The sequence below is a fragment of the Halictus rubicundus genome, chromosome 13 (assembly GCF_050948215.1).
Source record: "Halictus rubicundus isolate RS-2024b chromosome 13, iyHalRubi1_principal, whole genome shotgun sequence".
Taxonomy (NCBI): Eukaryota; Metazoa; Arthropoda; class Insecta; order Hymenoptera; family Halictidae; genus Halictus; species Halictus rubicundus.
In genome coordinates, this window is record NC_135161.1 from 10,307,802 (window position 1) to 10,429,697 (window position 121,896).

At 46.7% G+C, this 121,896-nt stretch overlaps 5 protein-coding genes across 6 annotated transcripts; 4 read left to right on the plus strand and 1 right to left on the minus strand.

Annotated features, from left to right (window-relative positions):
* The first annotated feature begins 44,190 nt into the window (after positions 1-44,190).
* Ed (hemicentin protein echinoid) lies at positions 44,191-78,015 on the plus strand. The gene is made up of 7 exons (XM_076798880.1): positions 44,191-45,084; positions 66,133-67,594; positions 68,953-70,193; positions 70,334-70,502; positions 70,588-70,766; positions 74,716-74,991; positions 77,838-78,015. Exons 1-7 carry the CDS (start codon positions 45,015-45,017, stop codon positions 77,996-77,998), a joined length of 3,558 nt encoding a protein of 1,185 aa, XP_076654995.1. The 5' UTR covers positions 44,191-45,014; the 3' UTR covers positions 77,999-78,015.
* A 97-nt stretch (positions 78,016-78,112) lies between these two features.
* On the plus strand, positions 78,113-81,925 carry LOC143360228 (uncharacterized). Its single transcript, XM_076798890.1, has 2 exons — positions 78,113-81,150; positions 81,220-81,925. Exon 1 carries the CDS (start codon positions 78,113-78,115, stop codon positions 79,334-79,336), a length of 1,224 nt encoding a protein of 407 aa, XP_076655005.1. The 3' UTR covers positions 79,337-81,150; positions 81,220-81,925.
* A 3,493-nt stretch (positions 81,926-85,418) lies between these two features.
* LOC143360595 (uncharacterized) lies at positions 85,419-87,799 on the minus strand. The gene is made up of 2 exons (XM_076799594.1): positions 86,248-87,799; positions 85,419-86,178 (listed from the first exon to the last, which is right to left on the minus strand). Exons 1-2 carry the CDS (start codon positions 87,690-87,692, stop codon positions 85,641-85,643), a joined length of 1,983 nt encoding a protein of 660 aa, XP_076655709.1. The 5' UTR covers positions 87,693-87,799; the 3' UTR covers positions 85,419-85,640.
* Positions 87,800-96,951: 9,152 nt separating this feature from the next.
* LOC143360744 (organic cation transporter 1) lies at positions 96,952-118,036 on the plus strand. Of its 2 annotated transcripts, none has more exons than XM_076799866.1 (9): positions 96,952-97,655; positions 98,690-99,037; positions 112,164-112,422; positions 113,023-113,114; positions 113,183-113,386; positions 114,898-115,144; positions 116,309-116,440; positions 116,513-116,870; positions 117,637-118,036. In XM_076799866.1, exons 1-9 carry the CDS (start codon positions 97,530-97,532, stop codon positions 117,905-117,907), a joined length of 2,037 nt encoding a protein of 678 aa, XP_076655981.1. In that variant the 5' UTR covers positions 96,952-97,529; the 3' UTR covers positions 117,908-118,036. The 2 variants fall into 2 exon arrangements, with proteins under 2 accessions (XP_076655981.1, XP_076655982.1); XM_076799867.1 differs by having other exon boundaries at positions 96,955-97,655; positions 116,516-116,870.
* Positions 118,037-118,067: 31 nt separating this feature from the next.
* LOC143360745 (tubulin beta chain-like) lies at positions 118,068-120,884 on the plus strand. Its single transcript, XM_076799868.1, has 2 exons — positions 118,068-118,326; positions 119,193-120,884. The coding sequence occupies exons 1-2, from the start codon at positions 118,270-118,272 to the stop codon at positions 120,471-120,473; spliced, it is 1,338 nt and encodes a 445-aa protein (XP_076655983.1). The 5' UTR covers positions 118,068-118,269; the 3' UTR covers positions 120,474-120,884.
* The last annotated feature ends 1,012 nt before the right edge of the window (positions 120,885-121,896 follow it).

Below are 121,896 nucleotides of genomic sequence, written 5' to 3' on the forward strand. Positions count from 1 at the left end.
TTAGCGTCGCGCCCGGTTGATTCTTGGGGGTGTCGGGCAGCCGGGGGTGCGATATCATCAGCTCCGTTGCCCGTCGTTTTTATAAGGAACGCTCCGCGAGCGTCGGATCGCGTAAATTTCACCCACTCTCTCTCTCTCTCTCTCTCTCTCTAACGTCTCTTCCTCCCTTTCTCTCTCTCTCTCTCCCTCTCTAGCGTCTTCGCCGTCCGCGCGAAAACTTTCCGACGAGCTTTACAGCGACCCCCTCCCCGCCCTTCGCGCCCCTTTCTCCGTAGGGTGTTCGCGTCCACGGGGCGGCGGCGTGGGACGGTACGGGGGGATGGAAAAAATGAGCGGCGGCCAAGGGATACGCGTCCGCGCGCGCGTTCGGAGATCGTTACGCTCGAGCACATCCAGCCAGCGAAGAAGTTTATCCCGGCTTTTCCGGGGGAGGCGAAGAAAAAGACGGGGGTGGGAAGAGAACCGAGAGAAAAAAGAAGAAGACGTGTCGGGGGTGGAACGCGGCAGGGAGGGGGACGGAAAGGGGGGACGACGACGCTACGGAGCCGTCCCGATCCGGGCTGGCAATATCGACGCGGGGCGGACGCACATAGATTCGACTCACCTCAAAGAATCAATTCCCGAGTCGACTCGGAATCGAATTGCGAGAATCTCTTGAAAAATCTGAATCGAACGATACTTGCGGAATTAGTTGCCAGTTATGTCAATCGAGCACGATTGCGTCGCAGTCGAAGGGTAGAAAATATATGCAACGTTAAATAATCCGAAGACGTATGTCTCTTAAATCGTATGTCTTTTATCGTGTGTCATTTAAACAGTACAGTTCATTCTCGATATATGTCACGGGTCTTGCCAGCGTCGTGTATCGTGCAGGAGACATACCCGTGTTATGTTTACACTCCTCGGTGTCCGAAACCTCTCGAGGTAATTCCGAGGTGGGGGTAATTCCGCGACGTTTATCATCGAGGCCTTGGCGACATATATAGAGGAATCACTGTACAGTGAATTCGCGATATACGTCGTGTTTACGCCTCTCGTTTGTGGCCCCTCATGAGGTGTACCTCGCACTAGTGGGGATAGCTCCGCGACGTTTATCATCCAGGCCTCGGCGACATATATAGAGAAATCACTGTACATCAGAAAACAGAGTTTTGCGACCACCGTGCGGCTTTTAACGCACAAGTTCGTTGAGGAGAAGTTTATGCAACATTTTTATACAAAATAAACATGTCCCGCATCAATGGTGAACAATGGGAGCCAAACCGGAAGTCCGTTCTTTCTGTAATGGTTTTAATAAGTTGAGAATAATGCTCCTAATAATTGAAACACTAAAAACTATTACTATTATATTATTTACTTCGCGGTAGTGGGAATGATTCCGCGACGTTTATCATCCAAGCCTCGGAGACATATAGAGAGATCACTGTACATCATCAACAAAATAAAAATGTCCCGTATCAATTGTGAACAATGGGAGCCAAACCGGAAGTCCGTTCTTTCTGTAATGATTTTAAAAAATTGAGAATAATGCTCCTAATAATTGAAACAGTAAAAACTATTACTATTATATTATTTATTTCGCGATAGTGGGCATGATTCCGCGACGTTTATCATCCAAGCCTCGGCGACATATAGAGAGATCACTGTACATCAACAGCAAAATAAAAATGTCCCGTATCAATTGTGAACAATGGGAGTCAAACCGGAAGTCCGTTCTCTCTATAATGATTTTAAAAAATTGAGAATAATGCTCCGAATTAAAACAGTAGGAACTATTGCTATTATACTATTTTCAGCCCATATATTAAAAAAGGGAAATTTCTATTTCATTCCATTTTGCTGCGCTTCAGGCAGAAAATTTTTATCTCGCATCCAGATCCTCGTGTCTACTCATAGTGTTCTCCCCCGTTCTAAATTACAACTACCGGTGATAATAGCTGCATAAAATCCCACCGATCACATTTTTAAGGTAACTCCAGCTGTCCGCGGCGTTCAATTTTCCCATTGAACGGCAATCTAGACGCCTCGAGTAATTTCACGAAGTTTTGCGAAACACCGTAAACTGGTCGAGGGGGTTAAGCAACATGTCTCACAATTACCGCGAGCGCAAAGTTCGAGCGAATTAAATCGGGAATAGAAGACCCAATATTAGTTCGCAGGAGCAGTTTGCCCAGAATGTTGCGAGCGTCTCCGGAGGGTTCAACAAAGAAGCGGAGGTCGATATGGGGCGCATAACCGGGGCGCAACCTGTGCATACAACCAGGTTTCCCGGTCTCCCGCGACGACGACGACGACGACGACGACGACGGTCCTCGACAATTTGTTTGCAGGTTCCCCATTCTTCCCGACGTGCATCTTCAGGTGTGCACGGGTCGGTCTCGTTGCTCCGTAACCCGGGCTCCGTAGAGCCGGAATAGTAACGTGACTTCTTAATTAATAAATTCCATTCACAGCCTTCAGTCACGGACTTAAGATCCGTCTTGGTCTTGATCCGACGAGTCTTAAGTCTGTGACTAAACTTGTCACATTTTTTGCTCTGTATTATCGATATAACATGCTTGAAGGTGCTTCAAGTTTTCGCCTTTATTTCGCAGAGAATCAAGACAAAATATAGCTGAATTTGTAGCTGGAGATATTTTCTAGCGCGCGCTGCTCTCGATTTCATCTATATAGAGAACTCATCCAATGGCATAAAAATGCTTGGACTCCACGGCATACGCATCGTCAATTTTTGGCCTACTCTAACGCTTATATTACCAAATATCTAGATTGAACCCTCCTCTTTCGAACGAGCCCTTTACCAGCGACGAAATATTCTTATACAAGGACGAAAACTTGAGGCGCGTGAAACCATTTGTCGACGGTAATGTAGTCACTCTACCTTACCGGGAATCGACGAAGTCCGGGCCCTCCCGGGGAATCGGTTCGCTCGAACATGCCCGCCCACTTTTGTCATCCTTGGGAAACCGAAAATCGTCTCTGGGGCCACAATGGGGTCCTTGTTGCGCGCCGTTTTTTCCCCCCGGAAAAGAGAGGCCTCCTTGTGCGACGTCGGGAAATTCCGAGGAAGCTCCTCTAGATTCCGATTGTCGATCGGATCGATTCCCGTGGAAACGGTTCCGTAGGCCAGGTTCCAGGAAAAAGCGATACGGCGAAACGTGCCATACCGTCCTCCCTACTTCTTCTTCTTCTTCTTCTTCTTCTGTCCCCCCACCCCTCCCCACCCCTCTCTTTCTCTAGCCGCAGACGTTCCGAGGCCGCAATCGAGAAACTAGAAGCGGACTTTTTAACTGCAATTAGGCCGACCCTATTACCCTTCGCCGCCCGCTAGAATTTCCAGTTGCCGCCGGAGAGGAAAACTTGCGAGGTTCCCGTTGACGAAGTATTCGCGCCCGGCCAAGTTTCGAATATCCGAGCCCCCGGGAAAATGAGCGGTGCTCGGAATATTCAACGGCAACCGACATTGAGTCATGGTCGTTCTGATAGCGCCCGGTGCGAGATAAATGCGCCGCGGAATTGAAGGCACCGGCCACACGATCTTCCGCGACGACGAAGAACGCCGCGGCTTTTCCGCCGGGCTCACTCGGTCGCTTCTATGCCAAATCGGAAACCCTACGGGAAGAACTATGGCAATTTTCCCACCTAATACAGGCTGCCCGCACGGACATTACTTCGGTCCTCTTGACAATTTTGATTGTCCTCCGATGACGAAGAACCGTGACCGATTTTAGTTTAAATTGCTGTTCTTGAAGAACCGTGACGATGAAAGCATAGGCGCAGGCAGCCGGTTTCTTCCGACAATTTTTACTGCGATTTTTGTTCACAACTTCGGAGCGACACGTTCATGGCCAATTTCAATACTAATTCAATGCCAATTTTGAGAATTTTTTCGAACCTGATCGTAACAGCCTATTATGTTATATTATAGTATGTTTTTATACTACATTATTTTATATTATTTCTATTATTTTATACTATACTTTATACTATATTGTAGTATATTTTTTAATAATATTAGAAGCTCCTGAATATTTTCAAATAATGTTTACAGCGAATTCTCGATATATGTCAGCAACAGTTGATGTCGTTTATCGTCCAGGAGTCTTTGATCCGCGTCGAACGTAGAAAAGGACGCCGATGCTCGGCGACCGGTAGTGGGGATAATTCCGCGACATTTACCGGCCATGCCTCGGCGACATATACAGGGTCATCCGTTTTTAAACGGTCAAACGTCAACCAGCTATAGAGGACCCCAAATGAAACAACTTTCACCCCTAACACTTTTTTTGATTCGGTCTTGATTTTTAGATAATTGCGAAAACCCGTCATTTTTTGCGTTCACTTAAGATTAAATATATTAGGACTGCAATTATGTATCTTGATGATTTTTCCTTTGTTCGGTTTAAAATGAATAGGGGCATCTTTTTTATTAAGTCAACTTTTTTGTATGACCTTTGGATCTTGGTTTTTTTGACATGGGCCACGCCGTGGAGACTGAATGAAATAACTTCGAATCAAAAATAGTGTTAGGGGTGAAAGTTGTTCCATTTGGGGTCCTCTATAGCTGGTTGACGTTTGGCCGTTTAAAAACGGATGACCCTGTATATAAAACTCCACTATGCACGGGAGGTGTCGACTTTTCAAAATTAAATATGTATTCCACCTCGACTATAAAAGTCACACGAATGATTCATATCCAGAACAATTCTATAAACCCTCCCACGTATATTCGTTAATATCGTTATAATTTCTGGACCTAATATCACCAAGAGCAATCCCGAATCCCACTGTTCCAAAATGCAACGCCAGGTAACACAGAAGCTCGAACTCTCCAATCACAGCGGATACAGAGGGCTTCAAAGGGTCAACCTTTGCTCCAATTCCCCCAGATCATCAATACTCCGATCACCTGCATCATCCCACCGCTCCAGAATCGCGGAATTCCCATATCTGGAGGCCTCGAGGCCGCTGGAAAAAATAACATCTAACTCGAGGGGTTGAAGCTGGTGTTAGTAAATTTCGGAGTACAGATGTTTCGAGTCTGCGGCGGCCTAATACTGGGAAAGCTGATTAGAAAACCCCGAGAGTTTCGTCTCTCAGATTCCGGGGTCCTTATCGCCGCCTGAAACGATCTGGGTGCTAAGTGGTATACGTTGTTTAATCTACTCGTCGATTTCAAAAGACCCTTTAATCAGACTCTCGCTCCACCTCTCTATCTCGCTTTCTGTTCCCCGTCTCTTTTTCGTCGCTAGGCCTCGACGACGCCGACGACGACGCCGACGCCGACGCCGACGACGACGAAGTGGCTGCGATTAATGGCAGCGCCGCAAATAGGTCACCGTTTCCGAAGTCGAGCGTCGACGCGACAGATTGATGGCGGCCAGAGAGCCGGATTGCCAGCGAAAGTAACGCGCATCGATTACGCCGCTTTGAATCCGAAACGAGGGGAGGGGGAAGCGTTTTCTCGGCAAAATTCCATTGCGAGGAAATTATGCTCGAGACGAGGAAACGTTCCGGACCCGAACTTGTACAGGGTGTCAACAAATTATATGTCACGGCCACCATAGCGTGATTCTACACCTACGATTTGGTGGAAATTGGCATAAAAAACTCCCCGCAAAATTGACCTCGACCTTGAAAATCAAGGTCAAAAAACAACAATTTTTTTGGTTTAATCGTCTTCCACTGGTCATAACGATCAACTTTGTGAAAGAAACCACGGGGTCGCATCTCAACCGTTCTCTTAAAAAATGATGTTGCATTTCTTATCATTTTTGCAACTTCTTTCTTTCATTCTGTAGTTAGGGAAATAGGAGTATCATGATTATGATAATTTCATACCCAACGAGATAGCTTACTGATGGTAACCGCTGTATGATAGTACGCTATTTACTTATATATTGGCGGTGGATGTAAAAAATTTACAAATAAAGAAGCTGCAAAAATTATAAGAAATGCAACATCATTTTTTAAGAGAACGGTTGAGATGCGACCCATGGTTTCTTTCACAAAGTTGATCCTTACGACCAGCAGAACACGATTAAAATAGAAAAAATTTTTTTGTTTTTTTGACCTTGATTTTCAAGGTCGAGGTCAATTTTGCGCGGAGTTTTTTATGTCAATTGCCACGAAATCGTAGGTGTAGAATCACGCTATGGTGGCCGTGACATATAATTGTTTGACACCCTGTACACTGTATCGTGGCCGACGATTGTTCGAAATTGCCCGAACAGCGAGATTGCGATTGAAATTTTTTTTGCCGGGAATCTGTATCTTTCGAGAAGCTGACACACCGTTTTCCGAAACGCCGGAATACCTTTATTTTCGCCTAAACTTTTACCGAGATATGACGGTCCAGCTGCGCCGACATTAGCAATTCATTCTCTGCTCTTGCGCTGTACTCTCCTTTACGGCCTGCGACTTTCTTCCAGCGAATGAAAGTAGAATTTTCTCGACGGGGAAAAAAATTGTCTAGCTTTTACGGATTTTTCGAGAAACGAAGATCTATTCGCGACACGTTGGTACTTGTGTTTCTAGCACTTCGATGAAAGTAGGTTTAAGGGTTAACCCTTGGCGCCGCTAAAAATTCCTGTATCATTATTCAAAATATTTTTTACATTATTAAATTTGTTTGTGTTCAATGAATTCGTAAATATTTCGGTACTGTACGAGTAAATCGCACGGTTTTCGTATGTACAACATGGGAAAATATGTACATTAGGTCGTCCCATAAATTCGTGCCGTGGATATGTTTATATTATTCACCATTGAAAATTATTTTAACGCGTTAACTGCCACGTCCGTCACATATGACTGACAGTGATTTTTGACTAGGTTTAGACGTTAATTTCTATTGTGACGTATCCAGATAAACCGAATTTGATTCATATCTTTAGAATTCATAAAGGTTAAAACAGTGTCCGCTATAGTACATTTACAATTTCTAGATTCGGTTTCATTAATTAAATTACTCTCATTTTGTACGAATCTCTGGGAATGATATTTGGCACTTAACGTGTTAATGAAAAACGATGTGCAATGAAGTACGACGTCTTTGCCAAAAAGGTCAGAAGAGGTTGTGGAATGAAAGGGTGATTACATGTTTTATTATTATAATTTAAATGGTACAAGAGTAAACGGAACTTATGGGACGACCAAATAGAAGGGAAATATTCTAGGTCGGTAGAACCGTTTCGTTTCAGAGTGAAAATGGCTTCGAGTGCAAAGGGTTAACAACTGTGACGAAGTTTTTATACTGTATTCTCTTATTTCTGAAAAATTTCAAAAATTCCACGTATCGAAGTCGAAATTTTCATATGTATAATCGCTGGCACGTCGAATGTTCGAAGGGGGACGATAAATATTAGTGAAAGAGAGGTTCAAGAGTGAAATTTCGCCCGGGTTGCTCGCGGTGGGTGAAATGCCAAAGAAGAAAGTGGATTTTTTTTTTATTTTCGTCCATTGTCGACGCATTGTGCGGCGCTCTGACGCCCGTTTTTCGACGAGGATGAGCCCACGAGAGAGCGGCACCGTGGATTCTCTCTGCCTCGAGAAGGTCTCCGAGAGAGGGCGAAGTGGAAAGAGAGAAAGAGACGGAGAAAAAACCGTGAAGAGAGAGAGTTGGGGTGAGGGGGAGGGGGGGGGCGAGAGAGTGCGAGAGAGGTGAGAGAGACAGGAAGGAGGCGGGCACGAGGGGCAGAGAAGGTAACGGCGCGGTAGAGGAGCGGCAACCGGCTCGACTGGAATCCAATGGCGCAAAGCCAAGAATTTTCAGTTTTCATCAGGAATTTTCCGTCTCGGCGGCGTTCGCAAAAAACATCACCAGGATGGATCTCTGCCCGGCCCGGGGAAAACGAGAGACGAACAACGGCCGTACCGCGGACAAAAACCTGAGAGACCTCTATCTCGTCAAGAGGGGTGGAGGGCGCGGGATGTGCGGGGGGAGGGGGCGGGGTTGGAATGGGTTCGAAGTTGTCCGGAGAAGTCCGAGGGGAGACGCGCGCCGAGGCCGTTTGCAACGGTGGAAACCCGGCGTAAAAATGCGACGGTCCCGGGCCGCTGTCTTCCATTAAAAATTTGCGGGGGAACCGCGACGTGTATTCCGAGCACGAAATGCTCGCCCGCTAGTCGACCCGAACGACCCGCTTGCTCGCTGTTCGCGGGAAATTACGCTCGGAAAACGCTCCGGTGTGGACGAATAGGTGTACAGTCTTCTTCTAATTAACTGTCAGCCACGGCCCGATCGCTCTGCGTCGATCGCGTTTCGATAACTGCTTCCGGACGGTCGTTATGACCGTAATCTCATTAAATGCGGCGTTTCCCCCCTTAGCGTCGCGCGGTTCGAAGGATCGAGAGAGGAACATTGACGGGACTTGGGTATTTCCTCTGTACTTGGTGGCTCGCGAACTGCCTTCGGGCCTGGAATGTCTTAAATGCTACGTTTCCCCCCTTAACGTCGCGCGGTTCGAGGGATCGAGAGAGGAGCATTGCCGGGACTTGGGTATTTTCTCTATACTCGGTTACTCGCGAACTGCCTTCGGGCCTAGAATGTCGTAAATGCTACGTTTTCCCCCTTAGCGTCGCATGTTTCGAGGGATCGAGAGAGGAACATTGCCGGGACTTGGGTATTTCCTCTGTACTTGGTGGCTCGCGAACTGCCTTCGGGCCTGGAATGTCTTAAATGCTACGTTTTCCTCCTTAGCGTCGCATGTTTCGAGGGATCGAGAGAGGAACATTGCCGGGACTTGGGTATTTTCTCTGTACTCGGTTACTGGCGAACTGTCTTTGGGGCTGGAATGTCTTTAAATGCGACGTTTTCCCCCTTAACGTCGCGTGTCGCGAGAGACGCAGTAAAACGTTCTGGATGTTCGCTGTTTTCTGTTTGAGTATGTACTCGGTGGTGTGTTATAGTTGGAGACGAAATAATACAGTCTTCCCTCCTTAACGTCCAGTTTATTTAAATCCCATAGTGTAACTAGTTTGTCTGATTATGGGACATTGCTGAATATGTGGATGAAAACTGGGCCCTGAAGAAGGAGAGTTCAGTCTTCGATTCAAGGATTGCACTTTGGGCTAGACATTGGATGATTCCTATGATACTGTTAGTATTATTAGAATCTCCATGAAGTGGGCATAAACATTGGGCCTTACCAAAGGCGAACTCGATTTGTGAATCCAGATGTTGCACTGTAGACATGGTGTTAGGTAATCCCTGTGATATTGTTAGTGATACTAGATGAAGTAGTGGGGATGATAATTGGGCCTTAACGAGACAAAATTCAATCTCTACATCAGAGACTTGAACTTTCGGCCTAACATAAAATAATTCCTATGTTACTATCAGTATTATTAGACGTTGTTTGAAGTAGTGGGGATGAAACTTGGGCCTTAAAGAGGAACAATTCAATCTTTACATCAGGGACTTCCACTTTGGGGCAGACATTGAATAATTCCTATGATACTATCAGTATTATTAGACGCTGTATAAAGTAGTGGGGATGAGAATTGGGCCTTAAGGAGGGACAATTTAATCTGTACATCAGGGAATTGCACATTAGGCCAGACATTAGGGCAATTCCTATGATACTACCGGTACTACTAGACGCTGTATAAAATAGTGGGGATGATAATTGGGCCTTAAGGAGGAACAATTCAATCTTTACACCAGAGACTTGAACTTTGGGCCAGACATAGGACAATTCCTCTGACACTACCGTTATCATCAGAAGCTCTATAAAGTAGTGGGGATGAAAATTGGGCCTCATCAAATTAGAATTCAGTCTTTGTATCCAGAACTTGAACATTGGGTCTGACATTGGGCAATGCTCGCGACATCATCGCCACCACGACGACAACGATTAAAATCGGGCCACTAAGTTCCAGTTTTTGTACCGAGGAGCGGAATTTTGGGCCCGACCCGGTACCATTAGTTGCGTTTGCGTTGGTGTAAATAAATGAAGAAGGCTCCTCGGCGCGTTCGTAACGCAGCCTCGTTACGATTCACGTCGTCCGCGCGCCATTTAAATCGCTGCGGGCCGGCCTCGGGTCGGCGTTCGCTCGGTCCCCGGCTCCTACGCCAGTGGAGGGAGAAGTGGGACCGGTGTGACGGGTTCGCAGATGCGAGGGCCCGAGCTCGCGCGCCGCTACTTATCCTCCGCAAGCCTCGGCCCCGCTCGTACGTAAACGGGCAGGCCGATCGGCGCACGTTTCCTCCTGGAAATCGCGGATAACGGTCGGTCCTCGATCTCTCGGCGTCGATTTCAGCCGTCAGCTTCCGGGAAACGATCCTCTCTTGGTCCCTCTGCTCCTATAACCCCCCCTCTCTCTCTCTCTCTCTCTCTCTCTCTCTCTCTATCGTCCACTCTCTTCGGAAGATCCAATGATCTGTCTCTCCCCTTCCCCCTCTCTCTCTCACTCTCTCGCACGCACGCACAGCATTTCTCTTCCTCTCCGTAATCTCTCGTTGCATTTCGATTTCGTGATCACCGGCCACGTAACCATGTAACCATGTAAATGAGTCACGCTGCTCGCGTACTGGATATCGGGCACCGGCGGCAGAATCGGATTAATAGTATCGGATCGGCCGACATAGAATGCTCGATTGAGAAAGCGCTCTCTGATGAAACGATTTCCAGCCGAGGCGACGAACAACGTCCGATTTTATGCGGATCGGCGAACGTCGGCCGCGACCCGAGTAAAACACTGTAGAAAAATTTGCTGATTCTCCCGTCTGGAAAATTTAACGATGGCCGGCTCTCCGCGCGGTTTTCATTGCTCCAACCAGGCGGATTCTGAACACATCGCGGCGGTTCAACCTCGCTCCTCTAATTGCGCATTCCACTCGTTTCCAAATAGACTGCCGTACGGGACGAAGCAGTTGTTGTGTACGTACAGTGGAAATTATTGCACGTTAAATTTCTGCGGGGTTTTTCAAACGTTCAAGATATTTCTCTCGGGGAACCGGGACTGCTCGTTTCGAGAATCGATTGACTCCACGAAGTAGAGAAAATTGATGCATTTTTGAAGAGTATCTGTAAGAGCATCAAGGAAATTTAATTGGTTCGTCTACGGTAACCTCTGCAATTTCTGGTCCTCCGTCATTCGAATCATCTGCTGTGCCTGAAGACCCGTGCAGTATCATTGCCATTGCAAAGGTCCCATTCTTTTAATAGACTTTTCTTCTCTTTAGGATACAAAACGTGGAAAAACTTTTCACCCGCTGCTCGAACATCTCTGAGAATTGTGTCTATTAAGGAAATTCAAGTTGAGCGTCGATTAAGCACTTCGCTAATTTTCATTAGCCAAAACAAAATTCGCGAGGCAGTTCAGAGGAGGAGTATGCACCGATCTCCGCTTATCGAAACGGTGTAACTATTGCACCTGGATAAACGGCCGGGATACGAGATCGCCATAACTACTGCGGTCATTTCCCAAGATAAAATTCGCTACACGACCCGGTAACTAGATCTAGGAAATTAGAAGGTTGCGAGTGGATTCTGGGGACTGGAACGGAATGACGCGAGCCGTGCGGCAGTGGCAAAAACAATGAAAACAACGAAGAGAGGGGAATCGTGTAACAATTTTAATGGTGATCCGGCGCGGCCAGGCGCGCTGCGGTCCCGGGCACCGTCGATCCCCGACGTTTAATTTCACCGAGACGATTACATATTCCAACTAGCTGCGAAACATTCGCCGGAGATCGTCGTTCCCCTAAATCAACGAACAAGTTCGGCGCTCGGTTTCGCGCCGGGCCGTTCGGGCTTCGGTGGAAAGTTCGTCCGCGGGGACCCGTTCAGCATTTAAATGGCTGACTCTTAGCTATTTGCGGTTCGTAGCCGGCCCGAAAACTGCCCGGCTAGAATCGCCGTTGGAAACGGTCAACGCCGGTCAACGTCGACCGGAATGGCAAACGAGAGACTCTGGACAATGGCTGCCTCTCTCTCTCTCTCTCTCTCTCTCTCCCTCTCTCTCTCTCTCTCTCTCTGTCTCTCCGTACACGGCTCCCCAGGTGAGGTAGGAGGGGGGCGGGTATCGAGTGACGCGAATTCGAGCACCGCTCGCATAAACAGGAGAATCGAATTTAATTCCGTATACGCCGGCAATCGAGCGACGCCCGGAGTTGAACGCCGTTCCACGACGATCAAACGCGCGCGAAACTTGGCCCGTAGTTTTCCCTAGTATCGCGCCAATGGCTCTTCCGATAACGGAGGTCGGCTGCGGAGGTTCGTTTCGAGCCATCGCACCCGGCCCCGTTCGCCTAACTACCCGCGCATAGTCGGCGACGAATTATAATCTCCTAGACGAACATCTTCCGATATGTTTTTTAGCAAGGGCGAGCCCTTAAGGAGCCGGGTACTCTTGGTGGAATAAATAGTACGATTTTTTCGGGACGCTCTCCGGAAAGTTTTATTCCGAATTTCGTGAAACTTGGATTTTACAACGTTTTTTTTTTTGCGAAAGCGTTGAAGCAACGTGCAATTGAAAGTGTAAACCATGTCTTTCTAGTACAAGATATTTAGCTAGATTTTAGAGCGAGTAATAATTAAAATTTTGAATAATTCTGCCAGATATGATAGAGGGAATTGTTTACCTAGATTTGGAAATTTTTGTGTGCGGCGAATTCGTTTAGAATCGATTGAATTACTTCTATCTCGTGATTTTATGTATTTAACCCTTAGCTCTCGAATGGTGACTGTAAGGCAACATTAAAAATTGCTGTATCCTTATTCAAAATATTTTTTTACAGTATTCAATTTGTTCGTATTTAATAAGTTGCTAAACATTTCAGTATTGTACAAGTTGCACCATTCTCGTATGTATAACACGAAAAAATATATATAGAAGGGAAATATTCTAGGTCGGAAGAAAAGTTTTGTTTTGCAGTTAAAACAGCTTCGAGTGCAAAGGGTTAAAAAATGATTGAAGTTCTGACTACTCGAAAACTGTTCGATCAATTTGATCATTCACGCACAGATATTCACTATCGTTCTCTGCTCGCTGCAAACCCACATATTAACCCGTATAGTCTCAACAAATCATTCCTCAGCGCAAAACTCTCTCAAAGTGGAATTGCAGCGAGCATAAGCCACAGCTACTCCTCAACGCGCAACTCTTTCCGCCGAAAAAAATATCTTTACCTACCCGAAAGACGTGTCAAAACACCCATAAAATTTCGCGAAGATCGTGGCCAGCAATAAATTCCGAAAGATTCGTCGATTTTCGACGGCTTACGCGACGTTCCCCCCATTAGCGCTCGCGTTCTCCCAGTGCTCTCGCCCGTGAAACTAACCCGGCGGAACGAGGGTGTGGGTGGAGGCTTGGGGGCGGGTCGTAAATCTGCTGGGGAGTCGTCGGTGATCGAGTGAACCGCCGGGAGAACGAGAAAAAACGCGCAAAAAGACAATGTTTCGGGAAAGAAATCCGCGAGTTTCGGAGCCGGGACTCCGGGCCGCGGTGTCGCCAGGATACATGGCAGCCGGCTCGGCGATTTATCATCCGGGGAAAACGGGGGGAAAAATCCCGGCAACCTCTGCGATATCGCCGTCGAATATCTCGTCGGCCCGTGGACGATCGATTTCGATTGGAAAACGCGACACAAGCCGGGCCTCTCTCCCTTTCCGTCCTCCTGGTCGTCCGCCCCTCCTCCCGAAACCTGTACAAGTATCCTGCGAAACTAGAGAAGTTCAGCAGGCACCTGTTGCACGGATTTCCGCCACGTTTTCCGCGAGCCCGCGTGCGTGTCTGCGCGAGCGCACCTTCGACAAGTGGGGGGAGGGAAGGGGAGGAAAATGCGGATGCGACGAACGATTAACTTCGCAATCCGCGAACCCACCGCGGCTGGAACCTTGACGAGCCGACGCTCTCGTGATTCAGTTATTTCTGCTGCTGCTGCTGCTGCTGCTGCTGTTGGACGAGCGTCGCGAATCAAGGCGATATGACTCGTCGAGTTTACGTAACTCCATGCGAGAGAAAAACCCAGCGAGAAAGTCTACAGGTGCTCCGGGAGACTAGCTGCGAAATCGGTTTCGGCTTTTATGCGCGAAGTTTCATCATTTTTCTCGGGACCTTCGAGCAGGTTCTTCCGACTGGGAATTTTTCATGGCGTAATTTGAACGTCCGGTTGGACGCACGAATATTTTTAACCGTGTGCTTTCGTTGGTTAGGTTTTTAAAAATTGTTCGCGTCTACAGCTGCCGCCGAACAGGTTGCGAAATCGACTTTGGCTTTTATGCGAGCAAGATCATTTTTCTCGGGCCCTTGGAGGAGGTTGTTTCGACTGGGAAATTTTCATGGGGTAATTTGAACATTCGGTTGGGCGCACGAATATTTTGAATGTTGTACTTTTGTTGGTTGGGTTTTTAAAAATTGTTCGCGTCTACAGCTGCCGCCGAACAAATTGCGAAATCGGTTCCGTGTTTTACGCGATAGTGTTTGAAGATGAGAAGTTTCATAATTTTTCTCGGGCCATTCGAACAGGTTGTTTCGACTGGGAATTTTTCATGGCGTAATTTGAACGTCCGGTTGGACGCACGAATATTTTTAACCGTGTGCTTTCGTTGGTTAGGTTTTTAAAAATTGTTCGCGTCTACAGCTGCCGCCGAACAGGTTGCGAAATCGACTTTGGCTTTTATGCGAGCAAGATCATTTTTCTCGGGCCCTTGGAGGAGGTTGTTGCGACTGGGAATTTTTCATGGGGTAATTTGAACATTCGGTTTTGTGCACGAATATTTTGAATGTTGTACTTTTGTTGGTTGGGTTTTTAAAAATTGCTGATGTCTACAGGTGCCGCCGAACAAATTGCGAAATCGGTTCCGTGTTTTACGCGATAGTGTTTGAAGATGAGAAGTTTCATAATTTTTCTCGGGCCATTCGAACAGGTTGTTTCGACTGGGAATTTTTCATGGCGTAATTTGAACGTCCGGTTGGACGCACGAATATTTTTAACCGTGTGCTTTCGTTGGTTAGGTTTTTAAAAATTGTTCGCGTCTACAGCTGCCGCCGAACAGGTTGCGAAATCGACTTTGGCTTTTATGCGAGCAAGATCATTTTTCTCGGGCCCTTGGAGGAGGTTGTTGCGACTGGGAATTTTTCATGGGGTAATTTGAACATTCGGTTTTGTGCACGAATATTTTGAATGTTGTACTTTTGTTGGTTGGGTTTTTAAAAATTGCTGATGTCTACAGGTGCCGCCGAACAAATTGCGAAATCGGTTCCGTGTTTTACGCGATAGTGTTTGAAGATGAGAAGTTTCATAATTTTTCTCGGGCCATTCGAACAGGTTGTTTCGACTGGGAATTTTTCATGGCGTAATTTGAACGTCCGGTTGGACGCACGAATATTTTTAACCGTGTGCTTTCGTTGGTTAGGTTTTTAAAAATTGTTCGCGTCTACAGCTGCCGCCGAACAGGTTGCGAAATCGACTTTGGCTTTTATGCGAGCAAGATCATTTTTCTCGGGCCCTTGGAGGAGGTTGTTTCGACTGGGAAATTTTCATGGGGTAATTTGAACATTCGGTTGGGCGCACGAATATTTTGAATGTTGTACTTTTGTTGGTTGGGTTTTTAAAAATTGTTCGCGTCTACAGCTGCCGCCGAACAAATTGCGAAATCGGTTCCGTGTTTTACGCGATAGTGTTTGAAGATGAGAAGTTTCATAATTTTTCTCGGGCCATTCGAACAGGTTGTTTCGACTGGGAATTTTTCATGGCGTAATTTGAACGTCCGGTTGGACGCACGAATATTTTTAACCGTGTGCTTTCGTTGGTTAGGTTTTTAAAAATTGTTCGCGTCTACAGCTGCCGCCGAACAGGTTGCGAAATCGACTTTGGCTTTTATGCGAGCAAGATCATTTTTCTCGGGCCCTTGGAGGAGGTTGTTGCGACTGGGAATTTTTCATGGGGTAATTTGAACATTCGGTTTTGTGCACGAATATTTTGAATGTTGTACTTTTGTTGGTTGGGTTTTTAAAAATTGCTGATGTCTACAGGTGCCGCCGAACAAATTGCGAAATCGGTTCCGTGTTTTACGCGATAGTGTTTGAAGATGAGAAGTTTCATAATTTTTCTCGGGCCATTCGAACAGGTTGTTTCGACTGGGAATTTTTCATGGCGTAATTTGAACGTCCGGTTGGACGCACGAATATTTTTAACCGTGTGCTTTCGTTGGTTAGGTTTTTAAAAATTGTTCGCGTCTACAGCTGCCGCCGAACAGGTTGCGAAATCGACTTTGGCTTTTATGCGAGCAAGATCATTTTTCTCGGGCCCTTGGAGGAGGTTGTTGCGACTGGGAATTTTTCATGGGGTAATTTGAACATTCGGTTTTGTGCACGAATATTTTGAATGTTGTACTTTTGTTGGTTGGGTTTTTAAAAATTGCTGATGTCTACAGGTGCCGCCGAACAAATTGCGAAATCGGTTCCGTGTTTTACGCGATAGTGTTTGAAGATGAGAAGTTTCATAATTTTTCTCGGGCCATTCGAACAGGTTGTTTCGACTGGGAATTTTTCATGGCGTAATTTGAACGTCCGGTTGGACGCACGAATATTTTTAACCGTGTGCTTTCGTTGGTTAGGTTTTTAAAAATTGTTCGCGTCTACAGCTGCCGCCGAACAGGTTGCGAAATCGACTTTGGCTTTTATGCGAGCAAGATCATTTTTCTCGGGCCCTTGGAGGAGGTTGTTTCGACTGGGAAATTTTCATGGGGTAATTTGAACATTCGGTTGGGCGCACGAATATTTTGAATGTTGTACTTTTGTTGGTTGGGTTTTTAAAAATTGTTCGCGTCTACAGCTGCCGCCGAACAAATTGCGAAATCGGTTCCGTGTTTTACGCGATAGTGTTTGAAGATGAGAAGTTTCATAATTTTTCTCGGGCCATTCGAACAGGTTGTTTCGACTGGGAATTTTTCATGGCGTAATTTGAACGTCCGGTTGGACGCACGAATATTTTTAACCGTGTGCTTTCGTTGGTTAGGTTTTTAAAAATTGTTCGCGTCTACAGCTGCCGCCGAACAGGTTGCGAAATCGACTTTGGCTTTTATGCGAGCAAGATCATTTTTCTCGGGCCCTTGGAGGAGGTTGTTGCGACTGGGAATTTTTCATGGGGTAATTTGAACATTCGGTTTTGTGCACGAATATTTTGAATGTTGTACTTTTGTTGGTTGGGTTTTTAAAAATTGCTGATGTCTACAGGTGCCGCCGAACAAATTGCGAAATCGGTTCCGTGTTTTACGCGATAGTGTTTGAAGATGAGAAGTTTCATAATTTTTCTCGGGCCATTCGAACAGGTTGTTTCGACTGGGAATTTTTCATGGCGTAATTTGAACGTCCGGTTGGACGCACGAATATTTTTAACCGTGTGCTTTCGTTGGTTAGGTTTTTAAAAATTGTTCGCGTCTACAGCTGCCGCCGAACAGGTTGCGAAATCGACTTTGGCTTTTATGCGAGCAAGATCATTTTTCTCGGGCCCTTGGAGGAGGTTGTTGCGACTGGGAATTTTTCATGGGGTAATTTGAACATTCGGTTTTGTGCACGAATATTTTGAATGTTGTACTTTTGTTGGTTGGGTTTTTAAAAATTGCTGATGTCTACAGGTGCCGCCGAACAAATTGCGAAATCGGTTCCGTGTTTTACGCGATAGTGTTTGAAGATGAGAAGTTTCATAATTTTTCTCGGGCCATTCGAACAGGTTGTTTCGACTGGGAATTTTTCATGGCGTAATTTGAACGTCCGGTTGGACGCACGAATATTTTTAACCGTGTGCTTTCGTTGGTTAGGTTTTTAAAAATTGTTCGCGTCTACAGCTGCCGCCGAACAGGTTGCGAAATCGACTTTGGCTTTTATGCGAGCAAGATCATTTTTCTCGGGCCCTTGGAGGAGGTTGTTTCGACTGGGAAATTTTCATGGGGTAATTTGAACATTCGGTTGGGCGCACGAATATTTTGAATGTTGTACTTTTGTTGGTTGGGTTTTTAAAAATTGTTCGCGTCTACAGCTGCCGCCGAACAAATTGCGAAATCGGTTCCGTGTTTTACGCGATAGTGTTTGAAGATGAGAAGTTTCATAATTTTTCTCGGGCCATTCGAACAGGTTGTTTCGACTGGGAATTTTTCATGGCGTAATTTGAACGTCCGGTTGGACGCACGAATATTTTTAACCGTGTGCTTTCGTTGGTTAGGTTTTTAAAAATTGTTCGCGTCTACAGCTGCCGCCGAACAGGTTGCGAAATCGACTTTGGCTTTTATGCGAGCAAGATCATTTTTCTCGGGCCCTTGGAGGAGGTTGTTGCGACTGGGAATTTTTCATGGGGTAATTTGAACATTCGGTTTTGTGCACGAATATTTTGAATGTTGTACTTTTGTTGGTTGGGTTTTTAAAAATTGCTGATGTCTACAGGTGCCGCCGAACAAATTGCGAAATCGGTTCCGTGTTTTACGCGATAGTGTTTGAAGATGAGAAGTTTCATAATTTTTCTCGGGCCATTCGAACAGGTTGTTTCGACTGGGAATTTTTCATGGCGTAATTTGAACGTCCGGTTGGACGCACGAATATTTTTAACCGTGTGCTTTCGTTGGTTAGGTTTTTAAAAATTGTTCGCGTCTACAGCTGCCGCCGAACAGGTTGCGAAATCGACTTTGGCTTTTATGCGAGCAAGATCATTTTTCTCGGGCCCTTGGAGGAGGTTGTTGCGACTGGGAATTTTTCATGGGGTAATTTGAACATTCGGTTTTGTGCACGAATATTTTGAATGTTGTACTTTTGTTGGTTGGGTTTTTAAAAATTGCTGATGTCTACAGGTGCCGCCGAACAAATTGCGAAATCGGTTCCGTGTTTTACGCGATAGTGTTTGAAGATGAGAAGTTTCATAATTTTTCTCGGGCCATTCGAACAGGTTGTTTCGACTGGGAATTTTTCATGGCGTAATTTGAACGTCCGGTTGGACGCACGAATATTTTTAACCGTGTGCTTTCGTTGGTTAGGTTTTTAAAAATTGTTCGCGTCTACAGCTGCCGCCGAACAGGTTGCGAAATCGACTTTGGCTTTTATGCGAGCAAGATCATTTTTCTCGGGCCCTTGGAGGAGGTTGTTTCGACTGGGAAATTTTCATGGGGTAATTTGAACATTCGGTTGGGCGCACGAATATTTTGAATGTTGTACTTTTGTTGGTTGGGTTTTTAAAAATTGTTCGCGTCTACAGCTGCCGCCGAACAAATTGCGAAATCGGTTCCGTGTTTTACGCGATAGTGTTTGAAGATGAGAAGTTTCATAATTTTTCTCGGGCCATTCGAACAGGTTGTTTCGACTGGGAATTTTTCATGGCGTAATTTGAACGTCCGGTTGGACGCACGAATATTTTTAACCGTGTGCTTTCGTTGGTTAGGTTTTTAAAAATTGTTCGCGTCTACAGCTGCCGCCGAACAGGTTGCGAAATCGACTTTGGCTTTTATGCGAGCAAGATCATTTTTCTCGGGCCCTTGGAGGAGGTTGTTGCGACTGGGAATTTTTCATGGGGTAATTTGAACATTCGGTTTTGTGCACGAATATTTTGAATGTTGTACTTTTGTTGGTTGGGTTTTTAAAAATTGCTGATGTCTACAGGTGCCGCCGAACAAATTGCGAAATCGGTTCCGTGTTTTACGCGATAGTGTTTGAAGATGAGAAGTTTCATAATTTTTCTCGGGCCATTCGAACAGGTTGTTTCGACTGGGAATTTTTCATGGCGTAATTTGAACGTCCGGTTGGACGCACGAATATTTTTAACCGTGTGCTTTCGTTGGTTAGGTTTTTAAAAATTGTTCGCGTCTACAGCTGCCGCCGAACAGGTTGCGAAATCGACTTTGGCTTTTATGCGAGCAAGATCATTTTTCTCGGGCCCTTGGAGGAGGTTGTTGCGACTGGGAATTTTTCATGGGGTAATTTGAACATTCGGTTTTGTGCACGAATATTTTGAATGTTGTACTTTTGTTGGTTGGGTTTTTAAAAATTGCTGATGTCTACAGGTGCCGCCGAACAAATTGCGAAATCGGTTCCGTGTTTTACGCGATAGTGTTTGAAGATGAGAAGTTTCATAATTTTTCTCGGGCCCTTCGAACAGGTTCTTCCGACTGGGAATTTTTCATGGGGTAATTTGAACATTCGGTTTTGTGCACGAATATTTTGAATGTTGTACTTTTGTTGGTTGGGTTTTTAAAAATTGCTGATGTCTACAGGTGCCGCCGAACAAATTGCGAAATCGGTTCCGTGTTTTACGCGATAGTGTTTGAAGATGAGAAGTTTCATAATTTTTCTCGGGCCCTTCGAACAGGTTCTTCCGACTGGGAATTTTTCATGTGGTAATTTGAACATTCAGCTGGGTGCACGAATATTTTAAATGTTGTACTTTTGTTGGTTGGGTTTTTAAAAATTGTTGATGTCTACAGGTGCCGCCGAACAAGTTGCGAAATCGGTTTCGGTCTTTATGCGCGAAGTTTGATCATTTTTCTCGTACCCTTCGAGCAGGTTGTTTCGACTGGGAATTTTTTACGGAGTAGTCCGAAAGGTGGGCTGTGTGCACGAATATTTTTAACGTTCAGCTTCTGTTGGTTTATTTTAAAAATTCGTCGAGGTCTGCGAATGAGCCGTGCAATCGGTCTCGTCTTTTACGCGATAGTGCTCGAGGATGGGGCGTTTGATCATTTTTTTTTTGGGGCCCTTGGTGGAGGTTGTTTCGACTGGGAATTTTTGACGAAATAGTTTGAACATTGAGCTATGTACAGGAAAATTTTCAATGTAGTGCCTTTGTTGGTTGGGTTTTTAAAAATCGTCGAAGTCGACTATTTCAGAATCTGTGACTTTCCATCATGTTTGTCATTTTCGTTAGCAAATACAGGCTGCAGGGTTTGGATTTTGTTGTTTCCAGTGGACAATAGTAGACAATGGACACGGTTGTTTAAATTTTTCTGTTTGACTCTGTCGTCCTCCGTGCATGATTGTTAAGGAGCACCACTGTCCGATGCTGCCGCACGAGAATATTCAAAAAGTGAACAATATGCTTGAAAAAGGCCCCATTCTATATCCTTGTAATCGTTATTTTCGACATGGAATTTTTCCTGGGGTAATTGCGAGGGTGTGTCGAGTGCCGAAAAATTTTTAACGATGTCCTTCGACCAGTATTTTGTTTAAAAATTGTCGAATCCGATTTATGGGGACAATGACTCCTCGTCGCACTAGCTGCGGCTCGTGCCAATATTTTCACCAATAAATTGGGGCTTAAAATTTTTCTGCTGATAAAGGACAATGCGAGCCAATGAATATTTCAAACTTTCACATTCTAATCTATTTTCTAAAATTGGATATCATATTTCAAAGAATCAATAGCCAGCTCGAAGTAGGATATTTAATATTCCATGTAATTATTTTCGGCTGGGAGTTCTCTAGTGGTATTATCGAAATACCGAGCACAAATTTTTAATGTCGTTCCATCAATAGTGTTTCTAAAACTTGCCGGCGTGAACTGTTCGTGATCGTGACTCCTGGTCACGCTAGCCGCTGGCATTAATTAGACGGAACAAGGTTTCGCTTTTTCTCGTTACATCGTCCACCAACGAATCAGTCCTCTCTCGCTAATCACTTTAATCGATGAAACCTGATCGACGCCGCGGACCGGAGACACTTCGAATTCCCGCAAAAGATTAATCGCGTCGCGAATCATTTTCTGAAATTGTTTCGCGCAGAGATTAATCGCGGCGAGGATCAGGCAAAAATCCCATTAATCTCCGCCCGGCAAAGATGTTCAGGTATTCCCGAAGAAGGCAGCTTGTTAACAGGGAAAATGCGCATCGATTGAATCGTATCGATTGCAGTCGGGTCGGGTAAGTGTCGGGCCGCGGAACGAGCGCAGTATGCGGTCGGGCCGCAATGGGTCACCGCTCTGCGCCCGTGCGGCCAAAAACACTGGTCAGCAATTTCCCGTGAAAGTTCCGATTCCGCATTGTTCGGGATTTCGCGCGACATTTATTACGGGCTTTGCTCGCGCCCGCGCGCGAATAAATTAATACAATCGCTTAGAGCGGAAAGCAGAGCGGGGCCGTTTATGATTTTCGGAGCGATAGTGAAACTAGAAATCTGAAATTGCTCGTTCGCGTACGATGCGGTCCCGGCAGCCCCCGGTTCTCCCCGGATAATATATAGCCGACAATCAGCTTTTTCACTGGGCAACAACGCCGCTCGTTACCCGCAAAATTAAACCGCATCGATCACGAGTGCACACTCGTTAATAGTTATTCACGTACGCGCCGCGCGTCGCGTAATTCTCCGCATAATCATCGTCGTCGGCGACGGCGACGACGCTCTCTGTTCCCCCCGTATAAATAAAATATTTCCTTTTACACCGGGCCTGTCTAATTAAAAATAACCGCGCACCACTACCGGCACGCCGTTAACACCTTCTTTCTTTGTTTCGTGCAATCCGTGCCCGGAACGGATATTCTATCTGACTCACAGGGACTATTTTCGAAACTGCTCTGTTCTCGTCTATTGTCAATCGCTTGCTAATTTTAGATGAGTCTTGCAAAATTAACGGGGGAATCGATACGGAAATTTTGGGATCGAGTCTAGCGATTGTTGCGATTTCATAGTGCTCGATGGGGGGTCGTCGCATTACGAATTCCATTTATGAAAACCAGTAGGACGACCATAGACCCCACCGATTTATTGTCATCGCCTTGTTAAAATTATCGAAGCTGGAAACAAATATTTGTTCACCTCCGGTACCCTGTAATCCGTGAAGGAAAATTTTATTTTGCATAATAATCCGCAGACATTTCCTACTCTGCTCTTATAATTGACTGCGAAATACAGGGTTTACTAGATATATATACAAAACTCGGGTAGAGGCATATATCGGCCAGGAGATACTTTGACACATCCTTTGATCCACGCCGAACGTAGAAAAGGGCAATAGTGAAAATAGGAAATAATGAAAAATTGCAGTTTGCAAATCGCAGTTTTGTTAATGCATTAGTAGTGGTTTCATGGTCTCACACCGATATACCCGACCCATATCATGCTACACTCCTCGTCTCTCGAGCTTCTGGGCCCCTCACGGGGTATACGGCAGTGGGGATAGCTCCGCGACGTTTACCATCCAGGCCTTGGCGACATATACAGAGAAATCACTGTACATCGATCTCTATCAAAAATAAAAATTGTCTGCTGCAATTGCAGGAGCCAGAAGCAAATTCCTGCTGCCTTTAACCCCGCATGGGAACATATTAAAATAAAAATGGCTCCGTGCTTGAAAGGCGTGTCCACGAAAGGTGTGAACAATATATGTTTCCGGCTGTTAAAAAATATTCTAAGATATTCATTCAAATTTCTACTTTACACTAGGTTTACTCCCGTCAAAATGACGGGTTCTAATATTTTTAATGTACAATTATTAAAAGTCTAAAGATTTGAGGAATCAGTCAACAAATTTATATCTTTGGGTACATGCGTCATTAAAAAAAAAAGGCTACAAATTTGGGCAACGCGTTCCCGTTATTTTGATAAAGTAATGTAAAACAGTCGCTTTTGGTGCTCCGTAAAACAATTGTTAATATGTACCATTATCGATGAAAAATTTGACGGGACAAATTCGGAAAAATGAGGCTCCGTTTAATCTCGGAATAGTAACATTGATTGCAATTCTCTGAATCCGTTCACTGTTTCTGCTCACAGTCACCCATTATAGCCGTAAAATCTAGATAGAATCGAACGAAGTGCCGAAGGGTTAAAACAATCGGAGTTCGGAGTTGTAACATTGATTGCAATTCTTTCGATCATCACTGTTTCAGCTCGCAGCGATCCGTTTTAGCCGTAGGATCTAGAAATCGAATGAAGTGCCGAAGACGGTGGTAATAAAATTAAGACAATGGGGGACAAATATTAAGCAGCAGAAGTCATTCGACCCGTCTCTCTCTCTCTCTCTCTCTCTCTCTCTCTCTCTCGAGTTTCCGCGCCGTTCGAACGATTCGCATTGAAAGTTCTTTGGCGAGCGAGGCGAATCCAATCAGTCCGCATCGAGTGGCTCGGAAAGTTCGAAAATCATGCTCTCGGGGCGGCGTCTCCGCGGAAGGGGAGACGGTAATTCGTTACGCTCGTAAATACGTCCCGGGGCTCGTTACATACCGACGGTCCGTCAAAACAACGAGCGACGGTGCGCGTCGGGTGCGTTCGTCGGGTTCGAGTCACGTTCGACCACTCTTCGGTAGCTGAAAAACTTTCGAAGGGAGAGACCGGTGGCAGGCATGCAGCCGTAGGCACGCAGCAACGTTTGTTCCCCGTGCGTGTCGCCGCGTTGTGCGTTGTGCGTTGTGCGCTGCGCGTTGCGCGTACGAGAACGCACACCGGGGACACGTGATACGGCTGCTCCTACGTGTCCCACGCTCCTTGCTCGGACCCGAGAGTACATTGTTTCACGCGAGGACGAGTCTCCGTGCTCGGTTGCCCGACTGCGGGAGTATTATGCGGCACTCTTCTTTTTTTTTTTCTGCCGTTTTTATTAGGCGACAACCTCGGAGATTCGTTTCGGCTACACGCGGATAGATTTACGGCGAATCGACCCTTCTGGCGACGAACCCTTTGTCTTTAGGTTTTTTTTTTCTAGCTCTTGATAATCGTAACAAAGTTCCTCAGTTCGGGTTCTCGCTTTGGGCCCTGAGAATACAGTGAATTCTCGATATATGTCAGTAACACGGGTCTCGCCAGTGACATGTATCGTCCAGGAGACAGAGTGTTATGTCCGAGGCCTCTAATATTGTAACCCCTCACGGGGTATATCTCGCGGTAGTGGGGATAACTCCGCGACATTTATCGTCCAGGCCTTGGCGACGTATATGGAGAAATCGGTGTAATCGGAACTTTCCAAGCGGAACGAGAACGTGCGAAAGGGAAAACTGTTGGGGTAACGTTTTTAGGCTGCGAGTTTTTATGCGGATTGGAAATTTTGATTGCAAGAAGTTTGCATGTTGAAATTATCTTAATTCGTTAACTCGAAAAGCTAGAATATTTGTTGGCCTTGAATGATTTCAATTTTTGTGCTCCTTCATATCAGTCCTACTCATTTTTGCCATGCGTGAAATGTTTCGCAGGAGATTGACACGGAAATTCGACGAGCTTGTAGCTTCGTGAGCAAATCATACCATTAGTGACATTAGTGAACATTCTGGAAGCTAGATTTGGATGCATTCAGTCATCGTTGCTCAGGTGGGGTGTGGTAAACCCCGCTCGATATATTGCAAGCTGCAGGGGAATGTGTAATTAATTATTAATCTTGCGCCACTAATAGTTTGCATATCATTCTGTATGACATTTTTATTCTGATTTAAAGGGGGATTAAGAACGTCCATGTTCGGTTGAGTCTTCTTAATAACCCTTTCTGTTCTATTTAATTTTTATTGTGATTTAAAGATGGATTAATGACGTCCATGCTTGGTAGAGTCTGCTTAAAATCTTTTCTATTGTGTTTAATTCTTGTTCTGACTTAAAGAGGAGATGGATCCATGTTTGGTAGAGTCTTCCTAAAATGTTTTTTATTCTCTTTAATTTTCATTCTGATTTGAAGAGGGGGTTGAATGACGTCCATGTTTGGTAGAGTTTTCCTAAAATGCTTCTTATTCTTTTTAATTTTCATTCTGATTTAAAAAGAGGGGATGAATGACGTCCATGTTTGGTAGAGTCCTCTTAAAATGGTTTTTATTCTCTTTAATTTTCATTCTGATTTAAAAAGGGGGGTGAATGACGTCCAGGTTTGATAGTCTTCCTAAAATGTTTTTTATTCTCTTTCATTTTTATTCTGATTTGAAGAGGGGGGTGAATGACGTGCATCCTTGGTACAGTCCTCTTAAAAGGTTTTTTATTCTTTTTAATTTTCATTCTGATTTAAAAAGAGGGGATGAATGACGTCCATCTTTGGTACAGTCCTCTTAAAATGTTTTTTATTCTCTTTAATTTTCATTCTGATTTAAAAAGGGGGGTGAATGACGTCCAGGTTTGATAGAGTCTTCCTAAAATGTTTTTTATTCTCTTTAATTTTTATTCTGATTTGAAGAGGGGATGAATGACGTCCATCTTTGGTACAGTCCCCTTAAAATGGTTTTTATTCTCTTTAATTTTCATTCGGATTTAAAAAGGGGGGTGAATGACGTCCAGGTTTGATAGAGTTTTCCTAAAATGTTTTTTACTCTCTTCAATTTTTCTTTGACGTATAGGAGGGATAAATGACGTCCATGTTTAACAGAGTCTGCTCGAAATCTCTTCGATTCGTGTTTATTTTTATTGTGATTAAAAAAAAGGGGGATGAATGACGTCCACGTTTGGTACAGTCTTCTCAAAATCATGTTAAATTTACAAACAGAATAAGCTGAACAAAATCGGCATTACCACCGAAGAATTGTCGAAAATGGCCAACCAGGGCTGCGACGTATAGACTGTAATGTATAGACAGTTTGCAGCATCGTCTTCCCAGAACCGGCGTGCATATTTCTCGCGTTAAATGACTTCGATGGGATCTCGTCGCCGTAATAAACCGATCCCGCTCGGGGCTCCAGCCTCGAAATTTCCAAACGAGGTGGAGATACAAATCTGTCCGTGGCCTAGTAATAATAAACTGGCGTGAAGAGACAGAGTGCAGGGGCGTTTAGAAAAAGCAATCGAGGAAAGATAAACGAGGCGGGAAAACTGGCGAGCCGATACCACAGAAAGAAGGGGGCAAGGGAGTGAGGGGTAGGAGGGGTGGGGTGGGGGGAGAGCATAAGAACGAATACGGTGCGACCCCTTATCGCGGCGAGGTCGGATGGAAGATGCTTGCGTTATCTCTGTCCGTACGCGCGAGAGCAGACTTTGCCTCTCCTGTGCAGAGAGAGAGAGAGAGAGAGAGAGAGAGAGAGAGAGAGAGAGAGAGAGAAAGAGAGAGATTTTCGTAGCCGATCGCTTGACACCTCTTAATTGCTTCTATAACCCCATCCGCCACTGATAGAAATAGGATCTCTCGCGCGTTGTTCGACCCTCGGGTTAAAGTTGCCCTCCGGCGGGTACCTGGTTGCGGAATCGATCTGTGATCGTGCGATTAACTGCTCAGGATTTTCTTGCGATTCTTGTTGACCTCTCGAACAGAATCTGTTCCTCGACGGAGCGCCATTGATCTTCCACATTTGCAACGAGACTCTCTTCCCAGCGAACGAAAGAACTCGTCGCGCGCGTTCCGATTGTTCTAAAATCGTCCCCGGGGAACGGAAATTAGCATCAATCCGAATAAATGATAAGAGCTTGTTCCTTCTCTGCTCGAAGCAACTCCTCTCGGGATTGATGTCGAACGCGAGAACGATCGCGCGCGTCCTCGAGGAAGAATATTCCGAGCAGATAAGCGGGCTCCCAGTATTTTGTTCTTTTTTTTTTTTTTTGGCCCCGATTAATCTAATATTTTCTGGGCGAATCGGCATTCTTTCGTCGAAGGACCAACGGCCCGTCGCTGCAATAACGCTGGATCAATCAGGGGCCGTTATATTGGAACGCGAAATAACGAAATTCCGGGACGAGCGGCTTTTGTCCGGGGACCGGAGAGTATGTATGTATCATGCTGGATAATAAATGATTCACGATTTGGCGGCGGTGATGATGCGATAACATCCGGCCGGCGGGAGTTAATACAGAGATCGGCGAGCGCTGTTTTTAGAAGACGGACGGGGTCGGCTGGAGGCGAGGGATCGAAAGTCGCGCCTCGATATTTATCCATAAAACCGAAGCGTGGACGGTGGTTGGCCGGCGAGATGCATGCCGACGAGCCTAACGTTTACGAAACCGCCGAGAAATGTAAACACGAAGCCGGTGGAGAAAAGCCCGGATAGAGACGGGCGCCGATAAGACCGAACACGTGCCGCCTCGTTAAAACACCGGCCGGATATCAGCTTCTGTTATTCGGAGTACGGTAATGCCTCGGCGTACGCGGAAGATATGTGCTCGATAGATGCGCACGGTGGTCTCGAAAAGTTTACGACCGCGGAGCCCTTAACACGTTGACCCTTTGCACTCGAAGCTATTTTAACTCCAAAACATTTCTTCCGACCTACAATATTTCCCTTCTATGTATTTCTTTTTTTTTTTCGTGTTACACATACGAAAATAGTGCAATTTTCTGGCACAATACTGAAGTGTTTCGTAATTTATTAAATACAAACAAATTTAATAGTGTGAAAAATATTTTGAATAATGATACAGCAATTTTTAGCGCCGTTCGAGTGCTCAGGGTTAACTGCCATATCACCCATATGTGGGTGACGGAATTATTTGGCCAGGTTTGAAAATGAATTTTTACGTTAATTTATTCTTTGTACCAAATTTGATGGGGATCTGTAAAATACAGGAAAGTTGGAGGACCACTCAATATCATAGATTTAATAATTTCAATTTTTATCTCATTAACACTAGAACGACCGGAGCAGTCGAAATGACTGCTTCCTAATTTTTTCTTTTACAATTACTGAGATTGTAAAAATGTTTTCATCGGAAATTTTTTAATGAACCTCTTCGTTGAAGCACATATTACAATAAAAGTTGTATGAAGGCCGAATGGGCACAGTCTTGTCACTGTTACAAAGCAATATACGTCAGTCGCATTCATCGCTCGGTCGTTCTAGTGTTAAATAGCTTACTTTTGATTTTATGGAATTTTTGAGGTTTCTAGTTTGCCAGTCAAAGCGTTAACACGTTCACGTTGAGGAAAAATTTCAGTGAGCTGCAAAAATAGACAGGCAATTTTTCTTGAAGCTAGTTGTACTATCCGAAATCTGATTAGACATAATAATAATAAGTTAACTGTCACTAGTAATGACAGTTGGTCATTGCTTTGAATTGTTTATTGATTAGGAAAACTTGAGGTTGTATAAAATTAAATGAATAAAAATTGGCTTTAAAATTTGAATGCTACAGCATTCGTGTCATCTTGCATCACTATGAAAATGAATGCTATGGCATTCACGTCCGCGGACGTGTTAACACGTTAACTGCCACGTCAGTCACATGTGACTGACAGTAATTTTTGACTGGGTTTAGAAATTCATTTATATTATAAGCTGTCCAGATAAACCGAATTTCATTGGAGTCTTTCGAATTCAAAAGGGTTAAGACAGCATCCCCTACAGTACATTTTAAATTTCTGGTTTCGGTTTCATTAATTAAATTACTCCGACTTTCTAAGAATCTCTGGGGTTGATGTGTGGCACTTAACGCGTCCACAAGAGCGTTAAATATATTTTTCGTAGCAATCTGAATTTCCTGTGAAGAGAATCAAGTTTGTGAAAATTTCAGATTGGGTATTTCATGCATTCATCGCGAAATTGAGTAGACGAAAAACAGTGAAAATATTTGCAGAATTTGAGAGCGCTGCTTTGTTGTTTTTGACGCGTTGGAATTATTTTAAATGCGGAATCGGTCACAGATAATTTTTATTTTTCAAAGATTGCCGCGTGACTACGTATTTTGCGATGATTGTCTGCATTTGCCCTGGAATTGTTTAGCGGCCGTTCCGATCGAGGGAACGGTGTGTTTACGAGAACGGTCTCTATGTGATTTTTGCAAACTATGGAGATTTTGCGAGCTGTGTTCGTAGGAGAGCGCAACAGCAAGGGAGGCCGACCGACCGGCCAGGGAACAGAAAGATCGCTGAAGAGAGGAGAAAGAGAGGGACGAGGGGAGAGAGAGAGAGAGAGAGAGAGGGGGGGAGAGAGAAAGAGAGAGGCTGGAAAGGTCTTGGGTTCAACGCTTCCTAAGAGACGATACGAGGAGCTAAATTTAACCCTGTTCGCGTCACGGCACCCGGGAGATACGGGAACGCCGCGCCGACCGGACCGAAACACCATCGCGAAATTCTCTCCCTCTCGATCGATCCCGTCTCTCTCTCTCTCTCTCTCCCTCTCTCTCTCACTCTTCCGATCGATCGATCGCACGATGCCGAAACTACGCGAAAAACCATCGAGGAAAACCGTGGGATCCACCGCAGTCACGGAAGTCGACGCGAAACTCCGTTTCCGCCGGGGAGACACGCGCCCCGGCGTTTCCGATTTGCGAAAATCAACCCCAGTCGTCTCGCGATTTCTCGTACCGTCCTCGCAGCCTAGGAATCTTCGGCTTATTATGCACCAGAGTTGAACGTGAGCACGATTCTAATTTTACCGCTAATCGATCTGCGAAAGCCGGTGACGCAGACCGATCTAGTTTCCCGGAAAACGTCGACCGAATCGGGGACAAACGAAATTTTCCAAACGCGGGACAAACCGTATCGAAAAACAGATTTCACGAGGACATTCCTGACGTTTTTCCGGTTAAAACGATACCCAACACGATCCAGTTCGGTTCACGTTTACTCGTTTAATACACGATTCGGTGCGACCTCTATTATCCGAACCGAATCCTCCGGCATGCTCGTATGTGCTTCCCGTGTAAACAGTTTAATTTAAGGCAGTACATATACTAAACGATCGGTTGTATAAATCGGTACAGATTTGGCCAGAGTGTCCACTGATTGGTTCGGATAACGGAGAGTCTAATTAAATTGAATTGAACACGAGTATATTTGATCCAAATTGCGTCTTGGCAATGTGCGTGTTTGGAGTCTTTTGAATCGGAAAATCGGCACAAATGTCTCGTACCTATAATTATAAGTAGACTAACAAAAAATATATATATATTTTATAAGACTAAAAATTGTCTGCGTTAATTATAAGACACGGGACCAATATAGACATGTATTTATTCCTCCAATAATTTTCACGAACGTTCTGTATTTCGTCGAGTCGTTCTAGTCACAGAATAAAATCCGCAGTCTGGTGATGAAAATAGTCCGGCGTCCGGTTAACATAAAAATAGCGAAAAATCCGGAATAAATTCAATCTTGGAGATATAAATGATCGGTTTCAGTGTTTGAAATCGCGTTCGCAGGCTGCTTTCCCGTAGCATCGAGGAATTCCTCTGCAATCTGAACAGCGGCAGCAGCTTCGGCTGAATGAAAGTCATTATTTTCCTCGGTGGTGGGGCGAAGGGCGAGCACCCTAAATAAGGGCCGGAGAAGAGGGAGACAGAGAGAGAGAGAGAGAGAGAGAGAGAGAGAGAGAGTAGGGTTACAAGATTGGGCCCGACATTCCACGACGCCGGGTCGACGACAGACTCCAGGAATGCTCGCAGCATCGTTGGGCGGCTGCGATAAGCGGTCTGCTCTGGTGTCGAGTGTTTTTGTCGGCGATATATCCGTCTCGTTGCTCTCCGACGGCCGAAATGAAAGAGCCTCGTTGTTGCTCGATGCCCCCGGGGGCCATACGGTTTCGCTCGGCCGCCAGCATGCGCGGCCAGCTTCACGGTTTTTCCTTGTTTGCGACAGAAACGAGGCCGCCGACGACGACGACGACGACGACGACGACGACGACGGCCACCGAGAGTCCACGCACCGTGAAACAACCGTACGTTCCCCGCCCAATATCGGTGCGTAGCGGTAAACACGCGTGTCCCGAACTGTTGCGCGTAGAGCGTCGTCCACGCGCATAAACGCGAGACCACGCATTTGTTCGAGTAGGTGGACGACGCGAGGGAATCAGGAATTCCAAGGTCGACGAAAGGCGGGACCACGGTAGCCAGCCGGGGAAAGCGGTTCTGCGGCGTCCGCGTGGGCGTGGATGCGTTTCATCATGCTCACCTGGAATCACCGATGACTATTCGACCGGCCAGAGCCAGCCAGCAAGCGACACCAATCCCACGAGCGACACCATAGTCCAATTTTTGGACTGTCTTCAAATCCTAGCAATGAAAGTCTCCGAGAGCGCCAAATGAACTCGGCGTTTGATTTATATAAGATATGAGTACGCTATGATTCGATTTATTCCTAGATCCGACCGTTCCAATCCGATCCTGCCAGCGTAAATCTCCATCTCGACGTCCCAGGACAAACCGTCTCGTAAAATAGACGTTACCAGTACATTTCTGACATTTTCCCGATTAAAACGATACCCAACACGATACAATTTGGATCACACGCACCGGTTTAATACGCGATTTAGTAGAACCTCTGTTATCCGAACCGAGTCCTCCAGCACCCTCATACGATTTTCCCATGTAAACGGCTTAATCTGAACCAATCCATGTGCAACACGATTCATTGTACAAATCAGCGAAGATTTGACCCAAGCTTTCACTGATCAGTTCGGATAATGGAGATTCTACTTAATCACGAATCGCTCGACTATATTTGATTCAAACAGGGTCGTGTTCGGACTCGTTCGAATCGGAAAATCTTCGCGCGCGTTCACCTATCCTAAACGAACGTGTAAGCGACGCTCGGTCCCAGAATTTTCGGGTAATTTGTACCGACCTAAAATTCGGTAAACACGAAACTCGTGTAAATTGCCATCGACACGCGGAATCCGGGGCCGTCGAATAGTAATTATTGACACAAGTGGACACGCTGAGGCGACGGGGAGATAGTTCGTGCGGCGAGCATGGTCGACACCGAGCAAACAATTTGTATCTTATACGATTCCCCGAGCCGAGGCAGCCGTACTCCTGCCACGAGGAACGCGTCGGAGGCGTACACGAAGGGTCCGGGACCGGTTCGGCGTGCGCGAGTGCTGTTGCCTATTGTAGAGGTAGAAACAAAGAGGATCTTTCAGAGCGTCGTCCGCGGCTCTTCCTCGGCTAGAGAGAGGATCCTTGGATGGAGAGGACACTTGGAAGGATCGGGTGTATCCTCTGGCGGCTATTACGTCGTAGGCCTGTTAATATCAAACACGGGAGAGACACGGCGTATCGATTCCGGGGCTGGTCAATACATTTGGATCTGGCCGGGCCATTCACTGCCAACGTTTGGGTATAATCACGGGACTCCTGGGATAGAGGAAGAGAAGCCACGGTTGCGTACAACCTTTGAGAGATCACTGCGATGTCCTGGAACTGTGGCTCCCGTTACAGGAGTCCATAACCGTGCGCCAGTTTTCGTTCGTTCATACGCTCGGCGCCTCTAATTGCCTGGCACCCCGAATTCAGTCGCCTCTTATCGAGGGGGGTGCTAAAACGGAATCTGAAATTGGAATATAATGCTACACAATGCTGGAACGTTCGACAGGTTGATGAGTAGGTTAAACATAAAACACTGACAGCCCCAGAAGGATATTAACTCCTTTTTCTGGTAAACGAACACCAAGTACAGTGATTTCTCTGTATATGTCGCCAAGGCCTCCATGATAAACGTCGCGGAATCATCCCCACTACCGCGGGCTATACGTAATACGGCCCGTGGTATGTGTCCTGGACGATACACGACGTATATCGCGAATTCACTGTACAGTGATTCCTCTATATATGTCGCCAAGGCCTCGATGATAAACGTCGCGGAATTACCCCCACCTCGGAATTACCTCGAGAGGTTTCGGACACCGAGGAGTGTAAACATAACACGGGTATGTCTCCTGGACGATACACGACACTGGCAGGACCCGTTTCGTTGACATATATCGCGAAATCACTGTGAAGATCTATGGTTTTGTTCTTGTCGCTGGATCCAGGGAGTGACGTGGACACTCGAGGACGTCATAGTCTTTCCCGATACCACGGTGAAGATTAGGGGACTGTCTTACGATCACGTCGCAGAGAACAGTCTTTCTTTGTGGCATCGTAGAGTCGAAGATTTAGGCGATCGTTCAGACACGTTCTCGTTTCGTGTACAATGCAGCCCTTTTATTTTTCAAGTTGAACTTTTTACTTCAGGATTCTCTGAAATCCGACGAATATTTTCTTCGGCGAACTAGACGACTCGAGCTTCGATAACAGGAGAAAAGGGACGCAATGATTCTTGATTATACACCCAATTAAATTCTCCATTTGCGTCGACAGGACTTAGCTGTGTAGCTGCCGATGTCTTCAATATGTCCACGTTTATCCTCAAAGCCGGACCTATTTGCGTCGCAACTGACACAACGCTGCAAAGGCAGGGTACCAGAGTTCGAAATCAAGCTGCAGTGGCACGAAAGGGTTCAGCGGGAAGAGCACGAGTAATCTGCCAACAGGATTCATTTTTCCTTTTCCCTTTCCAGCTGCTAAACAATGTTCTTTGCCTGGAACACTGTTTCGTTCAACAGTAATTACAGGGATGGGAAGAGACGAAACTTCACCTTCGATTTTCCCGGTTATTACTCGACACATTCAGTTGAAACAAAATCGAAAATAAAGCCACAAGCCAGCTTCGTTTCAGAGATTTCTCTCAGAATTTTCAATCGGTTATTAAAGCTTGGCAAAAAAATCCTACCGAACCCTTCGAGAAGGTTACAAGCCCCGGTCCCGGGAGCATCAGTTCTTCGCGGTCTCGCGAATAAACGGCACTCGATTCGAGTGTTCGGCGTCTTCATACCAAGAATTTCGCGAACCCGGGGGGTGTGAGGAGGTGAGGGGGTGGTAGGTGGGATCTTCTCGAGTGGCTCTCGACTCTTCGGGCCCGGGTGGCGTTCGAGTGGATCGTCGGGGCAGAGAAGCGCATAGCCTCGGAGATTAGGTGAGCGCGCGCGCGCGCGTCCGTTCGGTGCATCGATGCTCTCCTTATCTATCGGCGAACCCGCCGGGTTTCGTCTCGAGCTAATCACGGGCGCGTGCGACTCAATATTTGCTCTGCGGCTGTGTGCTCGTCACCCCCGTGGCTCTTGCCGGAGGGGCGGGGCGGGGGGGAGAGGTGTGCGGTTGGGTGCAGGGAGCAATACTGTATCCGAGGAACAAAGGCCTCTGGCGCCGATAACGCACGTGCTAGAACGGTAACGGTTAAGAAAGTCGAACACGACGGAGGCATTCGGTTGGGCTCCGTGGCACGGCGCTGGGGCCGGGGACTATCGCGGGGCCCGATCCAGCGACGTTGCCGCGTCCGCGGGGGCCCGTTGACGACGGTGCGAGATCGTGGCGCGACGTTGCCGGCTCCGGGGAACGTTCGTTGCGAGCCAGAAGCGGCCGAGCGGCCAGGTAACACAGCGCGGTTTGGGGGGGGGAAGGAGCGAGTGGAAGAGGGGAGAGGAGAGCTCGCAGCCGAGCGTAAGCGTAGAAAAGAACCGATTCGACTTGCGGAGATCGTGCGTGGCGAGAGAGAAGGTACAGGACGTAGGGGGAGAGAAGGAGAGCTCGTAAACGTAGAAAAGAGCCGATTCGAGACCGTACGGAGGAAGGGAGGGGAACGGGAGACCGTAGCCGAGAACCTGGCGAGAGATTCGAGCCGCGGAGACCGTACGGAGAAAGAGAGAGAGAGAAGGGGGCTCGTGAACGTAGGGAAGAGCCGATTCGAGCCCGTACGGAGGAAGAGAGACGAAACCCGTACCCGAGAGGAGAACCTGGCTCGAGATTCGAGCACCGGAGACCGTACGGAGGAGAGAGAGAGAGAGAGAGAGAAAGAGAGAGAAGCAGAAGGGGTCGGAGCTCTCGGTCACCGGCACGACCGTAGGACGTAACCGCGGTTCAGCGGCGTTGCCGGTTCCTAGGTAATTCCCTGGCAGCCGTATTCGGGGTCCGAGTCCGGGCTGTTGCCTCTCTCTACCGATTCCTCTCCTCTCTCTTTCTCTCCCTCTCTCTCTCTCTTGGTTCTCGTTTCGGGGACCATCTGCTCGCCCTCCGGGCCTTTGAATCTTTAATGGCTCGCGTGACTGGCCGGGATGCTGCGCTCTCCTGCCGTCGTCGATGCTTTTTCTGACGGTCTGAACGTTGCTCGATCTCTCTCCGTCTATCGCGTGTTCGCTGTTACAATGCCCCATGCCCGCGATTATGGCTCTTCTGCACGTACCGGCGCGCGGCGAACTTCCTTCGCGGAGAGGAGAGACACCTTCCTCGCCGTTGTGATTCGGTTCGGTCGGACCCTGTTGCTCCCCCGGGACACGGGACTTCGTACGACGCTCTTCGAGGTCCGGACACTCTTTCAACGCTAAACGTACCGACCTATAAATGTGACAGGCGCACACGTTGCCTTATAGAAATGAGAAGATTTCATTTATTTAGACTTCGCGCGGTTCTTACTGCAACGCGTGCTCTACTAGAGATATTAGGTCGTCCCGTGAGTTCGTGCAGTGGATATGTTTATGTTATTGACCATTGAAAAGTATTTTAATGAAAAACCGCAGAAATTTTATAATGGCGGTATGATGTCTTTCCGAAAAAGGTCAGAAGAGGTTGTGGAATGAAAGGGCGATTACATATTTTATTTTTAGAATGTAGATGGTACGAGAGTAAACCGCACGAACTTATGAGACGACCTAATATTTATTGGATCATTGAAAGCATCTTTATGATTTCAAAAATTGTCGAACAAAACATCTAGAACCGGTCATTCCGAAAAAGAAGCGGTACGTTCAGTGTTAACACCGGAACCACCGAGCCCCGAAGAGCAAGGTATTCAATGATTTCCATGTGCAGACTGAAAACAGCGAAAATATCAGACAATCGTAAGCGGACTGAGGATTTTTCGAAATTGAACGGAAAAATGAACACAAGTGCACATGAACACAAATGAAATATAGGAATGTCTTTGTTCCTTTGATCATTTCAATAAGCTGGCAGTTATACACTGAAGCGTTTAAATTCCTTTAATCTGTCCCCTGTTTCAAATCGTACTCACTCGTTTCGACCATAAATGCATAAAATCCGCGCCTATAAATACAATTACCATTGCCTGTGACACGATAAAATTATTACGGAGAGGAATAAATGTCTGCTGAAAAATTGTCCGTCTTATTGGGCCCAATGAAATTGGCCGATTTATATCGAGAGTCGAGTTCAATTTGGAAAATTAATTGTATTCTTTCTACGGCATTTCTCGATGCAGTTCGTGCGCGCGATCGGAAACGGGGATCACGGGTGCATAATGGGTTAATTCGGTCAACTCTCGAGCAGGAGAGGCGGAGCAAGCAGATTTTCCAGTGGCACGCAGGCACGCAGGATTTTCCGTCTCCGCAGGCTCTTCAATTCCTGAGCAGAAGGGGCTCCTGAGGAAGAAACGACCGGTGGTTGTTCGACGGTCGAAGGACACCTAGGTGCAGCAGGTGTCCATTCCTCCGTGATCGCGCCTTTCCACCCGACGCTCACCCTCTCCGGCTACCTGCTCTCGGAGCTCCTCGACCATCTGCCTCTCGCGACGCTGGGAGAGAGAGAGAGAGAGAGGGAGAGAGAGAGAGAGAGAGTCCCCTATTTTCCTAGGAATAAATATCCCGACGGTGCGCGTAGGAGAGCCTGTCGACGAAAGGTGCGCGGACATATGGCCCGCGTGAAAATCGACGCACCCCACCCCCGCACCGCCATTATGCTCTCGAACTATGGTCGAAACAGTGGAGGAGAGGTAAAGAGACGAGGACGGAGTGGAGGATGGCGGAGAGCAAAGAGAGAGAGAGAGGAAGAAAGATGGGGAGCAGAGAGAGACGAAGAGGTTAGAGGAAGAGGCGCACGAAATGAAATCGAAGCCGGGTTCCCGAGGACAAGAGGACCCCGGAGCGAACGAGAAAGCAGCCAAGGGGAAAGCCGGGCTCTTGCCGGTTCGATCGGCCGTTTGAAAAATCGAACCCGGCCGCAATTGGCCGGGCCGGACGCGACGGAACCGGGAGAGAGGGTCCGGCCACGGGAACGCTTCGAAAATGCGCTTAATTAAACGGTAACGATTCCCGTTCGTGGCCCGTTAACGAACCTTCCGTACCCCGGCACCGGAACGCGGAAAACGCTCGCCCCCGGATAAGCCGGCCGGAATCGTCGAAATAATTGCGGTCGCGATAATTGCGCCTCGATTCGGGGCGTTCCGCAGGGCCCCCGCCCTTCCCGCCCACCAACCCCGCGAGTCCTACAACTTCCGGCCAGTCGATTGAAAGAGCGCCCTCGAATACCTTCGACCTTCGATCCCGGTCAAGCCGTTTCCGTCGTTTCCTCGGGTTTGCGTTCGCCCGTCTAACTCCGGCACGCGTGGTAACGCCCATTTGCCCCTGGGAGCCAGCGAACTGGCCCCCGCGGAGCTATTCAAGAGTTTTGGTGCAGCAATGTTTAGGATTCTGGAAAATGTATCGAACACTTAACCAGGCTTTCTCAGATTGTAATTTACTTTTGAATAGACGAGGGCTTGGGGCGAACCAATGGGAGCACCTCGGGTGGCCCCCAGGGCCTAATGACATGAACCAATTAAATATAAAATTTTTGCTGTAACTGGTCAGCATTTCTATACGTATTTCAGAAGATTTGTTCCAGAAGTTAAATTTGAAGAGTTAATTGTTCCTCTGATCAATTGGTAAAATACCCCCCAATCCATGGACATGGTCCCAAGTGGGTTGTGAAGTGAAAGGGAGATTAGAATCAGCATTTTGAAAAAAATCGTCCATAACGAGTACTATGGGACTATACTATGGTAATATGGAGTTTTTTGACTATGGGACCCGTGGGCCCAGAACGAGCCACCAGGAGCTCCCCAGCTGGTCCTCTGAATTTTTAAAAAATCGTCCATAGCGAGTACTCGTTTTTGACTGTGGGTCCCGTGGGTCCAAAACGAGCCACCAGGAGCTCCCTAGCTGGTCCCATGAATTTTGAAAAAATCGTGATAACCTGTAATTGTTCTTGACTATGGGACGCGTGGGCCTAGAACGAGCCACCAGGAGATCCCTAGCTGGTCCCACGAATTTTGAAAAAATCGTCCGTAACCAGTACTCGTTTTTAACTATGGGACCCGTGGGCCCAGAACGAGGCACCAGAAGCTCCCTAGCTGGTCCCACGAATTTTGAAGAAATCGTCCACAACGAGTAGTCGCTATTGACTATGGGACCCGTGGGCCCAGAACGAGCCACCAGGAGCTCCCTAGCAGGTCCCCTAAATTTTGAAAAAATCGTCCGTAACTAGTACTCGTTTTTGACTATGGGACCCGTGGGCCCAGAACGAGCCACCAGGAGCTCCGTAGCTGGTCCGATCGTGGCAGGCCCGTTTGCGCGAGGATTCCTCGGTGTCGTACGAGTATTAAAGAGCATCCCCACTCCGGGAGATGCAAGATGGGGCCCGGGGCTCTGGAAAAATTGCCGGGGGTCGGCACCGGCAGGATCGCCGGCGAAAAAGCTCGGCAAAGCGACAGACGGCCGCACGAGAGAAGGTTTGGCAGTCCCATGGGCCTAGCCCGCGGCGGCAAGAACCACCTGCCGCAGAGGTCGGTGGGGGCAAGCTGTTCTCGCGCGTCCTACCTCTCTTCCAACCGCCTCCTCCTTGCCTCTCGTACCCCTCTCGCGGTCTCTCTCTCTCTCTCTCTCTCTCCCTCTCCCGCGTGCCGTCTTCCTCCTCGGTTCCCGTCTTCATCATATCTTACCGTTCCCCCCGGTACCCACCGCCGGGCCCCTCGCCAGAACGTGTTCTCCGCGCTCGTCTTCCGTCCCGGCTATGCCACCTTCGCCTACCATCACCGCCATCACACCATCGTACCTCACGGCTTCGGTCCGACGACCGTGCATCACGTCGACCGGTTGTGTACCGGGTGTCCCGAACGACGCACCGCACCGCTGCACCCCGAAGACCCGTCTTTTCCGGCCCAAAATTATTTCAGCGTTATTCCAAAGTTTAAAATTACAATCACTGAACTCGTTTCGAATATTACGAAGTCGATAATGCATTTTAACATTTGAAAAATCAGGGTGACCTCTTAAATATCCTAGAAGATACATTAAAAAAAGAAAAGTTTTCTGAAATATTTTTACATTGGAATTTGAAGGGAAGTAAACACTGATCAGCGTTATTCCAAAATTTAAAATTACAGTCGGTGAATTCGTCTCGAATATTACGTGATCAAAAAGGTATATTAACATTTGAAAAATCAGGGTGACCTCTTAAATATCCTAGAAGATATATTAAAAAAAGAAAAGTTTTCTGAAATATTTTTACATTAAAATTTGAAGGGAAGTAAACACTGATCAGCGTTGTTCCAAAATTTAAAATTACAGTCGGTGAATTCGTCTCGAATATTACGTGATCAAAAAGGTATATTAACATTTGAAAAATCGGGGTGACCTCTTAAATATCCTAGACGATATATTAAAAAAAGAAAAGTTTTCTGAAATATTTTTACATTGAAATTTGAAGGGAACTAAACACTGATCAGCGTTGTACCAAAGTTTAAAATTACAGTCCGTGAATTCGTGACAAATATTACGTGATCAAAAAGGTATATTAACATTTGAAAAATCAGGGTGACCTCTTAAATATCCTAGAAGATATATTAAAAAAAGAATAGTTTTCTGAAATATTTTTACATTGAAATTTGAAGGGAAGTAAACTGATCAGCGTTGTTCCAAAATTTAAAATTACAGTCGGTGAATTCGTCTCGAATATTACGTGATCAAAAAGGTATATTAACATTTGAAAAATCGGGGTGACCTCTTAAATATCCTAGAGGATATATTAAAAAAAGAAAAGTTTTCTGAAATATTTTTACATTGAAATTTGAAGGGAAGTAAACACTGATCAGCGTTATTCCAAAATTTAAAATTACAGTCGGTGAATTCGTCTCGAATATTACGTGATCAAAAAGGTATATTAACATTTGAAAAATCAGGGTGACCTCTTAAATCTCCTGGAAGATATATTACAAAAAGGAAAATTTGTCTGAAATATTTTTATATTGAAATTTGAAGGGAAGTAAACACTCAGCGTTATTCCAAAGTTTAAAATTACAGTCCGTGAATTCGTCTCGAATATTACGAAATCGAAAGTGCATATTAACATTTGAAAGATCAGGGTGACCTCTTAAATCTCCTGGAAGATATATTACAAAAAAGAAAATTTGTCTGAAATATTTTTATATTGAAATTTGAAGGGAACTAAACACTGATCAGCGTTGTTCCAAAGTTTAAAATTACAGTCGGTGAATTCGTCTCGAATATTACGAAATCGAAAGTGCATATTAACATTTGAAAGATCAGGGTGACCTCTTAAATATCCTGGAAGATATATTAAAAAAAGAAAAGTTTTCTGAAATATTGTTACACTGAAATTCGAAGGGAAGTGATCACTGATCAGCTTTTCTTCGGGAAATTTTTTTGTTCCCGGTCGTCGGAAATATTTATAAAAATCATGTTAGCAATCCTGTGTCGTCCCACCGTGCGATGCACCGATGGAAAACGTTGCAGCCGTTGCAATGAGCGGTGCGTTCGCACCCCTGTGCTATCCTGCTGGAAGGTGAAGGAGACAAAGAAATGGTGTTTCAGAGGTTTTGTACCGCAGGGTGGTGGCGCAGGATGTTGCACTTGTCGAAGTGCATCGAGACAAATGTAATTGCAATTGTTTGTAGCATCTCGTGTTCGACCGGTTTTCATTGACTTGAGATTTCATGCAATTGTCGGGGACAACGACAGCGAACGTTCATCCCCTTCCGCGATAAAGTTGAAGGGCGAGGAAGACGAAGGAATAGTGTCTTGAAGTTGTTTTTATTGCGCCGTGCAGTGATAGATGCACAAGAATGCACCGTTTTATTTCAATCTCATTTTATTTGGTTGATTCTCATTGGCCTGTAGATTTTACTCGTTCGTCCGCCATTCGAGACGACCGGAGAGAAGGGACGAAAGGGACAAAGGAATACCGTCTTCGGGGTGTTTTTGATTGCAGCGTAGAGCGCGGTGTTAGACGCAATAATGCACTCGTTGAAGTTGCATCGGGACAAATGCTGCTCGCAAATTGTTTCTTTCATTCTGCTCGGCTCATTTCCATCGACCGTAGATTTTATTCGTTCATCCCCCTTTTGCGGCGAAGTCGCGGCGGCGCTCGAGAAGAAAAACGAACCGCGTTTTCAGGGTCTCTATTGCACTGCAGGGTGCAGTGTTCGACGCGCGACGATGCACTCGAGCTCCAATCGAAACAAATGCATTTACATTTGAATATTTCACTTTATCGGCTCGCGTTCTCGTCGAGTGCAGATTTTATGCTGTTGTTGGATCCAAGAGAACGGCTCGAGGGTGAAAAAGACAAGGGTGTCTTCGAGGCGTCCGTTGCGCTGCGGGGTGTTAGATGCACGATGCACCAGTTGCATAGAAACTGCGCCAAATGGGGCAACTAATGTACGATCTCTGACGCAATTATTTCTAAAGGGGTTAGCACCCCAGCACATTTTTATGAATAATAATATCCAAGATCGGACTCTTTTTTTATCATATTTTCGATCGACGAGGTGCAACAGTGTTTCGCGTTTACGGGCCTATAACCTGTTTTATTATTTGTAATACGCGAGTCGAAGGCAGTTGGAAAGAATGTGTCGAGGGGTTGCCACCCCTTCCAGCGAACGCAGCAACAGCGCGGCCAAGGCGTAATAAAATTTTGTCTGATTTTCCTTCTCCATAAATTAGCGTCTCAAGCCGGCTTATTTGCATAAACGTTTTATACACCGCTTGGCCTACCGATTATACGCGCTATACCGACGCCGATTAAAACGTGCTTCCGGCGGCGTGCTCTGACGATTTTTCAGCGTAATCGATAATCGTTAGCGATCTGTAATTGCGACGGGCCAGCTATTACAGCGAGTTGTTGCCGATAATTACAGAAAGCGGCTGGTAATCGAATTAACAATCGCATTTCAATCATCGTCATTAGCGCGGGATCGAATTACATTTTTGCCCCGATCCAATTCTGTACCGCCGACGACCGGCAACAAATATTGCTAAATACAGGTCGGTCTTTGTTCGCCTAAATGTATCTTCCATCCCCGTTGCGGGATCATTCTGATCGGCGAGCATCCCCAAAAATCATTCAATACTCTCGAGCATACAATGGCTTCCATTGAAGTCCGCAAATTAACGCAATATCGCTAATTCTATGCATTGTGTAATGGGGTTTGCGTTCGGCGGGTTCCTTCGGCGCCTAATTGGTCACATGATCCGCCTTTAGTTCACCCCTTGAAAAGACACAGTGACATCATTTTGTTGTTGATAATCCTCCGCTGTCGTCACGGGACCGTTCGCAACCGGGTGGACATTTTATCCGTCGAGTATTTATCGCGAAATCGATTAACCATTTCGTTCAATTAACACTTCCAGATCTGATTACAGACTTCGAGAAGTATCTCAGAATTTTCTCAGATTCGTTTGTAGCCCCGAAACAATGCGAAATTGAAGCACGGAAATGTCCACAATGCCGGCCGCCTTAAAAAAATAGAAGGGCTAATGGCGGAGGGTTAATGTTAACTAACTTTTACCGATATATTCGCAACATTCTCCCGATTAAAACGATACCAAACACGGCGCATTCTGGTTCGTATTTGCTCGTTAAATCCACGGTAATGTGGAGCCTCGATTATCCGAACCGAAGTAGAAGTTGCATTCACTGATCCTAATTAATAAATAAAAGTAAATGTATAAAACAAGTGAATTGAAACACAGTAGATGCGTTAAGAGAATTTTCAAATGCATTATTCTCAACTTATTAAACATATTAAATTCCCTCCGGTTCGTTGCAATTAACTCTTCGCCCTCGAGTGGTGACTCCGAAGCGCCACTGAAAATTGTTGTGGCATTATTTCAAAGAAATTACAAAAAATATTACAAAATATTTGTTACATTACAAAATTTGGATTCAATAGATTGCTAAACATTTAAATACAAAAGATATTGTAAGACGGAAGAAAAATTTAGTTTTACAATTAAAAAAACGCCGAGTGCAAGGAGTCGATATAAACAATCTTTACTATCACACAAATCGAAAAGTTCGAATTCAGGTGAAACATTCGTACGTACATATATCGCATAAAGTTCCGTCGTCCAGCCATCAATGGAAGGGTCGGTAATTAGTTAATGAGCTCATAAAATTCCCCGAAACGTCGGCCAAGGGGGTAAATAAATTAGCTGGCGCTTTGAACTTATTTTTCCCGCGGAAAGCACCCTTTCGGTTCTCCGGTGTCCGCCACCTGCCTGAGGGGGGGGAGGGTAGTTTTCCGGGTCAGGCTCATGTTCGCCATAATTACACGCGACCTTTATTTCCATGTCGCAGTTTCGCCATTGCGTGCCCGACCGCGACCGTAAACAGAGCTCGCGGCTCGCGTTAAATACCCGAGGTCCGATACCCTACATTCCGGACACCCTGTACACACAATCCTCTGGCGCGCTCTCGCTCGGGGTGGGGGTAACGGCGAGGGGAGTAGGCAGGAGAGGGGCGGGAGCGAAACGGTGGGGGGTAGGAGCGAGCTACGCGACCCCAAGCTCAGTCGTCGCGCGACCCTCGTCGAGTGCGTTTGTGTCGGTGTGTTGCTCGCGACTTTTTTTTGTCGGACCTGGAGGCCAGCTGCTGCGTGTTCGACAAAAGTGCATACGCTCCGTCCGGTTGCGGCATACTACTCTGGCCGAAACTCTGCCCGGTAGAAAAAAAAAAAATCGTAGTCTGCGTGCCGCAGGATTTTCCAACGGATAACGGTGGATTCGTCGAAAAGAGAAAAACAAAGGAGAAAAGAAAAGAAAAGAAAATAAAGTGTGAACGAGACGAAAAAGGTGCGCCGAGAGGGATTCGAGAGGGGCGCGTGTTGCGCGCGTAACAGCCGCGCGCCGAACAAAGGACGGCTGCAACGTGGCGTTTCGAAACCGCGCGCGAAGCTTCCGCCCGCGGGACAATCCGGTTTTCACCTGGAGAGTCGGTTACCACGGTGAAAATCGGCAGCCTCTCACGTCGTTTCTACGGTGCACGGTCAGTGAGACATGGTACACTCGATCTACCGGGTGGACCGTGAACCAGCGACCGGTGTCGCGTTCAGTGCCGAAAATTCCCGGTAATCCAGCCCGCGGCCGATCCGATCCGAGAAATCGATCAGCCCCGGCTCGTCTGGTTCGTCGATAAGCAAGAAACAACCGGTCGCGAGTGACAGTGTCGTCGTAGTCACAGGAGATCGAGCGAACGATGGCAACGAGAGGAGGATCCAGGCAGTAGCGATCGACAGGATCGATCAACCGCGGAGCCGTCGATTCACGACGATCGGTGAAAGTAGCATTACCGAAGATCGCACAGACCTCTGCCGATCCACCATGGATAGGATTCGCGTGATCGTCGACACGGCGATCGTCGCCGCCGTTCTCGTGCTGATACTCAGCCCCGGTACGTATCCAGAAAACGGTGTGGCTGCTATACTCGCGTTTATGCGACCCCGGCGTCTTTCGCTCGCCTTGCGCGCCGGTCTCGGATTCCGCGAATGCGAGATTCCCTCGACTACCATTGCCTTTTGTCTTCGCTCACGGAGACGTAGCATAATTCAGACGTACCCGGTCGCCTCCGATCCAACGGCCTTGATCTTTGCGTCGACACTGGAGGATCACGCTTGCGTCCGGTTTCACGCAGGGTTACAATGGTCGCGGAGGAATTCCGGTCTTCCAGCGGCCGGATTATGTTCGTGCTCGGCTTCGGCGGACGATCTGCGAAATTATACCTGCTGTCGAGTAGGTTCGGATTCGGAGTTTTTGGAATTAGAACGATCTTGAAAGATTTTTCTTTGTAACGTACAATTTATTCACACCGTTTTCATCGCCCGAGCGACGCTTCGATTCGCAGCGGATTGTTGAGTAAAAATAAATTTGGTAACGTGGATGTAGTAGTTTTTAATGGCGCCTCGGTGTGCGACTCTTGGATGAGATTTGGGGTCCATTTTGGATTTTTCCTTCTGGCTAGATTTAGTTGTTGGTCACTCTATATATTTCCTGGTAGCTAGGATTAATTAGCTGTCGGTACAGTGAGTTCTCTATAAATGGCAACACGATTCTGACATATATCGGATAGGAGAAACTATTCTTGACGCCGAACGTAGGAAAAGCGAAGCTCCAGAGGCCTCTGTTGTTGTCCAGGAATACAGACCACGCTAGAATGATCTAAATTTATACAGTCTCGATGGATTTAGCCATAGAATTTAGAATTTCAACGGCTCCATTGTGACCACGTTGATCCATCTTGGATTCATCTTTGTGTCGATTTCTTGAATGGGACTGGGGTCCATCTTGATCGAAGATTACAGCCGTTTCAGTTTAATTTGGAGCCAACGCTCGAATTTTCTAGTGTGGCCGCACGTAATTACCAGATTCGATGGAAAGATCGATAAGAGTTAGAGGGATTTATCAATCCGCGAGAAGCAGGTGCGAAAAATCCAGCGAGAATGAATAGGGATTCGCGTAGGCTTGGGCCTAGCTGGCACAAATGGCTGCCATCGTCGAGAGCGCCTCGCATGAGTTGATTCGGAATTTTAAGTTTCGTAGGAACCACATTTAGCCAACTCGTTAATGAATATTGATACTGCCGTAGCGGTTCGCGAGATTTATAACGCGGTAGGATAACCGGTTTCAGTCGAATTCAGGACTCCTTTCTGTTTCCTCGAACGGAAAGTTCGTTTCGTTTTTGAGGGGGTTTTTGGAAAGACGAAAACAAAAATAAAGCAACAAACTTACCTCCAAGGTAGTTTGTTACACCGTGTATATTCTACGCTGCTGGTCGGTGCGATTAAAATCGCGATAATTTCAGTTGTTTTGCCGTGGAACCATTTATTGTTATAACTGGAAACGTCTGTTTTTGCTCTGAACAAACTTTTGTCTAAAATAGCGAGTCTGTACTGAAGTCCGGAAGCTAAGGGACTCGGTTACTGTGGGGGTAATGTGCCTGTATTAATTATACTTATTTTTGAAGCGTAATGAATGTTAGAGAAGAGATATTAAATTTTTTTCATTAAAACCAGTTGTTATATATGTGCTATATATCTTCTTTTTTTTTAATATTCATTATGCTTTAAAAGTAAGCTTAGTAAAGTATTATGCTTTAAAAATAAGCTTAGCAATTATAATTAATATAGACACGGTAATTGGTGCCCCTACAGTAATTGAGTTCCTCACCTTAATCAGATTGTTTTACACATGAAACGTTCGATTTAAAAGGCACAATTTTCTCCCGAAGAGTTTGTTCGTTAATTTAACCAGGCGTTAAAAATATCTGGTAAATATTGTATTACAAAAATGGCCACCGTTTTATTGAGATTGTCCGCAATTTTCAATATAATAAGTGCTTGGATCGGGAAATTTATTTCCCTAAATGAATTTTTATAGTTTCAATAATTGTACAATAAAATATGTGGTAGGTTTAGCGTTGAGCCAGTGTAATCTGAAAATCCTCCGGCGGGGAATTATTAGGATTGTGCAAAATTTTTGGAGCGCGAATGATTGAATCTTTGAAGCATTTTCTTCGGAAGGATTTTCGACGGATCACCGAAATTCTCTGTCGACTGGAAATTGTTTATCTTGGTTTAACGAGGAGAGCGAAAATCTGTTAGTAGAGTCGAGAGGATATGGAGGACGCGAGGCTGAGTTTCATATTTAGATGAGTCCTTACCGATTGACTAGCCCGGGGCTACGCTTCCCACAATTTCTGCTATATAACTTCGGAACAATAGTAATTCATTCACCGTGTTTTGATCAAATGCGGCATTAACGTGTTCCGTGCAGCTGCAGCAACGGCAGCATTGTGTCTACCTTCTCGGTCGAACGAAAAATGTTCGCCGTAACCAACGATGATTCATTTTGACGTAAACTCTCTGTCTAGAACGAAAATTATACATCCGAACAGGAAAACGGTACACAGTGTTTGCTCGATATATGTCAACAAGACGGGTCCTGCCAGCGACATATATCGTCCAGGAGACACTACTATTGTTTCCTCCACGCGAAGCCTGTCGATCTTCGAGATCCCTCGCGGGTTACACCCCGCGGTAGTGGGGATAGTACTGCGACTTTTATCACCCAAGTGTTTGCGACATATATCGAGAAATTACTCGGTATCGGAACAACTGGCTCTGTGAAAATTTTGTGTATAATTTAACTGGATTAACATTGATGCAGGGAACTGCATAGTCGCCGGTAGTTGATGGTCAAACGTGTTAACTTTAGAGTGCCCCCTCCCGGCCTGCTGACAACTATAGTCGACGCGAAGAACAGAAGAAAAGGGTGCATTTATTGAGGCTACCCTGATTCGTTTAACCTGTTGAACCTGTTGACACGTCGACTGATCCTGTCACCCGCATAATCACGCTTTGACGCGACGTTTCGGTGTGCTTTAACTATCTTGCACGAGATAATGCGAAAAGCAAACAAGTTTAGTGTATCGATTCGTCGCTATCTACTATTTCTGGTATGGTCGTCGCATAATCTCCCAGACCCTCCGATTGCAAAATTACATTTATACGCGTTTTGCGATAGACCGAGCGAAATAGAATCTATCAGATTTAAAGGTCACAAGAATACTATAAAAAAGGGAGATTATAATCTCATAAACCATAAGGAATATTATTTTACCTTTAGACAGTGTAGCAACAATTTATTTCAAATTTTAGAGGAACATCGGTGTCATTAATCACTGTTGATAGGAATGTCCTCTGGTATATTCTATTAATTTGTAGATTCTATGAGAGCACAAAGCTCTCGAAAGTACCTCCGAACAAAGTTCATTAACAATAAGGTTCACACGAGGAATATCTATCGAAAAGATGGGGGTCCATTCGAAGCGTAAAATGGCGCCCTTAATTCGACTTCGAGGACAAACTACACAGCAGATAGAAGTGCTAGCCTCATTAACCCTGGTTAACTAACCTGTCGTGTTCGCCATTCCATTTGTCCTGTTCTTCACAAGGAATACTATTTTCGTAGTCGAATGAAAAGAGTTTAATTATATTCGTGGCCTTAATTGACATTTTGAAAAGACAATTATCCAAACAGTCTGAAATATAAATTTTCATTTACATCAAGACCAACATTTGATTAGACGAAGCGAACGACGCTTCAGCCTAACAATTTTAAACGAAGAGCTGCACTGTACGGCGTCAACCACGTTCCTAGTAGTTCTTAGTAGTTCTTAGTAGTTCACAGTAGTTCTTAGTAGTTCACAGTAGTTCTTAATAGTTCGCAGTAGTTCTTAATAGTTCATAGTAGCGCATAGTTGTTCATAGTAGCACATAGTAGCACATAGTAGTTCATAGTAGAACATAGCAGTTTATAGTAGCGCATAGTAGTTCATAGTATTACTTGATCCCAACAATTCCGACCGAAGTGTTACAAAACGGTGCCGACAAAGTTTCTAATAGTTTCTAGTCGTCATCTAGTTCTCACAACAGGTTACTACCAACTAGGGCATCCGTTAAATAGCGTCATGGTATTAAAGAATAAATGTTTACAATCTTAGAGGATCGATACGTGTAAGATTCGATGCTGAAACGACGCTTCGGCCCAATAATTCTGAACGAAAAGTTACAAAACGGCGATGACGTAGTTTCTAGTAGTTCCTGGTAGTGCGTAGCAGTTTTTAGTAGTTCCTAGTATTACTTTGTCCCAACAATTCCGATCGAAAAGCTGCATAGCGGTGTCGGCAATGTTCTTAATAGTTCCTGGTAGTGCCTAGCAGTGCCTAGTAGTTCTTAGTAGTTCTTAGTAGTTCTTAGTAGTTCTTAGTAGCTCTTAGTAGTTCCTAGTGTTACTTCATCCCGGAAATTTCGATCAGAAAACTACAAAACAGTGTCAACCACGCTCCTAGTAGTGATTAGTAGTACCTAGTTGTGCTCAGTAGTGCCTATCAGTTATAAGAAATTCTTACTAGTTCTTAGTAGTTCCCAGTGTTACTTGATCCGAACAATTCCGATCAGAAAGCTACAAAACAGTGTCGACGACGCTCCTAGTTGTGATTAGTAGTACCTAGTTGTGCTCAGTAGTGCCTGTCATCTTTTAGCAATTCTTAGTAGTTCTTAGTAGTAGTTCCTAGTATTACTTGAGCCGAACAATTCCGATCAGAAAGCTACAAAACAGTGTCGACGACGTTCCTAGTTGTGCTTAGTAGTACCTAGTTGTGCTCAGTAGTGCCTGTCATCTTTTAGCAATTCTTAGTAGTTCTTAGTAGTTCCCAGTGTTACTTGATCCGAACAATTCCGATCAGATAGCTACAAAACAGTGTCGACGACGCTGCTAGTAGTACCTAGTAGTGCCTAGTAGTGCTTAGTAGTGCTCAGTAGTACTACTAGTGCCTAGTAGTGCTTAGTAGTGCTCAGTAGTACTACTAGTGCCTAGTAGTTCCTAGTACTGCTTCATCCCATCAATTCCAGACAGTTTCCAGTTGTTCTCCGCTTTTCACAAAATCACAATGACCAAGCGATTAACAAACGAGTTTGCGGGGTTAAGTAATAAACCGAGTGTATCTTTCGAGGATAGGTACGTGGAAGATTCGATGCCGAGGCTCCGCTCGATCCCAACAATTCCTCGGCGCAACAAAACGGTGTCGACGACGTTCCTGGTAGTTTCTAGTTGGCGTCTGGTTGTCGCGGTTTGGCCGGCCTCTCTCGTGCATCGTCGTCCTTTTAACAAACCCGTTCCAGGCCGCGGCGGAGCCCGAAGGCCTCCTTTCCCTTGGCCAATGCTAACCGTTCACGATCTTGCGTCGATCGGCCAAGTATCCGCCGTTGGTGTATCGTAACCGGGCTGTGCTGCCGCGGCGACTAGGTTCTCTCTGCCGTCGCGTTTCGCCATTTTAGGGAGATATCCGTGGCAACAGCTGTACACCATGGAAATGGGACCGGTTTTCCCCTGTATATATATATATACATACACGATCACGGAGTTAGGCGGTCTCGACGACCTTTCTCGGCGGGTGCCAAGATGGATGAGTTCAAGGTGTACCTGGGATAGAAACGGGTCGCCTCGAAGATTCCTTCACCTGGACATAATCTCGCTTCGAAGACTTGACCGAGGCTCGCGAACGGCGTGCTTCTTTCGCTGTGGTTTTTTTAGCGAAACCGCGACAGGCTCTGCAAACGATCCGTGAAAACGTTAGCTCGTGGGCGTTTTTTCGACGAAGATCGCCGGAGGAACGGTTGGAAATTTTGCACGTCCCCCGGACGAGCTCGATTTTAGCACGGACCGCCGCGAATTATGCCGCTGATTGATCGGGTGTAATTAGAGTCGCTGGGTACCGCAATTTATTTACCGACTGGAAACGTCTACGCAGGAAATTTCCTTTTTGTTGGCCGGTTAACGCAGGAACTCTGCTCTGTTGATTGCAAAATTGGTTGCCATTAGCCTGCGGGGTTTTGCGCGAAATAAAAATTCCACGGCACACACACACAGAGAGAAAGAGCGGCCGCACACATTTGACATTCACGTCTTTTCTGAATCATTTCAACCGGTTGCTGCCGGTACGGTATTTTTAAATTGCACCTACACCCGTTTTACGCGTTCACGATAAAAATGATCGAACGCGAAGGTCATTCGAAACACTCGAGTCGTTGAAAAATGCTGTCGCAACATTTCCCTGGAAAACCATTAAGAACTCAAACGAATTTCTACGCTCGCGTTGTAGCTAGCAATTTTTGGACATTTTTTATTTCGCAACGGTCTTCTAAATCCGGGTAAATTAAACTAATCCGCGGAACGAAAGATGGAATCGTATTCAAGAGGAACAAACGTCTACCTCGCTCGCGGAACTCTCGCAATTAGCGGCACCAGTTTTTATTCAACATAAAAGTCCGCAATTAAATAATTAATCGCTCCTCGATACTTCCTAACGACCGCGTTCGTCATCGCCTATTTGGCAATCGGGTTAATTGGGAACCCCCCTTTTATCTGGAAAGTTGAACGATAAATATTGGCGCTTTCTTCATCGGCTCCGTCGAAATCGAGTCGTCTCTCTCGTGCTCCGAGTGCAGCAGCATAAGCGACGGGAAGAAGGTGTCAAAGTTCGCAAAATTAGCAAAGGCCGTCGCGCAAAATAGAAATCGCGAGCGAGATTCCTATTAACAGCCCGAAACTTGTTATTCGCAGAGGGTATAAATAAAATCGAATCGGCCGTCTGGCCGCCAATCGGAAATCAATAGGACCCGTTTCCGTGGATCGTTTCGCCCGCGAAGAAAAATTCGTTTCACCGAACGGAGCGCGCGCACTGGAAACTGGTAATTTCTCTTTTCCGCGATAGCAGTCGATTTCTTACAGCGTGTCACCCCCGGTTGATTCGGCCTACAATTTTCGTTTTTGCGTTTCACGGCTTCACCGGGCGGCGGCACTCGATCCCGGAAAATCGGGGAAAATCGTGCTATCGAGCTCGAGCCGCGGATAAAAACGGAAAAATCGTCACGGTACATTAGGCGCGGCGGAGTTAACAGTTATCGAGATATTCGAAAAATAATGCCACATTTTCCCTCCCTCTCTCTCTCTCTCTCCCTCTCTCCCTTTATCGCTGCCCGAGTGCATCCAATCACGCAATCGCATCGTGACACGCCGATTAAAACCGGCGAGAGCCCGAAAACGATTGGTAACTATATTCCGGGAAAATTATGGGAGCGCTCACCGTTTTCGAATTTTCGCGACTTGTTCCCCGGATAATTGCGCGCAGGTTTATTAGATTTCTTCGATTATTCACTGGAAAACCAATCTCGAAAGTCATCCGCGTAATTTCGCATCGGAAAGCTGCTCCCTTTTTGTCTCCCGTAGATTTTTACGTTCTAATTGGAAATTGAACGCGAATTTTCTGCCACACATGCTCGCGTCGGTGGGAGGGGGTTGCCACCCCGATGTAAAACAAGTTCTCCATCAAGCTTCCTTAAACTTTCAACAACGCACCGACGATGAATTCTGGAACATCGTGTATGCCATAAATGCGTAAAATCCGCTGTGCGGGTAAGGCTGATACCGGGAACTTGCTTCGGAGACCGGGTTCAGCTTGACGTTAATAAAATAGAGAGTGCACAATCGATTTTGGGGAAATTTCAGGGTGAGCTGGTCCATAAAAAGATGTTTAGTATACAGTTTACTCGAGGCTGAATGTTAGTGCTGTAGGGGTAAAAATGGTTCTCAAAGTTGGGGGTTGAAGTCACGAGTTTTCTGATATGCTGGAAGCCGGGGGGGGGGGGGGGGAACTTCTTCAAACTTTTCTGAATGTAAAATATTTGTTTAGAAAATTTATCTGTGCGGATGCTGTGGAAGTGGTCCACAAAAAGCTGTTTAGTATACACTACACTCGAGGCTGAACGTTAGTATTGTAGGGGCGAAAATGGTTCCCGAAGTTGGGGGTGGAAGTCACGAGTTTTCTGATATGCTGGAAGCTGTGGGGAAAACTTCTTTGAACTTTTCTGACTGTAAAATCCTTGTTTAGAAAATTTATCTGTGCGGATGCTGTGGAAGTGGTCCACAAAAAGCTGTTTAGTATACACTACACTCGAGGCCGAATGTTAGTATCGTAGGGGTGAAAATGGTCCTGAAAATTAGGGCTTCGCACGCGGAGCAGCTCTTCCGATATATTTCATCGAGTCGATAACCACTGCAAATACTTTTCTATTCAGTTCTGAATCGGGAAACCATTTGCAACACATAAAGTTTTCGCATGACCTTGATGGACAAAAGCGTAATCGATTATCAATTACACCGGGGATTTGGAGGCAGGCCTGGTATATCTCGATTTTGGGTTGTCCATCGGCGTGGCTGACTTCTGAGCCGGTCGTTAGTCGAATCAGGGGTGGTACACGCGTGTTCAGCCCCCTAGATGGGCGCGGAGGGGTGCAAACCTTGCAGCCTTGAATAGGAGAGCCAGGGTCCAGGGATCTATCTCGCGGCGGGGTCATTGGTGTTTCGGAATCCGGCGAGGACCATAGCTCACCGTTAATGGCCGCGCTCTAGGGGTTGTCTATTAACGCGGAAGGGTGAAACAGAAGCGGGACGCGTCGTAAATTCGCAGGGAATGCCGGAGAATTCGCCTGGCCTCGCTCTCTCGGCCTCTCGTTCGGGGAAATATCGAACGACGCCACGCCACAGTCAAGCCGCACGAAGCCACGCCACGGAGTTAGGTCTCTCTTGCTCTCTCTTGCTCTCTCTCTCTCCATCTCTCTCGTGACGTAGGCCCCTGCCACAGGTGTCTCCTCGCAGAACGACGCGTTAGGGTCTCTGTATACTTGCCGGAGCCGGCGTTAGTATGAATACTACCGCGTTTTCCTGCTTCATATTAGCCGGGACCGTCGCTGGCAACCTGAGAAGGCGCTCGAGATGCTCGCAACAAAAGCTAAGACCCGCACACAGCGGGGGTTCGCTACCTAACTCTCGAACAGTTTACTCCCCTCTACACCCCGGGGATGCCTATGCATCCGCTGAGAGCTGGGCAAGCCGTTGGGCATCCGTTTTCGGCCGCCCGACACGGGTCGCCGGCACCGGCGGCCGCCAACTGGCAGAGGCCGCGTGGCATCGGCCGCCGGTGCCACCACAGCATCCGCCTCACAATCCATGTTCGAAGTAGAGAAAAGAATATTGTTCATCTGAGTTGTAATGTTAAGAAGTAATGGTTCAAACTATAATCTAATTTAACGATGGAACGATGACAATCAGCTTCACAAATCAATTTTAGCATAGTTAAATTATATCTTATATCTTATAAGTGATTATATAAGTCAAAACTCCGGAGAACAAGTTTAAAATGATTAGAATTCATTGGTTTGCAAGGTGTGTTCGAAAGCTGGTGGAAATAGTGGAAAATTGGAAAAGTGGAAATATACGTATAACATTTGGTTCGCAAGCATCCACGGTTGTAAATCTTAGTACGCTAACGGTGTACAAGGTTCCGCATGTGCTGCATTCGGCTGGCTTAAAAATTACGAAAGTGCTGGGTACAATCGGAAGGATTTTTGATTTATGACGTCCATGGTCGGTAGGTCGTCGACAGGGATTTTCATACCTGGCCTTGGTCGCGTGCTTGTCGCGTCGTACGTAAGGTCTTACGACGCAACCCAAAAAAAACCATTTTAATGTCGCCATTCTTTCAGTGCCACCATTTTTGGGGAGTCTATCGTTAGATCTGCCTATGCTCATCTCCGCCGCGCCCGCAGACCCAGTAGCTTGGCTTCGACGTCACACGCTACATAGTATATGTGACCGCTGTAGCCAATATCTCGACTATAGCCGAAAGTACGTGTGAAACGAGGCCTGTCCCTTGCACTCTGATCCAATCGGCCGCGCATTCGTACCTATGCTCTGACCAACGAGACCGAGGCAATGAAGCACCCAGCGTGCGTCCTTTGCTAATTGTCTTGCAAGGGTAACTTCAACTCTGTCGCACTCGAGCGCTTATGTTTACGTCTACTGTCTCGTCTCATTGGACAAGATATAGATACGCCATCGCATTCCTGCCCGGGAACCTTGCATCTAATCATCTTTAAGTCATTATGGACAAGAATTCAGAAGTTTTCCATGTACATTTTTTCGTGTCGTAAGACAAAACGATGCAATTTATGTGGAATTAATTCTTCTTATTCTACAAATTATCATGTGATTGAGTCCTGAGGATTTCTTCCACTTTCACTTGGACCACAACATATTTCAATGTCATCAAAATTCGAGACATAGTCCCCCAAAAATGATCGAATTCACAAGGCATGATCCCCTTCCTAACGTGGATACTTCCTTAAAAAAAAACAACTATTCTCGTTTTTACAATATATGTACAATTTAGGTTAATATATAAGGATGTGTGATGCTGTTTCACGAAGAGGCAGGTACGGTTCCTATTTCCATAATGTTGTAGAGGAGGGATACCGATAGTTTACCTAAGGAGCTGTAGAGCCCCGAGAAACCTTTTTTTTTTTTGTGCCACGCACAGCAGGGAACTGTCAACGCGGTCTCGAAAGGCCATCTGGTAATGATCAGCCGCTTGCTCGGCCGACGGGCAACGGCGGCCGGTGGGATCGCTCTAACGCCGGGACGGCGGCGCCCGTTTTACGACAGATAATCGGTAACACGGCATTTGGACCTATAGTCCCCACGTAAAACCCTCCGGTCCCGGCAAGTATACAGAGACCCTTAAACGCTCGGCCAGAGACGAGAAGCCCGCTTTCCGGCCTCTTCTTCCACCTATACCGTGCAAAAGCCGTTTTGCGAAACCGTTGCGATATTCCGAAACCTCTACCGGCGACGTCCGAATGAATATTCAGATTTTTCTTTTCGCCCCTAACCGCACGCACACAGCGCCGAAAGTGACTACACGCAGCCAAAGACACAGCAGCGAGATGGTCGAATTTATTTTGGTTTCGTTACGGTCTTAACGAAATTGAATTTATTCAGATTTTATATGGACGCCGTTTGATCGCAGTGGGCGATGAAATTAAGCATACATGTATTCTTCACTGTCTAGCTCGAGTAATTTGATTACCCTCTGTATACGCGTTGCTCGCAGTTCCAGTTCTCCTTTTTGGTCTGTTGATGGCGGCACTTGCGGCGAGATTAAATATTAAAATAACTTGGCTTTATGCATTTATGGCGTAAACATGAAAGCCACAAAAATTAAAGGGCATTGGGCAGGATTTAAGGATGTTTTTACATTGCGCTTGGTTTTTGAGGAATCAAAGGACATTGGAGATTCTGATTTAAGGATATTTTTACCTTGCTTTCGATTTTTTTTTAATGAAAAGACTAATTGAAGAATATTTTTACATTGCTCTTGATTTTTAAGCAATGACAGGATATTGGAAATCATAATTTCAGGATATTTTGACATCTTTCGATTTTTAAAGAATGCAAGGACATTGGAAATCCTAATTTAAGGATATTTTTACATTGCTCTCGATTTTTAAAGATTGACAGGCCATTGGAAATCCTAATTTAAGTATATCTTTACCTTGCTGTCGATTTTTAAAGAGTGCAAGGACAATGGAAATCCTAATTTAAGGACATTTTTACCTGGCTTTCAATTTTTTTAAATGAAAGGACATTGAAAATCCTAATTTAAGGACATTCTTACCTCGCTTTCGATTTTAAAAAAATGAAAGGACATTGTTAATCCTGATTCAAGGATATTTTTACACTGCTCTCGATTTTTGAAGAATGAAAGGACATTGGAAATCCTAATTTAAGGACATTCTTACCTTGCTTTCGATTTTAAAAAAATGAAAGGACATTGTTAATCCCGATTTAAGGATATTTTTACACTGCTCTCGATTTTTAAAGAATGAAAGGACATTGTTAATCCTGATTCAAGGATATTTTTACACTGCTCTCGATTTTTAAAGATTGAAAGGACATTGTTAATCCTAATTTAAGGACATTCTTACCTCGCTTTCGATTTTTAAAAAATGAAAGGACATTGTTAATCCCGATTTGAGGATATTTTTACACTGCTCTCGATTTTTAAAGAATGAAAGGACATTGTTAATCCTGATTTAAGAACATTTTCAAATTCAAAGTGGAAATACACTTTGTTTAGACTTCGGCTTCGGCTTCGGCTGGAAATTGCCTAGGACAATGTTTATTCTCAGATGTCTAACAACAACAACAACATGATGCCTAAACGATTTCAAATAGAACAGATATTTACGTTTCATGAATTGGTACTTGTTTGTAAACATCAGATCATGTCGACCTCCGAATTCAAGAGCACATTCTTCAGTGGCGAAACGTATGCAACCCCATGTAGAATTGTCCATAGAATTGGTATGATTGTAAAAACCTGTTTTTCGATCTGCGCACATTTAACGCGTCAATCCTACCCCGCGTATTCAGCGAACCTAGAATGCATCGTGAAAGGAAACTATAGAGCGCGGTGCTATACAGAGTGTGGCAAAGAATCTGGCGACGCTACAGGTGTGCGAGTGTACAGGGTGATTTTGGTTATTCGAATAAAATGCGGGAAAATTTTTGGCACGATCGTATACCGACCATGTAAAGTCGAATAATCTTCGTTCGAAACGTTTCCGGAGACTTTTCGCGTGCATCGAAAGTTACAACGGTTCTAATTGGTCATATATCGCGGGTGGTGTTAAAGTGTCGTTGCTTACGTCACTGGCATGTGTTGCGACGCGTTATACGGGCGTTTCGAGCCGCCATAACTTCGGCGGCTACATGCGAGATATTGAAAAATGGTTTAAACAAAGGTTGCACCGTTTTTTTTGGGGGGGGGGGAGGGGGGGATTACACGGATGTATAAAAATCGGGCTCGTATTTTATCCAGAAAATCGGAGTTGCATCGTGTGTTTTGCGCGCTTGGGGTTTCGAGCGGCTCCGGTTTGTTCACAGTTTAAAGACCGTTGACGCGTTGTTTCGTCCATCCTGGATAAACACGTCCTACAATATCGAACAGCTGTACGGCAATCTTTATTTTACAATTTTTCCGTGTCCCGTATTTTGTCAGTCGATAAATTACTTCCGGGATTTTCGCAGTCGCCGCCGCGGCGGCAGTCAAAGTGTTAATGGATTGCCGAGTATCGGCTCGCAGCAGTTCAACGGACTAGCGCGAATAAAAGGAAAACGAGTTTTTATCATAAAGGCGTTCAGGGCGCGAGCGCGAAACTTTGCTGGGTCGCGGTTTTTAGCGAACGTCCACGCAAACGCTCGATTAAACTCTCTGCTACGGCGTTCTCGCAATTTTTGCCGAAGAAACGCCATTAGTCAAGGTTGCGTAGACACCCTTTAGGCGGCGGTCTAAGCCCCGCGACGACCTCGAAAGGACTTTACTCGAAAATCCTCTTAAACGTATAGAGAACTACGGCTGTTATACCAAGGATTAAAATAATCTAAACTATCCTGTACTTGTCCGCCGTTGCAAGTTTCCCCGAACGATTCTCACGTACGACGATTTGCAAACCTCCCGTCTAGACGATCCTCAAAGCCCCCCAGGAACGACAATTTGTCTTCTCGCAACAACATTAACACCCGGACACGCCTAAACCCTTTTTGAAAACAGTAAGACGCCTTTAGTGCACTGAATCTGTGGGGGTCACTGAAAGCGATAACTTTAATTTATAAAAATAATGCAAAACATTTATTTGGGACTTTCAGCGAATTTTACCGTAATATAGATCCCAAGAAATCAGAATTTGTCTGTTTTACAAATTTTCTCTGCGATTCCTCGCAATCTCAAAAGTCGCAGAGGACCCCAGGTCCGCCATCTTGTGGACTTTCGTGGTTCCAGTGTCCGTGCGCGAATGTATTTTTTCCTTTCAAAATTAAGGGTCCCAGGCAAAATTTGGCTGCACCAAGCCAAAGACTGCGACTTCCCGTATTAATCATAGCAAAAACCGAGCTCATGCTCGCCTGTGCCAAGCGCATCAGAATCCTCAAAGCCCCCAGGAACGACAATTTGTCTTCTCGCAACAACATTAACACCCGGACACGCCTAAACCCTTTTCAAAAACAGTAAGACGCCTTTGGTGCACTGAATCTATGGGGGTCACTGAAAGCGATAACTAATTTATAAAAATAATGCAAAACATTTATTTGAGACTTTCAGTGAATTTGACCGTAATATAGATCCTAAGAAATCAGAATTTGTCTGTTCTACAAATTTTCTCTGCGATGCCTCGCAATCCCAAAAATCGCAGAGGACCCCAGGTCCGCCATCTTGTGGACTTTCGTGGTTCCAGTGTCCGTGCGCGAATGTATTTTTTCCTTTCAAAATTAAGGGTCCCAGGCAAAATTTGGCTGCACCAAGCCAAAGACTGCGACTTCCCGTATTAATCATAGCAAAAACCGAGCTCATGCTCGCCTGTGCCAAGCGCATCAGAATCCTCAAAGCCCCCAGGAACGACAATTTGTCTTCTCGCAACAACATTAACACCCGGACACGCCTAAACCCTTTTCAAAAACAGTAAGACGCCTTTGGTGCACTGAATCTATGGGGGTCACTGAAAGCGATAACTAATTTATAAAAATAATACAAAACATTTATTTAGGACTTCCAGCGAAGTTTACCCTAATATAAATCCCAAGAAATCAGAATTTGTCTGTTCTACAAATTTTCTCTGCGATGCCTCGCAATCCCAAAAATCGCAGAGGACCCCAGGTCCGCCATCTTGTGTCCGTCAATTTATTTTTCCCTTTAAAAATTGAGGGTCCCAGGCAAAATTTGGCTGCGCCAAGCCAAACACTGCTTCCCGTGTTAATGGTGACAAAAACCGAGCTCGTGCTAGCCGGTGCCAAACGCATTCCCGAAAAAGCGCAGCGTAAATTTAAAATTCACATTCCCCGGTTCGCGTTTCCTGCATGGTTCTCGCTCGACTAAAACGTTTCTCGGAACAAAGCCGAGCGCTGCAGCGGCGAGGGCACCCGCGTTCCACGAAGACAGTAGTCCCACGGAACAATGGCAAGGGGGCAGAGAAGCCTCATGGGGGACCAATGGGACCGAGAAAAGAGAGGAGCCTCATTCTTCCTCGAAGCAGCGGCCGCAGAAAGAAGCAGCGTTTTCTCCAGCTTTTCTCAAGCAATTATGCCCGGGGTTCTCGCAACAGTACCTCGATACCATTTCGGGGCGCACGTACCCCCTCGTCCTCCCCGAGCCGCCATAATTAACGAAACAGGGGCGAGGGGAGGGGGGATTCAAAGGTTTCGTGGGACGGCACGCGAACGCAAGAAAGCGGTATCGAAAAGTAAACAAGGTGGCAATAGTATGCCAGGGAGAAGGTTACCGGGGGCAGAGGGGAGTGGGGGCGACAGTGTAAACCCCGATAGGTCGTTGTGTGTGTGGGGTGGGCGGGGGGGGGGGGCAAGAGGGGAAACAGGGGATAGCAGAGGAGAAAGAGCCGGATGGATTTATAGAGAGACAAGCGGACGTAAATATAGACTCGTGCATAGGTATGGCAGAGGCGGTGAGGGGAGGGGGGCTCTTGAGCACGTAAGGTGAGACACAAAGGTTCGATGGAGAGGGACGAAGAAACGAGCAGAGAGAGAGAGAGAGAGAGAGAGGGAAAGAGAGAGAGAATTGTATAGGAGAAGGGGAACACAACGATCCCTTGAAGCCCCGAGCCTCTGATCCGAGAGTGGGGAGGTTGATTCCAGGTGCGAGAGGGGGCGGAGGGGGCCAGGAAGAAAGAGAGGTCTCGCGATATCGGCGTTCGAGAAGTCAAACCGGTGGCTTTACCGTTATACGACCCAATGACGAGACGTTCGTCGTCGACTACGTCGACCGTTTCGACCACGAAGAACTGAATTTATCCGTGGCGAGAGAGACGTCTCCTCGGAAACGGGTCTCGTCGGATGACGTTGTCCCAAGTCCTTGGGACAGCTACGAACCGAGCAATGGAGAAAGCGACGTGAGTCCATCCGTGAAACCACGAAGTATTCGTAATTGTTGTGGAACTGTTCTACAATGCTCGAATTGTGCTTAGCGATTATCTATTAATTATTAGAATCTAGCTTAGGTATACTAGATTCGTGTTCGGACTTGTGAGCACATTGGACGTGCTCGTGTTTACGAAGTCGGCGGTCTGCAAGTTTAGCAGGCTACTCTCGAGGTCGTACCTCTTTCTTTTGAGGAATAGGGGTATTCCACTTAATGGTCTTGCCATGGGAAAGGTGAGGGCGCATTCTGTGCGTCACCATTTATCTCGAGACCCTAGAGGAATAAAGAACTCGTTGGATCACATTAATTTGCGCGAGTTCATAACCCACGATCATTCCTCACAAACTATGTCGTGCATCGTGGTTGCTGGAAATAGGTTAGGTCTGGATCCCTTGTTAACGCCAGGATTACCTGTCAAAACGACGGGTTCTAATATTGTTAATTCACGATTACCGAGGTTGCAAAGATCTGTGAGCAATTATTCAACAAATTTATTTGTTTGGGTATATGTTTTAAAAATGGCTGGAAATTCAGATATATTTTCGTTATTTTCGTAAAATTACTAGAGTCACCAGTAAACCTGGTGTTAAGGGATGACTAATTTTCCTAGTATCTAAAGTGTTTCTCTTCTAGGCCTGAAGCGTCCACCTTTTAGGCCTGAAGTGTCTCCCTTCTAGGCCCCAAGTGCCCACATTCTAGGCCTTAAGTGTCCCTCCCCTAGGCCTCAAGTGTCTCTCTTCTAGACCTCGGGTATCTCTCTTCTAGATCTCAAATGTTTCTCTTCTAGGCCTTAAGTGTCCACCTTCTAGGCCTTAAATGTCGCTCTCCTAGGCCCTACGACTACGAAGACCCAGCTAACCTAGAAACGTTTCAAAATCTGCAGTGTCCTAACCTATACTTACTATAGGGGGATGTCCACCTTGCGACATCCTCAAGACTCCACGTTGCTGCCTCTTCTGCAACGCCACGACAATCACCCAGCAATCTTAGAACCGTTTCAAAGTCTGCATTTCAAAATCAGCTTCAAGACCTTACCTAACCCCCCAAACTTGAGAGAACAGCTAATTTGTTATTGAGATATCGAATCTCAACGTTTATGGGAAAAATGACTGCAATTTACAACAGAATGACTAAATTGAACTAAGAATGCCACTCTATAATTCCGAGCTTTTAAAATTTATTGAAATACCAAAAAAAAAAAAAAAAAATATCTGCCCCCAGTCCGATTGACAGGAAATAATTTCCACTAATTCGTGCTACCTTAAGTGTCCACCCGGCTGTCCCTTTTATTCCCTACGACTACGGAAAAGGCTACCCGGCGTAGAACCGTTTGAAAGTCTGCAGTTCCTCGCAGGTGATGGGACGCACCTGGCCGCGTCCGCGTTGTTGCCCCGGTCTTTGTGTTCCCGGGAATCGTATATCCGGGCATTTGAAATATTTAACGCCAGTCGTCGCGTCGGTCAGGTGACCCGAATGCATCGCGCTCCGGTTTCGTTATCTCCGGCCGTCCGCTTCATCGGCAGCTCGTACAGGTCGTCAGAGATAACGGCAATTGGAGCGCAAACGGAACACAACGAAACGCTCTCTCTCGATAATCGATGTTACCGATGGCGCTTCCGATTTCGATCGGGTCACGCTCGGCCCGGCTGCTGCGGATAATGCTCTGTACCTAGAATTGTAAGGAGACGGGGATGACACCCTGCGGACCTGTCCGAGGGGAGACCCGCTGTTAACAATGCCCGATTGCTACCCGAATGTTAGACCCTGCTGTACCGTGCTGCTCGGTAGAAAAACAATCGAGTACGTCATCGACGTCTAGACTATCAATTAACACAAGTATTAATTTTATACTTCGAACGAGATTCGTCTATTCCGTTGACGAGATCAGCGTTGTTAATAGCAATTTATGGACACCTGATAATCGAGTTTGTACCCTGCACTGTGGACTAATTTATCGCAGTACAGTTTTTCTCTATATATGTCGTCAAGGCCTGGATGATAAATGTCGTGGAATTACCCCCACTACCGCGGGGTAGACCTCGCGAGGCCACGGACGCCGAGGAGTGTAAACATAACACGGGTTATGTCTCCTGGACGATACATGTCAATGACAAGACCCGTGTTGTTGACATATATCGAGAAAAAGGGTTTTCCCTTGCTTTCTAATTTATTTTACGGCCACAGTGATTGGGCTGCGGATTTTTTCGAATAATAGAAATTGTTTGAATCTCTTGCAAGCAACAGTGACCCCATAGGAATTTACTATTATTTTTCTTTAATAATTTCAGCCGGTCGAAAACAATATATTGAGACTCCTCGAATCTTTTAAGCTTCTTACTGTTGCAAATTGTAGCCACCCTTTTTTTCCGTAAATGCATAAAATCCGCAGTGAAAATCCACATCCGAATTTTATGCATTTATGACAAAAATTAATGCTGGTAGAAACAGTTGTATTGTGCTGTTTCCTAGATCAGTGATCGACAAGGAAACTGACCATTCGTTTCTCGAAAAATTTGGTTGTTAATCATTTTTTCCTCAATATTATTAACACTTTGACTGCCCAACTAGAAACCTGAAAAATTCCATCAAATCAAAGTAAGTTATTTAACGAAATAAAAATAGAAAAAAATTAAATGTATGATATTGAGAAGTTCCCCAACTTTCTTGCATTTCACAGATCCTACTTAAATTTGGTACAATGAATACATTAACCCAAAACTTCATTTTGAAACCTGGACAAATAATTCCGTCACCCACATACGGTTCACATGGCAGTCAACGTGTTAACCTTTATTCCTCGATAATTCTTAATGAGCTCGTCGTTGTCTATTTGGCGCAACGAATTGTAATGAGCTTTCAATCTTCCAGCATAAAGATACAAAAACGAATGCACCTAATTTTGAAAACTGAACAATCGAGAGAATCGATCGCCGCGCACAAAGTAGGAACATAAAACAACAGGGGAAACGAAGGAACGCTCCGAACTGACTTTTTCGGGACGATTGGTACAATTTGGACCATGATACTGCTTTCCATAACTTGTTGTCGCCTCGGTGCCAACTCTCGAGCTCCCGACGATAGGTAATATAGTTCTCGAAGTTGTCTTTGCGTCGCTGTACTCCCCCTGAAAGTCGCAATTGGTCCTTAGAAACGGCGCGTTGCAAGCGTTGCAAGCTTCTCCGATCCTCAATCTCTGATAGGTAAATCTATCTTCCTCTCTCATACATATTTAAAATAAAGATTTATGGGTGTGAAATTGCACCTTGTAGAACGGCGACGGGCTAAGAATATCCTCGGAGGCATCCTTCCGCGTCTGCCGAGCGAATGCGTATCCCGTTTTTCACTGTCACGCGAGAGACGTATGATTTGATTTTTCTGTGATTACGCGGTCTGATGTTCAGCGATAATGATTGAACCTCTCCTCGGTCGTCGATATTGTGGAACAGCGTATCTCTGTGCGAAGGGTGCATTATCGAAATACCGGTGTATGCATGCATGCATGCATGTGCGTTACCAGAAACGATGTGGCAGCTGCTCCGACCAACGGCAACGGTGATGCTCCCTTCCTTCGAGGAGCAACGTTATTTTCGAGCATATTTTCCGAATAAATATTTCCCTTACGCATGCGAACACTGTGCTTGAAAACACCACTCGCAAAATTGTTTGCCATAGGTCCGCGGAGCTATTTGATCGAACGTGTTTTTCAGCGGTCGCGCCGAATGTTATCTGCGGAAATGCGCGATTGCGGGCACAAAGATATATATTTTCAAAACTGTACAAAATCGTGTACATCCAACAACCATTACCGGACGGGTCTCTGGACAAAATCAAATATTGTTCAGTTGCAAAATAATTCCAAAATACTGCTCTCAACTCCGCAAGGAAGTGTGCAGTTAGAGATAGACCTAGTTATCCCCGCCCCAAGGTAGTGGGGATAATTCCGCGACACTTATCATCAAGGTGTTCGCGACATATATAGAGAAATCACTGCATTCAGGAAATACCCGAATCTGGCCATTAACTGGGTCAATATTAACAGTAGGTTTACGCAGCGCTAAAAATGACCAGTTTACATTACTTTATAGAAATAACATGAACGTATCTGTCAAAATTTGTAGCCATTTCTTTAAATAATCTATGCCCGCAGAAATCAATTTGTTAAATAATTCCTCACGGATACATCTTTCAGAATCTCAATATGAATAGTATCATAAAATAAATAGTACAAAATAGAAATAAATAGTAGATTCTAATATTTTTAATTTACGATTTATTTTGTGATTGTAATGATTAGAAATTCTTGATCGTTCAGATTTTCATAGACAAAAGAAAAGATCAACTATACAACGAAATAGAATTTTATTTCCGTTGAAGGCAATTAATAACTAGACTGCGGATTTTAGAATGAGAATTAGAGAATGAGTAGTTGCAATTTGAAGCAACGAAGAGGTTAAAAATATTTAAGAATACTATCGTGTCGGCTTGTTAACATTATTAAAAGAAAAAAAGAATTTTTATTTGGCCCCCGTTAAATGTAAACAAGGCAAACAATTTTTATTCTGCATAAAGATCCGCAGTCTATTAATAACATATTTATTAGACTCTGTTCAGAATCATCGCCACGAGTCTGACTCGACATTGCAGGGCAAGGGGTCAACGGAATCTTTAATTAACAATTTAATTCGTCAATTTCGAGCACATTCCTCGCAACTGAGAATATCAAGGTTCACTTCTACGAACCATTTTTATGGGGGTGTAGGAAAGAACCTCCACCTGTGAGTAACGAATCTATGTCCTCCGAACCTTCAGATCCTTCTGTTCCAAATTGCAACCTCCCTCTTCGTCAAAAGAGCCCGGGCTCCGCCCAGTCCTGCAACCTGATCGTCAAAAGATTTCCGGGAGCATCTGCGGGTCTCTAGTAAAAAAGAAAAAAAGGTCAGCTGGGAAAGAGCGCTACGCCGGCAAAAACCGGAAGTCCGGGTCGCGGCGGCGGATGAGAACTAGCTCCGGTGGAAAGTGTCGTTTTTCTAACGTCCCGCCTGATTTTCTGTTTTCCAGCGGCGGCGCAGGGTCGGTTGGAGGAGACGCAGATGGACACGCACGAGGGGTCCACGGTGCAGCTGCAGTGCCGATTCTCCCCGCCCCGGGAGAACGTGACGTGTTTCTGGCTGACGCACACGAACGACAACCACGACAACGCGGCGGTGGAGAACAGGGAGCTGTCGCCGCAGTACAAGGTGTTCATGAACCTGGAGGAGGGCCGGTACGACCTGCAGATCAGGAACGTGTCGTACGAGCGGGACAACGGGAAGTACGAGTGCCGCGTGAAGGCGAACGGCGCGGGCATCGACCTGCACCGGAAGTTCATCACGTTGACGGTGTTGCGAGCACCCGGACCGCCGTCGATTTCGCCGACCTCGGCCATGGCGACCGAAGGTCAGAAGTTGGAGCTCCAGTGCAACACGAACGGCGGCAGTCCTGAACCGGAAGTCAGGTGGTACCGGGGCAACGAGACCGCGTTGTTGCACTCCGGTAGGACGTTGATGATGGAGCCGAGGAAAGAGGACGACAGAGCGACGTTCCGTTGCGTGGTGAGGAACAGGGCGATGAGAGACGGGGAGACCCTGAACGCGACGGTTACACTGGACGTGAACTATTTCCCGAGAGTGTCGGTCGGCCCGGAGAATCCGCTCAAGGTTGAGGTCAATGGCCCCGCGAATCTCGAGTGCAGAGTCGACTCGAAACCTGCCGTGAACGAGGTGCGCTGGTGGAGGGATGGTAATTTCGTTGGCACCAATTTGACGCACACCATCAAGAGCGTCACGGTGCAGGACTCTGGGAAGTACACCTGCAAGGCTGACAACAATCTCGGTAAGAAGGGCGAAAGCTCGCTGATCTTGGACGTGCTGTACCCGCCCACGGTCTCCATCGAAGGTGACCCCATCAGGATAGTGCAAGTCGAGGACACTGTCACGGTCCACTGCAACGTCACCGCGAATCCACCGCCGACGGTGATCGAGTGGCTGCGAGATGGCAGACCGGACTTCCGGCAGACCAAGTCCATCCTTCGTTTGAATCGCGTCACCGCCGAGCACGCCGGGAACTACACTTGCAAGGCCGTGAACATTATTCATCCGTCCGGCGGAGATCGTAGGAACTATTCCGCGACCGCCAAGGTCACCGTCAGAGTCAGGCACAAGCCCGGCCCTGCCAGAGTCACGCCAGACTCCCCGGTCGCTGTCGAAGGGTCCAAGGTGATTCTGACCTGCATGGCGAACCCGGCCGGTTATCCCGAGCCCAGGTACAAATGGTGGAAGGAGGGCGAGTCGGGAGCGATTTTAATGACGTCCGACAACACCGGGCCGAAGTACGAGATCGATTTCGTGCATCTCGGCAGCGAGGGCACGTACAAGTGCCACGCCACCAACGAGATCGGCCACGGCGAGGCTGCCTCCGTTAACCTGACTGTTCATCAGCCCCCGAAGATACTCACCAAGCTGCAGCCCCACGTTACCAGAAAGTGAGTAGATTACCGTCTCTCGCTCGGTCGCTTGCGTGTGCCGCCTTTGCCTTCGGAAAACTAGATCAATATGGTCCAATTTCGTAAAAGGAACGCACGCCGCCCGAAGGCTGCTGCGTCTGTGTACGGTGTGCTCCGGGGGAACAGCGGAAATTTTAGGATTGCCGTAATGTCTTGGCGAAAGAGCGGCGCGCGATATTTCTCGAACATCTAGCCCCGTCATCAACGCAACGCTTGACGGGTTCAGAACATTTTTCAATTATTCTTTGTCGAAGTTTCGTCAACGTGTTCTTCGCGTTTTTCCGGTTAAAATGAGTCCAAACACGGTATAGTTCGGAGCACGCCACGTACGTCTTCTTCGTTTGTTTTTTCACCCTGTATCCAGGGTGAAAATTTAAGGGGCGATTCTCCGCGACAATATAAGGCGAAAATGAAGAGTAAGAAAATTGTGATTTCGGCTTAATTTTTCAGTTATTAACGATTATAATTCCGCCTGACATGAGGCCACCCGCTGTACGCGTTGCTTACGTCATAATGCACGCGACGCCAGATTGCGTTCTGTCGGCCGGGTTGCAGCATTTCAGGCGGGATTTTAAATTGATTATAACTAAACAACGAAGCCGAAATCGCAATTTTCTTACTCTTCATTGTCGTCTTGTATTGTCGCGGAGAACCGCCCCTCGCATTTTCTGCCACCTGTAGTCATTGCAGTGTATAAAATACTGTGACGCCAGGACTACCGACCCCTAAACGAGACTGACTCCTTCGTCGTAATAACAGGATTAGATATATTCAGATTTCATTTGTGGAAACATATACTTGAATAAAAAAGAGAGTATAGTAAAAAATTTCACCGGAAAACATTTCGACAACATCACGAATTGCGGAAGTGAAAATCCGAAATTTGTCGCTTCGACGGGGCTCGGTAGTTCTAGTGTCAAAGTGGCACACCACTGGGGTGGCAACGTTACCGGGGTCTCTGGTTTCAATCGGCGAAATTCGAGGTGTCTTAAATTAAATGAGAACGCGTTCGACCATCTAGTAAAAACTGAACCATCCCTGAAGCCCATTGAACCCGACGCTTTATCCGCGGCGGGAGATCTTTGTACATGAATCCATCGAATTTCGCAGTTCAGTTACACAAGCCTCCCTCTCTGTCTCTCCACAAAGCTTAGAACCCAAAAAGAGAGAGAGAGAGAGAGAGAGGGAGAGCTAGAACCAGAGGTACTCGAAACATTTCCACCTTGTGATATCGATCCCAGACCGGAAACGCGAGGCCGGTTAGCCAGCGGGCCAGTTTCCGGGAGCGATTCTCTCGTCAAGGATCACCGTTGCATTTGAAGGATATGATTTCACAGGGTCGGCGAGTCCTCGTTCCAAGTGTCCTGTCTGACTCAGGGCAAGCCCCGTCCCAGTGTCCGTTGGCTGAAGGACGACCAAGAACTGACGGCCGACGAGCGGCTGTACAAAGTGACGACCAGCGCGTCGGAGGGCCACGGGAACGTGATAACGGTGAACTCGTCCCTGAGCTTCCTGGGTCACGCGAGACCCCAGACCGACGAGATCGTGGCGAGCGACAGAGGCAAGTACACCTGCGTGTTCGAGAACGAGGTGAAGAGGGTGGAGTCGACGATGATGCTGAAGGTGGAGCACGAGCCGATCGCGCTTCACCAGCACGGCAAGGTCGCGTACAGCCCGAAGGAGACCGCGGAGGTGATCTGCAAGGTGCAAGCCTGGCCGAAGCCCGAGTTCCAGTGGAGCTTCGAGACGAACGCGGCGAGTCTTCAGGGTTCGTCGAGCGACGGCCACTACGAGATCTCGACCAGCAGCGACAACTACGACGTGTACACCTCGGTCCTCAAGATCACGAACATCAGCGAGATGGACTACGGGGATTACAGTTGTCGAGCAGCGAACGCCCAGGGCAGCATCACCTCGACCATAAGGCTGCAGCACAAAAGCGGCCCGGAGAGGCCGAACAACATCACCGCCATCGACATCGGACCGAACCACGTGGCGATCCTGTGGGAGCTGGGATTCGACGGTGGCGTGCCCATCAACAAGTACTACGTGGCCCACAAACGGGCACCTAGGGGTGACGAAATCGTTCCGCCGGAATGCGCCATAGCCAGGTCCCCGACCGACGAGTGGCGCGAGCTGGACTGTCGTATGGCGAATCCGTGCAACGTCACGAACCTTGAGCAGCATCAGACCTACGCCTTCAAGGTGAAGGTTGTCAATACGGTGAACCAATCGGATTACTCGGACATCGTCACCGCCACCACTGCCGTTGCCAAGATTCCAGCGCCGCTCAGGGTCAACTATGATCCTACGCGCGGTACGTTGGTTATCGAGGTACCCGCTACCTGTCTGTCCCTCGTTGCTTCTATCGAGAAGCTGGAGGGACCCTCGTCGCTAGGTCACGAACCACAGTGGAGGTTCCTGGACGAATGGCCGTTGGAGATCGTCGGGAAAGCTGCTACACTGAGAGACGGGCCCCTGGATGATCCTGACACTCTGGAGGACGAACCCAGGCGCAGGGTCAGATTTTGTCTGAAGGCCGACAGGCAGAAGTGCGGGGAGTACACCGAGGCTCTGAGTGAGTAGCTTGTTTCGTTGATCTTGGGCTGGGTTGGGGTGTTGGGCGACCTTGGTTCGCCCTCGTCTTCCATAATCGTTTAGCAACTCATTATAATTCGGACACTTGGAAGTCAAGAACATTGTTTTTGGTCGCATCAGATGGTCCATCCTTCGTCGCGCAATCGGGCGCAATGGCAACGCCCACGCTGATCGCGTTGGTGGTCAGCGGAGCTGTTTTTCTGCTGTTCGCTGCGCTGTTGTTGCTCTTTTGTCGGTGTCGCCGGAAGCACGCCACCAAGGCCAAGGACTACGAGATGGACTCGAACGCGTAAGTGTCTCGCCGAAGGTGTTCCGCGACTGCGCCTTCGTTTCTACGGGGGTTGAAGTTTTCATGGTGTTTGTCCTTCGATCAGGGTGCGACCGAGCCTGGTCGCGGGGAACGGCCAGCAGAGCCAAGCACCGCCGCCTTATTACGCCGAGAACAAGGCCCTCGAGCACAGTTTGGATCATGCTCTGGCCATGGAGGACTCGAAGACCCCTGCGTACTCGCAACCTGGATACGGGTACCACCAACCGAACCACAATATCAATGGTACGTACAGTTCATCGATAAACTGGGGCTCTGGTCTAGGAAAGATTTTAGACTCGTGCCAAAACTTGTTAGAAAAGATCGATATAGTCTGGTCACGTTTGTAGAATTTCAAGTAGGTCTTCGGGGCTGAATAAAATTTCGCAATATTCTTAAACGTCCTGGAAAGCCTTTGAGTACAGTGTTTAGGACCTGTGAGAAGTTTGGTACCCATAGAGAAATCGTAGGACCCACGAGAACGAAATTCTTCAAGCGAAAAAATGAGAAAAGATAGCTGAGAAAGACGAACAATTGATTCTACCGTCGTTGTTTCCGCTGATATTTTTACGAAACGTACACCAGCATATCCGTGACATTTTCCCGATTAAAACGAGCCCAAACACGACCTAATTCGAAGCGTAATTGCTCGTGTAAATCACGATATAGTCGAACCTCCATTATCCGAACTTCGAGTGGAACGCTCGGACAACAGAAACAGGTACCCGACTAAGGTCCTAAAGTAAATCTCTACCGATTTACATGATCAATTGTGTCGTGTTCCAATTAGATTGAACAGTTCGGATAATCGAGGTTCCACTAAATCGTGAATTAAACGGGCAAATGCGCGCCGAACCGTGTCGTGTTTGTACTCGTTTTAATCAGCAAAATGTCAGGAACGCGATGATAACGGATTCGTAATAAAATGGTGAAGCTGTACGAACCTGTAGGAGGAGAGTGGTCCCGAGTGAATCGGTACGGGTAACGTCTACGCTATCTGTCGATTTATGTGAAGCGATCCGATAGAGATCTCGCGCGGCATCCACGGGAAAACGGGAGGCTCGGGGAACGCCGGCGTTTAGGGCTCATGAAATATTTTTTGACGGCGCACGACGCGACGTCGCTGCCACGGAACCTGTGGGGACGTGCTCTCCCAACATTATCAAGATATCCGGAGACACTGTGTTCGTGGCCTTATCGCGGGATTGTTCGCGAGACGCGCCGCATCCTTCGTTCGTTCGCGTAACTGCCGTATGAATTATCCAGGGCCGTATAGGGGCCGAGTCACGCAACTAGGACGTGCCACATCTCTTTACCGGCGAAGATGGAAAGAAATGGCAAATTGCCGTTGCACTTTGCAGGTATACGGTCGCACTACGCGAAAAAGTATAATCGTAGGAAGTTAGACCTCGTTAAGCCAACTTTTTCCACCACCATTGTTTCCATCCTCGCGAGAACCAGAGAGAGAGAGGGGGGCCGTTGGAACATAACCTGTTCTCCAGCCAGCCTCCACGCGATTCGACCGCATTGAAAATGGCCCCGACGTCTTCCTACGAACCGTGTGTGTGCCTTTTATCTCGGGATTAGCTATCGAAACGCCAGACTTTTTGCGCCATTTTCCGAGCCTCGACGCGACAGGATTTATCCTTCGGTGTTGGGAATTTGCGATAGTTATCGTCGCCGGTCTTCTTTTTGCTGTGAATTTTTTCCCCGTGACCTGGCGTCGTGCCTAAAGACTTCCTAAGATCTACATTAAGTTTCTGAAATATTGTGAGCATGCGGAGCCAGTGCAGAATTGCATGGACGCGATTAACATTGCTTCGGCGACTCCCTCTTCCTGGTTCTGTGAATTTTATTCGCGCAGTCTTCACAATTTTTCTGAAGGTCCCCTAATTTTTCTTAGGTCCCGGACGTTATCTCTGAAGGTGAATCGGACGTTTGATAGTAGTTTGCAATTTTGTTTTCGACACTTTTTCATTTTTACTTCTCAAGGGGCTCCTAGCTCCTTTTATTTGACGGCCCCACAATTTTTCTGAAGGTCCTTTAATTTTTCTGAAGGTCCCTTAATTTTTCTTAGGGCCTGGACGTTATCTGAAAGTGACTCGGTTGTTTGATAGTAGTGTGCAATTTTGTTTTCGACCCTTTTTCATTTTTACTTCTCAAGGGTTTCCTAGTTCCTTTTGTTTGACGGCCCCACAATTTTCCTGAAGGTCCCTTTCATTTTTCTGAAGGTCCCTTAATTTTTCTTAGGTCCCGGACGTTATCTCTGAAGGTGAATCGGATGTTTTATAGTATTGTGCAATTTTGTTTTCGACCCTTTTTCATTGTTACTTCTCAAGGGTCTCCTAGCTCCTTTTGTTTGACGGCCCCACAATTTTTCTGAAGGTCCTTTAATTTTTCTGAAGGTCCCTTAATTTTTCTTAGGGCCTAGACATTACCTCTGAAGGTGACTCGGATGTTTGATAACAGTGTGCAATTTTCTTTTCGACCTCCAGGGCCGTATAGAATTTAAAAAGAAAAAGTGACTGACCTACCCCAGCACCCCCTTTTCATTTTCACTTCTCAAGGGTCTCCTAGGTCCTTTTGTTTGACGGCCCCACAATTTTTCTGAAGGTCCCCTAATTTTTCTTAGATCCTAGGCATTATCTCTGAAGGTGACTCGGATGTTTGATAACAGTGTGTAATTTTTTCGACCTCCAGGGCCGTATAGAATTTAAAAAGAAAAAGTGACTGACCTACCCCAGCACTCCCTTTTTCATTTTCACTTCTCAAGGGTCTCCTAGCTCCTTTCGTTTAGGGGCCCCACAATTTTTCTGAAGGTCCCCTAATTTTTCTTAGGTCCTAGATATTATCTCTGAAGGTGACACTGATGTTTGATAACAGTGTGCAATTTTTTTCGACCTTCAGGGCCGTATAGAATTTAAAAAGAAAAAGTGACTGGTCTACGCCCGGCACCTCCTTTTTCATTTTTACTTCTCAAGGGCTCCTTTTGTTCAAGGGCCCCACAATTTCTCTGTCTGTTCTAAATTTTTCACAGACCTTGAACACAATGATCAAAAGCTTCCCGAATTATTTAAAAATATTGCAGAATTTTATTTCTCAACCAGCCACCGCTTAAAATTGCAACAACCCCAGTCGAACTACCCTCGGGCCACCGTTTCTCATCTTTTCACTCGATGTACTCTCTCTCTCTCTCTCTCTCTCTCTCTGTTCAGACGTGCAATTTTTCTCGGAACTAAAACCTCGCTAAACCTTCGCTGCACCAGATAATTCGCCCACTCGACCGATCGGGAAAAATGAAAACGTCCGTGAACCCGCAACGGCACGCGACGGGTTCTTACTTTGTTCGCCGTTCGAAACAGCGATCGTGCCTTCATAAAAATTGCAACGGCAATTAAAACGATAGACGTCCCCCGATATACCTCTCGCGGTTAAACGATGACGGGAGGGGGAGGAGAAAGAGGGGGGGGGGGCCATAACAATAATTACCGAAGAAGCTTCGTTAGTTTAACCGGTGTTTAATATCGAGCCTGCCTCCCGCGAGCATTCGCTTCATTACTTAATGCTCGCCGCGTGGCCGTCGCGAGGCGATATGTATTTTTGAGCCCTGGACCGGACCCGACCCCCGAATGTTTATGCAAATTCTCGTTAGCTTGGTCAGGGGGATGTTTACCCTCTGCAGCCCTGCGGACGAACGCGGTTCCGAATCGATTTACGTACCGGCATGTTCGCTGCAAAATCATTTTTTCGTTGACACTTCTCGAAAATTTTCGAAATAAAAATTGTATATTCACTTTTATATGTCTTCGTCTTGACAGATTATAATCTACCACTATTATAACGTTATATAATAAATTGGTAGGTCGATCTACTTGGTAGATACAGTGTTTACTCGATATATGTCCAAAACCCGGGTCTAGCCAGCGACATGTATCGAGGTACTATTCTTTGACAGCGAAGCTCAAGAGGCTTCGGTTTGTGGCCCCTCGTGGTCCCTATACCTCGCGGCGGTGGGGATAGTTTTCGGACTTAAATCGCCTAGGCATTTGTGACATATATAGAGTAGACAGTGTGGCGGATAATGGACGCGACCGATAATCTGACCGCGAGCGATCAGATTCGGTTTGCGAGGAACAGAGGCGAGGTGTATAATCGCAGGACGTTAATTAACGAAACAATCGTGTGTTCCGAACAGGTGTGAACATGGGCTACATGGACAACAGCTACTCGAACTCGAATAACGGCGGATCGGTGAATTCGCAAGACTCTATTTGGCAGATGAAGTCGGCTGCCGCGAACGGTGTCGGCCAGCCCTACGACCTGGCCGGCTACGCGACCACCGAGTCGGATTACCCGACCCACACTCATTACCTCCCACAGAGGGAGGATTACCGGGAAAGCCATAATCTAAGTCGACAGCAGTTTTGCTCGGAACCATTCGCCACCGTCGTAAAGTCTCAAAAACACGTCGGTGAGTAGTATTCTTTGCCTCTTCTCACTCCGGGTCTCGTCTTTTTGCCTCCCTCTTTCTTTTTCACCCACACACCTTCCTCTCTCCCTCTTTTTCCGTCTCGCACCCTCTTTCCCTTCTTTTTTCTCTCTGTCCCCCGGTTTCTTTCTTCCGCCAGCTTCTTTCACTCGTGTTCTCTCTCTCTCTCTCTCTCTCTCTCTCTCTCTGTCTCGACTAGTTTCTCCTTTTTCTCCTTTTTCGCCGTTCCTCCCCCTCGTCCCTGTTTCGTTTCCGCGAACGGTTTTCCCACCTCACCCCCGTCACGATCGACCGAACGATGGACATTCAATTCTATCTGTCGCGAGTTCCCGAGCAATTTAGTCATACGAAAGTTCGAATCGCCTCGGACCGGAGAGAGGATATTTCAAGACGTCGAAAACATCTTGACAGGCCATTAAATGGTCTTAATAAATTCGGGGGTGGGGGGTGGAGGGTGGAGGAGACGGGGATGGGGCGGCCCTCGAAAGTTTCGCTGCGAGGACTGATTTATCGGCAGACGATCGCTAAATTGTTTCGATGTCGGCACGCTTCCTTGAAGACCACCCCCCACCCCCGCCAATCGGGGATTATCGCTGCGACCTTGAACGTTGATAGTAATTATTTCGGTGACCGTTCGTCGGAACTGCTGCCTCGGCGAAATTAATTCGCGAGAGATGTCGCCGTAGCTGTCTCAGTGCCAGATGGAAATTCACTAGAAAATTCCCTGCGCAAACTGTTTTGTTATAATTTTAGTTGTGCTCAATATTTTCTATGAGAGTTCGTGTACCTGTTTAAAATCATAGCACACGCGTTCGGAGACTCTGTGAATTTTTCCTGTCAAATTTTTTCAATATTTCCCAAAGGAAGTGCATTTATTGTTAACTAAGGGTAGGCATCGGAACAAGAGGGTGTGAATTTACTAAATTTTAGGGGGTGAATTTTATAAATTTTATAAATGTTATAAAATCAGTATGGAACAATACAAAATGAGAAAGCACAAGTCAGAGCACGTGGTATAATTAACGACCTACAGAATTACGATCAATTACGTTTGCAATGGACGACAGCTGAATTTTCCGGCATCGCAGCTACTCGCAACCGAACTTTCTTCGCGTTAGAACCCCGACAGACGGTGCCATAGGTTTTGTCCGAATTTTTTGGCAGCGCATCGAAATAATCGTGGCATCTACGACAACCAACGGTTCGTAGAATAACGTCGAAAAAGTTTAACCGGATTGGTTAAGCTAGTTTCCTTATTTCTCCTCGGCCGAAGAAAAGTCGTTCGGAGAAACCGCGTTAAAGTTCTCGATACTTTTACGCTCCCGTTCGAACGGTTGCAGAACTCGAAACACTTCGAATTTCCCTGCCGAAACTCTGCAAAAGCATTACACAGCGTTCCGAAAAAATTTGCGGAAACGATCATTTTTTTTAACCCGGAACAAACACAAGATAGATGCGCTCACTTCGGAATGCATACTCTAAGATTCAGAGGATTCCGTTAAAAGCTTCCCCTTCTTCAAGATGATTAAACTCTGATTATTTAAACTTTAAATTTCTAAACTTAGCAATTTTCACTGTTCCCCGTTTCCAGTACAAAATATTCACCGTGATTTTTGACCAGTCAGTTTGAGCCCTTCAAGGAACAGATCAACCCCTCCCAAATATTTGGAAGGTTTGATCATAGTTTCTTGCGAATCACTTTCATTTTATCATTTTGTCCCAAAAATGTACTTTCTTGAATGGGGGGACTCCTTGGACCATTTGAAGCAACTTTCTCCTTTGCGAAAATGTTCTCCGTGGCTTCGTTCAGGAGTTATTAACGAAAAACGCGGACCAATCAGAGCGCGGCTACCAGGTGGGCGTGACCGGTGGGCGTGAAGCGCTGAGCGCGTGATGTTGATTGGTTCCCGTTTTCCGTGAATAACTCCTGAACGAAGCCACGGAGAAAATTTTCGCAAAGGAAAAAGTTGCTTGAAATACCCCCGGGAATCGCCCCTTCCAAGGAGGTACATCTTTGAGACACCCTGTACACTGTCGAATTTTCTGGAATTAATCTTGACATTAGAATTCGGCACAGACAGCAGGAAATTTGAACCGAATCCAACAAATCAGGAGATAGATTAACCCCTGCTAGACGCTCCGGAAGATTCAACGACGATCTTCGACGATTCAATGACCTAGATCTTCGCGAAACCTCACGGGGCCAATTTCATTTTATACATCTTGAAACGTTCGGAGATCGATCTTGCCGCAAAATCCGATACCGATAGCTAAACATACGGGGCCGCGCAAACAGAAAATCAAAATTTCCAACGAACCTTCGCACCTCGGACTCGAAACGGTTCCCCGGTTATCCACGGGCTCAAACTCGAAAAATCGAGGGACGTACGAAGTTTAAACATCCACATCCCCGTCGTTTCCAAGCGCCGAGCATCCTTGGAATATCGAGTCTCTCCCGTAAATAATGAAACCGTCTCCGGACCAGGGGATTCTTCTCGTCCCGATTGAAAGGGTAGCGTTTCACGCTCACGAACCCAGCTTTTTCCTCGACGGAAGCAGCACCTTGTCCTGACCACCGAGCGGATCCTCTCCGATGCAATCTCGCCGGAGTCCTCTGCGATTCCGCTCACGTTCCCGGTGCACGTACAGAGGTCGGTCGGGGAAACCGCCTGGGTTGTGCGACGGAAAAGAGACGGATAGAACAGAGTTGGGACTGAGAGAGGGGAGGGGGGGGGGACATACAGAGAGGGTGGTGGTTGGCGATGGTGGTGTTCTCTCTTTTGTTTTCCCTGGGTGCTCAACAGCCTTGTTCGTTGTTTGCCCGACAGATTCGCCGTACGACGTGTCCGGTCTGCCGTATCAGGAGAACTACGACGAGGACGCGAAGCCGCCGCAGCAGGTCAGCCTGTCTTACGACGAGAGCCTCGAGTCGGGCTACTCGACCCCGAACAGCCGGGGCCGTCGGATCATCCGCGAGATAATCGTCTGAGACCTGCCTACCGGCTCGCGAGCCGGAACCACGCGGACCACTTGGCTCTAGCAGGAGGCTGCCGCCACCGGTTACCGTCCGGTGGATCCACAGCGAGATCCTCTTCGCCATCGGATGGAGATCGTGATCGAGAATCCGGTCGAATCGCCTCCTCCGCCTCCCCCGCCGCCTCCGCCGCTTCCTCCTCCCTTAACCTCGACGTACAACGACCTGGGAACCGCCGTCAACAAGCCCAGCCTAGGCCCGTTGAGCCTAGCAACGAGCAGCTCGATGCCAGCGGCGACCACGGTGATGACGATCACCATCGCCGAGAACCCCACGGCTGCCAGCCATACCCCGGTCAGGTTCTCCTATCGGGAAACCTACTCCGCGAACGCGTTGTCCTGCGCCAGTTCGCTGCCAGGTGACACCTACGCTCGTCGTGGTCAGAGAAGACCGTACGACGACCCGGAAGGCGCTCCATCGGTCCGCAGGATCGACAAGTCCGGTCTCCTGGGGATCACCGAACCGGAGCCTAGCGGACACAGAGTCGGCCTACGATCCCCAAGGTTTTTAACTGGCGTTGGCTCCTCGGGGATCGTCTCACCTCGCAGGTTCGAGTGCATCGGCCAGCTAGACCCGGTCCCGGAAGTGCCCGGACAGCCGTCCAGAGGGAACGTGGCTCCAGGAGCTGTTTCCGGTGTGTACCCCTCCGGTGTACCCGCCATCATCAGGGAGAATAGGATGGACTCTTGCGAGGCTCTTTCTGTGGCCACTCTCGGCAGACCGGCCAAGTCTTCTTCGTTCGACTCGTTGGAAGCCAGAGGACGATTAGAGGTCGAGAGCATGCAGACTTTCGAGCGGAGCCTCGAAGGGATCGAGTCTTCTAGCGGGTACGGGTCCTTCCGGTTTCAGGATGGCTGCGAGGCCAGGGCCAGGACTTTGGGGAGACTGTCCAGGCTGTCGATGAAGAGGGCCGAAAGGGAGAACGCGATCGAAGGGCTGACCAGGTACTCGGACACCTGCTGCAACTTCCCGTTCAAGGTCAGAGCTCCTACCGTGTTCCCTGGGGTCGAGGGAGCCTCTAGCTTGCCGATGACTCGCGCGACGACTACGCCTGTGACCTCTTCGACCACCACGTCCGTCTCCTCGATGAGGGAGGTTGAAGGGACTGGGAAAGAGGTTGTGGAGGTTGACGAGAGTCCTGTGCCCGGGGAGGAAAGGGCGGAGGCCGAGGGCTGCGAGCAGGGTCCCACCAGGAACCCGATGAAGGACGAGTCCTCGCCGAGGGGGGACGAACTGTTAGACAACGACGCGATCCAGACCCTCCGAGTGATCATTCTGTCCGAGCAGTTGTGAAAGCCGACGGACGGGAGGATGACGATGACGATGATCGTGGGACATGTTTTCTCGCCGACCGAGATATATCGTTCGATGTTGTATTATATTTAAGTAGTTGTGTAAGCTACCGCGACAGGAGAGGGACGATACGGACGTCTTGACGAATCTCGCATAAAGGCTGACGCGATGCCATAAGAGGCCATACTTTCGAATGAGAGGGAGAGGAGAGAAAGGAGGAGAGAAACGGAGAGATAGGAGAGGATGGAATTCGTGTGCCGGATGCGATCGAGAACGCTCGTCACGATCGCCCGAGAATTATTGCGCTTCGATCGACAGACCCGTCGACTATCGTGTGTTGTCTGTCTCTGTGTTTTCTTTGGCCGCCGCGGATTTGTTCACGGAACGCTGCAATATCTCTTGGCGTCTGAAGTTCAGTATTAGGGGCAACGTAACGGGGAGCCATCCGTCAATTCTTTCCACAGTACGTGAACAAATTTGCCGGTCGCCGAGAAACAAACCGAGCGAGAACTCGACGGGAACGCGGCCGGCTCGCAAGGTGATCGGACGATTAAATAGCATAATAGCAGCATTCTGAAGTTTAGTTCGATCGGCCGAAGTGCCATGATCTTTCGCGCAGTTCTTCGGACGATCAGTAGGTAGCCACAAAAAGCCCTCGACTCTTACAAGCCTAATTTAACAATAATTCTCCATAGAACTGTACATTTCGGCTGCTCGTAAATTTTTCTACGGCCGTTTCGGATCTACAACGATCCACGAGGATCTCAACGAGCGTGTTTCGATCCAGCCCGGCACGTGGAAGGGTCGGAGGTTCGATCGCGAGCGACGATCCCCACGGCGATGATCGGTCGCGTTCGATCCACCGACGCGTTACGCGTTTTGTACTTTTATATCGTGGACGATGCCGCCGATTCGGGCGACGAATCGATCCCGCGTGTCCTGGATCCAAGATCCAGGACACATCTGTATGTACCATAAACTCGACTGCGCTGCGACGCGCTTAGAAAATAAGCAATAAGCCTGCCGCTCCGGCAACATGGCGGCCTCCAGTGTTCGCGACCTGTGGCGCCATCTTGCTCTGCGATCGTGCTACTGGGACTCCGAGGACACCCATGTTAACACTGAACCTACCGAGCACAAAAAGTGACCGGCGTGTGTTGCTTTATAAACACTGAGAAGATTGACAGTTATGAAAATTATAAAATAACCCCGACCGGTGGGTTCGGTGTTGAATCTTTTAGAAAAATGTCGAGCATCGATAAAAGTTCGCCCTTTTTTGAGTCATCGGGCCACGCGAATTAAAGCAATCGTTTTTCTTCATTTCGTGGTCCCGTAAAGCTTTTGTCAGCTAGAATTCTTTGTTATTATAATTGTACCAGCGAAAGGCTAACAAGCTTGATGGCTCCGATGCTTCGAATCACAGTCTGCCATATGTATATGCCTTGTACAGTAAGTGAAACTTAAATTGTCCCAGTGTTATGATCGCGGGTCGCAACGGATAGTCGCGCGCAGATTTTCGATCGTCGGAGGTCGCGCGTGTTCCGGTAGCGGTTTCGTCTGTTGTAAATAACGGTAAACGTACCAGTACTTAACGAGCCGGGACGAAATAAGGTGGATCGGGCCCCACGAGGATCTCCGTAGATCCACAACTCGTTCCCCGCTCGATCCTCCCGCGGGCCGAGCGGCGAAACGATTCCGCAACCGGAAGTCCTCGGGGGTCCGGCATTGTTGTTTCACGTGTCCCGGGAGCAACTTCGCGGATCTTGGAGCCCGAACTAACGATAGCTACGCTTTTAAACGTTAACGATTAATTTGTTGGCTCGCGCGCACTCGCCGCGAAATCATCCCACCCCCCACCCCTCTGAAACGATCCCAATTTATAGTTTTGTAGCGATCGGAACGCGGCGCGTTTAGGAATCTCGCGTACGTAGCGTACCTTCGTTGAAGTGTTCTTATTTTTCTACCGATCGGCGAACGGGGAGAATCGGCCCGAATTGGCCGAGCGTAAAATCGCGCGTCGCTTCGTTCGCCGATGATATTCGTGTTCTCTTTGCATCATTCGTGAACCTCGCGGTTAGGGGGAGAGCGTGATAAAGGACCAGCCGGGATTTGTGACCAGCACGCGTTTGTTCCTTTCGACTTGTGATCTCATTTCTTCGCGCGGAGGAACGAGCGTGCCCGCTCCTTGTTTCTTTCAATTCCTAGCAACCTGTTGACCGGACGATCTTTCGAATAACACGGCGCGACTGACCCCCATCTTTTTATCACTCGTTAAATCGTAGCGCGGCTGTTTTTAACGTAGATAGAATTATACTGATCAGTCGGAACATTTTACAAACCAATAAACAATCTCCTACGAATTTCCCTTCGAAGCTTGACAGATTCCATCTGTTTCCGAATTACGCTCGGAATTTTTTGTTTTTTTTTTTTTTGGTGTCAAATTGGTAGCAAATACGGGGCAAACTCTGCTCCTGGCGTGGTCTTGGCGCCAAAATGACCACATTTTCCTCGCAGAGTACGGTTACTGTAATTTGAACTGGGAAAAGTGATACTCGCAAGATCCTTCAGATGACAGGCCATAGTGAAAGTTGTTTAATTGTTGTTGATTAGGGTACCGCAATTGTGTCTCCCTATTCGAGTGTAAAGTTGTTCGAGAAAAATATCAAAATTGTACTATAAGAGCCGATATTGAAGCAACACGGTTTTCGCTAAAGCGTCTAAATAATTGAATAGTATCCAGAAATGATTGAGAATAAAATACGTGAGTAGATTGGATTGATCGAGCCGGCTAACAGGTGAATCGTGTGGCAGGGACGGGGGGGGCGGTGTTTCACCGTGAAACCATGTCCTTCTTGAAAGTATTTCTCGCGGTCCCGTTAGAGAAACAGAGCAGAAGCTTCTCGTGCATCGACGAACTTCGATCCGTTCGAGGCCATTCAGCTGCACTCTATCCTGGCTGCAACTGCAGAGGCGTGCGGATTCGTAGACTCGAGCCACAAAGAAATAACGAGGACTTTATCCGGCGAGCGGAACCGGTGTGTTCCCCAGTTTTTAATTAACCCGTGACTCAACCGTAATTCGATCGGGCTGTTCTGATCTTTATCTGGATGCCGGACGAAGGCGAGGACGACGAATCGATTTCTGAAAGTTCAATTTGTTACAGCGAGATATGTAATTATATCGAGACGAGATCAACCCTCTTGCGCTCCTCCGATTTTCCGTTTTCGAACAATTGTTTCTGTAAATGATTGCTGTGCGATTAATGTTGCAATCTGGTGTACCCGTTCAACCCTGAGCATACCAAAGCGAAGTGCAGCGTTTACTCGATATATGTCCGAAACACGGGTCCGTCTAGGCAGGGACATATATCGGCCAGGAGATACTATTCTTTGATTTCTTGGCACCGCGGCAATGTGGGCATAGTTGTGGGACTTTTATCGGCTAGGACGTGTACAGAGTAAACGCCGCACGTTCTCTCTTTGATCTTTAAAGTATTTTCAGCGGTTAGTAAGGGGGAACGTGAACGGTGAAATGTGTCGAGTATGCTTCAGGTTCGAGTGTGAGATTGCGAGTGTAATGTAAATTTGTGTGTCGAATGAGAATGCGAGACGAGAATGCGGTGTGGTGACCAAGGGGAAAAAAGATCTTTTAGTGCAATTGTTTTTCGGGAGCGTACGAGGGCTGAACTCTCGATGGACTTTTAATCGGAAAATCGCGAGAGTCGCCGGGATTTCGCACGTCTCTGCGGATGTCGCAGAGGTGGACGAACGGCGTGTCGAGGACATTTTTCTTTCGCCGTCTGTACAAATTCTCCAAGTACAATTCCCCCGTTTCCGTCGCGTTGACGCGCGGCCGGAAGTAGCATCGCGGCCTCGAGTGGATTCTCGCCCGTTCCCTAAAACCGATTCGGAAACCGGATGGATCCTGGACGAGGACATCGTTTCCGGAAGCGAAGAAACGCCCCCGTACCTCCGTCTTTCAACGGCGAAAACCGACCGACCAAATACATAAAGAGAGAGAGAGAGAGAGAGAGAGAGAGAGAATGAGTGAGAGAGAGAGAAAGATAGAGAAAGATAGACGTGTTTGCGCTCGACGCGAATCTTTTCTCCCGCGAAAGCCGAACGCGCGTCGGTTTCGATAGTGATGATCGTTTTTTTACGCGTGTGCAAGCGGCCGCACGCGTCTCGCGTGCAAATCTGAAATTGATATATATATACCGATCAACATGTACACATATATATCAATTATCGTCCATTATAGTTACGATATTATTACGAATTATTATTTGTACAAATTTTATGTTGCGATATAAAATAAACGATAAAACGACAACTGCTGGGCCCTAGTTATTTCGAATGCTGATCGATCAATATTTGCAATTTACAGATCTGCTGGATTCGTACAGCATCGCCCAAGATAGCTTCTCCCGAGAAATCAAATTTCGGGATAGATTTGTAACATATTGCGTGAGTATAGATTATTTATTATTGATGTCGAAAATGGGGTGTCTTATTGCGGTGAAACCAGAATATGTCATTGCTACCAAAAGCTTAAAATGAATATCTTTGGACTTAAAATTACAATTCAGAGCACGTAACCCATAGGATTGCTGTATTTAGGACAAATTATCATGTTTTATATTATTTTCTCCCCGCAGCCGCTCCTCCTTCTTAGTACTTGTGACAAAAATGTTGTTCAGCATACATTGCACGATTAATTAATATACTTTTACAAAACCAAATGTTAGAATGAACCCTCATGCATGTCCCCATAAAAGTATAGAACCCAGCATGCAATCGTTAATTATTTATTAATGATTTTCTGAAACGTTGTCCATTTCTTTGTAATCGCGCGAATGATTCTTGCCGCATATGCCATAAGGTACAGTGCAAATTCCGGCACGATTCATTCGCTCTTGCTAAACCTCCGTACAGCGCCAATTCGTGCAGCGGCAAAACGCTCAAACTGGTAGACGACGTTACCGACAGTTGGGGGTTACCCTGATAGCGACATCTACCAGAAACTGCAGGTACCGTGTAAGCTTGGAAATAGATATAATATTTAAATTAAAACGAACGTGTAAAAGGTTTGTAATTATTTAAATTGCAGGAAGTTCCTGCAACTAAATTCTATGTGAAAGCCTTCGAGGATTCTCCAGTAATACCCGAGGTGCCTCAGAAGTCCGAGGACACACTCTACGTTGTCTTTAATTTTATACACGCCATTATCACTATGTTGTTTTCCACTGAAGAACTTAATTAATTAGTTATTAATGATTTTCCGAAGGCTTGTTCTATTATCGACGTCGATGTGTTGTTTAGTTTCGACGTTTCGCCGCTAGATGGCTATTGCGCTCCTGTCTCCGTTGGCAATGTTAGCACAGACGAGGTCTGTTTGTTAGTAAGCCATTTTTCATCAATTATAATTAGACACAATTATAGAGTTTTATTATAAATATTCTAAGGGCAAAATCAAGCATTTTGAGCCCTTAATATCCAAGATATTTCATTTTTTCACAATGACTACCTACCGTCGGTAAAATTTGGCTAACAGTTTGGGCGTTTTGCCGCTGCATGAAGTGGCGCTATTCGCAGGTTTAGGAAGAGCAAATAATACTTGCCGGTATTTACATTGTACCTTATGGCAAGTGCGGCATGAATCATTTGCGCAGATATCGCAGGACGAACAACGTTTCAGAAAATCATTAATAAATAGTTAACGATTGCATGTCTGGTTCTATACTTATATGGGGACATGCATGAGAGTTCAATCTAACATTTAGTTTTGTAAAAGTACATTAATTAATCGTGTAATGTATCCTGAGCAACATTTTTGTCACAATTACTAAGAAGGGGGTGCGGCTACTAACTTCACGGAACAAATGATTCTTGCCCTCACTTTGGAGAGCCTCATATATCCTCCGATCTTTTATTTGTTATTAAAGATTAAATAAACGATTACTTACTTGTTACGAGATACGCCTCGGTCCTGGCCGTACAATCTCGTGCTACTTTTCTGAAACGGGAAATGCAATAATATAACACACTACACGAACATGTTATAAATAATATTACTTATTAGATTCAGTCGTTAATTAACAAATTTACTAGAACATTTTCATGATAACAGATAACATGATTATTACAAGATAATATTTCTATAATATGTGTATATGAAAACACTATCCCCTCGCGTAATCGATGAAATTACAAGATTTCCGACCGTCTTCTTACAATATACGACTACTACAATTAATGGAAACGACATAATAGAAACATTTGGCAACGCGATACAAACTTAAGTACTATATCTCGACGTTAAACAATCTCTCCATAACATTCGGCTTGTCATAACGATCTCTACAATACAAATTTATCTTACCCGTGCGAATGCACGAGCAATCGAACTCCTGAACGACCGACCGTCGGACAGATTCCTCCTTCGTGTCCTCGCGAATGACTATCTGATCGTCGGTCACAACGTTAATATACGTCACGCTCAACGTTAATTCCTGATCGTCTAACGTTTCCCACGGTGGGAAAATTTGTACTACGCTCGCGGATTTCGATTCGATTCTGCCGACGATCTCGGGTATCGTCATGATTCTTATACGCCTAGGGTAACGAATTCCTTCCCGCGGGGGTAGAAGATTGAAAGGATCCTCGATCGCGACGCCTTCCAGGAACTGTCTGCTAAAGCTGCTAACGCATTTCTGCGCGTGGACGGTAACGCACGGCAAGGACACGTTGTCCTTCGCCGCCTGCTTGACCTGATGCCTCCATATCCTCACGAAACTCACTTGCCTGTTGATCAACGCCTGCAGTTTCTCCGACAAACTGCCCCTGAAACAAACCACAAAATTGTACGATCTGCGGTAAAAATCGCTGACGATACTGATCTACAGGAATTACTTTTTTGGTTTCTTCCTCCTTTTCTTCGTCGAGTCCAACAGATTGAACTGCATGACCGGATCTGTTCGCATCCGCTGCGAACTATCCACGCTAGCTATCATCCCGGACTCCGCGGACTTGTCCGCCTGTGCAAGCGTGAGCTGCGACGAGATCTGTGATATTTTCTGCGAGAGACGCGCGACCGAGTACCCACTTTGCTCAGCGTTGGAAAAATATGTCCTATCGCTGTCCGCATTGTTCGTCTGCGAGCTCGTGGAACTGGAAGCGACAGGACACGGAGACGAGGATCCATCTATCTGTACCCTAGCGACATTAACGGGGCCCGGAAGCGTATCTTGGGTATCCGCGTCCTCTATCCGAACGCTAAGCTCGACGTCATCATCGGTACTAGCTTCCGCAAAAGTATGTCTATCATCATTGTCCTCTAGAACTTCCTCTATATCCATTCCCTTCAAGTCTCGCGCGTCTCTAGGACTCTCCTCGATGCTCGGCCTCTTCTCCTGTGGATCAGGCGAGTCCTCCGAGATCTTCGAATCTCTATGAACCCTCGACTGCCTGGAAGCCTTCGAGTTTCCGGAAATTTTCGAGCCCCCAGAGATCGGCGAGTCTGCCGAGTGGTCGCTGGCGACGCATTCACTCTCGTTCATCTGTTTCAGACAATTCTCCAGCGTCTGCACCAACGCGCGACGCTTCTGAGTGCAGATGAAGCTCCCAGGACTTCCGGTTTTCTCCTCGCTAGGTAGAATCGTTTTACGGAGTCTCCTCCGTTTCCAGTGGGAAGAATCTCTATCTAAAATGGGGGAGTTCATTAAAACGGCTCTGCCGCCGGGGAAATTGTCGCCGGTGTCCGAACGTTTGTTCTCTATCCGATGCAGTGCTTTTCTCTCGCTGATGAACCGTTTCTTTCCGGTCTTGTACGGGTTTCCGTCGAGCACCGGCGACATGGGAACGTGGGACTGCTGGACCACGTGGTCAGCTGACTCCGAGTGGAACAGATTCCTCCGGACATTCTCTTTCCTGTCGTTCTCGCTGATCGATCGACGTTTCCCATGTCTCTCCTCGGGACAGTTCGCGCGTCTAAAGGGACTGTCTTTTCTTCGGACTCGCTTCCTCTGGTTGCAAAGAACCGGCGATTTAACCTTCCCGCGGTCGCTCGACCGACCCAAGACAGGAGACAAGATGGCGGGCTCGTTCGTGTCGGTAACAGAAGATAAGTCTCTGTGAGTTTCGATCCATTTCCGCACGAACTCACCCTTCGAAGTGCACGGTATCGCCGACACGTTGCGATCTATCGTCAGAGCGCCATCTCTCTGGCCCTGGAACTGTCTGACCACGTGTAAGGTTAGAATCGACTGTCCGAAATTCAATCGTCTCACGTGGCTCGGCTTCTTCTGCTCGTTACTTCCTCGTTCGCTCGACCTCGACGTTCCCGTGGTTTCGTTCATCTTCAGCAGCCCGTTCGAGTCCTCGCACGGCCACTGCAACAAGCTAATCGTTTATTATGACAGACATAATCTACGATCGTCATGCGAAGTTGCGCGCGCGACCCAGCGCGAACTGTGCACGACTGCCGCCGCGGCCATGCTTCCGTTGCCATGGAGACCGCGTCGGACGCTTCGCGCAAGCGCCGCGCAACGGGCAACCACGTGAACCGCGATGTTCAAACGCTTCCCGCCGGTTCTCTCGATTATCGAACGGTCGCGCAGTGTTCTGGCGCGAGCCAATCGAATTTTTAACACGGTTTCGAACGACCACGCGAGCCCCCGACTTGTTCTTCACATTTACTGCTACGGGAGAACTGCTGAAAACATATATACGGTTCTTCTGAACATTTGTTCGCGGTACTGCAATCCAATAACGGGGATTAGCAATGTAGAAATTGTTTTGAGTTGTAAGTTAAATTTTAGCAACGGGTTAAGTATATCGATGCATTATTTTCATTTTATTCTGTTTCTTGCAGTTGACGCTGGCAATTTTTATTTTGCATCGAGCAGTCTACCAACAACAATACTTTGTTTTGTTTTTAGTTACTATTTGGTGGATATTTGGCCGACGTACGAGTGACGTTTTTCTGATCAAAAGGAGATACGATTTGGGTTACACTTACTCGATTAATTCGCGATTCGGTAGAACCTCGATAATCAGAACCATCATTATCTAAATTTTCAGGGCATAAATAGTTCAGACTAAAACGTGTTACACCTGATACTGTAATCGAACACTAATTATAATAAATTAAATTGAATTTTTGAATATTAAATAACCGTTCAATTATTCGAACGCTCCACCGACTAGTTCGGATAGTCGAGGTTCCACTGTATCGTGGATTACACTGTTATGCAAGATCCAAACTGCGTCGTGTTTGGAGTCCTTTTAATCAGAAAAATGTGACGAATACGTCGATCAGTGGATTTCATGCAACTTACGGCAAAAATGAGTAGATGCAATTTAAAAATATAGAACGAGATTGAGATAACTTAAGGACATCAATATATAATTCTTTCAACTTTCTAGAATTATTACAGAAATAATTAAATGTGTATCTGGCTCTCCTGCCTTTTGCAATCCGTGCAGAAAATTCGCAGTATTAGTACAGATTCATCCTAGCATTGTAGCAACGTAACAATTCTATTATCCGAAGTGTCCCGTTGCACCCACCTCGTGTGCGCGTTAAAATACTAGAAAAGCCACCGATTCAGCGTTGTAGCTCCCTTTAGGAAAAGGGCGAACGATCAGAAGGGTGGCGAAAGCATAGAAGCGCATGGTCAGGAAAAATTTCATTGAAAAATTCCCACGGAAAGTCGGGATCGCGGAGGTCCGCAGGAGGCGCGACGTTATCGGGGGTGGCCGAGGAAGGTGGGAAACGCGGAGGACGGTGGGAACCGGGTGCGAATCGAGAACGGGCCGGTAAGGGAGCGAAAGAAGTCGGATGCGAAACCGAGGAAAAAAAAATCGCTGGCCGAGAAGAGATGTACGATTCGTGCACGCCGCACAATTACCGGGCGGCGAGTGTCGAGGAACCCTCTTTTATATTAATAGTCGAGATAGTAGTCGAGCGTGTAGCGCGATAGTAGAGTGCGGCGATCGCGGCGGTGCAGGGGCGGGTAGGGGAGAGAGAGAGAGAGAGAGGAGAGGAGAGCGGGTCCGGGAGCGGGTTACGAGGCTTTTACGGGCGCGACGGAGTCCGATGCTCGGGCGACCGGCCACCGCGATGAAGAGGGACAACGAGAATGGCCGCGGAGAGGTCAGAGGAGAGCATAAAGCCGGAGAGCACAGGGGGACGTAGGCGGGGGATCAACGGAGAGTGTCCAAGGGGGACGTGTTCGAAACGATAGCTAGGAGGATGGGATACACCGTGTACGGACCCCTTGTATCCACGATTGCTTCAGTTTCAGTTCGCGATGGAGACTATTTGCTCCTTCCAGTGGTAGCTGCCGGTTCAGTCTTCGACCGAGGGTGTCCGAAAGAGAGGGAGGCGGAAGGAGAGCGAGAGCGAGAGAGAGAGAGAGAGAGAGAGAGAGTGCGCGTGGACCAGGGTCACGGGAAATCTCGAGGAAACCGTGTCCCGGAAAGCGAAACTCCGGAAGATTCGGCCGGTAGATCGCCGATGGATCTGCTCGCAGGATCGCTCTCGAGGACGCTCGGTTGACACGCGGACATGATCCACCGTATCGGTGGTCCTCTCCTTCTCCTCGCTGGACAGTCCCGTCGATCCGTGGATCCGAGCGGATCCGCGACGGAAACGCAGCGTACCCGAGGCGTCCCTCTTCCGGGATCGACGCCGATCGCGCGGACGAAACTCGGCTAGACTCGGTCGTTGGTGAAAAGGTTTATTTTGTTCGGACAGAGTTTTACGATCGAGGAGTAGTGGGTGGCTTCCTGTCTGTGCTCCGGTGGATCCGAGTGTCCTGCAAGGATATCGCCGGGCTGTCGAGAACTGTTTCGAGATCTCCGGCGTCTCCGGGTAAGATTGAACAGCAGAGAGAGCGGAGAGAGAGAGAGAGTAGTGTGGTAGAGTAGAGTGGTTCCGGAAGTAGACGACAATAATCCAGGAACCGCGACGACGAGCGTGGGATCCGTCGGGAGCGTCGGCGCGCAACCGCGCGTCCGACGGAATGGAAAAGTCTGCGAGCTCTCTCGGCTGCGTCGCTTGTCAAACTCCTCGTAAATCTCTCCGTTGTTGAGCCACCGGTAGCTAAATCGCGCGACTCGTAAAATACGACGCGGATCCAGCGCGATATCGCGGTCGCGCGTTCGTTATCTCGCTCGGTCGACGTAAAAACAAATTGTTTAGAGAGACGTGCCGGGCTCGTCGATCGGCGGAAAGAGGAACGACGCACACAGTGGGCAATTTGGACAAAATCGGATTCAAAATCAAGGAACTTTCGATAGGAATGAGGTAGAGCGATGAAATTTTTTTTTAATGAAAGCTGCAACTTTGTAGTATATGGAAAAAATAGAGAGATTGTGTTACGAACGTTTTCTAACCTCGAGAAAATTCGTTAAACGCGAACAAATTCAAGAGAATTTTAGTTTTTCCAATACCACGCGCGGAAAAAATTTTTTTTTAACATACTACACATCATTTCCCATAGATTTTTCACGCCGATTTCAAATCTGGTCTCAAAATTTGTCTACGACCTCAGGATTTTGCAAAAAATAGATTTTTGTGACAAAAACTAACGAAGTCATTTTTTCGTTGAAACGATTGGATGGTAATAATCTCTCTATTTTTCCCATATTTTACAAAGGTTCAGCTTTCATTTAAAAAAAATTTCATCGCTCTACCTCATTCCTATCGAAAGTTCTTTGATTTTGAATCCGATTTCGTCCAAATTGCCCACTGTGCGACGCAGTCGCGACGAGACGAGACCAGACGCGGATGGACCGGTTCCGAATCCGCCGGCAAACATACCGATTACAAACCGGTGACTTCCGAAATACGTATAACACCGGTGTCACGCCTGGCGTATCTGCTGTATTTACGATGGGCAAAGGAACACCGAAATTACAATTTACAATAGTTGACACGTACCTGCACCGTTGCCATATCCATAGCAATCGGCTCCTCCGCTGCCGCGGGGCTCTTTCAGAAACTAAACAATCATATACACTCTTATAGTCGCGCTACGCTACGATTTCCAGGCGGAAGAAAAATTTTTTAAATACCGGTGTTTATTTCGATTTCGGTATTATAATCATTTCGGTGTTATATCGGTTCATGCACAGCCTTGTTGGTGCAATATCGAAGGTTTCTTCAAAGTTCCCCGTGTTCAAATGCGTCTTCGGCAAGGATTCCCCCCTCTCTGCGCGAAGACTCTCGATCGGATCGGGATCGAATCGATCGAGAGGAAGCGAGAGCGAGAGGCGAGAACCGGGCTGGAACGGGACGGCGCACAGTGGTCCGAAATTGAAAACTAATCAATGATGACTTTGTAAATGTCTAGAGACCTCGAAAATGAAGAAATTAATGAAATTGAATACATATTTTAGTTTCTATGATCATTTAAAGTTGAACGTTTTGAAAGTAGCATATTTCACCAAGAAAAATTGCTCAAGTTCTTTGCGTAGTCTGAATTTTTTTTTTTTTTGCATGATATAGAGCATCCCTTTCCAATAAGAAACCATATATTATTTTAGTAATAACTAATAATAATATATTTTAAAAATACTGCTGAATGATACATGACAGATTTAAAAAATTTTATATGTTTGTCAGAGGAGATCTTTTTTATCCCATGAGATCGCAGGCTCTAACAAACAGGAATATGTTCGGCACACCTTCCTCTAAATAATCATGAAAGAATTAATTCCCCCCTTGTCCCACTGCTCAAATTATTATTGTTTAAAGCTATCAATGTTGAACGCGGTATCGCATGAATTGATGAAACTCTGCAAGGGGAAGAGTCATCGAACGATGGTAATACAGCCCGAAAGTTTTTCTCCGACGCTTAAATATCAGCCGAAATCGCGGTAATTGATATAAAATTAATTAAAAGGTTCCACGTTATACTTCAGGTACTTCCCTTTCAAAACATTTGGAAATTTTTAATGGTATATGTATATTCATTTTTTATTATAGGTCTTTTCATCACCCTACACGGTGGACGTAGTAAAATTTAAAAAATATGCACAAGATACGGCAATGCATTATGTAAACAATCATGGACGGTATTGCATGACAGCGTCGATTCATAAAATACTAATACATGGGGCAGAAATTATAAAAAAATGCGTTGTTGCCAATAGGGCAACTTTCAGAGGAGGCCCAAGAAACGCGTCATAAAGATTTCAAACGCATACGATGTAGTAACACGCGAAAATATTCAAGATTATGCACAAACGAAGACATATATATCTAGCATTAGAACAAAATCATACAGAAGAAAAGTCAGGCTGTTAGAAGCAGAAGCTTTAGATTTAATAAATATTTCAAATGAAAAGTGTAATGAGAATAATAGTAATAGCAACAACAACAACAATTGTGATACAATTCTTCTTTAACCTATCCGTAGGTTAACAATTCAACATTATCTGGTGTTCAAGTTGCACGTTAATATCACATACGGTTTAAAAGTTATACAAAAATGTCACACGATTTTGAACCACTGTGCGACGGCTTCCAGAAACTAAACAATCATATCCCCCCTTATAGTCGCGCTACGGCTACGATTCCGAGGCGGAAGAAAAATTTTAAAAATACCGGTATTTATATCGATTTGGGTATTATATTATTCGGTATTATTATAGCGGTTTATGCACAGCCTTGTTGGTGCAATATCAAAGGTTTCAAAGTTCCCCGTGTTCAAATAATGCGTCTTCGGCAAGGCTTCCCCCATCCCTGAGCGAAGACTCTCGATCGGATCGGGATCGAATCGATCGAGAGGAAGCGAGAGCGAGAGGCGAGAACCGGGCTGGAACGGGACGGCGTGCGAAGCGGGACGACGTTGTTTGCACTAGCGTGACGTCACGTCACTGGCAATTGTGACGATAGAGAGCGAGAACGGACCGCGGCAGAATGCACGCGCGTACGTCGCGTGCACGGAAAATCCGGGAACCAGGGTTACACGTCTCGAGACACACACGTTGCCGTGAGTTACGAGCGAGGTTTCCACCTTTGTCGTCGCGGTTCGACGACGATCGACCGCGGATCCCAAGGATCGTTCGACGATTTAGTGTATCATCGTTGAATCGCCTCTTCCGCGTCGCTTCCGGTCCTCCCTCGTTAGCGTCGCGAGATTCCCGACGATTCAATCGAACGTGACGATTCTGGACGGGGACGTTGGAAACGCGACGCTAAGGAGGGAACAGCAACCCTTGCTTGAAACAGCTTCCGAGCGCGAAGGGTTAATGATTTTGGAAAATTGAAAATTCTTACAGATTGCGTGAAATGTAACTTGGAAATTGTAAGATGTGCCAGGACTTTCGGGACCGAATGAAAGAAGCGCGAGCCGACCCTGAAGCGAAGTTGAAGAGGTCTAATTCCGGTTGTGGGATGCTCCACGAATTTGCATAAACATCCGCAGTCCGTCCGGGACAAAGTCGCGACGCGATCCAGGAAGAAGACGGTGGTTATTATCGCGAATGTCGTGACGATTTCAATTTGCGCCGCTGTCCAGAAGATTCGTGGAAAACGGAGACGCACGACGGACGGCGGACCGTCGATTCCGTCGACGGAACCTGGCCGATCCCGATTTTTCCGATCTCGAACTGGCTCGCGTATCGATTCGCGATCGTGCGATCCGCCGTACTTTTGGGTCGCGATTATCTATGATTTCTTGTAATCTTGTGAAACAGATACCGTCTTTATCTCCCTCTCTCACTCTCTATCTTGTTGATAATCTTGTCTATTATCTCGGAAATTAGGCTGCGAGCAACGCGTAGCTGAAGCGTGGAAATAAGTCAGTGGCGCACTGGCTACTGTCGCCGGCTCGTCGATTTTAACCCTTTGATTGCGAAGAGTGTAAGCTGTGTGTATACGATCTTGTAGATCCATTGATATGTTTCGGGGGAGTGTACGATTTATTTCCAGTGAATTTTAATCGGTGCATCGCGTTTACCGTTTCGAAAGTGCCCGTTCCTCAGGATTCCGCAGTTGTCTATTTTCGGATACCAGGAAGTCCGCCATTTTGTGCTAATTTCTTCCCAATTTGTTCCTAATTTTTTACTAATTTTCTCCTAACTTGTTCCTAATTTATTCCTGATACGTTCCTAAATTTTTACTAATTTCTTCCTAATTTTTTCCTAATTTCTGCCTAATTTTTCCCTAATTTATTCCTAATTTTTTCCCCAATTAATAAGAAACATTAGCTTATTTTTGACTAATTTCTTCCCAATTTATGCCTAATTTTTTACTAATTTCTTCCTCATTTTTCCCTAATTCATTCCTAATATGTTTCCAATTTCTTCCTAATTTGTTCCCAATTGTCTGCCTAACTTTTTCCTAACTTTTTACTAATTTGTTCCCAATTTCTTTCTGATATCTTCGAAAATTCTTCCGAATCTCTTCCTAATTTCAGTCTACAACACTACCCATAGCAATCGCTGAAACTATAGAATTATAAATGGAACGCAATTAGCTGATTCGAAATGTAAAATATAATTTGGCGATGCGTTATCTTAGTATCTTTTGCGCAACTATTTTTTAGGACAGTGTATATTAGCTTGTCGCAATGCCTAATCATTTTTGCAGTCGAAAGGTTAAAGTTCTCCCGGCCGCACGTTTCGCAACAACTCGATGTCCAGAGATTTATTCTTAACAATTACCTGGAAGCATTCTTCAAAATTCTAAGTCGAACGTGACAGTGTACTAACAACATGGCTCTAACGTTTGACACGTTTACGCCGCTATCATGTGCCACGATGCGTCAGCATTGATATTTCATAGTCTTTCCTGCACAATTTTCAGAAATGTTCCGCACAGGAGCTACACTATAACAACACACCTGCCGGAATTCTCAGAAGAATACACTCGTTTTCGCATTATCAGTTCTTCAATCGACTAATTAACACATTGTGATCGGGACACGGATAAATCCGATTTTTTTAGGCTGTTAGAACGATATTTATACAGGTTTTTTAACGACGGATTATGTTACCGTCGACTTTGTGACAGTTAAACGATACACGTGTTATATTTACATATTACTTTTGTTATTTATAGCGTCATCTTAAAGTTATAACGATTTCTAAAAATGTCCAATTTCCTAAGCGTCGGCTAAAAATTATAGCCCGCGCCAGGCTCAAGGCCGCGCGCGAAATGTCCCGCAAACAATGCGTTAATGTCGACTGATTTACCGTCTTGTTTACTTTACCACTACTCAATTATACGGGTAACTCACGCACGTGGCAACTAGACTCGGGATATTTATGCTAACTAATTTTCTAAACTAATTGTAGGAAACAAAATGTTGACAACAGCGTACTTCTTCATTTAATCATGGAAATAGATCGAGAACGATATAGCAATTCTCTCAAATTCTTCTAATGGCTTCACACTTTTGTGTTTCATTCATTTTCCTCATAAACGCTAATCAACTATCGCGGCAAGCTGGAAAATTAGCATCACGCCAGTCAGTGACATCAGTCAACAAACGTTTGTCGAAGAAACAGTATAAGAACAGACATAGTTCCCGCACGACGTAAATCAGCAGTCCTGCCCCACCAATTTCCCCGAAAGTCTCCTAATTAGACAAAAAAAAAAATGCATCGATTGCAAGACACATAGAAAAAAAAAATGTCTAGCTTCTTCTTAAACTTATTAACACTTCAAAATTATTCTTAAACTTCGTAAATACTGTTTCAAACCTTAGCACTCGAATGGCGACTGCAAGGCGCCACTAAAAATTGCTGGATCATTATTCAAAATATTTTTAAAATTATTAAATTTGCTGTAGTCAATTTTGTTGGAGTAAAACGCACCATTTTAGGGGAAATATTCTAGATCGGAAGAACCGTTTCGTTTTGGGGTTAAAATAGCTTCGAGTGCAAAGGGTTAAACGGTACACACAAATTTCCGTGAAAAACGCCTAAAATCCTACTGCCAACGCTCGGCAAACAAATTATCTTTCGCACTCCACGTCCCTCGAAATCTGTGAAAGATCGATGACTAAAAGTTGAGAGTAAACCCCCGATTTGTAGGTGGTCCATCGTGATCGGGGGGCGACGCGATGAAGAGGAGTCTCTGATCGGTGGACAGGACTAGAGGGCAGCGGTAGGACCGGGACGATCCGAGCCTGAGTTGTGAATCGGAAACAGGTCCGCGACATTTCCTCGTGGTGTGGAAGCTGAGGAAGGCGGTCCGCCGACGCGCGACGTCCGCGTTGACAGTGGCCGGGACGGTGGCGTCGTCGACGGTGGCGGCGGAGGCGGAGGAGGCGGTGGCGGCGGTGGTGGCGACGGAGAGGCAGAGAGACGCCGAAGACGATGCTCGAGAGGATCGGAAGAGAGGAGGTGTTTTCCGGCAATGGCTGATCGCGGTCGGCGCTATGCTCGCGGCATATAAGAACGCGCGAAGACGTGCGTTCGCCGCGCTTTACGCGATTCCGAATTCGACGGTGGACTATCCGCTCGCGACTGCCGCGACTCGGGAGACAATCGGGCCAACGACGTCGAGACAACGACGCGATCAACGTCGAGATCATCGTCGCCAGCAGCATCGTCGGGGACAGGACAGTTCGCGGCCGGGGACTCGAGTCGTCGGACGACCGTGAGGAGGAAAAACTGTTTCCCGGAAGAAGCAAAAGTTCCGACGGTCTCGGCGACGGGAGCGTCGTCGGACAACAGAGCCGTCTTTTCTCGGACACTTGCTGCCGGAGTGTCGTCGGCCAGTGTGTTGGGCAGCGTGTCGCAGCGTGTCGCAGCGCTGCCAGACGCCGCGGCGGATTCGCGACGCGTGGCTTCGCGACAACGGATGTTTAGTCGCAGAAACGTAGTCGGCGGAGATGAGAGCCAGCCGGGGACACGCGTGATTGTCGGGTCGCGCGGGTACCGGTCCCACGGGTAGTTTTTCTTCTTTTTTTTTTCCTTTTTCTCGTTAAGGGTACACAGAGAGTCCGAGAGGAGGATAGATAAGTATAGCCGCGCGATAGTGGTGGGGCAAGAGTTTCGCGGTGTGTGACCCGGAGTTTGATCATCGCGACGCGTCGATGATCCCGAGGAGGACTCGCGGCGGTCATGCCGCGTGATTCGAGGCTGTGCGGACTATCGTCGGTCGCGGTCAGCCTCAGGAACGTCCTCGGCAACAGGTTCACAGGTGGCGGTGGATCGTCAACCAGGGAAACATGAGCTCGATCGACTTCGACGAGGTGTTGGTGCACGTGGGCGAGAAGGGCAAATACCAAAACATCATGTACTACCTTCTTTGCATACCCGCCACTCTACCCGCCGCCTTCCTCGCGTTCTCGCAAGTGAGTCGAATCCACCGGTCACGGTGACCTCTGTCTGTTGCACGTCTTCGGCTACGTTTATGGTGGCGCCGACACGAACGAGTGAGGCGACCAGAAATTCAATTTTCAGGGACCGCAACCCAACGTTTGTGGTAGCAGGCTGTTGCACTTGAAATGTCCTTGGTCTTCCTCTAAATGAATTTATAAATCAAAGTATGCATTATTCTGATAGACATATTCTACCTATTTCGACTGTGTCACGGTAGAAATTGAATTTGGTCTGTGCCATCGACGAGTAGTGTGTTCATTAATCGACAATCGCATTGACCAATCAAATTTATTTAAAAATAAAATTCGAGATCTGAATCAAAATTTAAGATAGGACTTTAATGGCCAGCTTTTGGACTTTCATGCAAAATAAAAATTGTTTGCAATAATTACAGCCTACAGAAGCTACGTAGACATCAATTTCTTTCATGGATAATTGTAATAAACTGGAAATAATGCAACAGTATTTTTAAATTCGTCAAATATTTTTACCGTTTTCTATTTGTTCTTATTTTAGTTATAAACGTCTGAAGTTCGCAGTCTAATAACGAATCCGCAGATAGTAATAGTATTTCTATTCACAACTAGACTGCGGATTTCATGCATTTATAACAAACTAAGTCAAACCCAAAATGGAAAGCAATGAAAAAATGGCCATTAAAAAGATTGAGGAACAAAAATTGTAAAAGGGATGAGAAAATGGTCACTAGAAAAATTTAAGAACCTCCATATATTATTTTCTAGATTACGAAATTTTTATTTTGCATAAAGATCTGCCGTCTACTAATTTGCATTTTAAAATCGGACACTACCTATGCAACAGCCTAATCGAACCCGTACCAAGTAGCAAGAAAGTCTAATTGCACCGGCCGTTTGAAATCTTCGAGACCGAAAGTTAACACGCCAAGTTGACTAGCATGATGAGCATAGCAAAGAAATTCGATCGCCACCATAGACTCGCCTCGAAGACAATGCGGCGCGCGACATCCAGGTGATTTGTTGAACAGGTGTTCGTGAGCGCATCCCCAGATCATTGGTGCAGGGTGCCCGAGCTGGACAACATGACGGAGTTGTTGACCCTTGAAGAAAGGAAGGCGTTGTCGTTGCCTTACGAGGCCAGGACCGACGGCAAGCTGAAGTACTCTAAGTGCAGCATGTACGATGTTAACTACACGGCCATCATCGAGACGTGGCTGGGTCGGGGCAGCCTCGAGAACGCGACCGTCGGGACCGAGTACCGGTCGAGGTCGCGGCTACCCTCGCCGCCGGTCGGCAACCCTAAATGGCCGGTCAGCACGTGCCGACACGGATGGATCTACGACACCCGAGATTATGACAGCACGCTCGTCACCGAGGTAAACACGTCTTTCTCCGTTTATTCCGATCTTCCTCGCGATCCTCCGAGCGACCTTCCTCGGTTTCTTCGGGTTTGCGCTAGTATCAACCCTCTGAGGGAATTATTATTCCGGTCTTCCTCGCGATCCTCCGGGCGATCATTCTCGGTTTCTTCGGGTTTGCGGGTTATCAACCCTCTGAAGGAATTATAGTCGTCAGAGTGGTCGGAATTTAATCGGGCATAGAGGCATCGATGGGAGAAGAGGATGTAGGATTTTGTATCATTCTTGTGGGCTCTTCTAGTTGTGCAATGCGAAAGGCGAATTCCGCGGTTTCTTCGGCTTCGCGCTCTTCTCGATCCTCTGAGCGAATTGTAGTCAGCTGCGGCATCAATCGCCTGAAAATAATAGTGTTTTTAATACTAAGTTGACGGGGCACTAAAAATGACTAGTGTGTTTTGTAAAAATAACATGAATTTTATCTATCAAAATTTCAAAGAAATCAATTTCTGAAACAATTCCTCGTAGATTATGCAATATTCGTGCAATATTCGTGAATTAAAAATATTAGCATCTCGCAGATATAAATATTTAAATATATACAGTAAATTAAATTATATATTATATTATATTAAATTATATATCTAAATGTCCACCCGCCATTTTGACGGGCCCCGTGAATCTAGTCTCCAAATTCATTGGATCTTTTTACCAGTTTCAATTTCATCTACTCAACTTTATCATAAGCGCATGAAATCTGCAGTCATCACGCTGCTTCGTGTCGGACAATAGTGATGCAGAATTTTGTATAATTCTTGTAGGTTCCTCCAGTCGTGCAAAGTCTTCTAGCCCGCCTCATGCGAACGCGTCTTTCTCTTCTTTGGTTCCATGCTGCTTGATCTCCTGTCGAAAAAAATATTCAGACAACACTTGTTCAACAACAATTACTATTCTCCGTTATCTTTCGCGCCAAACATTTACCAACATACTCGCGAGACTTCTCCGATCGGAACGACTCCGTACACGCCACAATTAGGATCGTATTTACCCGTGCAATCCACGGTACGGTGGAACCTCCATTATGCGAACAGGTTAGTGGATCACAAGAATTCGGGTAATGGAAAAATCACTTAACGACCGTGCCGCGTTAAGTTGATTTGTATAATGAATCGTGTGTCGTCACTTTCAATTCGTGACAATTCGTTCGTATAACGGAGATTCTGCTTGTACCACGAATCAAACGCGTAAACACGATGCAAATGGTACCGTGTTTGGGCTCGAACGAACCGGGAAAATGTGCGGAACATTTATTTGTTTGTCCCGAGGTAGACAAATTACTTCCATATAGGACTTCGTATATCGAGACATCGGTGTGTTTCGAGATCGAGAACGAGAAGCGAGCGACTCTCCGGGGCATTCGAGGGCAGAGAAGACGGGTCAATTTTCGCGCGAGGGTTAATTCGAGGAGGGGGGGGGGAGAGAGGGGGGTCATTGTTCCCGGGGATCGCGAATTCCCGCCGGATTCGGTTTCGCCGGGCGTGTTCGCGGTTTCTCGGAATGGGAAAAGCGGTCGCGTGCGAGTGGGTCGACGTCGACACGATTCGTCGCGTCCGAGAGCAAACGAACGAGGAACGTTTTGCATAATCCTCCTACGCGAGACGTTGTACGTCTCCGCGAGCCTGTCCCGTCTCTCTCTCTCTCTCTCTTGCAACAGTAGTGTTCCCGACAAGAATAGAGCGACCATAGACCGTAACGATGACAGGTACACCGAGTCGAGTTTCACATGGGGGGCAATTCGGCCTGGCCTCTGTCGATTAGCGGAATCGCGGGAACCGCCGCGAAAGCCGTGCGCGCGGAGGAACGAAGCTTGGAAAGCTGGTCCCGTTCGCGGAATCGGTGTCCCTCTTGTCCCCGATCGGGACACGCCGTTAAACTCCTCTTTCCGCTCGATAATTCTCTATTCCGTGAAAGCCTCGCACGTCTCGACGCGGCGCGGCGGGTTCGATGTTTCCGCGCCGCGGCCGGATGTTCACCGCGATTCGATTCCGTGGGGCTGATACGTATGCCCGTATCACGTTCCTTTCCACGGACCCGTTCGTACGTTTCCCGCTCGCAAACTCAATCACCGGACCCCACCTGCGTCACCGTTCGAACGCGACCGATCTCTCTCGCCGAGCCTGTTACCCGAAATCCCAGGATTGATCGCGAATCGTCCAATCAAAATGTACTCGCGAACCCGCAATTGTTCAGTTACGCGGGTTGTGCAACAACGGGCAATCACGGTTTTTTCCTCGCGTCGCTTCGTGTTCCCGAGCGCGCCGAGATTCGTTCCGCGTTCTTTCCTATCGCCGGGTCTTTCTGGAAAATAAAAATTCAGTGCATTCGTTTCGTAGAAAGCGAATAGCGGTATCTAGGAAAAAATTTGTAGCATCGAATTCTTTTGACCCCTTGTTATGCAATGTCGAGACGTATTCTGAACGGAGTCTAACAAGTATGTGTATCATTAGTTTGTAGATGTTTGCGCAATTTTCAATTTTTACAGAGGAACTTTAACACGTTGACTGCCATGTCACCCATATGTGGATGACGGAATTATTTATATATATATATATATATATATATATATATATATATAATTTAATTGTTTAATGTTGCTTCAACATCAAAGGTCATTAGCAACACGGTACATTTTCTTACAATATGTTATACATATTTGTATCCTTGATATACTTGGCAAGACCGGCGATATACTCCTTAGAACTGAACAGAATGGGTTAGGATCTAGGCAACTTAGCATTTTTCCATTCATTCTCATATTTTTTGCATTCTATTATTAGGTGGTTTATGTTAATTCGTACTTTGCATATATCGCAGATCGTATTATCTTTCTTATTTAACAAAAATGAATGGGTTATTTCTGACTGCCCAATTCTGATTCTAGAAATTGAAGTTTGAATTTGACGATCTACCGGACTTGGAAATTTGTGCCACTCAAAATCCGCTCCTTCATTATGATACTTTTGTATATAATTCCTTTTAATTTTGTCGAATACCTGTTTCCTAAAAATTTCATTTAGGTGGTTTTTAAGATCGTTTAGTCTGGTATAATGGGTGATTTGTTTCATTTTTGTGTTGCACGGAATTATTTGTCGAGCTTTTGAAATGAATTTTTTATGTTAATATATTCATTGTACCGATTAGGATCTGTAAAATGCAGGAATGTTGGAGGACTACTCAATGTCATACATTTAATTTTTCTCAATTTTTATTTCATTAGATAACTAACTAATTTTATGGAATTTATGGGGTTTCTAGTTTGGCAGTCAAAGTGTTAAGAAAGCGGAACCAAATGAAATCGCATTTCCAACGGGAACGGGCTTTGTAGATCCGGAATAAATAAAAATCGTACCAAATTCTATCGAATTTTATGTTCTAGCATTTTTTGAAGATTCTCGTTAGCCATAAATGCGTAAAGATCCGCAGTCTATTGATTACCTTTGAACCGAGATAAAATTCTATTTTGGCGCTGTTAGTGTGCAGCTATTGAAGATCCTGTAGGCATACTCGGAAATTTAGTATAGGAATACTTCAGAAATTTTCTCCTTTTTTAAGAAATTACGAGTTACGAAAAAGTTCTAATCACTGAAGTCGTCAAATAAATCGTAGTGCAAGGGGTTAACGCTAAATGTACCACCACCGGTCAAATGACCGGTTCTAGATTTTTTCTTTGACAATTTTTGAAATTATAAGGATGCTTTCGTGAGCAACGATTCAATAAATATCTTTCACGCATTGTAATAAGAACCGCGCAAAGTCTAAATAAATTAAATCTTGTCATTTTTATAACGTTTAGTGTTAATCGTTCTGCTCTCACAAATTACATCCACCTATTTTTGCCACAAGTGCATAGAGTTCACAATGTGCTTGTTACCGATTTCTGCGCGTCTCTGTCCAAAAGCCTGAGACAACAAGCGAATTCCAGTGTGATCGTTGTCTATGCAAGCGTTACAGCGTTCATAAATGTTCCCCGCCGATTGTTATAAATATTTATATTTATCTTCCCTTTGAGAAATCGAAGTCCCCGTTTCCCACGGTCGCGTCGGATCGTCCTGCGTTTTTCCGCGGGGGATCGAGCGGATCGTTTGCAGACGACGTTTAATGGGTTCTCGGAGACAGGTTCGGTGGATCATCGTAGATTGAAATCGCGGGAATCGCGATCTTCTTCGTTGGAAACCTCGGCCGATCGTTGCGGCGCGTGTGCGGGAATCGGAACGCGCTGGTCGCGCCAAGGTTCGTCACGTGGCAGCTCTGCATTCAGTCGCTCGCTCGCTCGCTCGCTCGGGTCCATTAACGCGTTATTAAATTGCCGCAATTAGACAACGCGGGTAAGCTGTTGTCGCAACACGAGGATCGTAACTCGCGGGGTCGAGGATCTAGGTGCAAGCCTCCTCGGTTCTCTCTTAAACTGGTCAATTCCGTTGCACGGAAATAGTCGGCCAAGGAAGAAGGAACAAACAGCTATCCGAACGATCTAGCATGCTTCTTCGTTCGACCAGTCGAATCGGTACACAGGTGAACAAATCGCACCGTGCCGTGGCTGTAAAGATTGCACCCGGAGGGGATTCGAATCCGATTGGTCATCAGTGGACCGTGCATCTTTATGTACCATAAAAATTGTTGGCCTCGACTGCGAGACACATGTAGACCTCTTTTCTTCTTTTCTCTTTTCTTCTTCGACAATCCCGATCGAACTCGATGACAGCTATCCATGGTCGAAAACGATATGTTCTTAAATTCTCTAAACACTTTTTATATCTTAGATCTTTTGCTTTAAACACTTTTTACATTTTAGATCTTTTGCTTTAAACACTTTTTACATTTTGGATCTTGTGCTTCAAACACTTTTTACATTTTAGATCTTTTACTTTAAACACTTTTTACATTTTACTTTGAACATTTTGACATTTAGCAATTTATTAGATCAGATAAGATTTCGCAATTTATTAAATAAGAAAACATTTAGCAATTGATTAAAGAAGAAGACATTTAGCAGTTTGTTAAATAAGAAGACATTTAGCAATCTGTTAAATAAGAAGACATTTAGCAATTTATTAAATAAGAAGACTTTTAACAATCTATTAAAGAAGAAGACTTTTAGCAATCTATTAAAGAAGAAGAGATTTAGCAATCTATTAAATAAGAAGACATTTAGCAATTCATTAAATAAGAAGACATTTAGAAATGTATTAAATGAGAAGAAATTTATCAATTTATTAAATAAGAAGACTTTTAACAATCAATTGAGGAAGAAGACTTTTAGCAATCTATTAAAGAAGAAGAGATTTAGCAATCTATTAAATAAGAAGACATTTAGCAATTCATTAAATAAGAAGACATTTAGAAATGTATTAAATGAGAAGAAATTTAGCAATCTATTAAATAAGAAGACATTGAGCAATTCATTAAATGAGAAGAAATTTAGCAATCTATTAAATAAGAAGACATTGAGCAATTCATTAAATGAGAGAACATTTAGCAATTCACTAAATAAGAAGAAATTTAGAAATGTATTAAATGAGAAGAAATTTAGCAATCTATTAAAGAAGAAGACATTGAGCAATTCATTAAATGAGAGAACATTTAGCAATTCACTAAATAAGAAGAAATTTAGCAATCTATTAAACAAGATGACATTCAGAAATTGATTAAACAAGAAGACATTTAGTAATGCAAAAACTGTTTTGAATGTTATAGTAGTGTTCAGTGGTTAATGTTTCTACTGTCCAGTTGTTAGGTACGCATAATTCTGCTATCGGTCGGGGTGACAATTAAATAATGAACAGGATGTCCTTAAGGGTCCTACAGGGTGTCCTCAACATAACCGCGGGCAACGGTAGCCAGTCCGAGTGCAGCAGAGTCGAAGCTGCATTTCTCAGATAGCCAGTAAAGAGCATGACGCATGGTACACCTACACCGACTGGTCCCGTTGGGGCTGTGGCCGGTTGACGAATCGAAGGTGAGGAGATCGTTTTCGACGGCCAGGTGAACAAGATCGTGCCTCGGCGAGCGACTGGCCGATAGTTTGCGGCTCCGTGGTGGCGTCAGCAATTGCCGACCAATTTACCTACCCCCGCATCCGGTCATGCGATCTGTCGCATCAAACGCCTCGTACAAACTACCGGCTACTCTGTGCTCCTACGAAGGGTATATGTCCGCCGCGCGAGCGTGCCAGCTTACCAGCTTGTCGCTCGCGTCCGCATTTCTGTCGTGACGCACAACAACCGGCTCGACCGAGTTCGATTCCCTGCTGCCGTGTTGCCCTGCCTCCTCTGCCCGCCGCTGGCTTCTCGGGCTCCTCTCGGGCTCCTCTCGGGCCTCGAGCAACGCGGTGGCGCGCGGCGCACACCGTCCGAATCGTGTGTGCGTGGGGGGGGCAGCAACAAAATCGGCGAAAAATCTCTCGATTTTTCCATCCCTCTCTCTCTCTCTCTCTCTCTCTCTCTCTCTCCTCCCCACTCTCGCTACTCCTCTCCTCGTAATTTTCTCCCCACCCCTCTCCTGGGCCCTCCTCTCTTTCTCGGGTGTACACCGTGCGTCGTTATTCCCCTTTCGCCGTGTTCTCGTTCTCCCTCCAACAGGTCGCTCGCCGCTGATCACCGGGTCCATCAGCGGCTCTCGAGGGTGTGCGCGGCCCTTGTATTTACACGCTCCGGATTTACGCAGACGCGTGACGCACGGAGCCATCGAGGCAAATCCTGTTCTTCCGTTTTCCGTTCAAGCTTCGTCGCGGCTTTCTCTCATCCCCGATCGAGTCAGCGCGCCGGCTCTGACGCTCCGCTTCGCTCTGCCCGCTCTCTCCTTCCTACCGTCCAGGTATTACATCTCTGACTGCCCCGCGGGGCACTGGCCTGGCTCCTTCGGTATCGGGGCCACCGGAACCGAACGCGGAACGCAAGGCGCACACTGTTACGCGTGCCCGGTATCTTCTGCTGACGGGATTCGCAGTTTTGCCCGCGGGGAGACCCGGAGTGCCCCCAGGGGCACGGCGGTCGTAGTCAGTATCTGATTTATTCGGAAGTGTTGGTCTCATTCTGTTCGCGGGATTTTGAACTTTTGATTTTTACTTAGTTCGTGGACTCGGACTACCGAGGGCTACCGTTGCCCTATGGGGCACCGGCTCCTTTGGAATTGAGGCCACCAGAACTCTCGGGTTCCGCAAGAACTCTTGAACCTGCCGAGTCTTTTGGTCTCTGTAATTTTACTGGCTATGGAGCCTTGAACTCGTGGGCCCCGCTTGCCCTATACAATTTTGGCTCCGTCAACGTCGAGAGCAGCGAAGCCACGCCCACTCAAGTTCCTCCAAACTAATCCCTTTCCCTTTGATACCCGAAGGACCGTCCCCCGCAGACTAACCATCGTACTGAAGGGATTGATCATACTAGTCTCCGGGAAAAGAATTTCACCGGTAAAAGAAATTGCCCTCTGGGGCAACTTCGGCTCCCAGCAAAGAACCCATTATCCAGAAGGCTAGATATCCTCCTCCTAATTCTTTCCGAGGGTCTTTCTGTCAGTCCTCCTCGAACATCGTTTGCCCCGGAGCAGCTCCGGGAGCAATCCGGGGCACCTCCGGGGCAAAGAGCGTTCGTTGGCTGTTGCGTCTAGCGCGGGGGTCTCGACCGCTCTGAAACGAGAATCGAGATGACTTGGGATAGGAAGCAGAGCGGAAGCTTGGCGTTGCACGTTCGCGCAGAGCGCCGCCGCAAGACAATGACCCGTCCCCGTTCGTTCAGTAACGTCGGGACGGGAACCGATCGTCGCAAATCGTCGTTCTGACGCACGACCCAGTCCTTACGAAAATCTAATTAACCGGCACCGTTCTCAACCAGCGCGTATCTTCCGACCATCGCTCTTTTCGCAGTTTGGACTCCCTTCAACGGGCGCGTGCTTCCACGGAATCGCACCAATGGTGGTGCGGTTCCACTTTTTCATGGAAAATGAAATTCTCAACGACGACCACCTGTTTTCTCCCGGTCATGGTGACCGAAATATTCAATCTTGAACAGTTGTCCTACGATTCGTATTAATCTTTGCACCAATGCTAGGCCGGTGCTGATTCGACCAGTCGATCTTCTCCAATTGTCCCGGCCGAAAATGTTCAACCACGAAGAACGCGTTCTACGATTTGTCCCAATTGAAACGGAGTCGGCCGAACGACGACCACCTGTTCTCTCCCGGTCATGGTGACCGAAATTTTCAATCTTGAAGAGTTGTCCTACGATTCGTACTAATCTTCTAATGCTAGGCCGGTGCTGATTCGACCAGTCGATCTTCTCCAATTGTCCCGGCCGAAAATGTTCAACCACGAAGAACGCGTTCTACGATTTGTCCCAATTGAAACGGAGTCGGCCGAACGACGTCCACCTGTTTTCTCCCAGTCATGGTGACAAATGGCTGTCCGAAAACGCTTGATCGACCATCGGAGAACATCGGATCGTTTCCGGGCGCAAACGAGCTGCCACGGAAGTCGCCACCGGTTCCGGCGAACCGGATATCCGGTCGAAGTCGCAGCCGCTTCGTCTCAAGAGCGAGAGAGACAGAGAGAGAAAGAGAGAAAGAGCAACGACGGGCTTTCGCGGGTCTATCTGCTGAAACGGCGCGACGTGGACGCGGCAACCTAACCGCGGTCATATCAATATATCGTTTTCGAACTGTGTCAGGGTGATAAAATCTGCACACGCGTCGTTAACGTCCTGCGGGCGCGCTTGTCCGCGGTGCTGCCCTTGACAATAACGCGTCGGCAGATCGCGGTGCGCGGGCTCCCGTATTTCCATGCAATTTACCTTTTGCGTTTCACGCAGACATCAAAAGTCCGTGAGTGGCAATTAGCTTAAATCAAACTTCGTGTTCGCGAACGCCCACCTGTCACCGCTCGTCGCCCGCCTCGATTATTTGCTCGAGCTGATCATCGGTGCTCGATGAAACAGTTCGTTTGCGCGCTCCGCGCGTGTTTACCGACGCTCTTTCAGCGGGAGCGCAGCCTCCTCGCGAACACCGCCAGTTAAACGTTGCTCGCCGGTCAAACCACCGGAAGCTACGCGTGGGGCGCGATCATGCGAACGAACGGCCAGGATCGATGTTCAACAGGCGATCTTAAGAAAGATCGACACACGCTGTTCGCGAGAGCGTGCTGCTGGTAAACGTTCTCTCGAAGAGGCGACTGAATGAGAAGTGGCCGGGACTTGCAATGTCGATTAGGTGACGATTCTTGTACGAATATGTCAGAGGAGAGGTGTGTAGGAGATATCCTCTTCTAATCCTGAACAGGTCTCTTTTAATCCTGAACGGTACTCTTCACTTAGGCTCGCAGAGATGTGCTGTGACAAGTTCTCGCACACCGCGGTAGCTAAATGAAACGCGGCCAGGACTTGTAACACATGTAATCTTGATTAGAGGACGACTTCTGCACTGATGTGTGAGTGCAAGTATGTAGGAGATGTCCCATTTTAATCCTGAACTATGCTCCTCACTTAGGCCCGCAGAGGTGTGATTTAACAAGTTTTGGCACAACCCGGTAGCTAAATGAGACGTGGCCAGGGCTTGTAACACTTGCAATATTGATTAGGGGACGATTCCTGCACTGATATGTGAGTGCACGTGTGTAGGAGATGCCCTCTTCTAATCCTGAAGAGTTCTCTTTTAATCCTGAACTGTGCTCCTCACTTAGGCTCGCTGAGATGTGCTGTGACAAGTTCTGGCACACCGCGGTAGCTAAATGAGAACTGAACCGAGGGCTTGCAAAACTGCTACTATGTCGATTAGGGTATTCTAGTACAGATATACTAGAGATCCTGTGGTAGAAAATGTACTCTTCCAATCCTGAACTCCACTCTTCACCTAGGATACCAGAGATTGGTTGTGGCAAGTTCTGGCACCGCGGTAGCTAAATGAGAACTGAACCGAGGGCTTGCAAAACTGCTACTATGTCGATTAGGGTATTCTAGTACAGATATACTAGAGATCCTGTGGTAGAAAACGTACTCTTCCAATCCTGAACTGGAGTCTTCACCTAGGCCAGCAGAGATTTGTTTTTTAGTATGTTCCAAATCTAAAGGAGTCATCATGTACCCCAAAGGGTCAACCCTAATGTAGACGTGCTCTTCGCCTAGGTCGCCACAGATATTTTTGTACCAAGTTCCGAAACAAAGGGTTCATTTTGGACCACAAAGGGTCGGATGTACAACAGACTGACTGTGCGAGTCATCGTTGTCGTCGAAGAGCATGGACTTCGTCGTTCCAGGGTCTCGGGTTCGAAAAAGTCGGGGCAGCGAGATAGCTGGTTAAAAAGCGGCGCTCGATGACGTGACGTGGGAATCACTACGGCATCATCCATCGTCCCAGTGGCGTACGTGAGCGCAATCTACTCGCCGTAGAGTGGACGTCGCGCGCGTTTGCGCGCCAAGCACGTACTTGCCCCGTACACGCGTCATTCGATTAATGAAATTCTGCCGCCGTCGACGACGGTAACGTGGACGCGAGCCTCGAATTCGAGTCGGACTCAAAGTCCAAGCCTCTCGAGATCGCAAGGATGCGGCCGCCATCTTGGTTGCGAGACGATTCTGTCGGCACGCGATGCGGCGCAAAGCTTCCGCGGAAAAGCAGATGTTTACTCTGTGTTCTGAGCACTCCCTGTTTTCTGGGAAATCTCTGTTCTCTGAGAACTCTTTGTTTTCTGAGACACTACTTCCTTGTGGACTTGCAACGGTCCTCTATTCTCCGAGGGTCACTCTTTCATTGTGGACCTGGACGTTAGGATATAGATTACTTGGAGGCTCGTCTTGGTTTTGCGAAAGGGTCCAATGTTTTCTGAGAGTCCTCCGCTTTCTGGGGGTCCTTTGTTTTCTGAGGATCCTCGGTATTCTGAGAGTCTCCTGTTTGCTGAGAATCCTCCGCTTTCTGAGAGGCCAATGTTTTCTGAGAGTCCAATGTTTTCTGAGAGTCCAATGTTTTCTGAGAGTCCAATGTTTTCTGAGAGTCCAATGTTTCCTGAGAGTCCTCCGCTTTCTGAGAGTCCAATGTTTTCTGAGGATCCTCTGTTTTCTGAGAGTCCTCTACTTTCTAAGAGTCCTCTACTTTCTAAGAGTCCTCTACTTTCTGAGAGTCCTCTGTATTCTGAGAGTCCTCCGCTTTCTGAGAGTCCTCCGCTTTCTGAGAGTCCTCTGCTTTCTGAGAGTCCAATGTTTTCTGAGGATCCTCTATTTTCTGAGAGTCCTCTACTTTCTAAGAGTCCTCTACTTTCTAAGAGTCCTCTACTTTCTAAGAGTCCTCTACTTTCTGAGAGTCCTCTGTATTCTGAGAGTCCTCCGCTTTCTGAGAGTCCTCCGCTTTCTGAGAGTCCTCTGCTTTCTGAGAGTCCAATGTTTTCTGAGGATCCTCTATTTTCTGAGAGTCCTCTACTTTCTAAGAGTCCTCTACTTTCTAAGAGTCCTCTACTTTCTGAGAGTCCTCTGTATTCTGAGAGTCCTCCGCTTTCTGAGAGTCCTCCGCTTTCTGAGCGTCCTCCGCTTTCTGAGAGTCCTCCGCTTTCTGAGAGTCCTCTGCTTTCTGAGAGTCCAATGTTTTCTGAGAATCCTCCGTTTTCTTAGGGTCCTCTGTTTTCTGAGAGTCCTCTACTTTCTGAGAGTCCTCTGTTTTCTGAGAGTCCCCCGCTTTCTGAGAGTCCAACGTTCGCTAAGAGTCCAATGTTTTCTAAGAGTCCTGCGCCTTCTGAGAGTCCAATGTTTTCCGAGGGTCGTCTGTTGTCCGGGGTCCTCTGTTGTCTGAGGGTCCCCTCTTTCCTCCCAGCCCTCTGCAACCTGAGGCCCTGCATGCTCGGACATCGCCTAAGTTCTACAATCCTATGAAAAACCGGGGGATGGCGACTCTCCCCGACTCTCCCCGTTTTCGATTTAATTGTCGGCGAGAGTCGCACGGGGAGGACCGTCGAAAATCTTCTCGCGATATCGTTCGATCTTTCTTCACCTCTAGACCTCGATAATTGAGAAAAGTTTGCACGCGGATCAAACCCGGATCTCTTCTGGTACGGTTCCGTGGCGTGTGTTCGTTATCGCGAGAGACGCGACGACGGACAAATATTGTTTCCAGATGTAACTGATCCGCGGAAGATTATTGGCCTAAATGCACCGAGCAGAATAAACAGCCTAGAAACAATATGGATCACGCACAAATACATAGATCGACAAGAACAATATAACTTTGTGTACTGAAGTCTTCCAATGTTCTTCAGAATCAATATACTCTCATACCCTCTTTTTCATTCTACTGATAACAGTTAACTAGACCACGGATCTGTATGCGAGATCAAAATTGCATCTATTGCGAGAAACAGGAGTCAAATAAAATCGGCACTTCTCTTTCAGTAACTCCAATAGTAATTAGTAATTCCAAATCAGATGAATCTAAAATTTAGCTGCAGCACACAACTTGCAGCTCTACTTTTTCTTTTAGGAAGTAATTTCGCAATAAGCCGAAGAGAGTTAGACAAGAGGGTGTGGTGCAGCTAATAATAATTTAAAAACCATTTCAATGCTAACGTTTCTGTTCAAATTTCGTAATTTGGCAATTTCAAGTCTACCCACTTAAAATCGTTTAGGCGTGTCAAACTCGGATTCGCTAAAAATTGTAACTTTCCTTGACCTTAATTTTTCAACTATGGTGTCTCCACAGGACATCAATTGTTTAACATTCGAGTTCACCTAGCAAAGTACCAATTTCTTCGAAACTTCATAGGGGTAGTGTTATAGTCTCCCATTCCAGCAAGTAAATAAATAATCCCAGTTTTAGTGCAACCCGAAAAACCCCTGGAACCGTTCCGTTTGTAATTAATAATGTGCAATTTTGCCGGGCTCGGAGCAATGACTTCAGCGCGACGATGACGGCGCGATATCGGCCGCACACGATGCCTCGCATCATCGTTTCGACGTCGGACACCCGTAATCTCGCTAATCTCGTTTCACCGGGTCGTTTACGCTCCGACCTTGTTTTCGAAGATGCACGCCGGGCCCGCGGAAAATATCGCGCGACGTTCCCGCTCCGGGATCGGTAACGGCCGCGAGATCTAGCGTTTTAATGGCATTCTGCATCCACATAGCTAGACTTGGTATGCGACAACAGCTGGTGGCCTTCCACCTCTACGACTTTCTTCTACGTCGGCAGCCTCTTCGGGAACGTGGTGTTCGGCTGGATCGCCGACAAATGGGGCCGAAGGACCGCGTTCTTCGCGATACTCTTCCTCGAGGTGATATTCTCGATCGCCACCAGCTTCAGCCCGAACTACGTCATCTACACCGCGATGAGGACCATCAACGGCCTCTTCTTTCCCGCTATCTACCAGATACCCTTCATACTAGGTGAGCTGAAATCAACGCGCTTGTGAAAACATACTGATCGGAAAAAAATCGAATCGGGAATCTTACGAAACGAGGTCACGAAGCTATGTCCACATCGAAGCGACATCTAGCATTTGCCTCTTCTTGCCGAATAATATCGATTCATGTCCCAAAGAAAATCGTGACCTCGTTGCTACCCACAATAGTGTGCGAATTAACGTGAACACACCAATATTTTTAATGTCTTCTTAGTCTTTTAAAGTTGGCAACACGATGTTCAGTGGTAACGGCCATTTTGTTGTACGTTCGACGAACTAGTCTGAGCTGACCTGTTGAGAAGTGTTGACGTTACTTAAGTCTGTGACAAATTATGTACTTTGTAATCCTAACCCTAACGACGCGTCAATACCTCTCAACAGGTCAGCAAAAACTAGGTCATCGAACGTACAACAAAATGGCCGCTACTACTGACGTAGTCATGTTGCCAACTTTCAAAAACTAATAAGACATTAATAATATTGGTGCGTTCGCATTAATTCGCACACTGCTGTATGTGTCCCATTCATGAGGAAAATCGGGTACTGACAATGGTTAGAAATGGAACCGTTTTTTGTTCTTCAGCGTTGGAGATGATGGGCCCCAGGTACCGAACGTTCGCCGGTATGGTGATCTGCATGTTCTTCGCGTCAGCGATGTCCCTGCTAGCCTTACTGGTAATCAAGGCTTCTCCTTCGATCGGGGATAAACAAAGCGTGCTCGAAACGAGGATTTCTGTCCGCAGGGTTACTTGCTGAGACACTGGTTCGCCCTGTCGCTGGCGACCTCGGTCCCATTCGTTCTTCTCTTCAGCTACTACTGGATCATCCCGGAGTCGCCCCGGTGGTTGCTCAGCAAGAACAGGATCGACGAGGCGGAGGTGATCGTGCAGCGTATGGCGAAGATCAACGGGAAGACGGTGCCCAGCAATTTCCTCAGGAAAATGGAGGTAAATACTACAATGTACAGCGTTTAGTATACCTTCCGTGAGGAGTCAAGAAGAGAGACCTCGGTCGCCGAGGAGTGTAAGGTCGCATGAGTCAGACAATAGTATCTCCTATCCGATATATGTCCGTGGCTAGACCCGTGTTTTGGACAAGTATCGAGTAGACACTGTAGATAACTTCCCTGTCTTGGCAACCGATCGGCAGATTGCGGATCTTTATGCAAAAGCTGTTAAATTCTTTCAAATTGCACCTACCCATTTTTGCCATAAATATGAATAAATTTTTGCTCCTTCAGTTGTAGAAGAACCTTATTGTCTGCTTCGTCCGTTGCGGTTCAAGCGTGCCGTCATTTCGCCGACGCTGTCTCACATGTTCCTCCGATTGATAGAAAAATCTGCGCTAAACTTCTGCAATGAAGTATGTCACTGAGATTAATTGATTACCGATTGCAATTCCGGCCGCGTCGCCGAGTAATGACAGCACACGTGTACCGTGCGCAGATCGTAACTCACCGAGCACCTACCATCAGTGCTAATGTATTATTGTAAACAATCTATTACAGGGGTTGAAAAACAGTTATAAATGTACGTATAACCGTTACGGAAATGAATAATATCGATTCTGTATAACCGGAACCGAAGCCAGAACCTTTTTCAGCCATAACTGTTTCAGTTTCCTGTTCCTCAACACTGTGCTGCATCTCCCGGAAATGAGGGACAGAATTCTTCACCTAGATTTGCAAATAAATTTTTGCGTTAATATATTCCGTATAAAATCTAAAGAAAATTTTAAATTTTCATTTCGTTGGATAAATTATAATATTATGGAGGTATCTGTGGAGGCACTCAGTGTTAAAACCGTTTTGGTTCCACCCGGTATATAGACCGTTTATTCTGAAGGTGGTGCAAGTCCATTTTTTGTTAATTAAAAAGATACAAATATACAAATTATGTGATATCTCATTTTTTTTTTTTCTAAATGGACTTGCACCATTTTGAAAATAAATGGTCCATACAACATTTCAAAATTGTGGAATCTTTTTTCAACCCCTAATCTAGCAGATGAAGTTTCCTTAGAAAATCTAGGAAACTAGGTAGAGCTAGAAAATTCTCTTGTCCCCAATATCCTTGACAATTGCCTCGTAAATGACAAGCTTCTTCATTCTTCTTCTTCATCCATGGTTCATCTGGGTCTGGGTCCATGGTTTATCCAGCAGATGAAGTTTCCTTAGAAAATCTAGGAAACTAGGTAGAGCTAGAAAATTCTCTTGTCCCCAATATCCTTGACAATTGCCTCGTAAATGACAAGCTTCTTCATTCTTCTTCTTCATCCATGGTTCATCTGGGTCTGGGTCCATGGTTTATCCAGCAGATGAAGTTTCCTTAGAAACTCTAGGAAACTAAGTAGAGCTAGCAAGTTCTCTTGTCCCCAATATCCTTGACAATTGCCTCGTAAATTACAAGCTTCTTCATTCTTCTTCTTCTTCATCCGTGGTTCATCTGGGTCTGTTCAGCTGGAGATTCTCAGGAGACAGGGTATCTCGTGCAACGGCACGAATTCCGGTGAGAACGAGACTGTACAGGCGGAGGACAGGTCCCCGCCGCCAGCAGCGACGCCGATGGACCTTGTCCGGAACCCGAACATCCGGAAGAAGTTCTTCATCCTGGCGTTCGACTGGGTGGCGAACGCGGTCGTCTACAATGGGCTGTCGTACAACGCCACGAACCTCGGCGTCTCCGATTACCTGGCCTTCTTCATTGGTAACGGAGCTGCTTGGCTATCGCGCAGAGACCTTGGCTCCGCGCCGCTCCGCCTCCCTCGTAAACATGTTTTCGACGCCAGCCGTGTAGCATGCGATCGCGTGCACCGCATACGCAATGCACCCGGGGAACGCGGAACGTACCTAATGCGAACGCTATTCGACTCGGTCCGATTCGATCGGATGCAATCGCGATCAACCATTACGCTGCGCTCCCCCCGTAACGTCACGCGACCCTAAAACCACCGGGAATCATGCTGCTCGATGAGCTGCTCCCTTCGGGCTTCAAGAATTGATCGGTCCTCCATGGTTGCGGGTTTAGTTGGATCTTGGGAGCTCTATCTTCCTTGATCCTCCGTATCTTGGAGTAAAATGGGCGTGGCTTCGATCTCAACGGAGACCAGAACAGTGCCCCAGAGGGCCAGTTGCGCACTGGACTCTGTACCCCTTAAGAAAGGCCGAGAAGAAGTTGACCAGGCCAGAAGTTGACTAACCCTTCGACAATGCGGGTACCATAAGTTGGAACCTCAGGAATTCTACCTTCTTCTCCCTCTCTTCCTGTCTCTGTAAAGTGGGCGTGGCTTCAATTTCAACAGAGCTCCAAAAGCCAACTTCTATCCTGAACTTGTGAATCCGAGATCAATTCTCCGTGTTCTTTGTCCGTTTGTATGTAAAATGGGCGTGGCTTTGCTGCTAACGGCGTGGGTACAGTGCTCCAGACTCTACGCCCCTTAAGAAAAACCCAAAATTAGTCCTCTTTGTTTTTTCTGGGTGTAAATTGGGCGTGGTTACGATCGCAACGTCACCAGGGCAGTACCCCCGGGGGCAACCTCTGCCCCGGACTCTGTACTCCTTCAGAAATATCAGAGATCCATCCTTGTTATTCTTGGGGCTTCAGAAATTGATCAACTCTCCCGAAGAGACGCTCCCACCGACATGATACCCCAGGGATAATTATCGAGCGTTCCCCGGGCCAACGATAGGAATCTGGGCGGGTCGGGGCGGAGCCTGAGCGCGAGAAATAGGCGTTGCCAACTATCAGCCCCGCCCCTCGACACTCCCACTAGAGACAGAAGCGCAACATTACGGAATTTTCGACGGAGCTCGGGTCTCTCGCGAAGCTGCACGTCCCCGCGAACACGTTTGATGTTTCCATTGTTCGCAGGTGGCCTCGTGGAGATACCCTCGTACGTGATCACCTGGTACGCGATGGACAGACTCGGCAGAAGGTGGGTCCTGTGTCTGACCATGCTCCTGGGAGGCGTGGCCTGCGTCTCCTGCATGTTCGTCCCCGAAGGTGCGCGCTTTCTCTTGCTCCCGCGAAAACCTACGATCGAGAGTTTACGAAAGAATCTGATCTCTGCCGTAGCAGACGCCGTCTGGGTGACCGTGTGCCTGGCGATGATAGGTAAATTCGGTATCGCCGCCTCGTTCGCTGTGTTCTACGTGTTCGTTGGTGAACTGTTGCCAACGGTGCTGAGGTCCCAGGCGATGGGCATCGCCTCGTTCATCGCGGGCATCGGTTTGCTCGCGTTCCCGTACATCGTCCACCTGGCGGTCTACTCCAGGGTGCTGCCTCTCATCATCATGGGCACCCTAAGCGTCGCCGGTGCTCTCACATCCATCTTCCTTCCGGAGACTCTCAACATCCATCTGCCACAGACCATCGAGGAGGGAGAGCTCTTCGGCGCCGATTTCAAGCTCTGGTCCTGCCCCACGCTGCCAAGGTCGGTGCCATTTTCCATCCTAACCTCCTAATCCCCACGAATTCAAATGTCGTTATTGTTCCCATTACCGTTTTCTTATTCGCTGCAATTGACAGAAACTGAAAACCAATTTCTCGACGTTTCTTCAAGGTAAGATACTTGCTTTCTCTTAAGGGGGCCGGCAGGCATTTGGCCTTGACTGTCACGCTATGTTATCCTGTGCCTTTATTCTAGACATTTTACGTCTTAAATAAGCAAGTAATCAATTAAAAATGCATACCACCGTGTTTGTACATGTCTTTGCTACGTCTGTATAGAGCCTTTCTTTCGATACGAACACTAAATCTCTCGGAATTAAGAGAATCTTTCAGCGGCGGCCATCTTGTGACGTCATACTCGCTTCAGAATTCGAATTTTCTGCCGAATATTACAAATTCCACCACGATGAGGTAGAAATTCGCAGTTTGGGCTCGATACAGACGTAGATTGGACTTTTAGGAAACACAATTGACCACTTCTAAACTGCTCGTTGCAATATTGAAGCGGCAGTTTGTCTAGATTTTGACCCTTGCATACGTATATGGATTTCAAACCATGCCGGCCCCCTTAACTCTTTGAGTATATGAATAATTTCCAGCATGTCTGTAACAATAATAGCGGACCAAAAAATATCGAGAACCGAATATCATGTCCTTACTGTCAGGAAACTGCATTTCGCTTTTGACCCCTGAAGAGGTCAGCTTCAGAACGAAGATTAACGGAGAGAATCCCGTGAACCGTGTTTCAGAAAGAGGAAGAACCACGAGAGCAAGCGGGAATCAATGCCACTGAGATGTTCAGCGAACGGCCGACCGGGTAGCCGTTCTTCAGCGTCCAAGTCGCCGGACGAGGAGGAGGAGCAGGAAGCGGCGAGTTCCTGTTTCGACTATGCTCAAAGCGAGCAACCCGAAGAGGATCCTGCTTGGAGGGTAACCGAGGTCGCGAAGGAACTCGCGGAACTCGAAGAGGATCGTCAGAACACGACGGTGGCGGTCATCGAGCGTAAAAGAACGCAATGAACGTGACCTCGAGAGCAGGAACGAATACGTTGTATCGTAACAGCGCTCGCGTCTATCGCAGTCCGTGCTCGTTCGCGGGAACCATTTTTGCTACAGGGTATTAAAACATTGTCAATATTGTCAACGATTGTCAAACATTGTCGACGGTTTCGCGAGCCGGAAGTTCGCGCGTTCGGTTGTCGCCAAGGTGAGGCGAACAGTCGTCTGTTTCTGTTTGCTCGAGAGACATTCCGGCGGAACACGTCGAGCGCGAGGCACCCCGAACCGGAAACCTCGTCGTCGAAAGAGCTCGGCTCTCTCCGTCCTCGCTGCGACCCGAGGAAAAACCGTGTCCGAGACTGTCCCGAACCAACGGCCGAACAATGCGGGAGATCGTGCACATACAGGTCGGACAATGCGGCAACCAGATCGGTGCCAAGGTCAGTGACAGAGAACTCGGTGACAAAGAGGGTTCTCCGGTGACGCGGGAAAACTTGAAACGCGCACGGACCAACCGCACGAAAACGTGACGCGGAGACAAGTTAGCTCGGTTCCGCGGAGAGGATTAGGTTGTTCGATAGACTGTACGAGCGACCTAACCTCACCGCTGACAACGATGTCAACGATCCGTTCGTCGATCTGACAGATTCGTTAAGAGTCTCCCGGGCCCGTTTCACTCGAAGGTCTCTGTTTCGCTACTCGTTGCAATTTTCTTGCATCCTATCCGCACGTTAATACAGTGAACTCTCGATATATGTCAGCAACACTTACCGGCGTCATGTATCGTCCAGGAGACATACCCTGTGTTGTATTTACACTATTTCGTGTCCGAGACCTCTCTAGCTTCGTGGCCCCTCACGGAGTATACCCCGCGGTAGTGGGGGTAATTCCGCGACGTTTATCATCGAGACCTTGGCGACATATACAGAGAAACCACTGTAAATAGGATTCCCGGAAGTTGTACTGTACCGGGAGGAAGCGTAGACGTTTGAAACAATTTCTTGAAAAACAAAATTCTGTTGAAAAATCAATTAAAAGGTTTCCAGCCGTGGGCTTTTAAAAATTATGAACTAATGGTAATGCGTGAAAAAAATTATCGATTTTTTAAAAAGTGTCCGATTATTACTGTGAGAGACTGTAAGTTCCACAGGATCATAGGTCAGCCCGTAAAGCCAGTATAAAAATTCTCTAAACGAACGTGAAATTATGCGAACCGGAGACCTCCGATGAAACATTGCAAGCGGGGAGTTTGGTAGTTGAGGATGACACCGCGTCATCGGTACCATAAAGATCGTATTCGAAACAGTTCTGGGAGGTGATCTCCGACGAGCACGACATCGACCCGACTGGATCGTACCACGGGGACTGTGATCTACAGCTGGAGAGGATCAACGTGTACTACAGCGAGGCGTCGGCCGGGAAGTATGTTCCCCGATCGATCCTGGTCGACTTGGAGCCGGGCACGATGGACGCAGTTCGCTCGGGCCCGTTCGGTCAGATCTTCAGGCCCGACAACTTCGTGTTCGGCCAGTCCGGGGCAGGGAACAACTGGGCGAAAGGACACTACACCGAGGGAGCAGAGCTGGTGGACTCGGTGTTGGACGTGGTGAGGAAGGAGGCTGAGAGCTGCGACTGTCTTCAAGGTTTCCAGCTGACCCACTCGCTGGGCGGCGGTACCGGGTCAGGGATGGGCACGTTGCTGATCTCGAAGATCCGAGAAGACTATCCGGACAGGATCATGGCGACGTTCTCGGTGGTGCCGTCGCCGAAGGTGTCCGACACCGTTGTCGAACCGTACAACGCCACTTTGTCGGTTCACCAGCTGGTGGAGAACACGGACCAGGCGTACTGCATCGACAACGAGGCCCTCTACGACATCTGCTTCCGCACCCTGAAGCTGTCGACGCCGTCCTACAGCGACCTGAACCATCTAGTATCCGCCACGATGTCCGGAGTGACCACCTGTCTCAGATTCCCCGGTCAACTGAACGCGGACCTGAGGAAGCTGGCGGTGAACATGGTCCCGTTCCCGCGTCTCCACTTCTTCATGCCCGGGTTCGCTCCTCTGACCGCGCGAGGAAGCCAACAGTACAGAGCCCTGACGGTGCCGGAGCTGACGCAGCAGATGTTCGACTCGAGGAACATGATGGCCGCCTGCGACCCCAAGCACGGAAGGTTCCTGACCGTGGCGGCCGTCTTCAGGGGCAGGATGTCGATGAAGGAGGTCGACGAGCAGATGCTCAACATACAGAACAAGAACAGCTCGTATTTCGTCGAATGGATACCAAATAATGTGAAGACGGCCGTATGCGACATCCCGCCGAGAGGACTCAAGATGTCCGCCACGTTCATCGGTAACTCGACGGCCATTCAGGAGCTGTTCAAGAGGATCTCCGAACAGTTCACCGCCATGTTCAGGAGGAAGGCGTTCCTCCATTGGTACACCGGCGAGGGGATGGACGAGATGGAGTTCACCGAGGCCGAGTCGAACATGAACGATCTGGTGTCCGAGTATCAGCAGTATCAGGACGCTACCGTCGAGGACGAGGGAGAGTACGACGAGGTGGAAGATGCTGAGGAGAAGTAGAACCCTTGCACTCTCTCTCTCTCTCTGGTTCTCTTCTCCGATTTCGGGGTCCTCGAACGTCCCGGAAATTTCTTGTGAAGCTACGCGCGGCCGACATCCCGGAAATTTCCTGTGAAGCTACGCGCGGACGACATCCCGGAAATTTAATTGTGAAGCTTCTCCCACGGGAACCACCGAATCTTGTCAAAATGGTTGTAGTGGCTTTGCATTCGTTATTAGCGAGTCGATTTACTGGTTTTTCTTACACCGATGTATCTTCTTAAGACCGAGTTTCGATCGATTTTTATATTTACGTAGGCGCACACCCTTATACACATTGCATTATTGTATACCTATCTATCTTTTATCTATTATACGTGTATACTTTATACCTTATATGTGATTTAGAGAAAATGTATTGGATTTGTTGAACAATCAAACGACGTTCTTTCATCTGTCACGATGCTGTACACCGGGAACACGTAAGTAAATATTCGGTCCAACGTTCTGCATCGTAATAGGATGCTGCCGAACGGTCCTTGCGAAAATCTCGGTTTCGACGGTATTTTTACAGGCGGGAAAGAATGTGCGGCATTCACTTTAGAGATTTTTTTTTCTAGGAATTTTGATAGACCGCCAGGAATTTTAGTAGACTTCCAGAAATTTTAATAGACTTCCAGGAATTTTATTAGACTTCCAAAAATTTTATTAGACTTCCAGAAATTTTATTAGACTTCCAGAAATTTGAATAGACTTTCTGGAATTTTAATAGACCTCCAGGAATTTTAATGGACTTCCAGGAATTTTAATAGACTTTCTGGAATTTTAATAGACCTCCAGGAATTTTAATGGACTTCCAAAAATTTTATTAGACTTCCAGAAATTTTAATACACTTCCCGGAATTTTAATACACTTCCCGGAATTTTAATACACTTCCCGGAATTTTATTAGACTTCCAAAAATTTTATTAGACTTCCAAAAATGTTATTAGACTTCCAGAGATTTTAATAGACTTTCTGGAATTTTAACAGACCTCCAGGAATTTTAATAGACTCCCAGGAATTTTAATAGACTTTCTGGAATTTTAATAGACCTCCAGAGTTGTGCATTCCTTTGACTTTAGACAGCGGAAACCCATTTTCTAGGATCTAAAGTAATACTTGAAAATTAGTTTAAAAAATTTGACCGTTTTTGATCCTCCAAATTCTGTAAAATTTACGGCCCTGAAATAGGCCTTTAAGGGAAGAAAGACATTTTTGTAGTGGCTTCCGTGGAAAGCATCAGTTTGAACGGTACGCCACTATAGTGGCTTCCGTGGAAAGCGTCAGTTTGAACGATAACGCCACTATAGTGGCTTGTATGCCATGCGCGGCCAGGCGCGCCGTCCCTGAGAGACAGATTTGCGGACAAGCGCGCCGTACCCGGGACATATAGTTGCGGACG

Coding starts and splice junctions, on each gene's coding strand:
- LOC143360745 (XM_076799868.1), top strand. CDS start 118,270: ATGCGGGAGATCGTGCACATACAGGTCGGACAATGCGGCAACCAGATC. Junction 118,327..119,192: donor GCAACCAGATCGGTGCCAAG/GTCAGTGACAGA, acceptor TATTCGAAACAG/TTCTGGGAGGTGATCTCCGA.
- LOC143360228 (XM_076798890.1), top strand. CDS start 78,113: ATGGAGATCGTGATCGAGAATCCGGTCGAATCGCCTCCTCCGCCTCCC.
- LOC143360595 (XM_076799594.1), bottom strand. CDS start 87,692: ATGAACGAAACCACGGGAACGTCGAGGTCGAGCGAACGAGGAAGTAAC. Junction 86,179..86,247: donor AGGAGGAAGAAACCAAAAAA/GTAATTCCTGTA, acceptor GGTTTGTTTCAG/GGGCAGTTTGTCGGAGAAAC.
- Ed (XM_076798880.1), top strand. CDS start 45,015: ATGGATAGGATTCGCGTGATCGTCGACACGGCGATCGTCGCCGCCGTT. Junction 67,595..68,952: donor CAGCCCCACGTTACCAGAAA/GTGAGTAGATTA, acceptor ATGATTTCACAG/GGTCGGCGAGTCCTCGTTCC. Junction 70,767..74,715: donor ACCGAACCACAATATCAATG/GTACGTACAGTT, acceptor TGTTCCGAACAG/GTGTGAACATGGGCTACATG.
- LOC143360744 (XM_076799866.1), top strand. CDS start 97,530: ATGAGCTCGATCGACTTCGACGAGGTGTTGGTGCACGTGGGCGAGAAG. Junction 97,656..98,689: donor CCTTCCTCGCGTTCTCGCAA/GTGAGTCGAATC, acceptor TTTGTTGAACAG/GTGTTCGTGAGCGCATCCCC. Junction 99,038..112,163: donor ACAGCACGCTCGTCACCGAG/GTAAACACGTCT, acceptor GCATCCACATAG/CTAGACTTGGTATGCGACAA.